Genomic DNA, 144,179 nt, shown 5'->3' with positions numbered 1-144,179 from the left:
AAATACATACATATCATACACCCACATAAACACAGAAATTAAGAAAATCTGAAGTTGGACCAATGAATGACTATCCATACTCCAAACAACATTCTTATTTTCTTTTGGCCTTGATTTACTCTTTATGGAGAGAGCACTCCATCACTTCTTGATTTTAATTTAATAAACTGAAAGTTAACAAATACAGCTTTAAAAAATAAATTATTGTTTACATGCCCGATATAGTTAAAACTTTATGAGGATATGGTCTTCCATTACAACATTCCTCTTTTTGTCTTTTTATTGAGACGTTATGGCACAAGCCAGCACCAACTTTACTTCCAGGAATTAGTTTGCTTCAGAACAGCTGTCAGTTATATCAAAGAGTCCCCATAGCAGCGTCTTAAACATAGCATCTCATTTTCCATTTTCTTGGGAAACATGTTTATATCTGTGCTCCATTACCCACTTGTCATAAATAAACGTCCATGACGTTATTTGGTAAAACCCCTTTACTGCCCGTGTCTGTCATTGGTATGGCCCTGACCCTGGCAAGGACAGTGACTGCAGATGTGTACACGGCGTCCAGCGATCAGGGTGACCTGATGCTGCTGGATTCGGTGCAGAAGCTGGACCAAGGCTTATCGAGGACATGTTTTGCCATGTGTACACTGAAGCTTTTCTCCTTATGACCAAAATGTAATTACTTGACTCACGAAAAATATTTCTTCTAGTTTTCATCTACTTTGTATCCACAGAAGCTTAAATCTAGTTCAGTTGGTATAAATAAAACCGTGCTTCCTATCCGCCCCTGGTTGCTTCTTCACCACCACTCAATTAGTTTAGGCAAACAACATTAACAAGGACAATTAAATGTTAACCAATGACTCTAATAATTAATTTTCAGGAAAAAAATTAGAAATCATGCCAGGACAAGGAAGAATGTTATGTCTTATTCTATGAACAATTACTAAGATCTAGTTTAAGTAAAACATTTGTGCCCGGCTGGTGTGATTCATTGGTTGAGTGTCAACTCATGCATCAAGAAGTCACGAGTTCAATTCCCAGTCAGGGCACTAGCCCAGGTTGTGGGCCAAATCCCCAGAGGGGGGCATCCAGGAGGCAGCCATTCAATGTTCTCTCTCATCGATTTTTCTATCTCTCTCTCCCCCTCCCTTCCTCTCTCTCTAAAATCAATAATAAAAAAAAACACATTTGTTTGATTGTCATTGGAAGTACCCACATTTTCAATTAATATCATTTCATACAATGACAAATACAAATTTCTTAACAGTTTTTTTTATATTCTATTTCTTTAGTCATTAATAATTAGAACATTTGGTGTAAATGATCTCTTGTCTTTTAAATAATTGATACCATGGTTTCACTTTCCAAACCTGAGTTTCTAGCTGGCTTTTCTTTTCAAAGCACTGCTGACCTTCAGCTAACCGAGCTCAGGTTTGGTCACTTCATCTTCACTAGATAGTCTAAATGACTGGTTAATTTTTTTCAATTTAAACTATCTCTAGCATCTACTTGTTTTTTTCATTATGATTAGTTACATTTCTGTTTAGATTCTAAATTAATCTGAAAAGGGAATGCCACTTTTTTAGCTTCTCTTTACTTTAATCCTTCTCACACATTGCTGTGACATCATTGTTAACCAGACTTTTTGCATTTTGTAATTTAAGGTTTTAGATGTTAACATCCAGGCAATGACAGGGTTTGAAATGTGATCATTGAGTGAAAGTTGCTGAAGCAGTACACATCATGGACCTTTAAGGTGAGCTTCTTGAAGTCACCTTTGATTTTGATAATAGATCAAAGTCAATATCAAAATAGATATTGACAAGAGATAGAATATAATTCCGGTTCTAGAATGGTCCATAAAAAAGGAATAACTTGAAAATCCTGTAGTCTCACTTATGACATTCTTCATTCTTTACCATGTATTGAGATAGTTGGGTACATAACTTGTATTTCACAAATAATAGTCTCCTTGAGTGATGTTTTCTGCATTATTTATTATTGCATTCTTATCCCAACATTTATATAACTATACCACACACAGAGTATGTGTGTAAAAAGCATTGACTGAGTGAATAATAATTAAATTTTAAACATTTAGGATATAGATCTGCCCCACTCTCCTCATTTTTCAGATGGAAAAATTGAAGCCAAGAAGACAAATAAATGACCAAATCATCAGACTAGAGGGAAATCACGATTATAACTAGGTTGAATACACAACCCAAATTACCCAGAAGAGTTTTGGTTTATGCTGTTATCCTGGAATAATTTTTATAGTAACACATTTACTCTTAATATTGTCCTGTATAAACTGTATGATCACCTAGTTATGACCCAAATCTCTGAGTGAAGCCCTGTGATTTTGTTCTACTCTGCCATATTGTTCCTAATTTCTAAATAAATAATTTGACCATCTATATGACTAAAAATATATCATGAATGAATAACGAAATAATCCAAATTCAGGGACCGTTATCCCTATGGGTCCTTTAATAATGATTCATATATATATAATCTTTTAAAAAATTTATAATCTAAGTGGTTACAGGTAAATTACAATGTATTTGTAATTGAAATGCATATTCAATAAAGGCTAACAGAGAAAGTTAATGAAAATTGAGGAAAGAATGAAGAAAAAGTAGCAAAGTATATTGATAATTTTGTGAAAAAATGTTATCATGTCTAAGAGTATTTACTAGGATTAAGTATTTCATTTCAAAGTATTGAGTATCATGTATTAAATGAATATATAATACACTAGATTTTAATTGTTTTTGCTACATAATTGTAAGTACTGACATAGTAGTAGACTTTGCACATAAATCTTTTAAAGGCAGAAATAATAATCTTGTAGTTTTCAGTACAATATAGAGGTTATTCATTCCCTCAGTCTGAATCTCTGAACCATGCTGTACCCACCAAACATTTCCTGTCTGCATGCCTCCTGTCTGCTTTTGAAAAAGGACAAATACAGTTCTATAAAATGATTACTGCTCTTGAAAATTATATTCCTTTTCATTTGCAATCACATAATGCTTTCATATTATTAAAAATTAGGAAATGAAGATAAATAAAAAAATGTTTAATGTCATCAAACAGTAAGAAACAATCATTGTTGTCATGATTTTAAACCATGAATCCTTCCAGACTTCTCTTTATGCTTTTACATATTATTGTGGGTGGTAATGAACCATGATCCCCAATCCAGAATGCCTCCATTCAAATCTAGACTCTACCATTCATAGCTGTACAACTTTGGACATATAATACAGCCTCTCAGAGGCTCAATTTCCTAAGCAATGCAATGAGAATTACAATTGTATGCACCTTAGGTGGGTTTTGAAAACTAGTATATAAAATGCTTAAATTAATATTTTATATAATGTTTACTTACTACTATATTGGGACATAAATAATATACATGAAAATTTTATAGTATAAGTACTGTACACATTTACGTAATAGATATCATATCTTAATTGTTGCATCATATTCTCCTACATGGATATTCTATATTTTATTGATTAGTGTTATGGAACGATTTTTAAAAGTTATTTTTCTTAAATAATCATATGTACATTGTAAGAAAAAAAAAAACCACTCTAATATTTAAATTTAAAGACTAACAAAATATATGTATACCGAAGTAAATGAAATTTTAGATACAGGGCTTTCCCCAAGATTATATATTGTACCAAAAATATAATTGTACATCTCTACTTCAACAGGGCATGTTGCACCGACCCCATCATGCTCTGCCCTTTCCCCGTCAGCGGCATGCATAGCCCATCCTGACAGCAGACTTCTGCAAGTCACCCTCGTTCCCCAGGCTCCACTCCTTTTCTGGTTTTGATCTGGCAAAACTGAAAGTCTGTGGAACTAACCATTTAGTTAATATTCTCTGCGCATAAACCCAAACAATTAGACCTGATAACAAACATCACAAAATAGAGTTAATTCGTTTTATTTCAAATTTAAGTTTAAATTTCCTTTAAAATATAGACTTCCACAAATCTCTCAGCACTCCATGATTGTCTTAATGTTTGTAAAGTCACTTTCCCATTCATCAAGGTGATGACTGATGACTGTCTGCTCTTTGACTTAAAACTCTCCCTTTGTCTATCTCACTTGAAGACAATGACCTTATATTAGATTTCACTGAGGGGAACAAATAGCGTAGGTAGAAAATACCTCACCTTCCATTTATGAATCTGCACAGAAACTTGAATCAATAACTAAATTATCCATTGACCCTCCTGTTGCAGCGAAGGAAGAGCTTCTGTTCTTGTCTGAGGCCACTACCTGGTCTTGTGGTTTGGATGTAGACCTTTCTCGTGCTCAGGGACTGCTGCGACTGCTGTGTTCCGCATCGTTTCTCGCTCCCGTGCAACTCGATCATTCCCAGGGCTGAACTTGCATCTGCTATCTGTTCTATGTGTGCATACATTTATTCGTTTTTGCCTTTATTATAGCATCAATCTTTTCAACACGTCTTTCAGAAGCTATCTCAGTACTCTAATAAAAAAGTACTTCTTTTATTGAAGTACTTTTAATAAAAAAAAAGAAAAACATTTTAAAATAAAAAATGGCCTATATTTGTTTTAATTATTTTTTAGTCCTATACAGACTTCACTTCTCTAATCTGCCTTCTGCTCCCGCCGATCAACTAAAACTTCTCCTCTGGACTCTGTCACCACTTTCTTGTACCAGCTCAAGAGAGAGTTCCTTCTTCTCTCCCTAGGTAATCTTTCAGGATCAGTCTACATGCTAGTAACTTGCTTTTTTGAAACAATTTTTTCTCTAAACTTATGTAATAATATGTTCTCCTATGTTACTTTTTATCTAATGGAAATTCTGTTCCTCCACGTCCTCTGATACTGGGGTCCTAGACGTTGAAAAGCCAGAGGATTCCATCCTGGCCTTTTCCATACCATCTAAATGCTGGTAACTCACAAGATCTATCTACAAATGTTACCTTTTCTAGTAGTCCCAGTGTTGTATATATAGTGACCTATTTGGTATTAATGAGGCTTAATGTGTCCTAAACAGAATTCACTGTGTATCAAAACCACAACTTGTTTTTCTCGCATTTTTAAATCACAACTTCTTGAGCCAAAAAGGCACAGATTTTATCATAAATTTTTTCTTGTTTCTAAATCCAGCTTTCAACTAAGCAGCAAATATACCCAAAATCTATTTCATTTCATTCCTTAATCTCCTTTGTTACCATCTTGGTCTTTTTGATGATTATATCTCACCTAGACCAAGTAATAACTGTAAAAAAAATAGGTTAATTAAAATTAAGCATTTTTTTAACATATATATTTTTTTTCTTTATTGATTTTAGAGAAAAAGGAAGACAGAGGGAGAGAGAGATAGAAACATAGATTGGCTACCTCCTGCATGCCCCTCACTGCGGATTTGACCCACAACCTGGGCATGCACCCTGACCTGGAATTGAACTGGCAACCTCTTGGTACATGGGTTGACGCTCAGCATCTGAGCCGTACCAGCCAGGCTAAAATTAAGCATTTCTTTCTTTCTTTTTTTTTTTTTTATCCTCACCCGAGGACATTTTTTTATTTTTTGTTCAGATAGAGTGGGAGAGAGAGAGAGAGAGAAACATCAATGTGAAAGGGATACATTGAGTGGCTGCCTCCCGCATGACCCAACCAGAGCTGGGGACAAACTGCAACCGAGGTACATGCCCTTAGTGGGAACCGAACCTGGGTCTCTCTGGACTGCAGGCCAATGCTCTACCCACTAAGCCAAACTGGCCAGGGCAAAAATTAAGCATGTCTAATGTTCAAAGGTACCATGAAAAAAGTGAAAAGACAAGTCACGTGTAGGAGAAAATATCTGTCATTCATATATCGAACACAGGATATATATATGGTATATTAACAAACTCAATTTAAAAAAAAAAAATCAATAAAAAATGCACACTGCCAAATTAAATATGAATAAAATACTAAAACTAAGCTTTACAAAAGTGAATATCCAGCCTAATCCCCAGTGGGGGGCATGAAGGAGGCAGCCATGGATGTTCTCTCTCATTGATGTTTCTCTCTCTCTCCCTACCTTACTCTCTAAAAATCAATAAAGAAAAAAAAAAAGTGGATATCCACCCTTGGCCATATTATAGTTACTTATCAGGGGAAAAAAATTAAATGTTGAATGAGGTATCACTACCAGAATAGTTAAAATTAAAAGAACTGACAAAATTATATCATGTCACGAATTTGGAGCAACTGAAACTCGCAAATACTGTAAGCAGGAGTATACATTTTTACAATTGCTATGAAAATCTAGTTAACAAAGTGCAAATATGACACAGTAATCCACTTTTTGTACACACTGAGTGTATCAAAATCCATTAAAGGAATGTTATAGAACTACTATTCATAAGAGCTCCAAACTGGAAACAACACACATGTCCAATTACAATAAGCACATCATTATAATGGAAGAGTAAACAGTGTGGATAAACAAACTGCAGCTATCCAAACCACAGGGATGAATCACATAGATCTAATACTGACAATATTGACACATCGGGCTATCTGAATGCAAGCTGATAGTCCTAAGTAAAACACATTCTCTGAGGAAGAATAAAATGGCATGGAATGTGCCATAAACAACGCCTTTTGGCTTCCTTGTTTGTTTGGCCTCTTTAGCATAGTTCACACCAGATATTGGTTGATATTTCAAACAATCCCTACTGGTGTTATAGTGAGAAGAATTTTATATCAGATTATAACATTAGAGTGACCTTGAGTTCATATCTCTAATGTCCTAAGTTTTCATATCTCTTTTTAAATATTGTATTTTATTGTGGACTTTTGAGAGGTTGCATCTGGGATTGCTCTGTAAGTGACATTATAAATGTTTGATCATACTTTTTCTAAATTTTAATTAAGAAAAGACATATGTTGTTTAAGGAAGTTAAACCAAGCACATACAACCAAGAGATGTCAGGCTGAAGTAAATAAGTTTAGAAATAAAAGCCATCATATCATATTGCAATTATCTATTATTATGTAACAAATCACCCTAAAACTTGGTGGCTTGAGACAAAAGTAAATTATATTAATTTATTATCAGGTAATGCATCTGAAACTATTTTCTAACAGATGTGTTATCGCTGATGATAACGCATCTATTAGCAAATAGGCATTCAATTTGCTATTCTAAATCTGATCAATGATTATCCTAAATTTACACTTTGATGTTGTAAAGTAAGCGTGATAATGATTTTAGAGTACTATTTCAATAAATAATTAGATAATAACAATTCTGACTATTTGACAGAAGAAATATACCATAGCCCATGCTATTGAGAACTCATTGCCCTTTTTTGTCTTGCTGATTGCTCAGCACCATCAGAACAATTTATTATGTTTTCCATTAAAAAATAATGGAAAAAAGATTTTGTCTGATATTGGACTGTAATTAAAACATTTGAGTAGGAATCTGTTTTTAATATGAATGAGATTTCAATAATAAATCCTCTGTGACACAAATTACCTATAGAGAAGCACAGAAGACTTGAGAATTAATAACAATTTAATATGCATTTAATAAAACTATAAACTAAACAGCATGGGACTAGAAAAATGGATAAATTTAGAATATATTCTAAAACGTGTTAATATAAGACACTTCTTAAATTAAGACTCTTAATTCATGTTCATCATGGTGTCTTGATATAGTCAACTCCAAATTTAATTTTTTAAGCTTCCTGACATTGTATTTTCTGTTCTAATCCACAGTATTTATTTATTTTCCCAAGGGAAGAAAGAACACATATCAATTTTCAAGTGCATAATTATAAGTTCATCCTTTTGCAAAAGAGAAAATACAAAGGATTGCATATCATGAAAAATATTTACGTTAGGAGGGGAAAGCGTATGTCCAGTTAGTCTTTCATGAGCACACAGACCTGGGGCTTTGAACAGCTTCTCTCCATTTCTCAGCTGGGCTAAGTGTGATTCTGATGTCATTCCAGGCACCTGGGTTATATCAGCAATATCAAAATGAATTACTTAAGCAAATACTTACAGGCTAGTTACATTTCAATATGTTTTGGGGTGGGGTGTGGCCTGGGGAAAAAACAAATAACAACCCTTCATCATTATCCATGGGGTTTATTTAGTGAGTGCTTTGACTATGACCAGATCTTCATATTTTACTTCTAGATTCCTTTCCCATTGTTTCATTCAATTCTTACAGATAGAGCATCTGAGGAGGTAACCTAAGCAGTTTTAAAAGATTTTTAAAAGAAATACAGACTAAAAAAATATTTTATAATGATTGTAGAAGTAGTAATGATAACTAATTCCATAAATTCAAATCATAGCAATTATAGTTGTGAGTGCTCTACATTAGTTAATTCATTTAATATTTACATTAACCCTCTGACTTGGGAAAAATTAGGCAATAAGTAATTTATAATCTACCCAGCCCTGGCTGGTTTGGCTCAGCGGTTGGAGCGCTGGAGCGTCGGCCTGCGGACCAGAGAGACCAGGGTTCGGTTCCCGCTAAGCCCTAGTGGCTAGAGGCATATACCAAAAAAAAATTCTGCCCAATGTCACAAGGCTAATAAATGGCAAAGCAGGGATTTAAACTAGTAAGTCCAACTGCAGATTCTAAACTTAACCACCAGAGAGTCCAGAAAGATCTGCTGGTTTAGCAGTTGGGTGATGGCTTAATATTTTTATTCTTTGTGTGGTTGACATCTGCTTCCTGGTTTTGAATATAAACAGTGTGTGTGTAACTTTAAGTGGAGTTCTACAATATAAAAATGCAACACAACTTCATGTAATTCAAAAACCAAAGTTCATTAGAAAATAATGTGAAAATTATTTGAATACTTAAAGTTTTTTTTCTTATTTCATATAAATATTTTTCTGCTCCTATAGAAAGAAGTTTACTTATTATCTCTCAATTAATTATGCATATCTTCACTAAATGATTTAGGCTACTGAAAAAAATATACATAATAGGATGCTGATTTTACTTTTTAGAGGATATCGAAATTACAAGGGAGTTTCTGAAGAAATTCTTGGATGTTTAGAAAGGTGGTCACATAAGTACATAGGTTGACTAATTTGAAGGGTAGTGAATGAATAAAATTGTATCTCTTTTATTTTTTTATTTTTATTTATTTTTTATAAATTTTTTATTTATTTTTTTTGTTACAGATATTTTACCTTTTTACCCCATTGGCACCCCCCACCCCACCCCACCTCCGCCCCGTCCCCGGCTTAGTTGTCCATGTCCATTGGTCATGCATACATGCATATAAGTTCTGTGGTTTATCTCTTCCCATCCCCCCCCACCCCCATCCCCTCCTCTGAGGGATGTCAGTCTGTGCCCTATTTCCATGTGTCTGGGTCTACTGTATTCCTCAGACTGTTATGTTCATTATATTCCGTATATAAGTGAGATCATGTGGTATTTGTCTTTTTCTGCTTGGCTTCTTTCACTTAGGATAATACTTTCCAGGTCCCTCCATGTCGTCTCAAAGGATAAGAGATCTTTCTTTCTTACCGCAGCATAGTACTCCATTGTGTATATGTACCACTGCTTTTTTATCCATGCGTCTACTGGTGGACACTTGGGCTGTTTCCAGATCTTAGCTATTGTAAATAGTGCTGCTATGAACATGGGGGTACATATATTCTTCCTGATTGGTGTTTCAGGCTTCTTAGGGTATATTCCCAGCAGTGGGATCACTGGGTCAAATGGAAGTTCAATTTCTAATTTTTTGAGGTAGCACCATATTGTTTTCCATAGCGGCTGCACCAGTCTGCATTCCCACCAGCAGTGTACTAGAGTCCCCTTTTCTCCACACCCTCACCAACACTTGTTGTTTGATGATTTGTTGATGGCAGCCATTCTGACAGGTGTGAGGTGATACCTCATTGTTGTTTTAATTTGCATCTCTCTGATGATTAGTGATGTTGCACATTTCTTCATATGTCTTTTGGCCATTTGTATGTCCTGTTTGGAGAGGTGTCTATTCAGCTCCTCTGCCCATTTTTTAATTGGGTTCTTTGTCTTCCTTTTGTTGAGTTGTAGGAGCACTCTATATATATTGGAAATTAACCCCTTATCTGATACATCATTCGCAATGATGTTCTCCCATACAGTGGGTTGCCTTTCCATTTTGATGATTGTTTCTTTTGCTGTGCACAAGCTTTTTAGTTTAATGTAGTCCCATGTGTTCATATTCTCCTTTATTTCTGTTGCCTTAGGTGATGTATCAGTGAAAATTCTGCTCCGTATGATGTCCAAAATTTTGTTGCCTACATTTTCTTCTAGAATTTTTATGGATTCACGGGTCACATTTAGGTCTTTTATCCATTTTGATTTTAATTTTGTGTATGGTGTAAGTTGATGGTCTAGTTTCATTTTTTTGCATGTAGCTGTCCAATTTTCCCAACACCATTTATTAAAGAGGCTGTCTTTACTCCACTGTATGCTCTTGCCACCTTTGTCAAATATTAATTGAGCGTATTGCCTTGGGTCCATTTCTGGGTTTTCAGTTCTGTTCCACTGGTCTATATGCCTGTTCTTGTGCCAGTACCAGGCTGTTTTGGTTACAGTCGCTTTGTAGTATAACCTGATATCTGGTATTGTGATCCCACCTACTTTGTTCTTTTTTTTCAAGATTGCTGTGGCTATTTGGGGTCTTTTTTGGTTCCATATGAACTTTTGAAGTATTTGTTCTAGTTCTATGAAATATGTCGTTTGTATTTTGATGGGGATTGCATTGAATCTATAGATTGCTTTGGGTAGTATGGACATTTTAATGATGTTAATTCTTCGAATCCATGAACAGGGTATGTGCTTCCACTTTTTTATATCTTCCTCTATTACTTTTTTAAATGACCTGTAGTTTTCTGCAAATAGGTTCTTTCCTTCTTTGGTTAAGTTTATTCCTAGGTATCGTAATTTATTTGGCGCGATGGTAAATGGGATTGTTTTTTCAGTTTCTCTTTCTGTGAGTTCATCATTGGTGTACAAGAATGCCATCGATTTCTTGACGTTAATTTTGTATCCTGCTACTTTGCCAAATTCATTTATTAAGTCTAGTAGATTTTTGATGGAGTCTTTCGGGTTTTCTATGTATAATATCATGTCATCTGCAAATAATGACAGTTTCACTTCCTCCTTTCTAATTTGGATCCCTTTTATTTTTACTTCATGTCTGATTGCTGTGGCTAAGACTTCCAGTACAATGTTAAATAAGAGTGGCGAAAGTGGACATCCCTGTCTTGTTCCTGTACTTAATGGAAATGTTTTTAGTTTCTGTCCATTGAGTATGATGTTGGCTGTAGGTCTTTCATATATGGCCTTTATTATGTCGAGATATGATCCCTCTATTCCTACATTGCTGAGTGTTTTTATCAGAAATGGATGCTGGATTTTGTCGAATGCTTTTTCAGCATCTATTGATATGATCATGTGGTTTTTATTCTTCATTTTGTTTGTGTGGTGTATCACGTTTATTGATTTGCGGATATTGTACCAGCCTCGCATCCCTGGAATGAATCCCACTTGGTCATGGTGAATAATTTTTTTGATGTATTTCTGGATCCAATTTGCTAATATTTTGTTCAGGATTTTGGCGTCTATGTTCATCGGGGATATTGGCCTGTAGTTTACCTTCTTTGTAGTGTCTTTTTCTGGTTTTGGAATTAGAATTATGCTGGCCTCATAGAACGTGTTTGGAAGTCTTCCTTCTTCTTGAATTTTTTGAAATAGTTTGAGAAGAATGGTTGTTAGTTCTTTTTTGAATGTTTGGTAAAACTGCCCTGGCCAGTTTGGCTCAGCAGTTAGAGCGTCAGCCTGCGGTCTGGAGAGACCCGGGTTCGGTTCCCGCTAAGGGCATGTACTTCGGTTGCAGTTTGTCCCCGGCCCTGGTTGGTCGTGTGGGTGGCAGCCACTCGATGTGTCCCTTCATGTTGATGTTTCTCTCTCTCTGTCCCTTCCTCTCTCTCCCTCCCACTCTATCTGTACAAAAAATGGAAAAATATCCTCGGGTGAGGATGAATGTTCGGTAAAACTCCCCCGTGAAGCCATCTGGGCCTGGGATTTTGTTTGCTGGGAGAGTCTTGATTACCTCTTCAATTTCCTTAGTTGTTATTGGTCTGTTCAAGTTTTCTATCTCTTCAGGGAATAGTTTTGGGAGACTGTGTGTTTCTAGAAATTTGTCCATTTTGCTTAGATTGTCTAATTTGTTGCCATATAGTTGTTCATAGTAGTTGTATGAAAGAGGAGAAGTAACAACCAACACCACGGAAATACAAAAGATCATAATGATCTTTTGTATTTCCGTGGTGTTGGTTGTTACTTCTCCTCTTTCATTTCTGATTTTGTGTATTTGGGTTCTCTCTCTTTGTTTCTTGGTGAGTCTAGCTAAGGGTCCATCAATCTTATTTATCTTTTCGAAAAACCAGCTCTTTGTTTCATTGATCCTTTGAATTGTTTTTTTGGTCTCTATGTCATTTATTTCTGCTCTGATCTTTACTATTTCCTTCCTTCTACTTGCTCTGGGGTTTTCTTTTTGTTTGCTTTCTAATTCTTTAAGTTGTGAGGTTAGACAGTCAATTAGAAATTTTTCTTGTTTTTTGAGGTAGGCCTGTAGTGCTAGGAACTTCCCTCTCAGAACTGCTTTCGCCGCATCCCATAGATTTTGTATTGTTGTATGTTCATTTTCATTGGTTTCCAGGAAGTTTTTAATTTCTTCCTTGATAAAATTGTATCTCTTTTAAATGGTTATTATACCTTTTATTTATAATCTTTGAATAGCTTGCTTCTGTAATTGGATCATGTGCTTTTTTTTATGTAGAACATTGTGTATAAACCCACCTCTGAATTGAATCACCTGTGAATCATCTGTGTTAATTTCCTGTCCACAGGTAAGGTCGGCAAAGTTTAAGGAGGTTCTCAGGTAAGGCTTTATAGATTAAAAGCACTGTTCCAAAAGGGAGGTATTTTTCTAAATTTTTAATGAATTATACAGTGTTTGTTCATATTAGTCAATAGGAAGTTTCTAATAATGAGGAGAACTCTATATTAAAGCTTAAAAATGTCCTGAGCAAATCAGTTTGACATTTGAGGACATACAAATATGTCTGGCCATAGAGGCTCAATCCAAGGAATTGTCTATGTAGGTCTGATATCTCTTGTTCACATAAACTGCCATTTCAGAAATTCTCCCTTTCTGTTTAGAAATTGTCTTAGCCCACAAAGACCAGAAAACTTCACCGTAGCAGGGTTGTCTAGATATTTTCCCCTTCTTTCCCACATAATATGTAGATAATTGTAGTGGCAAAGTTTTCTTTGGTGTAGTCTTCTGTGAGGGGCCAGGCCAACCATGCCCTGCATTTGTGCCCTTGGAGTTGGATAAAACCTTTTGAGGGGGACTGGGTACAATCTATAACCTACTTTTAATTCATTTATTTTTTGGTTGTAACCTTTCCTCCATAAGTCCTGCTTTCCCTTTCATCCATGTCATCATCAATTCATGTGTCCAAGTATCTTTTGCATGAGAGTTTGCAAATCAGGTGGCCAGATCGGTTCTTTTCCCCTAGAGCAGCAGTTCTCAACCCGTGGGGGCGACTCCTTTGAGGGTCAAATGACCCTTTCACAGGGGTCGCCTAAGACCATTGGAAAACATATATTTCTGCTGGCGATTCATACCAGTAGCAAAATTCCAGTTATGAAGTAGCAACAAAAATAATTTTATGGTTGGGTGTCACCACAACATGAGGAACTGTATTAAAGGGGCGCAGCAATAGGTAGGTTGAGAACCACTGCCCTAGAGCCTTGTGAGACATGCAAACATATCAGATACTGCTTTTAAGACATCAAACTAGGAGTGTTATTACAAAGAGAATCTGCATTGTTTCTAGTACGGTTGGCTTAAGCCACTTGCCTGTATATTATGAAATTTATATGCACAGATGCTCTTTTTTTCTTTTCACCATGATGACCATTCTGACCATGCAAAAGGCAACATTGAGCTGGTTTCATTCATGCTGACAATTTCTAGTACAGAATCATAATCTAGGAACTATAATTATAGCATAACTATGGGATATACTGCAATGTCATTTGCTACAATTATTTCATTCACACCGATTTAAAATGAAATGTGATGGCCACGGCATATATTTTATAGGCAGTAACCATGGAAAGTTCTTTAGAATTTTATAGATTATAGATTATAAAATCCTTTACCTCACTTGATCCTCATGTAATTCTGTGAGTTGTGTAAATATCATATGCCTTTTACTCTGGGGAGCTGGAGTTAGTTGATTTGGAAAGATGACTGATGTGACAAGTAAGAAACCTGAAAACTTAGCCCAGTGGTACCAAAATTTCCTATTATAATAAAATATATTTAGAATTTGAGAATAACTTTGTCTTTTCGATGTTATTGTTTCTAGTTAAGAACTGTAAAAGACAAACTATCAAAAACTATCTTCCATTCTTATGTCTGTGAAAAATTAGTAAATATTCTCATCAATAAAAGGAAGTTAAAACTTACTCTCAGAATGAAAAGAGTACTTCACGGGACTACATCTGACTTAATGAAGAACTGTATGAGTTAGGACTGCCTTTGAAAGTATGTAAAGAAACCATATTATGATGCTAATTAGATATTTATTTGTACTCATAAAAATGAGATCTAGGGGATCTAGTTCCGATAGGATGAAATTGCTCAAGGAACTTTTCAAGAACCCAAGTTTCTTTTAGTTTCTTTCTCTACCAAAATTTAGTACTCGTTATTTTAATATGATTGGTCTACCCGCTGTCATTGTTTCCACATTCTAAATAGGAACAAAAGAGAAAAATATAGGTTACATTTTTTTAGAAGCCCAGTCTCACCCCATCCCATCTACTTTTGCTAGTGTCTCATTCACAGGAACTATGTCACATTGAAACCAAGCAGCAGTGTTCGGGTTTGTTTTCTCGAGAGATTGAAGAACGTGTTCAAGGAACAAGAGTAAGCAAGAGGAATGTTTATTTGAAAGATAGACAGACTTCACACAGCGGGGAGGGGACCCAAGTGGGTTGCCCCATGGGGCTCTGTTGTCTAGGGGTAGATAATATACTTTGCTAGCCTCAGATTGGTCCTTTCAAGGAATTCTGCCTTAGCGTCCATACATTTTAAAGCTTGTGTTTCCCACCTAACTGGGTTCAGCCCTAGGTCATCTATAGGGGCTTTAGTGGCTTCCCTTTTTTGATAATTTCAATTTCTCCCAGGCTATTAATGATGAGGAGGGGAAATACCCTTGGAGCAACCCTATGCTTGCTTTTGGTTTCATTTCTAAGTCCAATTTTGGTTTTATATGATCCTTTTTATGGTGACCTGCAATAGGACCACACTCTACAATTTCACAGAACTCATTCAGCAATCCTGTTGCTTTGCTTGAAACCAGCCTTTCTGTTTGTTTTTTTGTTGTTGTGTAATTGACCTATGCTCCTTCAAGGAGGTTTTGCATTTCTATAAATGGGGGCTGGGAGTTTCTGGCCTGGGAGCACAATGCCCATGTTGATTTTGGTTTTATTTTGAGATCTGTAGAGTCCGAATAAACCTTAAGATATGCTGCATCCTGGGTTACTTGCCTGTGTGTTGAGCTCATGTCATTTCAAACTTCCCCTGTGTCTCAACCTTCCCCTCCTATGGTCCTGTCTCTCACTACCTAACTGCCTCCTCTATCTCCTTAACATGATCAAATCTATTTGCAAAGAACTCTGGAATGTAGAACTTATAATAGGAGATTTTTTTTTACTAAAACAAAAAACTTTTTTTGGCAAGGAAGAGTGCTATGATACACCACTATGGGGACTCTTATAATGGATATAATGGAAAGATATTTTGAAGCAAACTAATTCCTAGAAACAAAGTTGGTGTATTGAGTTCATAATTAGAAATGTCTGTCCTAAGAACCAATGATGGTGTCTTATTCTCCTCATATCACTACATACTGGTGAAAACTTCCTTCTAAACCAGCCCTCATCTGCAAATGCAGATTTGATAAACACTATAGTAGTTTCTATCTTTTAACCATAAACATTTTCCATGTTCAAGCTCATGTTTCTTAGAAATGAAATAAGTTGTTAATTCCTGCATTTTATGTTGGGGAACAAAAAGATGGAAATTATAGAGGGGAAAGGCAGTTATCTCTGTCATACATTATATAGAGAATCTATTTTCTCAATATGTAATGATGCTATAACTCAAAAGTTTTAAAATCTATGTATTTTGAGTAAAAACAATGTTGTATTTGACAGTCTGTCATAGTCCAAGGCTAAAACTTATTTATTTATTTTTTTAGCTTATCTTTATTGTTGAATGTATTTGTCCCCCATTGACCCCCTCTCCCCTGCTCCCACTTCCCTCCTACTTTCCCCACACTATTGTCGGTGTCCATTGGTTACGTATATATGCATATAAGTTCTTCAGTTTATTTCTTCCTGCACCCCTTTTTTCCCTTTGAGGTTCATCAGTCTAACAACCAATTTGTACTTTTTTTTTAACTTGTGTTTTTTTCTTAGATAAATATAAATTTTTAAAAATTGTTTATTGATTTTTTAGAGAGAGATAGAAACATGGAAGTGAGAAAGAAACATCAATCAGCTGCCTCCTGCATGCTCCCTCCTGGAGATTGATCCTGTAACCCAGGCATGTGCCCTGACTGGGAATTGAACCAGGACTCCTCAGTCCATGGGACGATGCTCAGTCCACTAAGCCACACTGGCTGGGCCAATTTGTACTTCTTAATACCTTCACCTTTTTTGCCCATCCTCCCAGCCCCCCCTCCCATCTGACAACCAACAAAAAGTTCTCTGTATCAGTGAGTCTGTTTCTGTTTTGCTTGTTCATTTTTTTTGTAGAATCAACCATTGATAGATGTGTATTTATTGCCATTTTATTGTTCACTTTTTTTTAATCCTCACCTGAGGATATTTTTTTCTTTCATTTATCTTCAGACAGAATGGGAAGGAGAGACAGAGAGAGAGATCGATGTGAGAGAGACACATCAACTGGTAACCTTCCACACGACCCCAACCAGGGCATGGGACTGAACCTCAACTGAGTTACAGTAGTGTCCTTGACCAGAATCGAACCCAAAACTCTGGTCTTCAGGCTGATGCTCTAACCACGGAGCAAACCGGCCAGGGCTATTGTTCACATTTTTTATCTTTTTCTTCTTCAAAAAGACCAGTCAACATTTCATAAACTATTGGTTTGGTGGTGATCAATTCCTTTAGCTTTTTCTTGTCTGGGAAACAATATGTCCATCCATTCTAAATGACAGCGTTGCTGGGTAGAATAATCTTGGTTATAGGTCATTGCTTTTCATCACTTTGAATATTTCTTGCCAATCCTTTCTGGCCTGCAAAGTTTCTTTTGAGAAATCGGCTGACAATCTTATGGGAGTTCTTGTAGGTAAACTAATTGCTTTTCTCTTCCTGCTTTTAAGAGTCTCTCTTTGTTCTTAACCTTTTGCATTTTGATGATGATGTGTCTTGGTGTGGGCCTCTTGGGGTTTATCTTGTTTGGAATTCTATGCTTCCTAGACTTGTATGTCTGTTTCTTACACCAAGTTAGGGAAGTTTTCTGTCATTATTTTTCAGATAGGTTTTCAATTTCTTGTTTTCTCTCTTTTTCTTCTGTCACCCCAATGATGCAAATGTTGGTATGTTTAAAGTTGTTCCAGAGACTCCTTTCACTATCCTCATTTTTTAATTTCTTTTTTTTTTTTTTTTTTTTGCTGTTCTGAGTGGGTGTTGCTTGCTTCTTTATATTTCAAATTGATGGTTTGCTTCTTGGCTTCACTACTCTACTACTGATTCCTTGTAAATTATTCTTTATTTCAGTTAGTGTATCTTTCATTTCTGACTGTGTACCCTTCATTTCTGATTGGTCTTTTTTTATGCTCTTGAGGTCCTCACTAAGTTTCTTGAGCATCCTTATAAACTGTTTTGACCTTTCCATCTGTTAGATTGCTTATCTCTGTTTCATTTAGTTCTTTTCCTGGAGTTTTGTTCTGTTCTTTCATTTGGAACATGTTTTTTTGACTCCTCATTTTGGCTGCCTCCTTGTGTTTGTTTCTATGTATTAGATAGAGTTGTCATATCTCCTAGACTTCACAGGGTGGCCTATTGTAGTAGGTGTCCTGTGGAGTCCAGTGGACTACAAATTTATCTCAACATTTTGAATAAACATTATTTCTATGCTAGTGTTAAAAAGAATTTGCTGGGATCACAGTATTGTGATCCAAGGATTACAGTCACTTATTATGACATGTGAATAGCAAATACTAAATCAGAATTAAGTGGTTGGTACATTCTGGGGCTGTGCAGTAAAGAAACTTGAACTCTAAGAAATACTGTGTAAATAATCTATTTTGCCAATTAAGAACAGATTGATACACTTTCCTAATTACATAAATAAGAAGATATCATCTAAGATGTACAAAGGAAAATAGTATAGTCTGGATACACATACATACACACTCTTTCTGAAAGGGTAAATTAATACTCCACCAACTTCTTTGGGATATAATTCTTCTATGAGTCTCATAAAATCCCAAAATACCAAGAACTTTCACTAACCCAATCTTCATTTCTAGTATCAAAATACATATATATATATATATATATATTTTATCCTCACCCGAGGATATTTTCCATTTTTTGTTCAGGTAGAGTGGGAGAAAGAGGAAGAGAGAGAGAGAGATCAACGTGAAAGGGATACATCAAGTGGCTGCCACCTGCACAACCATCCAGGGCCAGGGACAAACTGCAACCGAGGTACACGCCCCTAGCAGGAACCAAACATGGATCTCTCTAGAGTGCAGGTCGATGCTCTAACCATTGAGCCAAACTGGCCAAGGCTATTCTTTTACTCTTTTACCTTAAGGGAGAAAGAGAATTTGTATCCTAAAATCGGTAAACTTTTTTTTTTTTTTTTTGCTTTTGTTTGTTTGTTTTGACATGACATGGTTTTACCATCCCTGTACAGAGTTTTTCATTTGTGTATTTTGACTAGCCAGCATACCTTACCCAGACTGCGTACCATTCTCAGACTTGTTACTACCAAGAGTAGGCGTGTCAGTATGTTGTGATGAATGTGTTGTTGGCTGACTTTCTTCAGTCAGATACTGGAAATGTGCATGTCAGGGTGGACTTAGTATCTTATTATAGTTGTTATCACTATGACTTGTCTTATTCAATGTTCCAATGAAAATGAAAGGTACATGGAGCAGAACTGGACCCCATCTTCCATAAGCTACAAAACCTACAGAAAAGTTGCTGACCCCCACTGGTGCATGGCTGTGATGTTTGTATGCTGGTGAACAAATGATAGTTGTTTTAAGCCATTGAGTTTCTGGGCTGTTTGTTTCACAGCATTATTGTGACAATAGCTTATTGTCACAGCATTTTATCATACTTAAGTCTTCTTTTTTTTGGGGGGGAGCAGGGTTATGCCACTCACAGCTAAAACTATTTCTAACTTAAACACTGCACATAATGCATACTACCTTTTTAAAAAAATTATACATTGACTTGAGAGAGAGAGAGAAACATTGATTTATGTTTTTCCCACTTATTTATACATCAGTGGTTGATTCCTGTATGTGCCCTGACCTGGAATGTACTTCACAACTCCAGCATAATGGGATGATACTCTAACCAACTGAGCTACCCAGCCAGGGCAAATTTATTTTGTCTTTTCTTAACTCAGTAGCAGAAACTTCTGCATTGTGCAACAGTCCTCAGCCACCTTGCCAGGTAAAAAAAGTGTGATGAAAGTTCACCACCCCACACTTTATGAACACACAATTAGCTTCCAATATCAACATTACCTACTATTTTAAATGATAATAATCGTAAAGTATATTATTAAATAAGTTTAACTAGTTAAGGAAATTCTATTTGGTTTTGTTCTTTAATTGTTTTCTTGATGAAAATAGTAGCATATACAGTAAGTATGTAATTCATGAAGTCATTAAAACACAACCCATTATGTAGTCAAGAAAAGTGATATTTAGACATATGCAAGCTTAGACTGAAATGCATTGCACTTACTGAATAAACTTAGAATTATTATTAAAATAGTCAGAGGTTCAATTGCCTTGTCGGAAAGACAGATATATTAATACTTTTTTTTTTTTGCATTTTGTTATGGGTGTAATATTACTTGATAGGTTTTGATACTAAACAAGTTTTGAGGACAAAGGTAGACAACCCAACAACCATTATGAAAATGTGTTCATAATGTAGTTTTCTTTTCATTTCCTAAACAACATTAGTGATATGCAAACAGCACAGCAAAGATCATTTAAATTCTCCCCTTTTCTGAAAAAATTTCTTTTACTCTGAAGGTCACCCCTCGAAATTCTTTGTAAACCTCCCAAAGTCCTTCTTTTTTTTCCCTCAATGGTCTTTCCACCCAACCTCTCCCTTACTCCCTTTTCTGAGTCACAAAGCAAAAGGATCCTCTAAAACTAGACGTATTTTTAAATTGAATTTGTTGGGTGTGACACCGGCTATTATCATATTATTATAAGTTTCAAGTGTACAGTTCTGTTAATACATCATCAAACACGGGCTTCTTGAGAGATTGTAAGGGGGAAATACTGAATGAAATCTTATAGTAATTTAGAAAGGAAGAAAGATAAGTACCATTTTAATAAATGTTATACACAGATATCAAATTAGATCTATATTTGTATGTATATATTTGCATGTATATACACACACATATATATGTATATGTGCATATACATACATACACAGACAAAAATAAAAAAAAAACTATTTTATTAATTCTGTTGTAGGGTAAGAGAGAGAAAACTAGAGCTTGAATATGCTTAAAAGTAGTTTGTACTCTTATAAAGCTAAACTATTGTTTTTTATTGTGTATATAAATATTATGTACTTTTTATAGAGATAGAATTTGTTAAACTAAGGTAAAATATCCTTTAGAGTCAACCCAATTTATGTGAAATGCAAAATTCGTACACTTTAAATTTGTATAGTTTTACTCTTATTTTATTTTTTATTGGTGTAAAAACATCCCTAAAAATGGTGATTATAGTTAATCATGAAACAAAGAACACAACTAGAAATAATTGCTTAATAAGAAAGAAAAGGGAAAGAAAAATATATTGATAAAATGTCACTGCAAATAACCATCAAATTAAGCCTTCACAATGTTATATATATATTTTTATCTTTTGTTTCAGTAGAATGAAATAAGATTAAATTAGACATTGGACTCAGAAAGAAAACTAAACAGCTTAATTTGAATATCTCTTTCTTTATCAATTTCATTCACGTTGGAATTATTAAGCTCTGTTTTTATTTTTATTTTTTAAAGAGAGAAACCTTTAGGTTAGAATAAATTAATGTTGCAATACATGGATATGCAAAATATATTTAATTTTGGCTCAAGTACAGTTTATTTTTTAAATGAATATGGAATTAAAAAGAGGTTAATACTGAGCTATGTATTTGCACATAAACTTTATTTTAAATTTAATAAATAACTGATGCTCTATGGAGAGAAAAAGGAAAAATAAATCGGAAATATCATGCCTAAAATTACAAGTAACAGATGTTTCCATATTGTATAGACGAAGAAAAATTATTTGATGATAATTTTTTAGTTTTTTTAGGTGGTATATGAGTGTTAATTATCCAATCACCAAGATCAATTATAATTTGTAGTGTAATATTGAAATTTTTAACTGTGTATAAGGAAAAAACTAAAAACTCTTGTGCAAATAAAGATTTTATGAATATACATATAACTTGTTAATATATATTAATATATGTTAGGCTTTAATTCTCATGTCCAAAAACAAGAGATGGAAAGATTTTTTTTCCAAAAATATTTGCCACGAAACAGTAAGTCACTTTCACATTCTCACTATTTTCCTTGAAACTTATGAATCATTGTTGAACACCTGTAGACTTATATAAGCACTATTAGTCGTTTAGTATGCAATTTGTCTGGTCATGCTTCTTAGAAATAAAGAAATATTTATATCCATATCATCTACATCTACATCTATATCATCTATATCTATATCTATCTATATCATCTATATCTATATCATCTATTCAGAGATACTTATTCTCCAAAGCTGCTCTCTCTACAGTATACATATCTGAAAAACTGAATGTGCTATGAATTAAATTGTGTGCCCCATCCTCAAATTTATATGCTGCAGCCCTAACTCCCAATGTGACTATATTTGGAGATAAGACCTAAAAGGAGGTTGTGAAGACCAAATAAGGTCATAAGACTGAGACTCTAATTTGATAGGACTGGTGTCCTTACGAAAAGAGAGATGCCACAGCTTTCTCTCCACCCTGCACACAGGGAATAGACCTCATGAGGACACAGTGAGAAGGGCCATCTACAAGTCACGGAGTGAGGTCTTACCTCAAACCACCCCTGCTGGCACCTTAATCTTGAGCTGTGAGAAAATGCATTTCTGTCATGTAAGCCACCCAGTGTGTGGTGTTCTGTTGTGATAGCCTGAGAAGACTAATGCAGGATTTATCCAGTTGATTTTAGAGTAATCTTTATCAAAGTTTCTTATGTTCAAAACCAAATGTTGAAAGTGGAGGTATTTGAAACAGATGTTTGTATCACAATTACAATGGATGTGGATGCAATGTTTTTTATTATTTTGTATTATGTGAAAGAATCATTCCATATTTACACTGAGTTATCAAGAACCATCACCAGTGAGGACTTCCGGTCAAGATGGCGGCGTAGGTAAACATGGTATCGCATCCTCCCACAACCACATCAAAGTTACAACTAAATTACAGAACAACCATCATTCAAAACTGCCTGAAATCAAGCTGAATGGAAGTCCTACAACGATGGAATTAAAGAAGCAGCCACATTGAGACTGGTGCCCCACTCAGGGTTCCAGTGCCAGGAAGAGAATCCCCATAACTGCTGGCTGGTAAAACCAGCGGGAACTGAGGCTCAGGGAGGTTGAGGTGGCTGGAGCCCCAGGCAGCTTCTCTTAAAGGGCCCACACACAGACTTATCAGACTCTCTCCCTCTAAGCTTGGAGGGGAGGCAGCTCAAGGGGAGCCATAGACATACAGGGAAGAACTGAGCTGTTTGGCATTGGAGCGAGAGCTGGAGAGGGGGCTTTCTCCAGGATAAATGAGCTGTCAGAGGCCTTTTGTTCCTTTCGTGAGCCCTTCCCTGAGGCAGCAGACAGCTGTATCTGAGACTCCCTTCCCTGAGGCAGCAGACAGCAGTATCTGGGACTCCAGCAACTTGGCTCACACTGGTTCCTCTGCCCTGGTAATTCCATGAGGCCCTACCACACCCACCATTCAGGCCCACCCAAGCTGTTGCCAGTTGCTTAACCATAGGATTGGCCTGTCTTGGATCCTGCTTCAGGTTTTTCTAAATTCTTTCAAACAAGCAGCATCTGGTTTCAGCTAGCCCCATACCTCTCATTAAGTAATACACAGAAACAAACACAGGGAGGCAGCCAAAATGAGGAGACAAAGAAACAGGTCCAAAATGAAAGAACAAAACAAAACCCCAGGAAAAGAACTAAGCAAAATGGAGTTAAGCAACCAAACAGATGCTGAATTCAAAACACTGCTTATAAGGATGCTCAATGAACTTAGTGAGAACCTCAGTGAACTTAGTGAGGGCCTCAAGGGCATAAAAAAGGACCAGTCAGAAATAAAGGATGCCTCCTTCAGAAATGAAGGAGGCACTAACTAAAATAAAGAATAATTTACACAAATTTAATAGTAGCGTAGGTAAATCCCAAAAGCAAACCATCGATTTAGAATATAAGGAAGCAAAAAACACCTAGTCAGAACAGCAAAAAGAAAAAAGAATCCAAAAAAATGAGGATAGTGTAAGGAGCCTCTGGGACAACTTCAAACATGCCAACATTTGCATCTTGGGGGTGCAAGAAGGAGAAGAGAGAGAACAAGAAATCGAAAACCTATTTGAGACAATAATAGCAGAAAACTTTCCTAACTTGGTGAAGGAAACAGACATACAAATCCAGGAAGCACAGAGAGTCCCAAACAAGATGAACCCTAAGAGGCCCACACCAAGTCACATCATCATCAAAATGCAAAAGGTTCAAGACAAAGAGAGAATTATAAAAGCAGCAAGATAAAAGCAGTTAGTTACCTACAAGGCAGTTTCCATAAGACTTTCAGCTGATTTCTCAAATGAAACTTTGCAGACCAGAAGGGAGTGGCAAGAAATATTCAGAGTGATGAAAAGCAAGAACCTACAACCAACATTACTCTATCCTGCAGAGCTGTCATTTAGAATCGATGGTCATGTAAAGAGTTTCCCAGACAAGAAAAAGTTAAAGCAGTTCATCACCACCAAACCATTATTATATGAAATGTTGAAGGGTTTTTTTTAAGAAAAAGATAAAATATATGAACAAACAAAATGGCAATGAATACATATCTATCGACAATGGAATGTACAAACAAAATAAACAGGCAGAACAAAAACATTCTCATAGATACAGAGAACATTTTGTTGGTTGCCAGATGGGAGGGGTGTTGGGGGAATGGGTAAAAAAAGGTGAAAGGATTAGGAAGAACAAATTGGTTGCTAGACTGACAAATCTCAAAGAGAAGGGGTTTGGAGGGTGGTAAGAAATAAACCAAAGAACTTATATACATAACCAATGGACACAGACAACAATGTGGGAAAAGGCAGGTGGGGGACTGGAGTGGGGGGGAAGGGGTCAAGGGGGAAAAATGAGGAACAGTTGTAATACATTCAACAATAAAGATTAAAAAAAAAAGAAAAGGGGTGGGGAAATCTGAGTATTTTTAGGGCTACTAATAAGAAAGGTGTATAGTATTAAAACCTCCTCTGGTGTGTAAGGGTTCCATGTTTTACCAGAATTAAAAATTTCCTCTTAACATAGACAGCAATGCTGGGGCGGTAGGATGGGTAGGAGGGTGTCAATGGGGGAAAAGGAGAAACATCTATAACAAAAATAAATTAATTAAAATTTTAAAAATTCCAGAAAAAGAAAAAAAACCCATCTCCAGTGAAATCTGATCTTGTTCATAAACACACCTGATCCTTAGTCATCGGTGCCACTATTTATGCAATGATGACACTGCTCCACTCTGCACATCACCTTTATGTCATCTTTACCTCCCATTTTTCCAAGCTCGTTCAAATACCCATGTGCTCCATGACAACTTTGCCTCACACCAATTCACATTGATACTTTCATCCACTGGACTTCCAAGAATTTAGGTGAGCAACTATTGATTAATTTTTAAACCATGATTTAGTATATCCTTTCCATTAAATAATTTAAAAAGGCTGTGTATAATGTTAATTTATTTCCCAGATAATAGTTAAGAGCATGATCTTGGGCTTCAAACAGAAATTCAAACACCTGCTTTTCTAATTATTATGTCTGTGCCCTTTAAAAAGTCATTTATTCAGCCCTCAGTACCCCCATTGGTAAAATAAGAATAGTCCTACCCATCTCAATTACTATTTTGAGAATAACTATGAATTGATAAGCATAGAACAGTAAAAATCTTTCCTGACAAAGAGTAGGTGTTCAAAATTAATTAATTATTAATACAGTTTTCACATTATTATTGTCTTATGATTTTTATATTAACTTAGTAAATACTTATATTTGTTGAATACATTAAGTAATTAGGTTTAATACTTAAAAATACCATTTTAAAACTACTATTCACAAACCACTAATTAATTGAAACCTATCAAAATATAAAGACATTAATATCATTATCTCCATTTTGAGAACAATTTTAACTGAGAAAGAGAACTATAGCATATTTAAAAATATTAAAAAATGGAATGTGCTAAATTTAAAATATTATGCACAGACAAAATATTGGGGTTCCAAAGTGAGGGCGACCATTTTTGCTTGCGGGAAAATACCAACATATGGATCATCGTTGAGTAAGTCTTTATGGAATTGTAATTCTAATTGTTTGAAATGCATGATAGTAATTCCCAGGTAGAGACAAATGCCTTTGGAGAAGGCATAGGATTCTTACAAAGCAGCATGTTGTGTGATTCGTCTTTTTGCCTTGGGCTGTGCAGAAAAGAACAGAATGGGAGATGGGAAAGGAGACTGGCAGAGCTTGGGGTCAACCTTGAGAGTCCAGCTGAAGGCCCACTCTGATGTCTGCAGATATCACAGAGAAAACTGTGCATGGCTGGTAAGCAGCAGCACAGAAGGCACGGGGGTGTGAGCAATGAGGTGACGGACAGGTGGCGCTTTAGGACATTATTTCCATAGTTCAAGATAATGGACAAAGAAGAGCTCACCTGGTATAATGAGAGTTAGTAAATTGAACACACTTCGAGATTAACGGTTTACCAGGAGTGCATATGAAAAGGAAGGTAGGGTGAGTTTTCTGAGAAAGCCTTTTATTTTGTTTAGGATTATGCAGACACTTTTATGAGAATTGTCTTTCGTTATCAGTTCCTTGTACTAATACTGATTTTGAAAGATTGTGGAAGCCCTGGCTGGTTTGGCTCAGCGGTTGGAGCATCGGCTTGCAGACCAGAGAGTCCCGGGTTCGGTTCCTGCTAGGGGCGCATACTAAAAAAAAGATTGTGGAAAACCTTGAAAAGGGTTCAAAATAAATGATTATATGGTTGAAAATTAACTCTTGGAGACAAAGTAAAAGGAAATGTCAATATTAAGATCTGATAGAATTGAAGAGCTGTTAACCACACATTTTTGAGGACAGTATTCTTTCATATGAATATAAGATAAATATCACTAGATCACACAGATATAAAAAACAATGAAGATAATTTTAGATTAGTCTGATGGGACACAACATTCACCATGACTTTATTAATAAACTTGAACATCTTGCTTATGAGTTAAAATATTTTTGAATTTTGAATGTTAAACTGTGTACATGGAAGATGTGCTTGAAAGAAGAAATAATTTACTCTGTGGTTAGTATATATACTACTCTAGGAAGTGTGATTGATTGGGATTTTCACAGTTCAAGAAAATTTTGTGCACCTTCAAATGTGAAAAGGTTTATATCTTGCTTACTGATAGAGACGTAACACTAAAAACCATGAACATAATCCTCTTAGACTCCAATATTTTCTTCCAATTTAGAATTTTGAATTCAGCTTTCACTTAAGGAATAAACCAGCGTGGGGGGATGGCTTGCCGGCACAATGTGTTGTTTCAATCATTTTAAGAATAATCCTGTTCTCATGGGGTTGATTTCAACCAAGACGCATGTAGCAATAAGGTAAACAGACTGGCCAAATTTAATAAGACTTGCAGTTTCTGACTTATTATCTGCTCCACTTGGGGATGACAATCTCTTTCAAGTGACATATGTATGAAATTCAAGAATATGTGTTTAGCTGGCTGGTGGTTTTTACTCTAAGTATCACACTCCAAAACAGAGATTTTGTATGGGTTTATCGAATGAAATCAAAAGCAGCATTATTTTTCATGCATAAATAATAAGTAATTAATAAGAAAGAAATGCAAGGAAATAATGCACTCTAAAGAGTAATTTTTTTTCTATCAGCATTTTAATCTTTAAAAATTCTATTTCTTTAGTTCCATGAAAACTGAAACCCGTCCACTGTAAGCTGAATAATAAAACTCACAGGCTAAGGAAACTGACATTGAAAAAAAGAATGATTTAGTCTTGACCTTTGATCTCTGCAGAATCTGAGAAATTCACCTTGTACTGAGATGGAAAGTAGTTTCATTAGAAAATGAAAAGAATTCTTTTTATTATGAAGAATGTGAAAGTGTTATGCTTTGCAGCGGATTCAAAGCTGCTACAAATAAAGCCCCGAGGGTTACAGACAGGTGCAAGGAAGTCACCCCTTCACTTCTTTCCTTCTCTTTTTCGATAATTCTTCTCTTCAGTAGAGATTGGTGAATGTTTCCACTGAGGCAGTAACTGCAAAGCTAATAAGGAACCTGGAATGTGCATAAAAGCATCACCGCAGTGAATGGCATTCAGCAACATAAACTGAATAATTGTCTGTGTACGTTTATAATCAAATTCACTCACTTTCCAGGTAGTTCAATTAAACTGTACCTCATTAATTCCTTTGAGAATAAAGAGAGCCATCTTGCAAAATTTCAAATGACCTCAATCGAATCAGCTCAAAAAATACACTGAAATTGAACTATCTAAAGAGTTGACCTTGGAAAGCCTCTGTGTGCCATCATAATCCTTTTAAATTAAATTATCCCTGCTAATTATTTACTTGCTGTTTAATTCCCTTACATTTTCTTTTATTTCCAACCTTTTAGCTCACATTTGCCACAGAATTTCTACAGGCAGAGGGGAATAAAAGGATACTTTCATCATAATGATGTACTGTTGATTCTGCATCTAAAGTCATTGCAATTCTGGAAGTCATTCTAAGGTTCAATGGATGTTTGCCACAATTTTAGTCTCTGAGAGCTAAGTACTTCTTGTTATGTGGAGTGAACAACACTACCTGCATGGAAATAAGTTTACTCCCTTTACCTACCTAGAGCTAAAACCTGGAAGAAAAAGTAAAAGCCCCTATCCCGAATGCCAATAATCTCCATCTGCATCTCTTGTCTCCAGATGGGAGTAGCCTGGTGTATGCATACAATACTGGGTAAATACATGATTGAGGAATTGAAGGAATAAATGTGCATGCCTGAAATAATAAGAATTATTCCCTTAAAATACCCTTATTACTTTGTGGTAAAATTGTGACACTATAAGCAAAAGTAATCTCTCACCTCTATGTTTAGATTTCTTTCTAATTTTTGCTATAATGATATTTTGAGAGAGAACACTGTTTGAACCTTTAAGTGAATATCAACAGCTTTTAAGAAATTAATAGATTGTTTTTACCTGTAGTGCCAGATAATTGTTCATTTAACTAAGAAAACAATAAGCAAAATGACTATAATACAACTCAAAACCACTAGATAAATATACACTTTCTGACAGTGTTTGACAGGTGTACTGATCTTTCTTATTTAAAACCAGAAATGAATAGAGCTGCATATAGGTGCATACTTCATCAGAAATCTATTTTTTTTAAGAATAAGTTTCTTCTTTCAGCAGCATGCCCACTCTCATATATTCAGTTCTACTATAATGCTTGAGGCTGTGCTGCTATGAATCCTTCACATGTTTCTGCTGCCCTCTCTGCTTGTCATTACCCCCATTTCTGCTCATTTTGCAGCAGCAGGTGGTTGTCCTGCTGTCTTTTATTTTCTGCACATGTGCAGCTCAGGAGAGCTGTGCTATGATGAATATTGTTTCAATGTTGCCAGACCAGTTATATTACAGGACAGCAATTCTGGTGGCTGTGTTTCTATCATGGTTGTTCAGTAGAGCTCAGAGGTAGGTTGATGAAACAAACTCGGAAGCCGTATATTTTAGGGATTATAAGAAACTTCCAGGCTGCACAAGCCCTGCTTAGCGTGCAATGGCTGCTCTAGCACAGCCGGGGCTCGATGCAGAGTATCAGAATTCCTCCGGAACTTACTCCTAAGCGGATCCCCTCAAGGACTCCCCAGCTGTGAATAGATTAAGATCCATCCTTTAACTCCTACAAAGATATTTTCCCTTTCTATTTGCCATGCATACCAAGGGAGAAACTATGGTTTATCTACCTAAGTGTACCTTCTATGTTTCCTGGCATAAGTAAGAATTAATAAATACATTGATAGATTACACAGGAATTACGTTCTAAGCTGACAACTGGAATAAAACTTTGGCGACATTAATTTTGCTGTTGCTATTTCTAATACCTCTTCTTAGTCTTCACTGACTCCGTGGTTGTCATGCCTGAAGAGATTTTATTTCCTCTAGGAAAGAAAGCACACAAAATAAGCAGAGGATTACAGAAGTTACTGAGTATCTTAACAGACTTGGTAAAGTTCAAGAAGCAAGGGAAGATATCTAATAAATTAGGTAATTTGAGATTTTCAAGTGGTAAGATTTTTAGAATGAAAATAGATTGTGTTTATTTAATCCAAAGGTTAAGAGTATGAAGGACTCAGCATAACTCAAGTTTAAAAAAAAAAGTGCGTTGAGGGTGTGGGAGGTGCTTGTTGATTATATAAGAGCAGGTTTTCCAACAAAAGGAAATAATCTAGGCGCACCCCTGCAAAGATCCCATCGAAGAGGGAAGAGGAAGGAAGAGCAAGATGTTGCATAGACAGGCTTCCGCTTGCCCTGCAGGGGTGGGGAACCTTTGTTCTGCCAACGGCCATTAGGATATTTGTAACATATGTCAAGGGCTATACAAAATTACCAACTTAAAAATTCGCCTGGTTCTGGCCGGTTTGGCTCAGCGGTTAGAGCATCGGCCTGCGGTCCAGAGAGACCCGGGTTCGGTTCCCGCTAAGGGCATGTACCTCGGTTGCAGTTTGTCCCTGGTCCTGGTTGGGTCGTGTGGGTGGCAACCACTTGATGTGTCCCTTTCACGTTGATGTTTGTCTCTCTCTCTCTCCCTCCCACTCTATCTGAACAAAATATGGAAAAAATGTCCTCGGGTGAGGATAAAAAAAAAATATTAGCCTGCTGTGTTTGGTCAGACTCACTTGGTGAGGCAGGGATGTCAGCGGCTGTTGATTTCATGTCATTCCCCAGCTCTGGCTCATCAACAAAGTTACAATGGAGGGAAATGTGTTAGTTCAGAATGTGTCAGATACCACTGTCCCCAATCTCCGATGATCCTGAGGGGTGCAGTGGATGATTATAAAATGTCCCGTGTCTTTTAAAAATATCAAGAAACTCTAAGTGTGGGCCAGTAGAACTGGAGAGGATTTAGGTCTGGTTGAGAAAGAGTAACTGTAGCAACAGCACAGTGTGTAGAATAACTGGCTCCTTGTATGGTGAAGACATGTCAGTGGCGTGAACATCAGGGCAAGTAAAAGAGAGAATGTCAGCTCAGCAGTGGCTGATGTGGGAAGAAAGTCTGAAAAGTTGGAAACAGATGCTGCTCTTGACCAAATACTGAAGAAGAAATATCGGAGTTACCTTCTTAAGTCTGTCTATGTGATTCTTCCATGTCCTACCTCCTTCAGATCACCCACCCCACTCCCATCTGTCTGGATTACAACTAGGGGGGAAGAAAAAGGGTTGAAAAGGGCGAAACTCACATTTACGAAGAAATCCTGCATTGCATTAAACAAAATTGGAATTGAAAACTGAGAGTTATATAACTAGGTTTTGTTAGAAAAAGACAATGTTTGTTTTTCATGTACGATTAGTTGGAATTCATACCTACAAACAAAAATTGCCAGCTGTAGAGAATACAGATTGGTAGAGACAAAGATAACCTTCTGATTGGTGCTTAGAGAAATCCTGAATCATATTTCTAATCTTTTGTACTTTAAGGTGAATGTCTTTGTTATAAATCGCCCTCTCTTTCATCTGGCTCCCCCTATGTCCATAATTTTGTCATTGTTTAATAGAAATACTCACCAGTTTTCCTTATACAGAAGTTGACCCCTCTTTCTTCCTTCTAACCACACCAATCATTGAATTACCTTTCAAGTCTTATATTTTCACCCTTTTCTGTACTCTCAAAACAAGACACTAATTTGAAATAAAATGTTAAAGTTATAATTATACAATGTCCCTAAGAATTGTAATTTCAAGCTTTGGATGGGTTGCAAGAACAAAATCTCTCCTGTCCACTTTACCAAAGATTAGTTTGTTTTCTGTGATGTCTCCCTGTCTTTCTTAATATATCCATGTGCAGACATTACTTTATCTTTTTAATGTTTTTATTTGCATTTACTAAAAACAGGAATGTTTTCAAAAATAACCTCATTAAAATGAATAGGTTCCGAAATTTTACAGTAATACTACACTTTAGTCTAACATACTGTCCCTACTCCAATTTATGCAGTTGTGCCAATAATGTCCTGGGTAGGACTGTTTTCAGTACAGAATTGATCCAGGTTATGTAATGAAGGAAGTTTGCATATTTCTACAGCCTTCTTTAATCTGGGACAGTTCCTCAGTAGCAATTTTGACTCTCATGACATTGACATTTCTTGAAGAATACAAACCAGCTATTTTATAGACACCCCCTGAGTTTAAATGTGTCTGATGATTTCTCATGATTTTCAGGCATGCCTTTTGGGCTGGCACACTTCTTTTTTTTTTTTTTAATCCTCACCCGAGAACATTTGTCCATTTTTTGTTCAGATAGAGTGGGAGAGAGAGAGAGAGAGAAACATCGGCATGAAAGGGACACATCGAGTGGTTGCCACCCACACAACCCAACCAGAGCCGGGGACAAAATGCAACCGAGGTACACGCCCTTAGCAGGAACAGAACCCAGGTCTCTCTGGACCGCAGGCTGACGCTCTATCACTGAGCCAACTCGCCAGGGCCTGGCACACTTCTTAAGTGATGCCGTGGCCTTCTCAGGACATCACAATAGAGGCCTAGAATGTTCCTTTGTAATTTTATTGGTTATATTAATATTGATCACTGTTTTATCTACTTCATAATTACTACTATTCCTTTTGTAATTAACAACTAATTTATGGAGAGGCCCTATGAGAATATGTAAATATCCTGTTCCTCACCAAATATTCTCTTCCTACCGTTAAGCATGTATTGAAGTTTCTTGCCAGAATCAATTCATATTATGTTGGTTATAAAGGTCACTAACTGTATTCTTTCTTCCCTGTGTAGTAATTGATATTACACAGAAATGAAAAATTTTCTTTCTCTATTAGAATCTCTGAAACCATTTTATATCCATTGAAGACATAATTTATTCTTTTATTTATGTATATATGTATGCACACCCAGATACATGTATGCATGTATTCATTCTTTTATTTATTTATGTATGTAAGCACACCCAGATACATGTATCCATGTAGACTCACAGAGTCTTACTTTATGGAAGACAGTTAACATCTTTATATAACTTGACCCTAAATCGCACCAGTTCGGCTCATTGGGACCCCAGCAGGCTGGGACCTCTGACCCCATGAGACACACGCATTGTGATTCCTACGCGCTTCCGCCCTTTCTGGCCCTGCCAGGGGTTTGTCTCGTCATTTTGCTTCCCTGTTCCAGACTTGGAATCACTTATTTTTCAAGGGACCCCTGTTTCCTTCAGTAGCTAACGGTATTTAGTGTTTCAATTGCTGTCTCACTAGTTTCCACAAAATTCGGTGACTTAAAACAATATTAAACATTAATTATCCCTCCCAGCTGCTGTGGGTCAAGGACTCAGGAGTGCTTGGCAGGTGCTCCTGGCTGGGACTTCTCACAAGGTTTCTGTCAGCTGTCCAGGGGCCTGTAGTAATCTGGACGTTTGCTGGGTGGAAGGCGTCACCTGAGTTGCACACATGGCTGGCATGTTGGCATCGACAGAACCCTTAGCATGCTCTCCATCCAGTTTGGGCATCACCCTGGGACGGCTTAGTGTTCTTGCGATAATGTGACTGGCTTCCCTCAGAGTGAATGATCTAAGAAAACAAGATAGAACTGTTAATAATTATTTTTATGACTTCATCTTGGGAACCACACACTGTCACATCTTGATCATTGAAATCCTGATTCAGTGTGAGAATGAATTACATAAGGGTAACAATATGAGAAGGTAAGAATCGCTGGGTTATTTCTTAGATTCTGATTGCAACAGAAATCAAGAATCGAGGACACCAGAGGTATTCATTTCTGCTGGTGTACCATTGCTCTGGGCCCTCTTCAGCAAACAGTCAGTACACACACACACGTGTGTGTGTGTGTACAAGTCTTTGAAATTATGAAATGAGTTTCAATATGAACTTTATAACTTCTTCAATGGACATAAAATGGTTTCAGAGATTCTGTATCCATATCTAATAGGAAAAGTTCAAGGTTTGTTGCTGTTCAGATATTCTTTAGACTAACAGAATTAGTCAAAGTAATTTATCAAATAATAATAAAAATGTTTTTTTTCTTTTTAAAATGTTTATCTTCAATGAAGTTATTTTATTTACCTGAAATATAGTTGGATTCATGTTTTGTTTTGATTTGCATTTAGTTTTTATTTTATTTTCCATCCTGTTAAGTTAAATTATTTTTAGGAATATTTAACATACTTAAAAATTGATTCAGATAGTCAAAAGTACAGAAAAAGACACACTTATAGAAATGTCACTCTTCCCTCAGATGTTACTACAGGTCCAGTGGACACCTAAGAAACCTCACGAGAAAACCAAGACAGAACTGCACAGCCAAACACTCCAGAATTCCCGATAAACAGAAATTGTGAGAGAAGTATCTGTTCATTATCACTTTAAGCCACTCAGTCTGGAGAACCTTGTTAAGCTGCAGTTTATCAATTACCCTTGAAAAATGACTACTCCATGTCTGGGAGAAGGAAACTACAAAATTAGTCCGAAACACCTGTTCTACCAGAAAACAAGGGGATGGTTAAATATAATATTGTGGATGTGTCAAAAGGATTAACCAATCGGCCTGAAGGAGTTCCAGCTAGCTAGATGGGTACAATTTGAGCATCAAAATATGTAAAGATGTTTATGAATTTTGTCTCATTGAACAGAGCAAGAATCTATAAGTTCACATTGAAAATAAATATGTTTTTATAGACATATATAGTTGCAAAATGAATAGGAAGGAAAATTCTTTCAGTCGATTATCAATTAATAAAGAAGAAATAATAAATTTAGAAAATTCTCTTCTCAATGTATAAAATTGATTCTGGTGATTGACAGGGATAAAGGAGGATGGGGGGAGTTGAAAGAGGGCAAAGGGAGATACATGGCGGCGGAAAGAGACTCGTCTTTGGGTGGTGAAGGCACGATGCAGTGTGCAGGTGATGTTATAGGGTTGCACACTTGAAACCTGTATGCTTTGATGAACCAGTGTCACCCCGATAATTTAATTAAAAAAGCACAATAACAAAACTTAATCAGCAGGAGGGGTCAGTTGATGAGGAAAAACATTACCATTAACAATGACATGCAAGGGAACATAACTGGATGTCCAGAGAAGGAGACAGTCTCACTTAAGGAGTGTGTCAGTCAAAAATGCAAACCTGTGTGTCCTTTGCAAAAGGTAGATACATGGATGGTCAATTATTTCCCCTTCTTTTTTACCCCAAAGATTGTATGTGTGTATAATTATATATATATATACACACACACACATATCTTTGCACCTTGCTTTTTTAAACTTACTTATATATCTTAAAATTTATTTACATCAGTGAATAGAGATATTTCTCTTTGTGCAGCTCTATAATACTCCTTTCCTAGGTGAAGGAGTTTTCCATACCCTAGATACTTTCAGATTCAGGTGATCCTAAATCCCACTCAGAATTTTCCAGCTAATAGTTGTAATAATGTCTTTCTGCTTTTGTTACATTTTTTGAGAAAAAAAAATGCCTCTATTTTTTTGGTTGTGAGAACTAAATATGAAAGTTTACTATTGATATCCACTGCAAAAACTTCTATCATATATATCTGAATGAACCTGTTTCATGGCTTGTCAAATCCCAAACCTAGCACCTTGATCTCAGAAACATCCCAATGCCTTCTCTCTCTGTTTAAGCATCTTTTCCCCGCATGCAGGAGAGCTGCCTCATCTCTGCCCAAACTCCCTCCTACTCTGGTCCCATTCAGAGTTTTGTGATATTAGGATAAACTTTAATAGATCACTCTGTGTTGCCCAATCATGTTTCACTGTTTTTCTCCTACACTTTTTTCTCTCTGTTTTCTTTTCTTTTTTCTTATGCTGATTAGTTCTCTCCAAATTCAAGACTTTGGGGACACTTGCTTTCAGCATTTAAGAATTGCATTCTTTTTTCTAAAAGGATTTCAGGTGAGATCTGTTAACAGGATAAGTTTCCTTCAATGCATTGGTTAGGATTATGTTCAGCTATAATAGACAGAAACTAGAGAAGAACAGTAACCTCTACAAGAGAGAACTTAATAGCTCTCAAATGTAAAGAAAATCTGAATGTAGGATGCCCGTGTCTGTACGATGGCTCCACCATCATCACAGATGTATGCTTCCTCATGATCCACCAGGGCTCCTGCAGGCCCACGCAGACAGGAAGATGAGGTGAGAATGGATGTGCCGTCCATTTAAGACCATTTCCTGGAGCTCCCACAGAGCGTTTCTGCCATAAAGGCAGTGACTTGGTTACGCCTAGTTTGTAATGTAAGCTGGTGTCTTCAGCTGTATTCCCAGTGCCCTGCCAAAAATTAGGAATTATATTACTAAAGAAGTAGTTGAAACATATATCAGGGGACTTCTAGATATGTTTGTCTCACCAAATTATTTTATTTGCCATTTCTAAGAGTAGAATAGAAAAAAAAGAGAGCATATATGTTATAATAAAAGGAAAAAAAAAAAAAAAAAAACTGAAAGGGAAGGAAATAATATAGAAACCAAAAGGAAATAATATAGAAACCAAAAAAGAAAACATACACACACACACACACACACACACACACATATATAATAAAGAAACAGAGTAGATGAGATTTATTTTGTAATAACAATTGCTACCTTCTATCAGAGGTATGCAGACAGAATTTGAAATATATTTGGATTTCGATTGATACCTGAATATGTGACTTCTCTCTTTTTTTCCCCATGTACCACATCTCATTGAATCCTTTCCACCAGGGAAGGGGTTGACATTTGCATTTTTTAAAATATTAATAACTATCAGCCTTTATTCTACCATGCAGATTTAACACATTAACAATATTCTGTATTTGCTTCAGATCTTAATAAATGAAATATTATAGATGTACTTGAAGACTCTCTCCCCATCTCTTTCCTCTTCCTCCTCTCTGAAAATTAGCATCATCCTGAAGTTGGTGTCTATTTTTATTTTTTTCAATTTCTATTATTTTTGTTTCAGATGTTTCTGCTTCCCCCCGCCAAGACACCACCATCCCATCCCCTTACCCCCTAACACTGTTGTCTATGTCCATTGGTAATGCATACATCCATATAAGTTCTTTAGTTCATCTCATCCATCCCCCTGCTCCCCTGCTCTGATCTTTGTCAGTCTGAACCATACTTCTTTCTATGTCTCTGAGTTTATTTCATTCATCAGCCCACTTTGTTGATTATATTCCACAAATAAGTGAGATCATGTGGTATTTGTCTTTCTCTGATTGGCTTAGCATGATACTCTTGAAGTCCCTTCTAGTTGTCTCAAAGGATAAGAGATCTTTCTTTCTTATAGCTGCATAGTATTCCATTGTGTACATGTACCACAGCCTTTTTATCCACTCATCTATTGATGACTACTTGGGCTGTTTCCAGATTATAGCGATCGTAAGTAGTGCTGCTATGAACATGGGGAAACACACATTCGTCTCTCACCCCTTTGCGTTTCCACTTTCACGGCTTCACTCTATCGTGGTTTTTTCAAATACTATACTATATTCGGAAAAAAAAACATGATAGAGTGAAGCCATGAAGGTCAAAGAGTGAAGTGGCGAGGGATGATTGTGTATAAATAAAGAATCCTACTTCTCAAAAATTCACGGTAGAGTCTGGAACTGATTAACCACGATAAACCAAGGCTGACTGTATATCCTTTTTTTTATCCTCACCCACGACATTTTATTCATTTTTTGTTCAGACAGAGCAGAAGGGAGAGAGAGGAAGAGAGAGAGAGAAAAAAAAAAACATCGACGTGAAAGGGACACATCGAGTGGCTGCCACCCACACAACCCAACCAGGGCCGGGGACAAACTGCAACCGAGGTACGTGCCCTTAGCGGGAACCAAACCCGGGTCTCTCTGGACTGCAGGCCGACGCTCTAACTGCTGAGGCAAACTGGTCAGGGCTGTATCTTTTTTTAATATACATGTATCAGGCTTCTTAGGATATATTCCTAGAAGTGGGATCACTGATCAAATGGCAGGTCAATTTTTAATTTTTTGAGGAAACACCATATTGTTTTCCATAGTGGCTGCACCAGTCTGCATTCCCACCAGCAGTGTACTAGAGTCCCCTTTTCTCCACACCCTCGCCAACACTTGTTCGATGATTTGTTGATGGCAGCCATTCTGGCAGGTGTGAGGTGATACCTCATCGTTGTTTTAATTTGCATCTCTCTGATGATTAGTGACATTGAATATTTCTTTATATGTCTCTTGGCCATTTGTATGCCCTGTTTGGAGAAGTGTCTATGTAGGTCCTCTGCCCATTTTTTAATTGGGTTCTTTGTCTTCCTTTTGTTGAGTTGTATGAGTACTCTCTATATTTTGGAAATTAACCCCTTATCTGATGTATCATTGACAATTATGCTCTCCCATAGAATGGGTTTCCTTTCCATTTTGATGGTTGCTTCTTTTGCTGTGCAGAAGCTTTTGAGTGTGATGTATTCCCATGTGTTCATTTTCTCCATTGTTTCTATTTCTTTTAGATGATGTATCAGTGAACATTCTGCTGTGTATGATGTCTGAAATTTTGTTGCCTACATTTTCTTCTAGGATTTTTATGGATTCACAAGTCACGTTTAAGTATTTTATCCATTTTAAGTTTATTCTTGTATATGGTTTAAGTTGATGGTCTAGTTTGATTTTTTTTTTTTTTTTTTTTTTGCATGTAGCTATCCAATTTTCCCAACACCATTTATTAAAGAGGCTGTCTGTACTCCATTGTATGCTCTTGACACCTTTGTCAAATATTGATCGAGCATAATGTCTTGCGTCAATTTCTGGGTTCTCTGTTGTGTTCCACTGGTCTATATGCCTTTTCTTATGCCCGTACCAGGCTGTTTTGATTATAGTAGCTTTGTAGTATAACCTGATATCTGGTATTGTGATCCCATCTACTTTGTCCTTCTTCTTTAAGATTGCTGTGGCTCATCAGGGTCCTTTTTGTTTCATATGAACCTTTGAAGTATTTGTTCTAGTTCTGTGAAACGTCATTGGTATTTTGATGGGGATTGCATTGAATCTATAAATTGTTTTTGGTAGTATGGACATTTTAATGATGTTAATTTTTCCAATCCATGAACAAGGTATGTGCTTCTACATTTTTAGATCTTCCTCTATTTCTTTTTTCAATGTCCTGTAGTTTTCTGCAAATAGGTCCTTTACTTCTTTGATTAAGTTTACTCCTAAGTATCTTAATTTTTTAGCCACAGTGATAAATGGTGGTATAATTCTCTGTAGATATCTATTAAATCCATTTGATCAAGTGCATCATTTAGAAACTCTGTTTCCGTGTTAATTTTTTGTCTAGAGGATCTATCCAGTGATGTCAGCAGGGTGATGAAGTCTCTGCTATGATTGTATTGCTGTCGATATCTCCTTTGAAGCCTCCAGAAGATTTTTAATATATGTTGGTGCTCCTATATTGGGTGCATATATGTTTATCAAAGTTATATTTTTCTGTTGGATAGATCCTTTCAATATTATGTAGTAGCCTTCTTTGTCTCTAGTTATGGACTTCATTTTGATATCTGTTTTATCAGATATGAGTATTGCTACCTCAGCTTTTTTTTTTCCTTCTGTTTGCTTGGAAGATTGTTTTCTATCCCTTCATTTTCAACCTATGTGACTTTTATGTTGTGAGGTGTGTCTCTTGTAATCAACATATATATGAGTCATGCTTTCTTATCCAATCAGCTATTTTTAGTTTCTCTTTCTGTGAGTTCATTCTTGGTGTATAAAAAATGGCAGCAAATTCTTGATGTTAATTTTGTATCCTGCTACCTTGCCAAATTTGTTTATTAAATCTAGTAGATTTTGGATGGAATCTTTAGGATTTTCTATGTATAATATTATGTCATCTGTGAATAGTGACAATTTCATTTCCTCTTTTCAATCTAGATCCCTTTTATTTTTTCTTCATGTCTGATTGCTGTGGCTAAGACTTCTAGTACTACATTAAATAAGAGTGGCGCAAGTGGGCATCTCTGTCTTCTTCCTGTTCTTAAGAGAAATGCTTCTAGTTTTTGCCCATTGAGTATGATGTTGGCTGTAGGTTTTTCATATATGGCCTTTGTTATGTCGAGATATGATCCCTCTATTCCCACATTGCTGAGCGTTTTTATCAGAAATGGATGTTGAATTTTGTTGAATGCTTTTTCTGCGTCTACTGATATGATCATATGTTTTTTATCTTTCATTTTCTTTAGTGCTGTATCATATTTATTGATTTGCAAATATTGTACCAGGTTTGCATCCCTGGGATGAATCCCACTTGGTCATGGTGAATACTTTTTTTGATGTATTTCTGGATCTGATTTGCTAGTATTTTGTTCAGGATTTTGGCATCTATGTTTATCAGGGATATTGGCCTGTAGCTTTCTTTCTTTGTAGTGTCTTTTTCTGGTTTTGGAATTAGACTTATGCTGGTCTCATAAAATGAGTTTGGAATTCTTCCTTCTTAATTTTTTGGAATAGATTGAGGAGAATGTGTGTTAGTTCCTTGAATGTTAGTTCTTTGAATGTTTGGTAAAACTCTCCTTGAAACCATCCGGGCCTGGGCTTTTGTTTGCTGAGAGAGTCTTGATTATATCTTCAATTTCCGTAGTTGTGATTCGTCTGTTCAAGTTTTCTATATCTTCCAGGTTCAGTTTTGGGAGACTATGTGTTTCTAGAAATTTGTCCATTTCACTTAAATTGTCCAATTTGTTGCCATATAATTGTTCATAATATTTTTTGATGGGAGCATTCAATCCATTTACATTTAACATTATTATTGATATTTACTTATTTATTGTCATTTTTGTTTATTATGACTATAGTTTTATTCCTATTTCTTCTGCTGATTACAGCAAACTTTTTAACATTTCTTGCAGCGCTCGTTTGGTGCTAATATATTTCCTTAGCTTTTTTTTTTTTTTTTTGGTCTGGGAAGCTCTTATTTCACCTTCTATTTTGAATGATAACTTTGTTGGATAGAGTAATATTGGATTCAGATCCTTGTTTTTCATGACCTTGATTCCTTCGTGCCATTCTCCTCTGGCTTGTAGTGTTTCTTTTAATAAGTCAGCTGAGAGCCTTATAGGGGTTCCTTTGTAAGTAACCTGTTGCTTATCTCTTGCTGCCTTTAGAATTCTCTCTTTGTCTTTAATTTTTGGCCTGTTTGTTTGTTTTTTTTTTTACTTGGGGCTCTCTGTGCTTCTTGAACTTGAATGCCTTCTTCCTTCAACAAGTTAGGGAAGTTTTCTGTCACTGTATCTTTAAATATAATCTCTAACCCTTGCCCATTTTCTTCCTCTTCGGGGACTCCTATGATGCAAATGTTATTATGTTTCCAGTTATCCCACAATTTTCTTAAGCTATCTTCATGTTTTCTAATCATTTTTTCCTTTTGGTTTTCTGATGGGTTGATTTTTTTCTACCCTGTATTCTTATTCACTGATCCGGTTCTCAGCTTCCTCTACTCTACTGGTTAATCCTTCCAATATGTTCTTAATTTTTGCTATGTCATTCTTTATTTCCACTTGGTTGGTTTTCAATGTTTCTATATATTTACTCATGGTGCTGATGTCCTTACTCATGCTGTTGAGCTTCCTCAAGATCATGGCTCTGAACTCTACCTCCGATAACTTACTTAACTGCATTTCATTTATCTCATCTTCAGTAAAGTTCTCTTGTTCTTTCATTTGGGATTTGTTTCTTTGTTTCACCATTTTGGCTATCTCAGTGGGTTTTGGAGCCTGCTAAATTTTTCCTGTGGGTGTTGGTATTCTGCTGTTTGTGGCTCCCTCCACTGGGTTTGGATGAGTGTGGGAGGACCCTCATTAAACACCACTGTCAAGTCTTACCTTCCTGGGTAGATTTAGAAGCCCAGGAAAGGTTCAGCTATCCTCTAGCTTTTTTTCTGGAGGATATTACACTTAGTTACTTGATGAGCCTTGGGTTGTGGCCATCAACTGAATGAAAAACTCCCTCAGGTGTTCAGTGTAAGAGAATTTACAGAGGGTGGGGCAGATGCTGGTTGTTAATGAGCCTCAATTTGTATTTCTCTGGCCCAGGGGGTGGGGTTAAATCTCTCAGAGAGGGGATACTGCTTCTCCCCAGAGCACTGAGAAGGGGCTCCCCAAGCTATATGGCCTCTGTCCTGTGTCACCATGACTCAACATAAACTCTGAGCGCCCTTCAAATCCAGAGTGTCCCCACACAGTTCCAGACTAGTCTGCTCTTACTCTGCCAGAGCCCAAGGTGAGTGGCTGTAGCTAATTTAGTTCTCTGCCCCAACCCTCTGCACTGTGGAGCTGGCTTGGTATTTTAATCCTGGGGGAGCTGCTCACAGCTAAAACAGCTTCTGTTTGTGGTCTCTGAGCCCACCCTTCACACCTCTGCAGACCTACTAAGCTCAATTCAGTGTCCTTTTTTTTTCCTGTCCCAGGTTATATGGTCCTCTTAAACTGTTTTATCTTGCTTTTTCCTGATGATTTGTCTTTATTTTAGTTGTAATTCCACTTTGGTCCTGGGATATGGTCTGTGAATCTTCAATCACTCTGCTGCCACTTTGGAATCTCTGAGTATGTGACTTCTAACTTGAGATTTTAGTATCATATTGGTTAATATTATTCTGTCTCATTCATTGGGCTATTAAGTATTGAAGTCTATGAAACTCATAGCATGTACCACACCGAAGAAGCAAAGAGGAATAAGAAATATTTCTTTCCATCAAGCAGGTCTTAGTCTAAACAGGATTCAGACAAACAAGCCAAGAACTAGAATGGACTACAAAATAAGAGATTTCCTTAAACACACTGTAAGATGCTATTTTTTTATGAATTAGGACAATATGTATCATAAAATAGAATATACACACTTGAAGCTGCATGGCAAGTCATTCTTTTCCCATTATGAGTAGATTGAAAAAGTTTGAGAAGTATGTAGTACAAAATGAGGATTGACTTAATTGTTTTATGCAGGGAGCTGAGATTGTTAGTTTGAGATATCCAGGTTTACTTGAAAAAACAGGGTATTATAAAGGAGATAAGTCAATCAGTAAAATCAGAAATAACCTTTACCTGTTCTGAGAAATAGATGTAAAAAATGAAATTATATTAGTGAGTATAGAGATAAAAAACAGGGGTTAGATTTAAGAAAAATTTAGGAGATAAAATATGTGAGACTTGGTAATTATTTTCATGTGGCTGATATGGGAGTGATAAAGTCAACAGGGAAGTCTTAATTTCTACATTGGGTGACTGACTGAACAACACTGCTGAGCAGACATGTACTTACCAGATATTAGATTTAATGGATTATATATAAGTAAGTTTAGAGCTTACAGAGTTTGAGGTACTGGTATATGCATTCTACTGAAAATGCCCACTGTGAATTTCTTTTAGGATTTGAGTAAATTGCGAAAGCTTATAGAGTGAATAAAGTAAAGTATTTTAGGAAGTCAAAGGCAGAGAAGGGAGAGTGAATGATGGTTTAAAATCTAGAGATGGCAAAGAGAGGGTTCAGGAGTGCAAGTGGAGTAATTGTTTGCATGGCAGAAGAGGGGATAAATCATTCTTGGAACTGAGTGAATGTCAAATCCTGTTTTTATCACTGGTAAAAATTTAGGGTATTTTTTTTAGCCATGCTTTATAGATTAGAATTCACAAAATAAAAATTAAAAATATAAACTGATAATTGGCAAATACAGGAAACAAAACATGCTGTGCTAGATTTCCCCCTGTGCTCCTTTCCCACACCCTGGATATCTAAGAAGACTGGGCCTGGGGTAAAAATAGTTGATTCTCTTCCAGGATTTATGTTAAATTATTGTAACAGCAGAAATTATATTTTTCAGCCACCTTCCACCATTGACTTTCCCTGCCATACATACATACAACATTTAATCATCAGTACAGATAAAAATAATTGCTTGTGACTACAGAGATAGAATTACATTTATATCTATGCTCATGTGACAGTATTGCTTAGTTCTCTAAGGCAATAAACAAAAGAAGTCCAGCAACTTAGAATGAGAGAAAAGCTAAATTACTCAGGTTATAAAATTTGGAGATGGGACATTACTGACGCAAGAAATTAATTTGAATAAAAAGTGAAGTGAGGGCCTGAAGTGGATGAGAAGCTATGAAGGTGAAAACTAATTATTAAAATAAAGTTCTCAGAGGGGTCAAGAAATTGGTGGTGTCTGGGTGCTCCTGGCTAGAGTTATCTGGATGGAATATGTGGAGTCAGAATCGAGTTCTTCAATTTGAGATTACGCTAGAGCTTCAGTTTTTGGTAATGGTATGTTCTAGAGTTTGGCTCAGGAAGTTAGAGGGATGATAGGGGACAAGACAAGTGAGGAGAAGAAGTGGAGGGACTGAGAGACCTGGGTGTTGTAAGGATGATCTATGAGAATAGTGACATTGCCAAGAAGATGGCACATAGATTTGACTGACAAATCAGGGAATGATTGGGAGTGACCTTGAGGTTGATAAATGATTGATGCTCTTGAGACTTTGATTCGATACAGGCTGTTTTTAGAGAGCAGTGAAACTAAATATTCTGAACACAGGGATGAAATGTAATAAAGACACCTACCCTATGTCTAAGCTTAGTGTTAGGAGAATCATGAGAAAAGAAACAGCCAGTAGACTTTTTGGGGGCTTCATAGGAAGCCAAGTCTTGAGGGGGGGAGCCTGATTAGAGCAAGAAGGCAAAAGAAACTTTTAGGGAAATGGACGAGTATCTGGAGATTTTGCTGATAATGGTGCATTCCAGATGATACATTGGAAATGCTTCCAGAGCTATGGAGGGGTAGTTGAATGAGTCAAATAAGTTTCTATTCATCAGTGTCAGAGATTAAAATTTAAGGACTGAAAAATACCCTAGCAACCCCAGGCTTCTCATGATGACTGACATGACTAGGTACAAGGGCATCTTGAAGACAGGCTTGATGGGGTTTGGGCAGTGAGTAGTCGGGGTCCCCAGCATTCTGGTGTGGGGGCAGAGAGGGGCCCTCTCCTGGTGATGGATGGGGAGGCTTGGGCAACACTCCCTCTGAGCTGCTGCCTGTGACACTATTTGATTAAATTTCAGTTCAGATTATAGCAGACTCTGTAGGTTTTTCTTTTCTCCCTCAAGTTATTGCTCTATGATTTGAAATATTCCATTAAATATCTAAAATATGTGTTGACTTTCTTGCACTCTTATTTCTAGGAGCCTTGTTCTTGATTCTCCATTTGTAACATCTTCATATATTGAGAAATATATCATAGAAATAGGCTGTTATTCTATTTCCAGTGACAAAAAGCACCTTTAAAAGGGTAGAATAAAAGCAAACAGAGGAAATAGCAAACAGAGTTTGTACTGTGGTAACATTTCATGTGAAATAAATCTCTCATACTTTGTAATCTACAGTGCATGTCTGTTGTAAGAAGTAAAAGGCAAGCAAAAGTGTTTTGTACAATATAAAATGCTATGCAAATATGTTATATGTCATTATTGATATTACGAACACAGAGCAGACCAGCATGACTAGGAATTTAGACTATAGCTTGCAGCCTGTGTTGAAACTCACTCCATCACGTACTTGCTTTATGATCATTGGGAGACTGTTTAATTTCTCTGTGTCACAGAGTTTCCACCTATAAAATGAGGACAACAAAACAACAACAAAAACCCTGCTTCATAAAGCCACTCGTTCATTTTTTCAACAAATTTTTATTATGGGCAAATACTGATATAGGTGCATGTTAAATTAACTGATACTTGTGAGGCACTTAGAAAAACATTTGCTACCTAGTGAGACCCCAGTAAATGTTAGATTTTCTTTTCCTATTAGTTTATTAGAAGAAAATTTTTAGCATAGAATACACTCAGTACACAACTATTGAATTTTTTAAATAATTATAATTTTGGAATATGTTAGACAGAATTTTAAACTCTCCAAAGCAGTGTGTCAAATGACAATTATTTTCTCATATGGTCTTATGACAATGGAATAGATCCAGTTTCTATGAAAATCCCAACAAATATGTACCTGTCATCCTCAATATCTTTATGTTGTGAGAGACAAATTTTGAATTATACAAAAATGCAGGGCTTCCAATCAAACTTAAAAATATACTGTGAGTGCATAACACATGATTCATATGAAGTTCTTAAATATTAAGGAAAGTCAAAATCCTTCCTGACAGTGTCTGACCTTTATGCTTATCTAGTCCTAAAATACATCTTGCCTATCAACCAAAGCTTTAATCACTTTCTCATTTCAGATATTGAAAGAGAGATTCCATTAAATCAAGTAAAGGTCATCTTTCTTTGAAATATAGATTATTCACCTGCACTCTTTAGCGAAGCAGAGAAAGAAGAACAAACTCAATAGAGGCACCGTTCTCCCCACTCTTCAAAGTAATAAGCAAGCAGCCAAAAGGATTAAGGATGATTATGTTTAGCTCTCCAGAACTGAGTTCCAAACCAGATATGAAATGCAATTCCAGTGCTCAAGATTAGGGTCTGTATGTTGAAAAGGAAAGGACGTATTTTGTTTCCCTGGGTTTCTTTTGGAGCACTTACTAAATATGTTTGGGTTTAAGCAGCAATAGAAGATAAATAGGACTGTGTAATTCATCTGCAATTTTTCCTAGAGAAGCAAATTGTTGAATAGGAAACTTAATTTTCAAAGCAAATGTGTCGCATTTCTTTACTCGAAAGTCCCCATTTGTTTTGCTAAGTAGCTTAGGAACTCCCTAGAGGAAATTTACCTCTAATAGAAATTTGGGTCTTTTAATTCATGTGTGTTTCTTTTAGAAAAAGAATGATTTTAATTTTCTTAAGGGTTCAAAGGTGTTTGCTTTTCAATCCTCACTACTAATAGCGTTTTTCCTTACATGGTTACCTCCTGATATTTTACAAATGGATGTAGCCATTAACCATTGGCACATAAATGCTGCAAAATTTAATATACTTTATAAAGTATCTAGCAAAGAGATATGTCCGTTAAAAGATGCCCCTCCCCAGTATACGTACAATCCACTCTCGCATAAGCTCATTTCATCAAGCCGTCTGGAGGAATCTGAGCCAGATTTTTCTCCTGAATGCTCAGTTAATTTTCTGCTTTATCATGTAGCAGCCCTAAAATACACTCCTGTGTTCTTGCGTTATTTTATAGGACTTGTTCAAATTTTTTATCTTTCTATAAACAATAGCTCTTTCTCCTGCCTTGCTTTAAAAAGCGTAAGGCCTTATGAACTCCAGCCGTTATCATCCCTTTCTGAGTAGAAAATAGTATAACGGCTTTTCTTCCTAAAATTCTCATCCAAGGTTTACCAAATATCGCTCATCCTGCAGCCACCCTCTCAGGACTGCCTCTTCAGTCCCGAGCGGGCCGGGTGGAGAGAATTTCTGCTGCATTGAGCCCCTCCAGAACCCGCAGCCACCAAACCTCAGGAACTTAGAAGCGCTTGAATGGGTTCTTTTTTCAGAAGTGCATAAAATAATAACTAAAGCAGATACTAGATGGATGGTTTTGAGTAAAGGTGGGCGGGGGCCTGGAGGAAGAGACCAAGCAAACAGGCAGCAGAGCTGAATTGACTGTAGGATTTGGGGTGTTTAAATTGAAGCTTCAATTGTGCATGTTTCCATTGCTAATTTCATACACTAGAGGAAAAAATATATAAAAATAGTTTGGTTTGTAAAAGCTTTTCCAGTTAAGATAATTAAAACAGTTTCTTACCAGGTTTGTCTGACTGCTATGCCACAACTCATCCTCAACTCATTTTATACGTCAGACTTACTTATTAAACTTAATTTGTAATCAGGTTGAGCTTACCCTACTATTCTTATAAGAATACCATGAGCTTACAGCCCTTTATTTTGTGCAACATCAGCTTCATTTTTTTTTTTTTTTTGTATCCTCACCCGAGATACAGCAGGAGGGAGAGAGGGAAGAAAAGAGAGAGAGAAATATTGATGTGTCTCACATCGACTAGTTGCCATCCACACAACCCCAACTGGGGGTGGGGACAAACTCCAATGCCTTTAGCAGGAACCGAACCCAGGTCTCTCTGGTCCATGGGCTGACATTCTAACTGCTGAGCCAAACTGACATTAGCTTCATTTTATATATGAACTTTCACGAAGTGGGTAGATGGAAGAGTGGTTGTATGTGAAACTGTTGCCATGTGAAATGACTATGTGTGCTAGAATGGTGGGGAATAGAGCATTTTTCTGTTTCACACGGCTCAGCAATTTCAACCATAAGAAAAAAATAATTCCTAGAAATAAACACTATTAACTCAGCTTTAAAAGTCCATTAAAACATAGTCAACTTGCTCTTTTATTATTTATTAGTTTTATATGGTCCCTTTTGCATGACTCTATTGTTTTTACTATGTGAATTAAGTATTTTGCACTAAACATTATAACTGAGCTATAAAATTGCAAAGAGTAGCCATGGAGTTGTATTAAGAAATGATAACATTTGTCTAGCATTATTTAAAACAAAACAAAACAAAACAAAAACTATTTCAATGCTTAGTAAAGTATCTCTTCAGAGGAAAACTGAAGTTTTCACTTTCATGATTATAATTAAAAATGGAAGAAGCTCCTAGCAGTCTTTAAGGTTTTATAAATATTTAATGGAAGGAATGTAAATGTTTGTTGTTACATTATTTTCTGGCTACAGATTTCCAGCATCCATGATGCAAATGCAATATGCAAATAGTCAGTAAACAGAATTAGATTATAGGGAGAAAAAAATCTTTAACACACCATAAGGCCAGAGAAATTTACAGTGCTTAGAGTTCCCCGATGAAGGCTGGTATTTTCCTCTTCATCGATTGCAGCAGGAAGGAGGAACAGCATTTGTGAGCCAGGTGAAAATGTATATCTGTTTTTGTTGTTGTTGTTTTTTAATCCTCACCCAAGGACATTTTTCCATTTTTTGTTCAGATAGAGTGGGAGGGAGAGAGAGAGAGAGAAAAACATCAACATGAAAGAGCAAGTGGTTGCCACCCACACAACCCAACCAGTGCAGGGGACAAACTGCAACCGAGGTATGTGCCCTTAGCAGGAACCGAACCCAGGTCTCTCTGGACCGCAGGCCGACGCTCTAACCGCTGAGCCAAACCGGCCAGGGCTGTATATCTGTTTTTATGAGCATGCCCATTACTCTCATTTCATATATCAAAACAATATGTCAACAGAAGTTACTTCAACATACAGGAAATTGAATTCATTGCTGGTAAAATGAAGTTGGAAGAATGTCCATGTGTCACCATTCAGTCACTTACCTTCGAAATGAAGACTGTGAGCAGTGCACGTCATTGCAGTGTGGCTGAGAAGGATGTGACTTCTTTCATTTTGCTTACATCTGCCAGTGACACACCATTGAAAATGCTGTCCCTGCCAGGCTCGCTGCTGCAGCATCGAGAGTGTTGCATCCTAACTATAATTATAGTGAAGATAAAGGTCTAGGGGGTGATGGACCTTGTGTCCATCAGCATCTCGTTTAGAATCTTTCCCCACTTCTTTTTCCAGACTGAGTAGAATTGAGTGCCCCCAATCTTATGGAGTCTAAATAGGCTGCAAGGGATATAACAAGAAACTATTTCTCTTCATTATAAATCCTTAACTAGCTAATAGAGTGCAAGGAACTACAGTACTACTTTTTATTAACTAAATATACAATCAGAAGGAACTAGAAATGCATTCATGTTACTTTTTCAAAGCCCATAATAAGGGGTCTAGAAGTGCATTCCACACAGTCATCCTCTAATAAGAAGGACAATCCCAATGACAGGAGGAACATAGGATAATGTTCAACTGAAATATGGAGAATCCGAATTGTATTGTAAATACACACTAGGCTTATGTCTGACCACACAGTAATGTATCAAGGTGGTGCGATCATTTAACCAGTTTAACACCCAATTTCCTTTCCTAAATCATGTGGCTACTTTAGGTGAAAGTACTGTTCAGCTAAATTGTAGTGAGAGTTGACTTAATCTGACATGTCACTTTGTATGACCACATAGATTACCAAATTCACACAGCTGGGTCTCAGAACCCATTAATCTTAGGAGGATGGTACAGCAGAGAAACAAAGAAGTTAAAATCAGTGAAAGTCACAAGATCAGCAAATATCGTGGTCAAATCACTCAATATTACATATACATGTAGTTAATTATACAAATAATCCATCTAAGTCAGGTTCTTATTATTTACCCAGTAGTTCCAAAATGTCTATGCTAAATAACCTCCATGACAGTTGCTGAATATTTTATAGATTCTTGGGCCCTGATACTTGGAGATTCTGATTAGCTCTGCATCTAATGAGACATCTAGAAATCAGCTTTTCAAGCAAGTTTGTCATGTGTTTCTGCCTAAAATAGACCACACTGTTATAAATATTGATAATTAGTGTATTGGCAAATGCTGGACCTATAATAGGTACTCAAATCACTATTTAGTTCAACTGAAACATAGCTAAATGAGTACTTTCACTGCCCCAAAGTGGCATTTTCCTGGACCTCCTGCCTTGTTCCTCAGGTCCTTCCATCACTTCATGCATCCTGTGCAATTCAACTTCTTCCCAATTATGTCATTCTGTTGCCTGAAATAGTCATTAAAATAAAGTCCAAACTTTCTAGGCTCTCATATTCTGGATGCAGAACAATTTTCATCCTTATTTTTTCTCATTTTACAATGTATATTTTGCAAGCAAACCAATTTGGGCAATTTCTACACCCTGTATTCCACCGCATTTTTCTAGTACACCACCGTCGCTGCCTATACTCTTTCCCATGTTTGTGTTCTGCAATTTTATCTACTCCCCAGAGCTCAATCCAGATGCCACTCTCTCTAGAATGTAACCTCTTTTATGTACTTTCTACCATTTAAGAAATTACACCACCTTGTGTAATGTTGAAGATTTGTATGCAATACCTAGTCATCTCTGAAACAGCCGCTGAATCTACACTAATATGGGAGCCACCAGCCACATGTGGCTCTTTATATTGAAATTATTTATGATTAAGCCCTGGCCAGTTTGGCTCAGCGGTTAGAGCGTCGGCCTGCGGTCTGGAGAGACCCGGGTTCGGTTCCCGCTAAGGGCACGTACTTCGGTTGCAGTTTGTCCCCGGCCCTGGTTGGTTGTGCGGGTGGCAGCCACTCGATGTGTCCCTTCACGTCGATGTTTCTCTCTCTCTCTCCCTTCCTCTCTCTCCCTCCCACTCTATCTGTACAAAAAATGGAAAAATATCCTCAGGTGACGATAAAAAAAAAAAAAAAAGAAATTATTTATGATTAAATAACATTAAGATTTAGTTTTTCAATCACATCAGCCACGTTTGCTTTGATGGCACAGATATGGTGTAACTCTATCATTGTGGGAAGTTTGATTGGATTGTGCTGCGACAGAGGGTTAAGACAATGATGGGATGTTTTTCCATATGGATTTTAGTGCATTCCTTCATTAAAGTATAGTAACTAAATTATTCTTAAGAAATAATGGTGGTCCTCATGCTCTCAAACTGCGAAAGGAGATGCTATATAATCACAAACACAGTTATTTCCAACATACCATTCTTGTTTAGTGTAGAGATCTCAACATTAGGATACAGTTTCAAACAAATTATTTGGCTCTATGTCTCCCTCCCTGCATTTCTGATTCACTAGATCAGAGCTAGAAATTGAGGATTTGCAAGATCTTGAAGTTCCCAGGTGATTGTGATGCTGCCAGTCTGGAAAAGACATTTTAAGAACCACTGACTTTGTATATATATATATATATTTTTTTTTTTCTTCCAAATTATTTGATAATAGATTGTTCCTTTGTTTGAGCTCTGTATTTTGTACATAACAACTTTCATTTACATTAAGTATTTAATCAGGTAGAAGTTTATTCAGGTCAAGATGGGTTTAATTAGTGCTTACTAGGTCCCAAATCTGTATTAGAAGTATCTATATGAGTATCATATAACATCTATATCATATTCTCTATCCTTGTAGAAATTGGAGTCTAACACGCAAACAACAGAAAGATATATGAAAAAAACACACAGTAATCTCAATATAGTATTTTCACTAAAATATTGAAAACACTTTTATAGAAAGTCTTCTGTTTAATTTGTATAATAATCCCATCACCTATTGTAGATATTGTGTGTCCCCACTAATAGATGAGGAAACCTAGACTCAAGGAATCCATATCTTAAACATCATTGAATTGACATATGTTTGAGGTGGATGAAATTAGAATAAAACCTACATCATGAGTTTTCTTTTCAAATCAATTTGAAAAAGAAAATCACATTTTATTGGGAGAATTCTACTAATGATCTGGGCTATAACTTTATTATTATTTTTTTAAATTTTCTAAATATTAAGTGATGACTTTTAAAATATAGGAATATGTTACAGGTTAAAAGCACTTGGACAAAACACTAGAGCTATTGGAAGTCAAGGAAGTTTACAGACCTCCCTTTAGAGATAAATGTGGTAAGCACGTGAGTAATGTCATTTAGAAAATATAGATGGCTGCCAGCTCTCTTCATTTCTTCTTGTCTTTAGAGCAAGCACACTCTTTCCTGGGAATCCACAATGTTTGAACTGTCTGCTGCAAGTATTAAGTCACTGAAATATAACATGATATCCTACTGTGTTCCTTTTGTCCCCAAGACAGTTATAATTAAATTAATCTTGATGCCGAAACAAATGTAGCAAAATGGGTCAAAATCTTCATAAACCCTTAACAATCTGACAATAAATTAACAAATTGACTAATGTGTCTGTAGTGCTTGTAACATCTGGGACTAAAGGAGGGAAGATGAGATGAGAGCAGCAAAACATGTTGCTCCTTAATTGCTCTGTGGACTTTTTCTATAGTAGATCTTCCTCCCAATTCAATTTACGTAAATCATTGAGCATATGGTTTGTATTAGATACAGAGCATCTGTGGTACTCATTTCTACGGTATCTGCCATGTCGGTGTCTGATTTTGGACTTGTCATATGGACAGATGGGATTTTTCTGTTTCTCTTGTTTATTGATAGTGGAATAAGGGAGTTAACCCTGGCTACTGTTGGGACACCTCTGCTCATATGTATACATTTCCACCATTGAAAAATGAGTTAGTGCTTATACTCTATTTCCTTACTGAAATTAACTGATTAAAGTTCTGCTAATAAAAAATGTTTTAGCAGAAATAAATAGTGGAATTCAAGACATAAGATAAAATTGTATAATATTATTTTTCTTGTTTAGAAACACTTAAATGCATTTATTTATACTAATTATTAAATTCAATAGATAATATCAATTGCTTATTATGAATTGAACATTTTTTAAAAATATTTTAAAAAATATTTTTTAAAAGATTACATTTAATCTTATTAACACTCCAATGATATTAATATAATTCTTATTCCTATTTGAGAGATGGGAGTATTGAGGAACAAGACATTTTGAAAAAGTAACAAAATAATTTAGAGATAAAACTAAAACTTGTTCCTACCGGTGTGGCTCAGTGGTTGAGCATCGACCCAAGCATCAAGAGGTCACCAGTTCGATTCCCAGTCAGGGTACCTGCCCAGGTTGTGGGCCAAATCCCTAGTGGAGGGCATGCAAGAGGTGGCCAATCTATGTTCTCTCTCATCGATGTTTCTATCTCTCGCTCCCTCTCCCTCTCTTTCTACAATCAATAAAGAAATAAATATAAAAATAAAAAAGTTAAAAAATGAAACAAAACTAGAACTTGAACCCAAGCTCTTTGGTTCCAGAACCCATTCCCTTAGATATTAAACTCTACTGCTTCTATTGTTGGCAGAATAGGTTCATAGATTCAGACTGTTTGCTACAGTTCTTTTTGAATTCTTTATAATATCAAACATGTTATTTTCTTTGATGGTGGTAGTCATGATGGCAGGGTTGAGTGAAGGTTAGTAGCTACAAGGTGAAACTTTTGGGATAGATAGTATATTCTCACTTCTTAAAATATCTCCTAAGTATGAAAGATCTCATGAAATAAAGAAAAAGAACAAAGGTTGCATAGCATTGCTAACCTGTTTCCCTCCTAGATACTCTCAACAGAGGAGAGCTATGCTTCTACAGGAAATGCAGAGCCCCAGGATCTGTATTGAAGGTATGCTCAGTGCTATATGAATAAATTACTATTGGTTCTGTTGCTTGTCTCATTCTTTTCATAATAGACTTTATTCTATTTGTGTATTTGAATTAATAGATTCTCTACATAGTGAAACGTCGATGTGTCTCACTGATGAATCTAAGACTTATGCCCATAATTTGGCTACAAGTGCCTTTGGGAAGGGAAGGAACATCTGCGAGTGAAAGTAAGCTTGGTCTTTTAAAAAAGGAGTATTCTTCAAATATTGGCAGGGGAATAAGAGACTATATAATCACACTGAGCAAGTTGATGTCTAGCTGATCCTAACAGTGAGTCTGTAGTATGATCTTCTACCATCTGCTACTTGTAGTATCAGAGCACAGAAGAAGACCGGAGATCTCTGAGTTTAGCACATTAACTTATCTCTACTACAGTGTCTGCAGCGTTTATGATAATGAACAAAGCATTCAACAGGAGATAATAACTCCAAAAATACCTGGCAGAGAAAGTAAATATATTCAGAGTAAATATTTAAATACAAAGGAAGTGTTACCCCATCAATGACAGAAGGAGATTCAGTGGGAAAACCTACCAATAATTAACAGGCTTATATCTCTGCACTATGGTACCATTGTGGGGGCTCTGTATTGATCCTTGTAGGCATACAGAACATTAATGCATTGCCAAGTCAGCCTTAAAGAAAGAAATTTCATGCAACTTTGGTCACTTTTTTTCTTAACTCCTTAGTTTAAATATTGAAGCTGAAACAACAAAGAAAACATAATCAATGCATCTTCAAAGCAAGTCATCTTTGTGATTAATTGTAACTTTCTCTACAATATTTGTCTTTTGAACATGGACATGGACATAAGTATAATCACATTATGGGAGATACATCCATAAACATTATGTTCGTTTCCTAGGGATGCTCTAGTAAAGCATCACAAAGCAGATGGCTTAAACCATAGAAATGTATTTTCTTCTAGTTCTAGAGGCTAGAAGTTTGAGATCAAGATGTCAGTAGGGTCCTTCCTTCTAAGGGCTGTAAGGGAAAATTTTTTCCATGCCTCTCTTCTTAAATTCTGGTAGTTTGCCAACAATTTTTGAAGTTCTTTGTCCTATAGATGCATCACCCTAACCTTCACCTTCTCCCTGCATGTGTATCTGTTTCTGTCTCCAAATTTCCCCTTTTTTATAAAGGAATTAGGGCCCACTCAAAGATGATTTCATCTTCATGATCATTTGAAAAAAAGCTATTTCAAAATACAGTCTCATTCCTATTCCTAGGTACTGCAGGTATTACTTCAACATCTTTTGGGAGAATAAAATTTAATCTATAACATAGCTCTTCCCCTAACTTCTTTAATGGCCATTTTCTGCTTGCTTTTTCCATGTCTCTGACTCTAGCCATATATGAGCCATTGTTCAAGTATTTGTGTGTTTCTTTACCCAAAAACACCTAGCATTCCAAGCAGATGGGTTATCTTGATGTACTACCACACATTTTGCTCACTGGGGACATGTCTTTCCTTCACTTATGGGGATATAATATGATACAAGACTTCTGCCTTACTTGGGTAAAAGAATATCCAGTAGAATCAGTATTATTTTCCATCCTAGTCAACGTGTCACAGGGAATTCTGTGTGAATCTGTAGAATGTAAGAAAGTTGGCTAGATGGGGGAAGTAGAGAGCAGTGATTAGGAACCATCTGCCCAGATTATTCACCTGCGCTTTCAATGCTGCTTGGGATCATCTTATACATAAAATTTCTCTTAATAGAAAAAGTGCATTAAATGTATGGGTTGGTGGATCATATAGCCTTTAGTTAAGATAAATACTACATGCCATATGTGTACCCGTTGTTGATAGTTAGGTTTCATTATCTGCGTAACTCCATTTGTAAGACTTTAAAGAAGAGAAAAACCTTCGAGAACTCTCATGTTATCTTGTTGGAGCTTGCCAGTCTCCACAAGCATTCAGAGCCTGCAGATAATTTTATGAGCTGGATTATAGAGGCTAATTGTTAGAGATTCTTGCTCTACAGTATGTATAAGCCAGAGAGACTTCTTTCATTCTTTGTCCTTCTCAAAACTTAAAGGTTCGCCAGTGGAATAAGTTGAAGCAACACAGATTGCTTCCTAAAGTCAAAGAAGCATTGTGTCTCTTTCTTAGCAGTAGATAGAACACAGTGCAGCAGGCTGTCCACCTTGCAGCTTATATTATAAGGTACCAAGGTCACTGAGCTCTCAGAAACTTTGCTGAGGAGCCTGATATGTTCATGAGATGGTTCTTCCACCCTTATAAGTTTGTTTAAACAAAATAATTCATCTCTTTATTGAATGTCTAAAGCATATGGCTTGGAGCTTAAGCAGCCATAATGTCCAAAATCATGCCACAGAATAATCGATTGAAATCATCTATATTGTCACTGCTAGGGACCAACTGTGCCAATCACAGAGCCAAAATACTGACATCAAACATTGCATATTTCTGCTATAATAATTGCACCTCCATAACTGGATATGGCTGGTGATGCTTTGAATATACTCTTGAGAACAGAGGCTGCAAAGCTTCTTCAGATCTCTGGATCTAAATCCATCAGAATCAGACATATCCCGGGACATATGCCTATATCTTCTGGGACAGAGGCTGGAAAGTAAATATTAGTCATGTTCTGCTTCTAATGAAGGTCAAGATTTTCCTCTTAAGGAAAGTTGCTCTCCATCCATAGAAAGGGGTGAACATGCTGGGCTGCCTAATGTCAAATACAGTTATCCAGGGTTACCCATATCATTTGTGGCACACACTGTTCACCCAGCCAAAAACCCAATTGTGTGCCCTAATCTATTTTTAACCCTCTTCTCCAATGTCACTTTGTCAGCAACCACTGTTGGTTTTACCTCCAAAATATATTTTTTTATATCTCTTTAGTTCTCCTTATTTTCATTGATTTGCTCCAAATTCAAGCCACTAACACATATTGCATAGACTATGGCAATTACCTCCCATTTCCCTGTCTCCATTATTTTTCTCGTTAGAATACTTATTCCATAAAAATTGTAGCTTGGTCTTATTTAAAAAATAATAATCAAATCATGCCACTCCTCTATTTCAGAAATAAAACCTAAGCCTAAGATTTTGTTAGCTTTCTGTTCTTTTCTAAAATAAATGTCTAATTTTAACCAAAGTTTTGATAACATCTCCAAACTCCTTTTATATCAGTGCCTCATCCTTTCTTTGTCACCAGCCACACTGGTCTTCTGATTCCTGCCTTTGTTCCAGACACACTGAATTATTTCCATCTCTGCCTTTGAACACTGTGTTTTCTCCAGATGCAGTGCTCTTCCCTTGGACTGTCGAGTAAATGGCTCCTTCTTTATTCATTAGTTCTCTGGTCAGGAGCTCTCTCCTTAGAGAAGTGCTCTGTGATCACTCAGTGGAAGGAGCGCTCATTCCAATTGTGGTAGCTACTCTCCAAAAATAATCTCCAGTGAACCACACCTTCTCATATTCATATCCTTGGACAGTCCTTCTCATTGAATCTGTACTGGTTTTGGCACTCAGTTTACCCAACAGACTGTGGCAGAGATCACACTGTTTTGCTATCCATTAGCAAGACCTGGCAGCTTCCTTTTTGAACTTTTGGTTATAAAACATTTACTTTCCATGCCAGAGAGACCTCATGGAGAGGTCAGTTGCAGAGCTATGTGGGTTAGTGAAGACCCTGAAATTATATGGAAAAAGAGTCCCAGTCGCCCAGCTAATATCAATGTTTCAGCTGTGTCTGCCAAGGCAACAGAGCGATGAGTGAGACATCTTGAATCTCTCCAGACTAACAAAGCTCACAGATGACTATGACTTCAGCTGTGATATCATATGCATCGAACTGCCCAAATGAACCCAAACAACATAGTCATGAGAGATGATAACATGGCGATTGTTTTAAGATACAGTGTTTTGGCCTATTCATTTATGCAGAGTAGATGATCAAATACCAGTCTTTATATTTTGATTAGCATGTATCACTAATTTAACTTCACTTATTAATTTGTTTCTCTTTTCATTTAAATATCTTTCTCTTCTACTGACTTCTTCACTACTATGGTCCCCAGGGCCTAAAAACATGTCTAGTGTGTAATATATACTCCATACATATTTGTTAATGAATGAATAAATATGTGTAAAGTATTTCAAATTTACAAATAATGTGTTTCAACTAATTATGCTTCTGCTTCCTTTTGTATCACTCACTCTGTACATACTCTGCTCTGAATTTTGTGTGTAATTTTACACCTTCTATTAACTACTTGCATACTCTTGTTTTAGTTGAAAATGTTCCTCATTTATCTACATACCTTGTCTGCAAAGTGATCTTGCCTCTGTTCTCAAATCTCTAAGTATATCATAAAAAGTTGGAAATCTCTCCTTTATGCTACAGATTTTGCATATTTCTATTACAGTAGTTCCAACATCTTTTTATTGTATCAGTCAACTATTACAACAGGGATGCCAGTAAGCTGGCAGCTTAAAAGAACAGTTGTTATTCTCACTCACTGGTCTGAAGATTGACCCAATTTAGAGTCAGACAATCTGGGATTAGCTTGGATGTGGCTCCAGGCTGCAGTTTGGGTTCAGATATACTTCGTGCCCATCTCAGTTTTCTTGGACAAGCAGGATTCATAGGTGTGTGCTTATCTTAGTGCAGCACAGGAGACACTTCAAGCCTTAACCTTTTTCACATGTGCTTATGTCACATTGACCGAAACATGCCACATGGCCAAACCCAGAGTCGAAGGAAAAAATTCATGTAGTGAAGAGTATCAGTAAGAGAAATGATAAAGAATTTAGACTATTAATAAGATCTACTAAACTTACACTTGTTTTTTTTTTCCCTTCACTTTCATTTTTTTATTATTAATTAATTAATTTTTGTTACAGATGTTTCTCCTTTTTCCCCCACTGATTCCCACCTCCACCTCCCTCACCACTCTGTCCCCAGCTTTGTTGACAATGTCCATTGTTCTTGCATACATGCATATAAGTTCTGTGGTTTATCTCTCCTCCACCACCACCTCTTCTGGAGATTGTCAGTCTGTACCCCACTTCCACATCCCTGGGACTACCCCATTCCTCAGACTGTTATGTTCATTATATTTCACAAATAAGTGGGATCATATGACACTTGTGTTTCTCTGTTTGGCTTGTTTCACTTAGGATAATACTTTCCAGGTCCCTCCATGTCGTCTCAAAGGATAAGAGATCTTTCTTTCTTACAGCTGCATACTACTCCATTGTGTATATGTACCATGGCTTTTTTATCTATTCGTCTACTGATGGATACTTTGGTTGTTTCCAGATCTTAGCTATTGTAGGTAGTGCTGCTATGAACATGGGGGTACATATATTCTTTCTGATTGGTGTTTCAGACTTCTTAGGGTATATTCTTAGAAGTGGGATCACTGGGTCAAGTGGAAGTTCAATTTCTAATTTTTGAGGTAACACCATATTGTTTTCCATAGTGGCTGCACCAGTCTGCATTCCCACCAGCAGTGTACTAGAGTCCCCTTTTCTCCAAACCCTCTCCAACACTTGTTGTTTAATGATTTGTTGATGGCGGCCATTCTGACAGGTGTGAAGTGATACCTCATGGTTGTTTTAATTTGCATCTCTCTGATGATTATTGATGTTGAACATTTCTTCATATGTCTCTTAGCCATTTGTATGTCTTGTTTGGAGCGGTGTCTATTTAGTTTCTCTGCCCATTTAGCCACTCTTATTTAACATAGTACTGAAAGTCTTAGCCACAGCAATCAGACAGAAAGGAAAAATATAAGGGATCCAAATTGGGAGGGAAGAAGTGAAACTGTCATTATCCACAGATGACATGATACTACACATAGAAAACCCCAAAGACTCCATCAAGAATTTACTAGACTTAATAAATGAATTTGGCAAAGTAGCAGGATACAAAATTAACATCAGGAAATCGATGGCATTCTTATACACCAATGATGAACTCACAGAAAGAGAAACTAAAAAAAAAAAATCCCATTTACCATCGCGGCAAAAAAATTAAGATACCTAAGAATAAACTTAACCAAAGAAGTAAAGGAACTATTTGCAGAAAACTACAGGTCCTTGAAAAAAAAATAGAGGAAGATATAAAAAAGTAGAAGCACATACCTTGCTTATGGGTTGGAAGAATCAACATCATTAAAATGTTGATTTTAGCCAAAGCAATCTATAGATTCAAGGCAATCTCTATCAAAATACCAATGACATACTTCACAGAACTAGAATAAATACTTCAAAAGTTCATATTGAACCAAAAAAGACCCTGAATAGCCATAGCAATCTTGAAAAAGAAGAAAAAGTTGAAGGGATCACATTACCAGATTTCAGATTATACTACAAAGCCACTGTAATCAAAGCAGCCTGGTACTGTCACAAGAACAGGCATATAGACCAGTGGAACAGAACAGAGAGCCCAGAAATGGACCCAAGGCAATGTGCTCAATTAATATTTGACAAAGGGGGCACGAGCATACAGTGAAGTAAAGACAGCCTCTTTAATAAATGGTGTTGGGAAAATTGAACAGCTACATGCAAAAGAATGAAACTGGACCATCAACTTACACCATACACAAGAATAAACTCAAAATGGATAAAAGACTTAAAAGTGACTCATGAATCCATAAAAATCCTAAAAGAAACTGTAGGCAACAAAATTTCAGACATCATACGGAGCAGAATTTTCACTGATACATCACCTAAGGCAACAGAAACAAAGGAGAAAATGAACACATGGGACTACATCAAACTCAAAAGCTTCTGCACAGCAAAAGAAACAACCACCAAAATGGAAAGGCAACCCACTGTATGGGAGAGCATAATTTCCAATGACATATCAGATAAGGATTAATTTCCAATATATATAGAGTGCTCATACAACTCAACAAAAGGAAAACAAAGAACCCAATTACACATGTTTTTTATACAGAACTCTAAAGTCTTTTTTGGAGAGATTTTTGTTTTCATTACGTGATAGAGTACGTGGCTCAAGTAAAAACACTCGAAGATTTTTTATTGAATACATACATGGATAATTACTCTATATGGCTGAAGCTAGGTGTCATTGGCCTAATTGAAATTTTTGGTCTTACTGTACACTCTTACACATGTTTGCCCAGATTTAAAATTATAGATCAGCTTCTTTATTTTTGAGAATTAGATGTGTTTTTCAAAATATAAATTAACTAGAAATCCATCATAAACCTCAGGAGGAGAGGATGTTAAGTATACCCTGGTCCCATCTGTCCTTGAAAACTCAGCTCAAAGCTAAGACAATAGAGATATTGACTTAGAAAGCTGAGATTTGCTGCTGCTGCTTTGGTGATATTCTGAATGGTTCTGTCACATTTCTGCTACTCTGTTGACTTACAACCCCACTACCCCCATTAATCCATCTTTCTCACTGTTTCATCTTTTAGTTCCCTTGCAATTTAAACATGAAAAAAGAAGAAGGACATTATAATTCCTTTAGTGAAGGGCAAATAATGAATATTCAAGACCGTGAATTTTAAATCTGTAAATTGAAATAGGTTATAGTCTCAGAAAAAAAAAAGACAATTTTTAAGGTCTAAATGAAATATATATTTTAGTAAATATATCATTCCTGTGTTGTGCTAGATCTTAGGACTTTGAAGAATTCCCCAGAAATGCTTTATACCACGAGCTTATTGTGCAAGCTACCGCAAGCCTCTGCCACAATTCTTATATTATCATCTTTGATCATATATCTTACATTGGGTCAAGTAACTGAAAGAGAATGAGCAATTTTGAGCATTCTGTACCCTATAACATCATGCGATACAAAACCTAGTCACTCTTATGGAAAATACTAGACTGAGTGCCAAACGAGACATCACAGGAGAAAAGTGGCGGGCCCAGTGAGGCAGAGCACACAGACACTGGGACTGTCCCTAAATGGAAAGAACTCAGGGGCAAGCCATGTATTGTGAGTAAATATCTTTAGTGATACATCCAGTTAAGTCATATCAAAATCATGCTTTATAAAAGGATAGCTCACAATGAATGACCATTTTGAGCTGCTTCTCCTTTAAAAATAAATCACTGTTGTTCTTAGAGCAATGAGCTAGACATTTATTAGATTTTCTAATTTTATTTTTGGATAGTGTCTTGCTAAGGCCCATTTTCATCTAGAACAGTTTAAACACCAAACACATTTCAACTTAATCAGAGAGACATACACATTGAACTCCAAAATAATAAACACAAATTCAAGATGAGTTGAGATGTACAAGTACAGAACCATTTTGAAAAGACCTTGCAGTATAATAACCTATTAAACCCCTGCTTACATTTCACAGAAGCAATTAATAAAGTCAACAGAGGATTGAGAGAGATCTTTAGAACAGAATGTAAACCAAATACTGTCACGATATATAATTTGGTAATAATATTCCTTTAATAAAAACCATCTTTGGATAGGCATAAGAATTTGATTTTTCTCATTTTTTATCATTTTCACTTGCTTAAAGAATGCTATTGTAAATGCTTACTTTAAATGTTTTCCTAAGTTGTATAGGGGGGAAAAAAGAGAAACACCTGTAACCAAAATAAATTAATAAAAATTGAAAAAAATGTTTTCCTATAACAATAACTATTTATAATGTAATTCTCTATATGGGCACCTAACTGTAGATTCATCTTTAAGATTGTATATGAATTTCTAGTTTGTTGAAGTACCATGTTGTTTATGGCATACCAAGAACATATTTTCTCTGTTTGCTTGTTAGTGACCAAATGCAGGGAAAGATATACATACACAGAGGACCTGGATTATGAAAACAGTACATTGTGTGAAAACAGAAATGTTCTGCTATAACGCTGGACACATTCAGGGAGGGTGTTAGAAGTAAAAAGAGTGGTAAATCGTGTGCTACAGACTTTTTTGTGTTGCAGCTTAACAAAGGGGAATAACTGGGAAGTCAGTTGAAAATAAGGATGCTTTGAGGTCAGCAAAGGACAGGAGAAGCATGGAAGGACAATTAGGCAGCGATCTGTGTGCTCTCCCTGCCCAAGTCCTGTCCCAAAGCCCCCATCCACCCTGACTGTCCACCCTGCTCCGTCGTCACATCACCTTAGCACACCTGGCCTCCTTCCCACGCCTCCTCCAGCAGGTGTTCCCTCCTGGCCGGCACCCCAACTCTCCTGCTCCACGGTGTTTCTGCATTTTGGCTGGGAGAGGAAGAAGAAATTGTTGCCTACAGTAGAAATAAAAGATTGGATAAATAGGTAAAATACGTGGCTCAGATATTCAATAATGCATTTTGATTGCTTCATTTGTATTTAAGCTTTATATTTTACATGTAGGTGATATACATGTGAAATTGCTAAATAAGGGTTTCCCAAGGCTGTGTCCTATCTCACAACCCAGTTTGTTGTCATGTAAATCAGAAGTGAAAGCCCAATAGAATAGTAAAGGAAAATCTAAAAAGAAATAGCTCTCTCAAGAACTGCCTATCCTTTTCATCCATAAGCCAGTTGTCACATACACAAAATAAATTATAGTATTATGTTTAACAAAATATAAACAAGGTGAAGCTAATAAGTTTTCATTTCTCTTTGCAGAATTTCATCTAAATGGTGCCATGGATCCCTGGCTGATTTGGCTCAACCTTTAGAGCATCAACCCGTAGACCAAAGGGTCTCAGGTTCAATTCAGTACAGGAGGCAACCAATTGATGTGTCTCTCTCACATTGATGTTTATTCTCTTTCCCTCCCTTCCTCTTTCCTGCCCTCCCTCCCTTCCTCCTTTCCACTTCTTTAAAATTCAATGGAAAAATATCCTCAAGTGAGAATTAAAAAGAAAATGGTGCCAGGGAGAATATTTTGATGACAAGGACATTGATAACTTGAATTTTGAAATTTGAAATTTCTGTCTTAAGAGAGAAAGAGACAGAGAAAGGAGAAAGTGTTAATAAAACTGTTAAGGTCAAAATATTATTTTTTTTCCCTTTTCTATCCTAAGTTTTATTATATTAATTAATTTAAAGTGTAACTCATTAACCTGTTCAATGTCTGGTTTCTCTCTTTTCCCTTTTTCTCCTGTCCTCCCTTCCTTCCTTGTTTCCTTTTTCCTTTCTTCTTTTCTCTTTCTTTCTTAAGTTCTTCTTTCTTTCTATTTATCTTATTCTTTTTTTTTTTTTAAGCAATGTAGTCATTTAGAATAATTCTTACAGAGACAAGGAGCATCAGTAATAAGGAGAGGTGAATATAGAGGATCTACTCAATCCTGAGCCTGTGTGTGTCTAACGCAGTGTGTACAAAGCTAAAAACCCAGAAACAGTGCAGGAAAGATCATCAATAGTCCACCCACAGCACTTACATACTTGGCTGTTTGATGCTATTTGAAGGGGAAGGAAATATCTGAGCTATTTATCCATAACTCTTGTTTTCAGGATAACACACTTTTTGAAAGATATATTCTTTTTTTTTTTTTTTTTTTAATCCTCATCCGAGGACATTTTTCCATTTTTTGTACAGATAGAGTGGGAGGGAGAGAGAGGAAGAGAGAGAGAGGGAAACATCGATGTGAAAGGGACACATCGAGTGGCTGCCACCCGCACGACCAACCAGGGCCGGGGACAAACTGCAACCGAGGTACATGCCCTTAGCTGGAACCGAACCCGGGTCTCTCCGGACAGTAGGCGGATGCCCTAACCGCTGAGCCAAACCGGCCAGGGCGAAAGATTTATTCTTTATTGATTTCTAGAGAGAGAGGAAAGAAAAAGGAAACATTGATTTGATGCCTTCTGTAACCCCCTACCAGGGATGGAGTCTACCAACTGGGCATGTGCCCTGACTAGGAATTGAACCGTCAACTTTTGGTGTACCCGATGATGCCCAATCGACTAACCCACACTGGCCAGGGCCAGGATAGCACAATTTTAATGCTGTATTGAAGATAAAAAAAAAAAATTGAATTTAACTGCTTTCATATTATAAAATAATGTTGGTCATTTGACAAAAACATATTAAAATGTTTGTTATCATAAATAAGCAGAGATTACAAAGTCAGTTTTTAAAGGGACATTTAGTCCGGCTGGTATGGCTCAGCGGTTGAGCATCGACCCATGCACCAAGAGGTTACCAGTTCGATTCCTGATTACAGCACATGCCCAGGTTGTGGGCCCAATCCTCAGTGAGGGGCATGCAGGAGATGGCCAATCAATGTTCTCTCTCATCGATGTTTCTCTCTCTCTCTTTCTCACTTCTTCTCTCTCTAAAATCAATAAGGAAAAAATTTTTTTTCTAAAAATGGGACATTTATATTTAAATAATATAATGCATTGTTTTATTCATATATCTGGGAAATATAAATGCTTAAATAATTATTACAATTAATAGCAAATTTTGTCTTGCCTTATTCTTAAGCTTTAGGAATCTTTTAGCAAAAACTATAGTGGAAGAAAATGTTAGTTTTAAATAATGAAAATGTTTTGGGTCCAATATATTTTTTAAATACATGGACTTACCTTCACATGTTAAAACATATTACTATATTATTATAATAAGTAGATTATATGTTTCCTAGACAACAATTGAGAGAGATAAAAGGCAGTGTAATCACAGATAGAAAATCAGGTTTCCCTCAATTATTTCTTTGTAAAAACCAGCAGTCCCTGCCCCTCACCTGCCAAGCCCACACACGCTGCCACAATAACAGGAACTGCATCACACTCCTTGTAGTACACAGCTCATCCCGGTGCACTAAGAACGGAAACATGTAAAGGCACATGGGGAGACATGTGCTAAATCCTCTAGACACCAGCACCAGCGCCCTCATGGACCCCACGTGATTTTGTGAAATGTTGTCCATTTGTTTTTGCCAAATAGGATAATAACAAAAAAGTATTGGGAAGAAGGGGGAGAAAAGCTAAGCCTTTTTTCAATCTGAACTCAATTTTTTCAATATAAAGTTTTTAGCCCTGGCCAGTTTGGCTCATCAGTGAGAGCATTTGCCTGCGGACCAAAGGTTCTTGGGTTCAATTCCCAGTCAAGGGGATGTACCTGGGTTGCAGGTTCAATCCCTGGCCCTGATGGGGGTCATGTGGGAGGTAGTCAGCGGATGTGTCTCTCTCATGTAAATGTTTTTCTCTCTCTCCCTCTCCTTCCCTTCTACTCTAAGAATTAATGGAACAATATCCTCAGGTGAGGATTAACAAAAAAGAAAAAAAAAGTTTTCTAATATTACCAAAAAACCAACAAACAAGAAATACTTTCCTAATTTTGTGATAGTTGTGAAATTTCAATAACACAATTAATTACTTTATTTCCACTATTCAAGGATCGTATATTTAACATATTTCTAAAATCACAGCCTCAAAGCACAAACTATAGATTAATTCTTTTTTTTTTTTTAATTTGGGAAAACAACCCTATAACCTGTAGGTTAATGATAGCAAACCCTAATTGTACGAGCCCCAGGTAAGCCAAGTGTATAGAAAATCAACTCTTAATTTATCCAGTCATAGTCTGCATTGTCTATATTCCTTCAAACTTTGGCTATTTAAAGAGAATAATTGCCCAGCCAGTGTGGTTCAGTGGTTGAGCATCGACCCATGCACCAAGAGGTCACAGGTTCGATTCCCAGTCAGGACACATGCCCAGGTTGTGGGCCTGATCCCCAGTGTGGGGCATATGGGAGGCTGCCAATCAATGTTCTCTCTCATCGATGTTTCTATCTCTCTCTCTCTCCTCTTTCTGACATCAATAAAGAAAAAAAAATTTTTTAAATAAAAAAAAACAATTATGCTGCCTTCTCACACAGGCTTAAAAGTAAGCTTAAGTCATTAACAGTAACTGTCCTCACTATAACTACGTACAATACAAAAATTAGGTGTTTTTGTTTTACACTGTTTATTAGTTCCCTCATTTTTTTAAGAGTTAAGAATATAAACACAGAAATATACGTGCTAGATGATGTATTATAATAAATACACTATTGATCACCTTAGAAGAGGTGTCCTTCTACTTTCCTTATAAACGGTCTATACCAATCACCCCAATATACCCAGGCTCTGAATTATTTTACACACAACAAGAAAAGGAACAACAAGGAAGATAAAGTGATGAGGGAAGGTGATAAAATATATTTGTAAAGATTAGATGGGAATCAAACCTGCTTTAGAAATTAACATGATGGCTTTTTTGAAGAGATTTATGTGTATATGTCTTGAAAAATGACACAGTAGCTAAAACAAAAACAAGAAAAAAGAAAACAAGTGGAGACTAATGAGCTTAGGCATTGTATTAGGTTGTATGTGTGTGTGTGTGTGTGTTGGGGGGAGATAGAGAGAGAGAGACAGAGAGACAAAGACAGACAGAGAGACAGAGAGAGAGATGATAGACTTTTCGGAATTGGCTCACACATCTGCCATATGTAAGCTGAAGAACCAGGAAAGCCAGAGAGGTAAATCAGTCTGAACCTGATGGCCCCCATGTCAGGGGAGTCAAATGGTAATTTCCAGTCCAACATCAAAGGCCAGAGAACAGGGGGACTGGTATAAGTCCTGGAGTTCAAAGGCTTGAGGACCACAAGTTCTGATGATGTCAGAGCTGAGGCCAGGAGAAAATGAACTTCCCCGATCAAGAGGAGAGGACGACTTCCATGCTTGCTTCACTTTTATGTTTCATTCAGAGCCCCCAAAAGATTGATGTCTGCCTACATTGGTGAGGACAGAGTTCCTCACACGGTCTTCTGAATCAATGCTAATTTACTTCAGAAACATCCACACAGACACACCCAGAAATAATGTTTACCAGCTATGTGAGCATCCCTTAGGTCAGTAAGGTGACACATACAATTAACTATCACAGGTGTTTTGCGCTGGGGCTCACCATAAGTGTCTCCCCAGTGACATCCTCACAGTGCTTCTCTATTTTTTACTAGTTGGCAAATGTCTTCTATTATGTGACAAGTGGACCATTTAGCTTTCTGGAGTATGTTATTGGTTGTGTAGTCAGCTTATTAAATTACTCTAAATGGCACTTATATAGCCTTTGTAAAATAGCATAAAATGCAATTATTTTCTTTCTTTTTTTACTATTGACACATAGGATTACAGATGTCCCCCATTTTCCCCTCCTTTACCCACCCCTACCCTACCCACCACCCCTCCCCTGGTCTTCACCATTCTGTCTTCTGTGTCCGTGGGCAATGTTCTTCGGCTATTCTTTTACCTTCTTTTATCCAGTACTCCCCACCTCCCTCCCCACTGACCTTATCAGTCTGTTCCATGTATCCATGCCTCCGGCTCTATTTTGTTTGTCAGTTTATTTTGTTCATTAGATTCACATATAAGTGAGATCACGTGGTATTTGTCTTTCTCTGAGTGGCTTATTTCACTTAGCGTAATACTCTCCGGGTGCATTCATGCTGTGGCAAAAGGTAAGATGTCCTTCTTTCTTACAGCCATGTAATACTCCATTGTGTAAATGTACCACAGTTTTTCTTATCCACTCATCTATTGACAGGTACTTGGGCTGTTTCCAGATCTTGGCTATTGGAAATAATGCTGCTATGAATATGAGGGTGCATATATTCTTTCTGATTGGTATTTTGGTATTAGGATATATTCCCAGAAGTGGGAATCAATGGATCAAAAAGAAGTTCCATTTTTCATTTTTTGATGAAACTCCATTCTGTTTTCTACCATGGATGCACCATTTTGCATTCCCACCAACAGTGCACGGGGGTTCCCTTTTCTCCACATCCTCAAACTTGATTGTTGATTTATTGATGGTGGCCATTTTGTCAAGTGAGGCGATAACTCACTGTGGTTTTAATTTGCATCCCTCTGATGATTAGTATAAATATAATTATTTTCTTTCTCTGAGACACTTTTTATTTTCACTTTCAAAAAACAAAAACACCAACTTGCTTTTAGGGTCTTTTATTATCTGTCTTCTTTCTTCTTAGAGTCTTTTTATGCCATTACCTATCTGAGTTACATGTCAGTATCTATCCCCAAGTTGCCACATGAACCAGAATCCTGTTTAGATGTGCATTAATTATATCCCAACGTAAAAAACTCTTTATAACTGAATACCCAATATATAATTTATCTACCAAACTCTTTTAGTGAAGGAGCTTAGTTTAACTCACTGAAGTTCCTTCAAGTATCTAGAGAAATTCAGTGTTTGGAAAATGCATCATGGAAAAAACATCCAAACTTAGTCATAGTACTAGTATAAAGTACATATTTTCATAAGATTTGCTGTCGCAAAATTTCTGCAGAAGTTTGAAGACAATATTGCGGTGATGAATAGAATGTTTTCCAAAATTTTATATTTGAGTACATTGTCTAGAGCTCAGAACATTTCCTATAAAAATTATGTCACAGAGGGTTGCTTAAATTCTTAGCTGTCTAACATAAATTATTTTACTTATGTAATTTTCATATGAGTCATGAACCATAAGTCTTTCTGAATCTGATTTCTGGTTTTTTCTCTTCGTTTTCTAAGTCTCAAGAGAATAGATAATTAAGTAGATAATTAAATCTGTATATCTATATCCAGAGTGGGTTAGTTACTTTGGCAGATAAGAAAAGGCTTGGAGCAGGAACGTGTTCTGTTCAGATGTCCCCAAAAGCAGATTGTGATGGAAAGTGACACTTCGGCAGCAACTGATTCTGTAAATATCAGTAGATGATCAGATGAATGATTAGTTTTTAAATCAGATTTTTGTAAATAAAGAACTGACTACCTCAAGAATTCTGGATAACAACAAGGGAAATAAAATATCAGTAGTCCATTATGACACGCCATAAGAGTTTCTAGCCTTATAATTTTATTTTGATAAAATTGCCTTGACACACTACTGGTTCCCTACAGTAAACTATACCTGGTAATGAAATCATTGTATTTCAGTGAGGTAAGAATATTTCTATCTTTCCAAAATTAAATCAATTTTTGTCATCAAATATCCACAGAGACTTTAGTGCTTATGAATTTTACAAAGTTGTAATTGATTTTAGAACTTCTAACACATATAAATCCTATCAAAAGCAGACTTGTGTTTTCCACCCTCAACATTTTTTCGGTCCACCAATCTAATGTTATTTAATGTACAAAAAGTTCAGCAAACATAGCATCACAGCTAGAAAAGAAAAGGCAATTTTGGACCATGAAAAGTAATATGAAAGGCCTATTTGATGGTAAGGCCCTTAGACAAGTAATTCATAAAAACTAGACAAATCATTAACTCTGTCAATAATAACCAAATAAAAATTCTGAAAGACAATTAAATTTTCTAACAGAAGCTTTTTCAACCTATAGCATTCTCAACAAAAACCCTATTTTACTTATTTACTTATTTGTTCTTATTTCTTCATCTGTTTGTCTTGGTATTTTAAAGAATTAGCACATGCCTAATATTTCATCATGTCCAAAGGGAAAAAAGGCCAGAATCCCCAAATAATTGAATCCTATTATTATTTCAAATGCATGACCACAATTCTAGCTTTCTTTATTGCTGACAAAGTTCTGTGTCTAAACCCTTATCTGTTATTCTTGCCTCTTGAATTCAGTTGGATCACAGATAAAAATGTAATTATTCTTTTGAAACATTTTGACTATTCTTAAGACTTTCAGAAAAATTGTTACTTCTTGCCTTTTCTCTTAGCACTCTAGATTTTCTTATGCTAGCTACACAGGGATGAAAAGAGAGTACAATATAATACAAGTTTGCCCTCAGTACTTAAGGCAATGGAATTCTAACGCATCGCTCTGTGTGCCTTCTCTGGGCCTCATGTTGGTTTGGCCACCTCGATTCAAGTCCAGGAACCTGCAGTAAAAGCAGAGGACATTCTCATCCACTAAATCACTTGCACCAGGAAGAGAATAAAAAACAATTAATAATGTTGTTAATCAAAGAAAATAAGCTTTTAATGCCTCTCTTAATGTATAATTTCTATAATTCCTTTATTTGTCCCACATAACACAGTGACTGACTTATGTTTCCATTAAGATGTTATTTTTGTTTTTGATCAGTAGTTTTTCCACCACAGTCCGAGTGTGAGTAGCTGGTATTTAGAAGTAAAAAGAAAAATCTCTCAAAGTTCACATGTACAACTCTTTTTTATTTTTAAATATTTTTTTTTTCTTTATTGAGTTTTAGAGAGAGAGGAAGAGAGAAGAAGAGAGAGATAGAAATATCGATGAGAGAGAACATTGATTGGCTGCCTCCTGCATGCCCCACACTGGGGATCTGGCCCACAGCCTGGGCATGTGCCCTGACCGGGAATTGAACCAGCAGCCTCTTGGTGCATGGGTCGACGCTCAACCACTGAGCCACACTCGCCAGGCTACATGTACAACTCTTAACAGATAGTTTTTAGGCAAAAAAAAAAGGAATAGAGAAGATTATTGATAAAATATCTTATTACTTTAAGATCTTATTTAAAAAATATTATTACTATGCCTCAATATTAGTACTATCAATTGATATTAGCAGGGGAGAATGCTGCTGTGATATAAATATGAGTTTGAGTCCTCACAGTGTGGCTCAGTTAGTTGCAGTATCATCATGTATACAAAAGGTTGATTCCCAGGGCACATACCTAGGTTGCCAGTTGAAACCCCAGCTGGGTCAGGGTCTGTACAGGAGGCAACCACAACTGATCTCTCTGTCTCTCTCTCTCTGTCTCTCTCTCTGTCTCTCTGTCTCTCTCTCTCTCTCTCTCTGCCTTTCTCTAAAATTCTAAAATCAATAAAACATATTTTTGTGTGACAACAAAAAAGTATATATATATGAGCTTGAAATACAACTTGATAACCATGAGATCTGGTAGATATATATATTTTAAATATGTCTTACTGGTTTTATAGAGAGGAAATGGGAGAGGGAGAGAGAAAAAACATTGACAAGAGAGAAACATTGATTGGCTGCCTCCTGCTTGCCCCCTACAGAGGATCTAACCCACAATTCAGGCATGTGCCCTGATTGGGAATCAAACTAGCAACCTCCTGGTCCATGAGTCAACGCTCAACCACTGACCCACACCGGCTTGGCAAGATCTGGTAGATATTGATTAATGTGTTTGCACCTCAGGTGCTTATCTATTTCAAAGGATTTCTATGAGAAGTAAATTATATGAGGTATGGTTTATTAGTCTCTTCCAGGATATGAAAGATAATAGTAACTTGTTCAATTCAATTTTTTTTTTTTTTGGTTCTCCAACAAGTTAAAAATTCAGGTCTCATGTGGTCATTTTATCTATGTATAGACACATATGTCACTACAAAAATATTTCATTCATTTAGTAAGCATATATTTATTGGAACTTACCATGAGGCAAGCACTTTTCTGGACATTGTGAATATGACAGTAAACAAAATGAACAGAGACCTTCCTACCTCAAGAAATTTACTATATTGACTGATTATTTCTGCTGTTGCATGAGACTAGACTAAGCTCTTTACATTTGTTGATAAGAAGACTCAGAGCTAAAACTTTTGGCAAAAATTCATGAAGCCTGTAGTATAATTATCAGTTCAAAGCTTCATTTTAGTCTTTTAATGAAGGAAAGAGCAATTAGAAAGTAATATAATTACATTCTTATTCTGGAATTTTTCAAGTAAGGGAAAGAAAGGGACTAAACTATACTCATTAATCATGGATTTGCTCTGTCTCATGAAAGAGATAGAGACAGATGAGGGTTCTAAGAAAGTCTCTTATATTTCATCATCATCCTAAGTAAGGGAGCTGACTTTTCCCTCGTTGTTGCTAGTGTTTATTATTTTTAAAGGGAAACTGAGATACATTTTTTATGTGTAAATCTTTGGTTTTTATCTGTGCACTAGGCAATGTTTTTGTTTTTGTTTTTGTTTTTGACAGATTTTGTAGGCTAAAATCTGTCAGTTTGGGACCCAGTGTGTTTGTCTATTCTGAAACAACCCCAAGAACCATCTAAAATTAATTGCCGGGTAGGGCTTCATAGTAATATTGATGCCCAATATTCTTAAAAGAAAATTAAGTAAGAGTTTTAATGAAACTGTATCTTGTAGCTTTCATTGATTAAATCTGCAACACAGAAAATAAAAGTGATACTTCAAGGTCAAGTTCACAACAAACTGCTGCAGACACATGGATTCTGACACAGGAGTTTCATTCATGAGCTGCTAGCCTTACTGGAGTTCAAGTTACACTGCGTAGTCTTCCATTGATCCTCAAGTTTAATATCACGTCTCTAACCCACACTGCAAATAACAGCTGAAAAGAGAACTTTGAATTCATGACACTTTTATTTTTAATTTTCAATGGATATCTGTGTTGTCACTATTCCCTATATCTAGGAAAATAAATGCAAACATTGAGAAAGCCATGTAAATAAGGTTATATCATTTATTTTCAGAAATCTAGGCATTTTGGTTATTTAACTAATTCATGGCTCTCAAAGTCTTTTCTTCACTATGAACTAATCACATTTTTCTTTATTTCTTGACTGCTAAAATTTTCAGAAGTCACATCTATCAATTGATGTTTATATCTATACTACATTATCGGTTCAAGAAATGCTATATTTATTCTTATTTTTCTTTATAATCAATAATTTTATGGTGTTTTGAATAAGTTGCCTCAATAAGATGTAGAATAAGTTGGATGTTATTAAAATAATAATAATAATGGTTCAGTGTTATTTGGCTTTACATGAGCTCAACCAGAAATAAAAGATGAGAAAAAATATTTCAGTTCTATGACAACATTTCTTAGTAACTTCTGTGACAAACACTTAACATTACCTTGGCTCTCTTTTTGTCAAACGAATGTTAGCATTGACTTTTCATAAAAGGTCTCAGTAAATATTAAGTAATATACAATTATTAAAATTTTAAAAATGTAACAAATGATGTGAATACTACTGAAGAACATTTAAAAGTGTTAGATTAACTGTAACTTTTTGTTAAATACTGGAATGAACAAATGGATCTAAAAATACACAATGCAATCAACTGTATCTATAAGTTTCAAAATATCATGATTTCACATAATAAAAATGCTTGTGTTTAGAGATTGCTGCTCAAGGTATCTCTGTTTGGTTTGGGCACCAAAGCAAGGGATCAGAAAACTAAGAATAATGTATCAACCACAGTGTAAGAAATTACTCAAATTTTAACATCTTACACAACAAGTATTTATTATCTAATAGTTTCTGTGCACTAGGAGTGACTTAGTGGCCCTGGCTTGTGGTTTCTCAAGAAGTTGAAGTGAAGTTATTGCAAGGCCTTGACAGGGACGCAGGACTTGACTAAGACTAAAGATGTCTTTCAAATATAGCGACTGTACCTGGGCCTCTCCACAGAGCTGCTTCAAGTTCCTCACAGCATGGCAGCGGTTGTTCCTAAAGAGAATGGTGAGAGAAAAAAGATGGGAACAGGTTAGAGGAACACAAAGACAGACAGAGAGAGGTGCCAATTCTACTGGTCACAGGGACCAATCCTGAAATACTACAGGAGGGAATACACAGGGCATAAATAATAGAAGGCAGGGGCTCTTGGGGAGCATCTTGGAGTCTGACAGGAACAAGAGTAGATTTTTGTTTTTCTTCATGTATTATATTGAATGATGCTTCACAATCTATAGATTCAGAAAGATATTTAAAAGTCCAAATGACCTAGTTGTTACTGAACCTAAAATTATGGTTTCACCAGTCCCTAGAACAAAATTTAAAACATAAGGGATGTACAATAAATAACCATTGCATCAGGGAATTTGATTTATTTATGTTATTTACTTTCTAGGTTTTACATGGCTATTGATGCATATTGAGTATGAGAAATATTGAATTCATTATGTATTAATGATTTTTAAATTTTATTTATTGATTATTAGAGAGAGAGAGAGGAAGGGAGAGAGGGAGAGAGAGAGAAAGGGAGGAACATAGATTTATTGTTCCACTTACCTATGCTTTTATTGGTTGATTCTTGTATGTGTCCAGACCACAGACTGAACCGTCAATCTTGGTATATCAGGATGATGCTCTAATAAACTGAGCTACACAGTCAGGTCCTTTAATGATTTTTAATCAATAATCAGAAATACCATTATTTAGGTTTTAAAAAAAATCTTTTATTAAATACTAAATCAATTTTGCCTTGTGTTATGACCTCTAAAAATAATATTTTAATAGAATAGTGTAATAAATATTTACACTTACACACCCATTTACCAATTTATTTCTTTGTTATTATTATTTTTTGCTATTGAATTTATTTATTTTACAATGTGTCATACAGCAGTTTTATTTTTACCCAAAATATCTTTATTTTACTCTTTCTCTTGAATGAAATAGTAGCTTGCTACAGATATCTAGGTTAAAATATATTTCTTCCTAGCTCCTTAGTGATATCATTATATTTTATGGACTCTACTTTTTTTTCTCTGATAAGTCTTCTTTCAATGTTTTTAAAAAATGTTTATAAGAATTTTTCTTGTGATTTGCTTTTATAGTTTTTGTTTGTTAGTTTCTATTACTTTGAGGTATGGATTTGTGTTTATATGCCTGCTTAAAACATAATGTTCTTTGATCTTAAAGAGATTTCTTCAGTCCTTAAAAATTTTCAGCCATTAGGTTTTTATCTATTGTCAAATCTCTAATTTCTCTTTCTGGAAACTAATTTAATGCATTAATCTCTGCCACATCTCCTAACCTCTAGCTTTTACAGGTCTTATTTCTCTATGCTGCAGTCTCAGTAATTTCCTTGAAGCAGTCTTCCAGTTCATTAATTCTCTCTATAATGTTTAAATCTGCTGGTTAGTGTGTCCATTGTTTTTGAAGTGATTTTTACTTTTAAAAAATCTCAGCTTTGCCCTGGTCATCTGGCTCATTTGGTTGGAGCATCATTCCATATACCAAAAGGTTGTGGGTTTTATTCCAGGTCAGGACACATACCTGGGTTACAGGTTTGATTCCTAGTCAGGGTGTGTACAGGAGGCAAAAAATTATGTTACGATCTCACATTGATGTCTCTCTCTCTCTCTCTCTCTCTCTCTCTCTCTCTCCCCCTTCACTTTATCTCTCTCTTTCTCAAGTCAGTAAAAACATATCCACCAGTTAGGATAAATAAATAAGCAAATAAATAAATAAATAAATAAATAAATAAATAAATAATCCCAGTGTCATTGAGATGTACATACAATGCAATTAGTCTTTTAAAAGTCTTTTAATACTTTTGGCAGATATATATATATATATATATATATATATATATATATATATATAATATCTTTTGGCAGACATATACTTTTTATATGTTTAGCAATTTTATATAGTTGTGTAACCACCACCACATTTGAGAAATTTCCTTATGCTTTTGTAGTCAGTATCCTCCTCTTGCACAATCCATCGGTAACAAGTGATGTGTTCTGTCACTACACTGTTAGCTTCTCTACAATCATATATAAGTTAAATGACATAGTTTAGTTAATTTGACCTAGGATATGCATTTAGGATTTACTATGTTATTGCATTTATCAGTAGCTTATTTTCTATAGCTGAGAAGTTCAAGCTAAGGATGTAAAACAATTTATTTATTTATTAACTTGCTAATAGAAATTTAGTTTTATTTCACTTTTTCATCATTATAAATAATTCTGCTCTTCAGATTTATAGACATTTTTTGTGTTGTCATAGATTTTTATTTCCCTTAGGTAAATACTTAGGAATGGAGTTTCTTGGGTGTATATTATACATTCAAGTATATGCTTTCATCTAAAAATTTTACAGTGTAAACCCAAATTTTAGTTCTATAATCCATTTAGGTCTGTGATTTCAAATTATTTTTTTCTTATAGTAATAGTTAAAGTATTTTTCTTTTTAAAAATGTGGATAATTGATTGTTCCAGTAACATTGTGTGGCAAAGCCATCCTTTCACCATTACATTACCTTGGGAGCTTTTTAAAAACCAGACGAACAAAAGTCTAGGTCTATTTTAGACTATTCATTTCTATTGATGTACACATCTGTCTTATACCAAAATCATTCATCATTAAATTCTGTAGCTTTATCATAAGCCTTAATATCATATATGGTATAAATTCTCCAACTATTTACTTCTCTTTAATTATTTTTGGTCATTCTAGACAATTTTCCTTTCCATGTGTATTTTATAATCAGCTTGCCAAATTCTTTTTTTTTGTAAAAGATTTTGATTGGGAAATCATTGCATTTCTAAATAAATTTCAGAAGAATATTCATCTTCTTCATATTGACTCTCATAATGCAACCCATGACTATGGCATGTGTGGTCTATGACAAAGTCCAATGATATCAGTGGAATGGGGACACAAGCTTTTAATCAACACTTGAATTCAGGAATTCAAATTTATTTCAACTTGAAAGACCAACTTGGGCTTTGGAATACTCATAGTCAGCTGAAAAGTGGGAACAGCCCTGGCCAGTTTGGCTTAGCGGTTGGAGCGTAGGCCCTCAGACTAAAAGGTCTGGGTTCGATTCCCAGTCAAGAGTACATACCTGGGTTCTAGGTTCAATTCCTGGCCCTAGTCAGGGTCATGTGGTAGGCAACCAATGGATGTGTGTCTCTCACATGAATGTTTCTCTCTCTCTACCTCCCTTCCTGTCCATCTAAAATCAATGAAAAAATATCCTTAGATGAGGATTAACAACAAAAACAGAAAGAAAAGTGGGAACATATAATATAAACTGATTTCATGATATATGTTTAATTTTCCATGCTATAAATAGCACACATCAATTTCATTCACATTTTGTGCACCATATCTATGATAAATGATTCAATTCTCAGTAAGAGAGGCTGTAAAATATAATTTATTATAAAATAAAAAACAAAACACCTAGATATTGTTGAACAATTATAGTCTTTGCTACATTCTTTATTTCTTGCACCTGAAATTTCTCTTCCCATTGTTGGCTCTGTCTATATATTTTAATGCGTTTATTCACAGTTTGTTTCATATACAATATCTACATTAGCTCAGCTTCCATGCACATAGAACTAGCTTTTTTTTTTTATAAATTATTACACACATAATGCACATTTTAGAAATTTTGAAAAATATAGATTAAAGAAACAAAGACCAAAAAAAATTCACCTGGATTAGAAACAAAAATTCACAGTTAACTACTGGTCAGAATACATAGTAAATTATAAGTAATTAGAGTTAATGCTTTCAAATTTTGCATATATTATCACATATTGCACATATGTGCATATATATATAATATATATGTGATTGTTCAATACAATACATATTCATCTGTAACCAGCTCTTTTATTTAACTATAAACATACACATATGTATACTGCATGTGTGTCTAACATGTTTGACATTTACTCAAACAATCCAGTAGATGTTTTCCATGATTTGTCTAACTTGATTCCCCAAATAATTTTTTGGTATAAATAATCCCATGAAAAAACTGAAGCTCAAAGAGTTTTTGTAACTTGTCACCCTTTATACTTTAAACAGTAGGGCTGATATTCAAGCTTCCTTGTCTAACTCCTAAACCAGGTGCTCAACCATTCTGCTAACCTGTCTCAGTGTAGTTACTACCTATCTGAGTATTTACTATGATTCAAACAGAATACATGTGATGTTGATATTCATTATTTAATTTTCACAACAATTTTATGATAAATAGTGTCCCATTTTTCAAATTCTATACATAGGGCTGAGATTTTAAATATACAAAGGGTAGTAAGTGGAAAAGCAAGCATTTAAACTCGTATTTCTGACCCAGAACCAGGCTTCCAACTGTGACACGTCACAGCCATAGTGAGGATGTCTTCATTGCTAATAGTTTTACTAAATAAAACCACTACTTAAACACCCAGTGCCCCATGTATTACATTATTGTGTTCAAAATATCGATTTTGAAGAAATAAGTCCAGGAAATGGAAGATGAAAGATATTTCTTATTAAGCATCTATCCTGTGAATTTGAATCATAGATGATTTCACATAGCAATAAATAAAAATTATTATTTCTAGAGGCACTTTTTTAAAAAATTAAATAACTATACTACCATACATGGTTACTATAATATAACATAGCCAGTAGGAACAAAAGTTTCTAATAAATCAAAGAAAACACAAATAAAGCAATATTAAAAAACATACTTTTTTAAAAGACTGAATTAGAGAAGAGTTTGGCATCATGTCAGGGCAATGGGACCAGAGGAAATGTCTGAGATGTTATAGACCAATTTCCTCATTTTATTTTAAGCTCTCATCTGTATTATTCTTAAGTAATTGCATTTGCATTGCTTACCTACCATAATTTGAAACTGGAATTTCCTACTTAAAATTATTTTATGGCTTTCTTCAAGCTTTATGAATTTCTAATGATTTGTTTTATATTTTATTTCCACAATTACATTGTTAATACCCTAAACACTACCAAAGTTCACATTGAATGACAGAGTTGGTCAGATCAAAATCAAGCTAATTAAAACTGCATCTCTATTATAGTCTGAACTGATGTGTGAGGACATACGGATTGACCTTCCTAATAGAAATCTTAAAACCTCCAGAAAAAATAGCCAGTATCTTCCCTTTAATTAATCATCTGCTTCTTATACCATAGAGTGATTATCTAAATTCTAATCAACAGTTACATATTTTTAGCTCCTTTCATTTCAAAATGCTGTATTTGTTGAAGACATAAAATATCTTCTTTGGATGTAACAATATATATACAATCCCAAATATTTCTATAATATTACATTTTATAATTTTTAAAGCAGACTTATTTCTGATAGAAGAAAAAAAGATGCACCAAAAGATAATAATTTTCAAATTATTATGTTTTGTATCTATGTCTCAGCATTGTAATTGATAGCATTTCTTGATATTTCACAACACATCTGCCATATTTTTCAAAGACAGAGTTGTAAAAAATAGTAAATATAGTAGATGCTATTGGACATTTCTTATTTAGATATATAACATTGATATTTTTAATTAAAAGAGACTTTCAGGAAAACTTCTTTCTTTGGGATATTGTTTTAGTTTCAGTAACAACATAGCCTGGCCAGATGTGTAGAGACCAATGCCTTATTTCAATTTAAAGACATTTTCGTAAGCTTGAGACCAACTCTCAAAGTCCCCCTCATAAACAAATAGAAATGATTTAGTCCATTTTGATCAAATTACAACACTTGATATTGAAAGATGTGAACTGTGGTACCATGACATAAAGATACTATTTTAGAGTTCTTTACATCAAAAAAAAACTTTCTCATCAAAGCTTAAAGAATGCTTATTCTTTTATTTTTTAAAATATATTTTTGTTGATTTTTTTTAGAAAGAGAGGAAGGAAGAGAGAGAGAGAAACATCAGTCTGTTGCCTCCTCCACGCCTCCTACTGGGGATCGAGCCTGCAACCCAGGCATGTGTCCTGACCAGGAAACAAACATGGACCTCTCAGTCCATGGGACGATGTTTAAACCACTGAGCTACACTGGCTGGCCAGAGAATGCTTATTCTTTTATATATTTATTTGCCTAGAAGGGTTTTTATTAGTCATTTATTTCAATCACTAAACTTTATTTTTAGAGGCCAAAGAATTTTTTAGATACTGAAATACAATAATTCACAAAATAGTTGCCCTAAAAGCATTAATATCTAACAGGGTAACACTAGCCCAGTCCATCCGCTAAGTGGTGTATAACATACAGATAAAAGCAGAATAATTATAAACACTAGAGAGTCAACATAATTTTTCAGTATTTATTGCCTGAGGATGTTCTCAAGAAACTAAATATAATTGTAGTTTTTGGCAAGAATTACTTTTGTGGGTGGGGTCAGTGTGTTAATTCAAGAATTAAAACTATTTTGAGATGTTCCTTATTCTTATGTCAGCATTTTTATGATCTCTCAGTTCAATTTTCTTACATCAAGGTAACGGAAGTGTCCTTAGTAATGTGATTGTTTTATTCTACACAGGAAGGGATGTGTTGATGGATACATAGCATTGAAATAAGCATCCTGATCAATAACTTTCAGCGGGGACAGTTTTAAGGAGGTAGTGAGGAATGCTTGAAAGAACATGGCCTTTGCAATCAGAGAGAATTATTTATATAGCTCTGTCCCCAGGGTAAGTTACTTGACCTCTCAACTTCACTTTCTGTGAATATAAAATTTGTATTTCTGTATATATAAAACTGATTTTAAAATCTTATATATGGGGGCACTTTATAAAACTTGCTTTCTTTCCTTTTTCATCTTTACCACTTTAGATATCATAAATATTATACCTGAAGTTTTCATTTATCTTTTCAAATGGGGGAATTATCAATCTCATGCAGAGACTTTGGCTTTAGTCCAAATAACATCTTTGCCTCACAAGAGACATTCTGGAAATATTGACTCAGCATCATAAAAGGGAGCCAATCATCTTTCAGATCTTGGAACTTTGAGGGAGAATTCATCCCAGATAAAAAGTGAAACTGGCCCAGCCGGTGTGACTCAGTGGTTGAGTGTCGACCCATGCACCGAGAGGTCGCTGGTTCGATACCCAGTAAGGGCACATGCCCAGGTTGTGGGCCCAATCCCCAGTGGGGGACATGCAAGTGGCGGTCAATCAATGTACTCTCTCATTGATATTTTTATCTCTCTCTTTAAAATAAAAAAGAAAAAGAAATTTTTTTTTAAAAGTCAAACTGAACATTTCTATTACACTGTTTAAAAGCCAGTAAAAATTAGGACCAATAGTGGAGTCAGAATTTAGATCTATAAACATAAATTTCTCTTTTCTATCAGCAAGTTTAGAATTACAAAATATCTCACTTCAAAGATCTAGTGTTCAGGATCTGGGAAGAATTCATTCAATTCAAAATTTCCTTTTCTCTCTGTATTTTTAATTTTCTACTTCTTATTAATGCTTACTTTTCATTAGATACAAATATATTCCAATATTTTCCATTTGGAAATAAACAAACATGGCAATACGCAACTCAGAAGAAAGTCCTCACCAGAACCCCGGCCATGATGGTACCCTGGTTTTGAACTCCCAGATTCCAGAATGGTGAGAAATACATTTTTGTTGTTTTTGAGCTACCCAAGCTCTGGCATTTTGTTATAGGAACCTGAGCTGACCAAGACAGCTTCCGATCCAAGATCACCCCTTGATTTATGAAGTCAGCCAGGGCTTCAGGCACTGAGCCCCCGTTCCTGATAGTTGGGACTGTGGCTTCTACTTCTGGATCCCATTGCCTCTTTCTGAAACAAGAACACTTGAGATACTCAGTAAGGTTTTCTTGATTGAATTAAACTCATTAGCTTCCCAGTCTGAAAATATTCAAGTCGTGCTCTGCTGTCACGCACCTCATAATTACAGCATCCTTTTCTATGTGTGCATCTCGGCAGCATCTCTCTTATCGGCCACCTCCATTAATTACACTCAGCTGCCCACTTCGGGACACTTGTGCTACATATTGTACCACGGCAATGTTAAAACTTGATTTCCCGTTCTTTGTTTCCTTGTCCTCTTGAATTCTTTTTTTACGTGCCAGAGACACAACGGAGATATTACAATGTCGTGGTCCTGACGCCACGGCTGCTAATTCCAAATATTTACTTCAGTTCATTTCTTGAAGCATGGAATTCACAACTTTTCAAGAATGTTTTTCCCCTTATCAGGCTTACCTTTTGTGTTTGCCTCGGCTGCCCTCACCTCCATGTCGATCTTCGTCCGAAGGGATGACTCGAGGGGGAAGAGCATCCCTGAGCATGGGGTGTTCCAGGAGAGGTGGCAGTTCTGTGGGTGCACCCGGGGTGAGGGGCCAGTGACACACAAGGTAGATGACCCAAATGGCCCCAAGAGTTTCATGGGAGAGGAGAACCAGGCAGGTTGGTTACAGCAATATCTCTGCCACTAAAGCTTTAACTGGAAGGGGTCAGCAGGGGGCAGGGGTTTCAATTTTGACAGTGAAATCAGGGCTTTTTCTCTTAAGTGATTCTAAGATAAGGAACCCTGGTCCGGACTACAGGAAAGAGGAAATTATATATATATATATATATATGTTTATATATAATTTAGCAGATTTTAAAAGTGGGTTTTGGGGACGGGGTGCCTTTCTAATCTTATTACAAAGTATTTCCTCATCTTAAAATACTATTACTCTGACTTCTTCTGCAGATTATTTTAGAAGAACTCAATGAAACAAATAACTGTCCCTTTACAACCTTAACTTTATCTATCCTGTGACACCACTGAAAAATATGAGATTAGTCCAGCTGGTGTGGCTCAGTGATTGAACGTCAACCCATCGACCCATGTAACAAGAGGCCGCTGGTTCCATTCCTGGTCAGGGCATATGCCCAGGCTGTGGGCCCAATCCCCAGTGGGGGGCATGCAGGAGGCAGCAAATTGATCTTCTCTCTCATCGATGTTTCTGTCTCTCTCTCCCTCTCACTTCCTTTCTCTCTAAAATCAATAAAGAAAAATAAAATTAAAGAAAAGGAAAATACTCAATTAGAAGAATTATTATTACTGTTTCAAGTATCTCAGCACGTGTAAGACCCAACGTACTCCTAGTTAAACATATCCATGGGAATCTCAAAGGGCATGCACCACATTTTCCTGTTTCAGTAGCAAAGCATGCTTTGCCTTCTGACTAGGAGAAAAAAATCTTCTCTAATCCTCCCATAATTCTTGCTTCAACCAAAAGCAACAAAACATCATCTGTCTCTCCTAAAATATTGGTGATAAAAATGCTCAAAATTGTATCCCTCCTTCAAAATCAAAATTAATTCTCACCTCCTTCATGAACCTTTTCCTAATCTCATCAGCCAAACTAATCTCACATGTTACTGTGGTCCCTCCATATTTGGTTTGTGCATACATTTTAACATCTCTAAAACACTTTCTCCAATTGTACTTTTTGTTCCATATCGGTCTTCTCACTCTCTGGTAGTCCTTAGAGTATCAGTCAGAAATATTTAGCTCCATGTCTCCCACAAAGCCTGGTGCAGTGTTTTGCAGTTTGCACTTTAAGGTAGTGCTGTGCTGTTAACCACCCAGGATCTGGGATCCAGCTGAATGAGGGTGATGACCGACACTGCTCTTTCCCAACCGTACCACCTTAGGCAAATTACTTAGCCTTTCTGTTCTGTGAGTTTTCTTCGCTCTAAGAGGGAAATATACAGACACATAGCTAATGGGATTGTTGTGCAGTTAAATGTGAGACTAAAGGATAACACTTTCAGGTTTTGTATACTTAATAAGTAGTCCACAAATATTTCCCGTTGCTGTTACATGCTTGAGGAACAAATATTACCTTTAAGAAACAGAATTTAAATATGCCTTCCCTCTCATCTTTAAAAAAAATTTGTTTTTCTTTATTGATTTTAGAGAGAGAGGGAAAGAGAGAGAAACATCGATAAGAGAACATCAATTGGCTGCCTCCTGCATGCCCCCCACTGGGGATTTGACCCACAGCCTGAGCCTGTGCCCTCACTGGGAATTGAACTAGCAACCTCTTGGTGCATGGGTCAATGCTCAACCACTGAGCCACACTGGCTGGGCCTCTCTCATCTTTTAAGGCTAAACTCAAGTCTCAGTTTATTTTAAACTTTTCTTTGATGCTGCCTCCATGTAATTATTTTATTTTTCACTGAGCTCTTCTAATACTTATAGCATAGGCCACAAGTCAAGCATTTAGTTATGAACTGTTTTGTCTTATTCCCTAATTATCTGCTGTTTGCCCTTCCTCCAAATATTGTGACACAGGGTCCATGACTGAGGATATATGCATACTCAGAGGTAACTGAACTGAAGACTGTACCCGGGAAACTCAACTGCGATTTGCAACTGGGCAGAAAAGGATATAAGGAAGTCTGAGTTTGGATAGTATATTCAATTAACGCACTTAAGCAAATCTGTCATTGTCTTTACCCTGTTTGTTGGTTTGAGGACCTTTATCATTCAGGTAATTCATATTGAGTATATAATCAGAATATGATATTGCTTTCTTGAATTATATTGCTATATCTGCACCAGCCATTTAAAAACTTAGAGGCTTAAAATAACATGTTTCTTTAGCTTAAAATTTTGTGACTAAAAGAAGTTACTTTAGTCTAATCTGAGCCAACTCTCTGATCTCTGTCGGGCTCCTCCCTGAGATGTGGTTAGTCGGTGTGTTGACTGAGAGCTGGATGACCCAGGATGGCCTCCCTCAGATGTCAGGCAGTTGTACTGTGGACCAGGGCAATAGAGGGCTCTATAGGAGGTTTCTCCTTTTGGACTTTTTTTTACCTCTACACACTTTGTAAGTCATCTCACCCCATGTCTTCAACTACCACCTTCACGCTGATGATGTAGATCACAATCTCCATTCTAGAATTCTCTCTGGAGCTCCAGGCATATTGGAATTTCTGATTTTCACAGCCCACAAATACACCCAACATTCTCATAGCAACTGCAGGTTCCTGCCTAAACTCCCTATTTTGACAAATAGCATTATTTTCAACCTAACTGATATGGCAGAAACTTGATCTTCTTTCTTGACTATTTCCTCTCTTTCAGGCCCCATAACAAATTGTTTATTTATAAGAAGACAAAATAAATTGATACTATCTTACTTTGATTCATGTTCTGAATCATCTGAAATCAAAGCGTCAACATCAACCCACTGATAGAGGTTTTTGTCTCCAATCCAAATATCCTCCAGCACATCTTTTGTACTGCAGCCAGAATCATCTTTTAAAATATAAATCTGATCATGTTACCATCTTGCTTAAATCCATTCAGTGATATTACTGCATTCAGAATAAAATACAACTCTCTTGCCAGTCCTAAAATCTTTTGTTAAAGAACACATGTCTGTAAGAACTACATTATTGGGGATTTTTTTATACAGTGAACTCAGGTCCTATTTAGAGCTTTCAAATTACATGGGAGTGTAGTAAATTTGTTGTAATTCTGTTCCATTAGTGTTTGTTTTCTCCTCTTTTGTTTTATTTTGTTATTTTAGTTTCTTCCATGAAATTAAATCCTTTCTGATAAACCAAACTTGCAATTTCTTCTCTGTCCTTTCATCAGTTAGGTCTAAATTCAAGGGAGCTATTCTGCGTCATGATGGGGTGGGGGAGGCGGTGAAGACCGTATCTCAGGTTAATTCTGGTCATCTTTCAAGCTAAAAACATCAGCTTTGTCAGTCTGATTTTTAAAAAATATATCTTATTCTGGCTGCAAGTTCCCTTTACATGTGTATACGTCCCTTGATGATTCTCAAGGTCATGCCCCTGCCCCTTAAACTCAGAAATTTTTAAGTGGGACCCACAAGGACCCTGTCAGGTAGATTCATGCCTATAAGGTTACCTGACAAAAAGTACTGCTTTTTCTGATCTACTCTTCTGTGTCAAGGTGGGTCAAAGTTCTTGACAAGGAGGCTGACCCATCCTATGACCCCAGTTGAGAAGCAGAACACAGGTATTTCCTCTCACATCCAAATATTTATCATATAGTTTTGTCCTCTCTCCCATTCGTATTAACGTCAGCATCCTGCTGCAAACAGCTCCTTATCAGAATATCATCAGCTGTTAACTCATTCGATTCCCTTTAACGTCATCTCTGAATTCCTTCATCTCTCTTTTGCCTGGGATCAGAAGCTCCAGGGAGAGGGATTTGAATAGACCTGTGGCTGATTTTTCTGGGCATCCTGATCAGGCTACACAGGGTCTGAAATGAGCCTCCATTCCACTTGCCTTGTACCCTGGTTAGGGGCAGGCAGGGGAGGGGCAACTTTGGCTGTATAGCTACGTGAAGGAAGTAACTTTTCTTAGCCACATATTATCACATATCTGTAGGACGCTCTTAGCCTTACAGTCACATTCTATCACATTGAACAATATCAAATAAGCCCTGCTGTCTGATACATGGATGCCTTAAATACATAATGTTACTACCCCATCTCTGATTACTAAATAATTCCTAATACATCCTTCAAAATTCAGCTCAAGGGTCATATTATAAAGGAAACCTCTTTAGATTTTCTCTTTCTTTTTATGGTCCATAATTACTTCTCTTATAATCATGCTTCTCTATTTAGAATTGTTTTAAGTATTAAAGGAGTTAAAGTATGTGGTCTGCCTAGCCACATTATTCTGGTATATATATTCAACATTCAATAATGTAATGACCAATAATTTTGGTCAAACAGTTAATGATTAATTGAGTGAATAATCTTAAATGGTATACATTTGTACTCTAAAATCTCTTTGTTAAAATCGCGCACAACCTAGAAAGCCTGGCTCCCATTCAGTCTGCCCTCTACTAAGTGGTCTCTAACTTCTCTTCTCTCCTTTGCACCTCCCTTGAAATAAATCTGTCCTTGTTCTTACTAAAAAATAATTTTTATATCCATTGTCACAGTACTGAATATAGTCTGCATTGCATTACTTATGTGTAGACTTACTTTTCCTACTTTTTAGATAGGTTGCGTGCAAGTCCGATTTTATTTATTTATTTATTTATTTATTTATTTATTTATTTATTTATTTATTTTTCTGGACAGGTACATATTTATATCAATTTTTAAAAATCTTAAACTACATAGCAAAGGGAAAGAATTCAAATAGCAGCCTAAAAGATTTTATATGTAGAGGTAAATTTTTAATACATGTCTTTCATTTATGTGCCTCTGTGTGTGTGATAGGAGGTAGTATGTAGTGTGGCCACCTGTATCTCTGCATATGTGTGCCCAACAGGAAGAAAACAACATGCATGTAGTCTGTAATCAGTAGAATTTAAATATAATGCTAATGACTTTTGCTTTCTTTAAATCCATTATTTTGATTGTGCACAGGTCCTATAAATATAATGAGATATTACGCCTGTGATTATGTTATCTAACATGGCAAATAGGGTTTTGCAGATGTAATTAAGGTCACTAATCCATTGATCCTGGGTGCACTGAATCTAATCAGTGAGCTCTTAAAATGAAGGACTCCACGTTTTGATGGAGTGAGATACTATGCTGAGAGAGGACCATATGGCTAAGACTTGAGGTAGCCTCTAGGAGCTGAGAAATTCTGGCAGACAACCCACAAGAAAATTCAGTTCTACAACCTTAAGAAACACTTTTTTTTTTTCACAACCTGAACGTGTCAGAACAGGAAGCTGAGATTTGGATGAGACTGTAGCTCCAGCTCTCTTGACTTCAGCCTTCGAAATGTTGAGAAGAGGACCTAGCAAACCCATGCCCAAACTCTCCTGACCCATGGAGACTATGAGTGGACTCTGTGTCTGTGTCCTCTCAAAATCCACCTGGTAAAACTCTAACCCCCAATGATACAGTATTAAGAAGTGAGCCTTTGAAAAGCAATTAGGTTTAGATGAGATCATGAGCATTGAGCCTCATGGTGAGATTAGTGTCCTCATAAGGGGATGGAAAGACCCTCGCTCTGTTCCCCTCTCCACCATGTGAGGATTCAGCAAGATGGGATGTATCTGCAAATAGGAAGAGGGTCCTCACCAGAAACCGAACTGGCAAACACACTGACCTTGGACTTCCAGCCCCTAGAACGGTGAGAAATAAATGTTTATTGTTTAAGCCACTCAGTCTATGATATATCTGTTAAAACATCTAGGTAAAGTGGTAAAAAATATAATGATTAAATTTGGTAGATGAAATAAAGAATTTATGACATTTATTTTTTGTAATGACTTGGGCATGGAATTATAACAGTTGTGACCAAGACAATGATATAATATATTTCTGTTATTTTAAGCCTCTGTGTTTGGGCAATTTGTTACAGATCAATATTAACCTAGTAAGTTATTTTGAAGCAAAAAGTAAGAGACTTTGTTTTCTTATCTTTATCTTGTCTTCTGTTTGTGTCTGGGTAAAGAGCACTAAGCTCATTCTATAGAAGTGCTTTGTGGTAAAAACCTGGGAGGCACTGCAGAGGAAGTGGGGTACAACCTCTAGCATCAGTGTTTGGGAGAGAAAGACCATGACATTCACCTTAGGCCAGGCTCCTCACTCCTTAACACCAGATTAAATATGTTTTTTTTAACAGAACCAGTTCATACTCTGTTCCAATAACACATATGCTCCTCTCCTAATGACTCCACACTGAGAAAGAAAGTAATCATGTAAAGTAGCTCTACCCCAAGAAGTATTAAGTGGGGCACCTATATTTATCTCCTTTCTCCCCACAAAATACCTTAAAGTGACACTACGTTGGAGAGCTCATTTCAGGCTAACCGCAGAGTGACAGTTTTCTCCTTCTGCAGGAGGATAATCAGGCTCATTAATCCGTTCAGACCTCCAGGGTATCATTTATTAAATTGCTCCCAATGTGCCTTATTCACTCCCAGGAAATAATTTACATACTAGGGAAATTTGATTCACTATCAAGCATATCCCATTTTAAACAATTCTCATTTTCATTCCTTGGTAGAAAGTAATAACTTATGCAAAATGTGTGCAGGCATAGATTATACCATGTTGAGAAATTACTTAAGTATTACTTTCTGGTTGCCAATATCCCATGAAAATATCTGTAATATATAATTCAGTGAATTCAATGAAGATGTTTTCCCCCACGCTTTTCTTGCCCTTCCCTCTGCAGTGAAAAAGACAATTAGAAGTATCTTACGTAAACTGTTCGGACCTGGAAGAATAGACTCACTGATGAACAGGAGTGCAAGTCACACACACACACACTTTCTATTCCATTATTCTGCCGCGGTCTGGCAAATGAATCACAGCTGAAACCATTTGGTGTTAGATAAGCCACTATCTAAATAGTTCATTGCACTTTGAGATGCTTTGCTTCCCAAATGGACAAGAGTAGTTGTCTTATTCAGAGAGAAAATTTACTTGGTTTTAAGTTTCAATAATAAAAAATAAAGTCATGTTTCCATTGGTTAAGCTTTAACGTGTTTTTCCTAGAACAGCAAGGCTCTAAGAAAAACAAACGCACATATAGCACTTACCACGTGTCTAGCTATTGTTCCAAATGCTTCACACATCTTCATTCAAGTATTTCTCCAAACAGCACTGGGAGGTAGACACTACAATGATCACAACTTAAAGATGAAGAAATTGAGTCAGAGCAACCAAATAATACAAAAACAGCTTATAAATCTTTCCATGATGAAGAGCCTCTATTAGGTTGATGGTTTTTTAAAAACGTAAATATTTTACTCTTGCAGAGAAAGCCCCTAAACTTCAAACTGTGTAAATGATAGCATATTGAATGAAAGAGTGCATACAAAGCTATTCAGTTCTCAGCTATTACCTGCAGCCTGGGGTTGCTAATGAATGACCTCAATGAGAAAAATCAGATCCAGTTCCAGCACTTCCACTAACTAGCTGTTCCTCCCTACACCTCTTTTCTTATCTAGAAAATAAGTTCAAATGCTGGTAAGAATCCTTTACGCTATAAAACCCTACCATTTTTCTCAACATTTATCTATACATGGTATAGTGTTTGGCTAAAAACTAAAAAATAAAGTTACAACCAGAAATATGTTGGGGTGTGAATATTCCAATAACCCCTCCCGGTATAGTGTTTGGCTAAAAACTAAAAAATAAAGTTACAACCAGAAATATGTTGGGGTGTGAATATTCCAATAACCCCTCCCTCCCAAAAAAAGCACATTGCACATTATAGTCAGGGACAACATCTTATAAGTAAAGGATGGAGTAAATCTAATGTATTGCGTTTGCTTCTCAAGAAACCTGCCAAATATCCAACTCCAACTGTGATTTCCAAATATTTCTTTATCCAGATAGCAAATCACAGCTTATGCAATCAATATGCTGGCCAGAGGCAGATTGAATGTCCTCTCCCCTGAACACATTATTTTTCCCTGACGTAGCAAAATCTTAAGATCAAATGAATAGTGATTGAACCGTTTAGCCCGTGACTAGTCTCGGAGCAGCAGTTTGCAGAATACTGCGAAGTTCACATATCTTCGCCTGCTGCAATCGGTCATGTATTTTAATCTTAAAAGATGCAAATTGTAGGCTTATGAGCATGAGAGCCCCGTGCCCATGCCGGCAGAAAATATTTTAAATTATGTTCTGACAGTGCAAAAATATAGCTAACTACTGAGATTTTAGCTGATGGACAGTTGGGAACTGAGTGCAAATTAGCAAGTTAGCTAAGGAACAGGGTTTTTCTTGCTGCTGTGATTATCATTGCTATTCTTTCCTCCCGAGTGCCAAGCTTTTAACTTTTGCATTTGCAAGACAATGACAAGCAAAGGGGCCTAAGGGTTTCAGAGCCTCAAGTAGTTCCAATAAAATAACAAATCAATGGAATGCGTGTGAGGGAAACTTTTATTCTTTCCAGTGTAATTAAATTACTGTTTGTTATTTAAGGACATTCATCAATAGACCATGTTGGGACTGGGATGTGGGTCTGACATTTTTTTATTTTGTTTTGTTTTTTAATATTTATTTAATATTAATGTTAATTAATATTAATTTAATATTAATTGATTTTTAATATTTATCTTTTTAAATACAAAGGCATTAACTCTTTAGAAAAATACAACGGGGGAAGGAAGGGAAAAATGGAATTTAAGAGCAAATGGAACGTGTTTCATTGTTTAGGTTATCATGCTCCACCACCAGTCCTTACCCATAAAGCGAAAAGGTCACTTCCTGGCGCAGAAAAGCCTTGAATGGTACCTGGGAAATTGTGACAGCAGGAATTGGAAGTAACCAAAGAATTTGGGTTGCCTTGATCGTTGGTCCTGGGATGAATAAAAACCACTTTAAGGACAAGAGAGGGAAACGTACAGCAGAGAAGAACTAAATGTTTAAAACACAGCTGTAAGTTACCCCTTTGCAGAAATGTGCCCTCCGAAGAATGGGGGTGTAATCAGGTAGCTGAACAACGAGGCTGCCGCACCCCCACCCCATCCCAAAATAAACAGCACGGGAGTGTAGACAGAGTATCCCGAGAACCCAGGCATGTCGCTCAGTGCCTATGTTACCCTGGAGCAGTGATGACACACTGAAGACAGGAGAAGCTGGGGCAGCGAGCTTCCTGAGAGGAGCCAGTTGGGGGTCCGCCAGGAGGGGGACAGGGAAAGGAGACCTTGAAATTGCAGCAACTTGTTTCTCAACCAGAAAGCCCATGTTCGGTAGTTTAGCTTGAAGGCTGTGCTGTAGGTGTTAGTTTCTAATGATGTGAGGAGGCTGAGGGAAGGAACAACAAAGGACAATTTTTAAGGGTGCAGGCTCTGTAATCAGACAGAACTGGAGCCAGATTTTTACTTTTTTTCATTATTTCCTGAGGGACAACTGGCAAAGAGCCTAATCATTCTCAGTGCTCATCTTCAACAACGTGAAGTTTAACCGTATTTTTTTTTGCTACAAATTATGCAAGATAATGTCTAACAAGACAATAGCACCTAGCTTGGCATATAAACCACACTCAATAGAAAAGAAATGTTCATTATTTCTGTGAGTTTGTTTCCTATAAGGCTTAGAAGAAATTGAACAAGTACTTTTCGATGAGTTTCAAAGGAACAGAGGTGTTTGAGTTCTACACTGTGCTGGTGAAAAGTAGACAGGTGTCGAAAAGAAAAATATGTTCCTCCCCTTTATAAGTTTCAACTGGGTCTGTAACAAAAGACTGATTAACAAAAAAAAGGTGTACACATTTATTTAAGTTTTGCGTGACACAGGAAATAAAGAATGAAAAAATGGTTAAACTTAAGTATTGGATAAAAAATGAAAGTCGTGGGAAAATATGACAATACAAAGCTATGAGGTTAGTTTAGTAAACGGGTCAACAGCAATGTCTGTCAGAATCCTCCAGATGCCCGAGACCTGCTTCAGGGAACAGGTTAGTTCTGGAAGAGTTTTTCTATAATGCAAGTTTATTTAAAGAAAATTATATTTTACCATTTATTTCAATGACAAAAAAAAAATTCCCATGAAAAATATCTTAGAGATGTAAAATGGAAAACAGGTTCGGCTGCTTGCTGCCTACAGTACAATCATCCTGTGAAGATTTAAAATACACTGAGGATTTTTGTAGAACATGTTTTGCATCTTCAGGTTTGTTCTTACACGTTTTAAACATTAGTCACAGTGGCTGTCACTGGCTGCGTCTGCTTGCCCTCCATGCCATGTCCTTTGCTGCTCCAGGGGCCCGGGGTTCTTTAGGATGCTTTCTTGTACTTATTCCTAGCATATATTCATGAGGTTCTCTCTCAACTCCCCCCAAAACTGCCAAGCTTTACCAAAACTTAATTTTAATGGGTCTCAGTACTGAAAAAAATACTTACATGTCACAGACCACAGGTTCCCAGTTTTTAAAACGAATGTGAGAGTCCTGTGGTCCTACAAGACTCGCGCATAGCAAAGAAGAGGCTCAGCTTTGTGTCCTATGACCTTCTCCTTGCTCAGGTGAAAACAGACCTAATCCAATCTGGAAATGATTGACAGTCACAAGAAATTCTTCCATAGGACACCCCAGCCCTCCCTAATCCTCATAAAACATTCTCAAACTCAGGATTATTCCTATTTAAATAACACCTATGACGGACCATGAACACCAAGAAGCTAGCTAAAATCTGAAGTGATTTTAAAATTCTAAGTGACTAATACTTTATGTATGCAGTCTAAAACAAACCAATTTCCATTACTTAACAGAACACTTAATATCTCAGAAAATTTTGCATTTAGGTAATGACCTTTATATATTTTTAAAAGGGTGGACTTTACATTTTTGTCTTGTAAAACCTACAGGAAAGGGATGATTCTGTTATCTTTTTCGAAAGAAGGTAGTCTTTCACAAGAATTGACATGTAGCATGCCTGTAACCTTTGTAGATATTAAAAAGAATTAATTAAAATATATTAATATTTTTAAATCACTCTACTATTTAACCCATCACAGTGATAATTGAAAGCATAATTAATTATTTAGTAAATCATAGGATAAACATATATGTGTAATACAGTGAATGTGATAGGCATTCGCATATATAACTACAAATACATAGGAAAGGAACTAGAAGTGTCTTTCTAAAACTGTTTCATGAGGCAACAGAATTGTTTTTATTATTTTTTCTTTATTCTAGTGTTACTTTTAGAATAAAAATGTGAGACTTACTACTTAAAATAGGCATGGCTAAGAAAAAATAAGATAAAGCCATCACCTATAATTATGATATTCTGATTTGAGGTTTTTAAATTCAGAATTAATAATGCAGAAGATATAGTGTTGCCTAAGCAAGCTTTTAAAATATGATCAACTTCTGCACCATCCAAGATATAGAATGAGGTGAAGTGTTACTCAAGGGAGATCATAGAATCTCTAACCTCTTCAAAAAGGAAATATGGGCTGTCCAATCCAGATGGTTCTGGAAGCAGAAATATATACTGTCTTGGAGACTCTTTACGATACGTTTTTACAGGATCGAGATTCCCCTTTCTCTTTATTTTCCTAAATGGTCATGATAAAGGCTATAGAAAATTTTTTTTCTGGATAAATATACGGTATCCATCTCAATAATTGTTTGGGTTTTTTTTTTTTAAGCAAAGAGAAATGAACATAAGGAGAAAGCATTGTGACTTCACTTTAGAGATTATTCGCTGAATGAAGAATTCATGCTTTTAACTAGGCAGCTGTCATAGCTATTTATGAAAATGCACTCTCCTTGTAGCTTCAGTTGTTAACAAAATTAACAAGACAAATACATTTTGTGCTTCACCAGTCTTTCTAAATTATCTGTTCAAATTAACAATGAGAATTGAATAAAAGGGTGAGTGACTACAAGCTAAAAATAAAATATAAAACAGTAGAAAAACATGGATTTCTGTAGCAAAAAGCTATACAGTTGTGTACAGTCATAAAATCTTTTTAAAAAGATTTCTACAAGAGTTATTTTCTTCCAAATCATTTTCCATTAACTATAATAAATGACACCTGCTCTATTTTTTAGCCAAAATATTTGTGCATATTGAGAATGGAATCAATTCCCATAAATATCAGTGTTTGGTCTTGCCAATATATTCAATTGATACTGAATTTTGTTTATTAATAACACTTGTTTGAATGACCCTTCATAGTAACATGAAGTAACTTAGTTATTTGTGGAAAATAAATTGCAGCAGGATTTCAAATAATTTAAATCCAAAGTTATGATAAAGTTAAATTAGATTAATGGCTAATAATGTGAGGAAATAGAAAGTTGCCAGATTTAGTAAAATACAGGACACCCACTTCAATTTGAATTTCATGTAAATAGCAAATATGTCTATGACCCAAATGGGCCATACACTAAACAAATATTCATAGTTTATATGAAATTCTTATACCTGCATAAACTGAATTTTATCTGCCAACCTGAGTACACAGAACTTTGCAGTACCTACTGTCAATACACAGATTCTTGAGCTATATTTCAGGTTTGGTTCTAGAAAATTATTTTACTTAAAATTTAGAACTCAAGTGTAATCATTAACATACATATGGAAGAAATCATCACTGAGATGGATCAGGTTTATTTTAATTTACAATGAAAAATAAGTTGCTTTATGCATTCAACTCCATTTCACAAAAGTTATTGTTTTTTTTGTCCCATCACAAAACTTAAACTTCTATTTACTATATAGCAGATATTATTCAATATGGTTTTAACACCAAAAGGGATACTATGATTTATTTATTTTAATGAAATAAGCAAAATCATGTAGCTATGATTGCACCATGCATTAAAAAATAAAACTACCTTTATTCCAAGATGTAAGTTATGTCAAAAACAAAAATGTTTTCAAATAGTAATGCATTCATTTACCAATATATGAATAAAATACCTTATAGAGTTCATAAATTCTTTATACTCTATCCCCATGTTCTGTTGTTAAACAGACATTGTTTCATCCTTGAGCTTTAAGATTTAATTTGATAACTTGGATGTTTTATCTTCTGACATTTGCAAACTTCCCAAAAGTATGTATATGTGTGTGTGTGTGTGTGTGTGTGTGTGTATATATATATTTTTTTTTACTGTTTTTCCTAAGGTTATTTTCAAAGTATGTAAATCAGTAACTATGAAAATGAAAAGAGAAAGGCAATTCACTTTGTTTTACCCACTTGTATTCAATTTTATGAGAAATACTATTTCACAAAGTAAATTCAACGTGTTCAAATAAAAATGACCATTAACGTTATGTTTTCAGAAGCAGATAGGTGAAATTGCTAGAAATATGAATTCTGAAACTGGTTTGCCTGGTAGACAAGTGATTAGATGAGTGACCTTGGGCTAATTATGCAAACTTTCTATGCCACAATTTTTTAATCTATAAAACTACTCCTACTACTACTACTAATATTTTTACCTAATAGAGTTGAGATGAAATTTGAATGAATGAATTCTTGAAAAGTCCTTAAAACAATAAATCATAAGCACTCAAATGATAGCTTATGATCTTCATATCTTGGTTAAGTCACTAGTGTTTATAGGTCATTAACATACCTTCAATTATTTTACAACGGATTGCAATGAACTGTGGTAAACATTTTAATTACAGTATTAGACTTAAGTATAGATTAGGCATAATTATATTATACATTTAAAACAAAGCTACTATACTTATTGATTTTGAAACAGTAGTGTTCAAATATACAATCACCTATACAGAATATTTTTAAATATTCCAAGTGCATGACTACAGAGATAAGTTGAAACCATTACTGAGTACTACCATTGGTGCAAAACAATTTTTGTTTAATGATGTCTACTATATTCCCTTGAATTTAAACATTAATAGAAGTGATGTTTGCACTCTAGGTTCAAGAAATGTAAATGTTCTGGACTAAATCCAAATTTGGGCAGTAAAACAGATAAATCTTAGATGTTTCAGGGTAATGATCGCACAATAAACCTTCACGTCCTAACCTAAAATAATTTTACATAGTTAACTTTTTATAGGGTCATAAAAGTTTCATATTTTTTAAACCTCATCAATATTATCTCAGTAGAGGTTTCAAATTGCATGGCAACTATGTTAGAATGTCTTTAAAACTTTTGATGTTTTAAAATACTCATTCTGTGTGGTGTGGTGCGTGCGTGCGTGTGTGTGTGTGTGTGTGTGTCTTAAATATAGGTGAGAAAATGAGCAAACAATTGAGGTATTTCTATATGTATATTAAACTAATATACGTTATAATATTTGCTCCATATAGTTTTAGCTTATTATTATTATTGTTTTGATTTTGTATCAGGATACCTATGGGAGGATATTTTAAATGTTCAGTAAAGTTACCCAGGCCTCCAAAGTTATAAGGACATGAGTAGTTTCTAATATTTCCACAAATTACATCGTCACTGTCTGGCATTAGGGGGAAAAACAGAGAGAGAGGGAGAGAATTCATTATACCAGTGACAGTTACTGGTTCCATCCCAGACCATCTCAATCACCATCAGGAGCTTCAGAATAAACACCAATTAGTGTAAAATATGAGCTAAGCATGAACAATCCTCTAAAGAACTCTTTAAGACTTATTTCATCAATTGAATGCTCATTATCTCCTGAGGACATTATCTTCCTCTAGTCTTCTTATATGGAGACTGTTCTAAAATGATCATTAGTAGTCTCTTTACTGTCCCACATCCAATGCATAAAAGTTGATTGTCTCTTTCAAGCCACACTTCTTTTCTGGTTCAAAAGTTCAGTCCATTGAGTGCATTCCATCAGACAGATTGTACCACCCACCTGGTCTCCCTCTGCTCTCACCTTCAGATTTTCTGCTCGTTTCTCCAGTAATTGGTCAGTGGCTGAGCCCTGCTTTTTCTTCAACTCTGTCATTCTTGCAAATACATCATCCATGGACATGACCCATGTAATAATTCGAATAACTGCTTACCTCTGCTCTTTGATCTTATCTCCAGTTTTCCTTCAGCCACTCTTATAATCACACCCTGGACCTTCTCCACCTCCTTCACATGCTATTTTCCATATTTTAGCAATTCTCTCAACAGAGTAAAACACCCAAACTCTTAACAACATTTCAGTGATGATTACTCTTGCTCTTTATTTCCATTTTTACATGAACATTCAACAATTGTTGAATCCTAATAGCCATACTCCTAAGGTTTTTGGAGAAAGTTATATGGTTAGCTGACTGTTTTCATCTTAAATTCAAGAAATAAAACCCAAACGGGCAACTTTACCAAGCAATCCAAATGTATCTTAATTACATTTGTTTTATTTTAATCTTAGATAACTATTTTATATTTTCAGGTTTTTCATCAAACCACCCATACCTCCTCCATTTTTCACTTACAGCTGGTAATGTTGCCTGAAACTTATTTTGAAAATAAATTCCATCAGATAGTATCTTATAATTATTCTATCACCAGATGATTAATCTTATTTACATGTGGTTTCATAGTCCTTAATTTTACAGTAACATTTTTCTGTCGTCAGTTATCAAAGACAATTGTTCTCACATTTGCTCTGGAACTCAGCTCCTGTTTATTACTCATGAACTGTAGTCCAGCAGTTACTGGAAGCATATAAATATATGTGTTTGATCACATACCTCTCTTAATCTTCTGTCATTTTTCCATTTAGTGCAACAACAACAAAAAAATTCACATGAAAAAGTGCTGAGCCTCTTTTCATTTTAACTTAACTAATCCAGTTCAAATCATACCTCCTGAAATTCTTGCCAAGGTCACAAAGAGCATTTTTTATTGCTAAAATCAATGAAATTGCTTTGTCTTCATTTTAAGCAACTGCTCAGCAATGTTTAATGTAATTGATTTTAGAAGAATTCCTGATATTTCTCATGGGATGCTATTTCCCTTTGTTCTGTAATAGTTCCTGTTTCTGAATAAGTGGAACTATTCAGATGCCAGGAAACATCCCTAGGTCTCTTTTTGTGTTTTTTTGTTTTGTTTTTCTTCTCTACCTACATTCTTTCCCTAGGTCATTTTATGTACGTTTAACTTCCACCTATGTACTTGTGACTCTCAAATATATATCTCTACTTCTAATGCTTCCTTGTGATTCAATGGTATATATAATACTTCACAATTGTTATAATTCGATGTCTAAGTCATCACAAAAATAAATGTCATAAATTCTTTATTTCATCTACCAAATTTAATAATTTTTACCACTTTATCTAAGTGCTTTAGCTAAATTCTAGGACCTCTTCCTCTTCATTTCTAATGCTACGGCCCTTGAACTTGCTGGTATTGTGGATGAATATATGTAGTGTCCAGGACAAGATAGGTACGTGATAGTAACCAAGTGAATATTTTTAAATATAGGAGAGAAATTTCACAGTTGTCTTTGGAGCTTTTCTTTTGTTGGAAATAAGAAGCATTAGGGAATTGAGACTTTTTAATCTTTTGTTGATATGCAGTTAGTTGCAAGAAATAAATGAGTAAATATTTAAGAATTTTTTGTAACAAGGGGTCAAGAGGTACACAGTCTAAAATTTTGTATGACACCCCAGTTTTGATATAAGAAATCAAGGCTTTTTTTCAACACCTCTACGGGGTTCATTGTATTGGTTATATTATTGTTGCAATATGGCCATCATAGTTCCCAGTATCCCATCCTTATGTAATAATAATTCAAACAAGAGAAAAAAAGTGATACAATGTTCTTTCTTCTTATACTACTGTAGTACAAAAAGCTTATTAGTTTGTAATTTCTGAGTCATACATCCTTGGCATAATTACTATTTGACCAAGAGATGCTTATGAAGGTCCTCCTACTTGCCTTTGCTGTGTCCATCCCTCCTTAAACGACATGCTACATATCCCATGATAGGGTGATTAAATTATCCTTATAACATACTATGACAGACTTAGGGAAAAAAAATTTTGGGGGGGGGGGAATCTGTAACTGCCAGTTAGATTTCACCCATGACAAATCGAGTAAACGCATACTAAATGTAGCCCCTCTTTATTTAACAAATAAATCATTTTACTTCTTTAACACTGTTGCTTCTCCAATTGCATTGTAAGCACCAACCTCTATCTGGTGAAGACCCTCCTCCCCATTGGTGTGAACATTAAACTTTGATCTCATGGTTGGTGCTGGTCGTGCCGTTCTGCAGCCATCCAGGCAACCCTGAGTGGGAAGCAGTGGGCTGATAGTCGGGTCACGCTGGTTCAGCAGAAACAACGCTACTCACGCCTTTCTCCCTCATTCATCAAGGACTGTTCTACTTTAGAGATCCTCACTAGCTTTCCCTTCTTTCTCGCGGGCTGTACCCTACCTTCACTCTATGCCAATAAATGGCGAAGGAAACAAGATCGCCATGACAGACTTAGACTGATCATAATTAATCTTTTAGGGCTAATTAATTGGAAAGAAAAAGAAAGTGGTCTTGACTAAATAACCAACAATGTGCAATACCACTGATATTTAATAAGGATTTAGCAAAGAGAAATACAGGATGTACGACAAAATTTGAAAATCTGATCAACAACAAACATTTCTTTAGTATACGTAATTAGAATTATGTAGTATAGAGTCATAGTAAATATTAATCATTGTTGATCTGAAATTTAAATTTAACTGGACTTCCTGTATTTTCTCTGGCGATCCTGCATTTAACCAAACTATTAAAAAGCAAATATTGTTTTATTCTTGCAACCCAAATGATCTTTGAAGGCCCTGTGATTTCATGAAATATTTGCTGCTCAAGTAAACTAAATTATTTATACAGACGCTGACGTTCAAGTTTCCCTCTTTAGTTCCCTTTTTAAGAGTTCCCTCTGCTTGTGTCATATTGCATGCGAGTATTGTTCTTCTACTAAAAGCACCGTGGTGTTGAGAAAAGAGTTTTGGAACTAATTTCAGAGATAGAACTAATTTTAAACTACGTCGAACTGTTATCTATGTGACCATGGCTATGCCCCTGCTTGAAACACTTCTGAGTTGATAGAAAATTAAAATCGTTTAAGATACTTGTAGAAGATACTATGGGGATGCATTATGTTATTATGATGCAATAAATAAGGATCAAGGAGCTTATGTGAACTTTGATAATGAAAGAAGTTCATTTTGCCAGAGCTTGATGTATTCTCCTCCACTCACAAGTTGAAACTTCATGGAAAAACAATACTGTTAACATTTTCCTAGAAATCATGGCAGCTTCTAGGTGGCAATGCTGCCGGCCACTTCACCAGCTCTTAAAACACAAAATTCAGACAGACTTCTGCTCTGCTTCTATACTACCTATCCTATCACTTGCTCTCCAAGGAAGAATATAACCGTTTCCTTGTTACAAGGAGAGCCTGGTGACCACATTTACATTTCCATGAAATTTCCAACCAAGGCACAAGGGAAAGTGACACCAAAGTTTGCAGATGCTTCTGACTCTCTCCTGTAGTGTTTTGAAACAAGGAAAGTGTTTCAGAGCTGGCTGCACTCCAGCTGATATTAGTGAACCTAGCCTCTCAGAAGATGCTATTTCTAAATTTGTCACCAGAACAGGTGTAAATGAGGATTCTTCTGTACCGAGGCATGTGTACAGACGGCTGTGAGACGCTGCGGTGTTTAGCTTGAGTTTCTGTTGCCACAGCGATGCAGGGGGAGAGAATGAGCAGCCTCCACGATTCACCCCATCTGGCAGGTGTTCCGCCTAAGCTCTGTCATTTTTAAAGAAACAAAGAGTAAAGCGAGAAAGAAAGAGACAATCTCCCTTCTAAATCGTGAAGAAATTTGATCGGAGTCAGCTGATTTAAATTTAAAATCGAAAATTTGGAGAAACACATTTAACCTAAGGGAAATAGAGCTCACTTCACATCTGGAAAACAAGGTTACATACCTTGAGATTTTCTTCTTTCTTAAAAAAAAATTTTTTTTTAATGGTTAAAGGCTCTATTAAGCCTTCACATATTTTAATCTTACACACATAGCTCAGGTCAAGTCTTCATTAGCCATTAAAAAAGGATAATAGGCAGAGCACAGAGGAATTTCGGGGCATTGAAACTACTCTGTCTGATACTGTAATGGTGGATACATGCCATTTTAAATTTGTTTCAACACATAGAATGTACAGCACCAAGGTGAATTTTGGGTTAATGATGATGTGTCATTGTAGGTTTATCGATCGTTGTTGATAAAAGGGAAGGCTGTGCATGTGCGGGATAAGAAGATATGAGAGCCCGGCCCAGTGTGGCTCAGTGGTTGACCATCGACCCTTGCACAAAAGGTTGCCGGTTCGATTCCTGGTCAGGGCACATGCCCAGGTTGTAAGCCTGGTTCCCAGTGGGGGGCATGCAGGAGGCGGCCAAACGATGTTTCTATCTCTCTCCCTTTTCCTTTCTCTTTCTCTAAAATCAATAAAGAAAAAATATTTATATATAAAAAAAAGAAGATAGGAGAAGTACCTTTCTTCTCGATTTTGCTGTGAACCTAAAATTGCTTGCAAAGGTAAAGCCTATTAGAAAAAGAAAAAAATAGAGAGCAATACAGCAATTATTTTGTCATCTGCAGTCACTAACCTCATGAGTATAGACATAACTTTGGCATATTTGATAAATGTGACTCTAATAACCCAAACTGTCATATGATAATAAAAATGTGAAAATTTTTCTCAGAAGGTTGAGGTGAGTATATTTGTAGATTAACTCATAAGACCTCAAAATATTAAGGGCATGCTTTAACTTACCTTTTAAAAATAAATTTACAGTAGTGGTCAGGACAGCATACAAACTTCATAGAATATATATTATAAAATAAAATTAGTTCATTTTTTAAAAGATATTGAAAACTGGCATTTATATTTTACTTCTAAAACATTATTTCCAAGTATAATGTTCAAAAGTTGAATTTTTAATTAGGGTAAATGCTCACAAGACATGTTTTTCAGTGCATATAAGCACCATTTAAATTTAGTGCCAATCTGGCATTACTTTTCTATTCCAAACCTATGAAACAAGTTTCCAAAAATATGAAAACTCAGAACATTAATTTACATTTACTACCTTATTTATTCTTCGCATCAAGATTACTAAAAATGACCCTTTGCCTTCATTAACATTGTCTACTTAAATAAGTATTGCAATTAAATTCTAACCACTGCATGTCCATTACTTGCAGATTAGGAATGAATTTATTTAGATCAGTAGGGAAATTGATGTTGTACATCTTCTCCAACACAGGACAATTTCAGCATTTATCTTGTTTGGATCTGCTAAGGGTCTGGCCAAGCACATTCCCTTTACTAATGTCCTTTCCTAGCCGTGAAAATCATGTTATATCTGTGGGCCAGGAGTTTTAATATATGTTCCTATAGGTGCTGCTTTAGTAGTCTAAGCATAAATTAAAACATAATCACATTACTTGACACTGCTTCATGACGCTTTGATAATGCGTGATCCTTGGAGAGTACAATAATATTAAAAAGATGATTCATTTATGGTTTAATAAACTTTTAAAAAATAGTTTTAAAAATTATCTTTAGTGGGTTGATACATTCATGAGGCGATTACAAATACAATATTTCTTTAACTCAGAGTTTAAAATAATCAAAATATGCTTCCTTAAAGCTAATTATTTATTGAAAATGCCTTATTATATGTTATGAAAAAGTTATATTAAGTAGTAAACAAAGCACTGTATCTTTTCTACTGTTACAAATTGCTCACTTTGTAAAAAATTAATATTTAGGGAGTTCTAGAAGATTAAAAAGAGGCACAGAAGAAAATAATAAAGAGTGGGATGGAAAATAAGTTTCAAGAAAATAGAAATAAAACAAAGTAGTTCACTGGTGGAATATTTCAATTTAGAAAATATCTTCAGTAATAATTTGGTATTTTTAAACTTTATAGACTAGTATCTATTAGCTAAAATATTTTTAGTTTTCTTCATAAATATGATTGTTAAGTAAGATGTGTTTCCTGCAAGTAACTAAAAAATCAAAGTCAAAATAGCTAAATAATGAAGGTATTTTTTATCTCACCTGATAAGTCCTGCTAGTGAATTTATATCCCAACAGTCACCGGGAACCCAGGTTTCTGTCATATTTTTATCCTCTCAGTTTCATCAAGTTTGCTATTTTACCTCTTGGGCCCTAGATTGCTGCAGCAGCTCCAAGCATCACAACCATGTGCACTATTGTTCAGAGGCAAAAAAAAAAAAAGAAAAGAAAAGAAAAGAAAAGAAAAGAAACACTATTTTTGTCTCTTTTTTGTTGTTGTTGTTAATAGCTAATAAAATATATTTCTTAGAAACCCAGAAAATGTCTTTAGTGCCTCATTAGTAAGATTGTGTTGCATTAGCTACCTAATCATTGGAAAGAGAGATTAGAATTATCATCATTGCTTTAAATTAGTTAGGATTCTCTGTAATGGCTAAGGCTGTGAATTAACTTTTTCTTATGTCATTTAAAAAATTATGGTGTCCCGGCCAGTGTGGCTCAGTGGTTCAGCATTGACCCGTGCAACAAGAGGTCGCTGGTTTGATTCCTGGTCAGGGCATATGCCCAGGTTACGGGCCAAATTCTCAGTGGGGGGCATGCAAGAGGCAGCCAATAGATGTTCTCTCTCATCGATGTTTCTCTCGCTCTCTCAAATTAATAAAGAAAAATTTAAAAATTATGGCAGCCCAGCCAATGTGGCCTAGTGCTTGAGCATCGTCCCAAGCATCAGGAGGGTGCCTATTCGATTCTGGTCAGGGCACACACCCAGGATTGTGGGCTTGATCCCCAGTCAGGGGCATACAGGAGACAGCTGATTAATGTTGCTCTCTCATCAATATTTCTACCTCTCTGAAATCAATTAAAAACATTTTAAAAATATAAAAAAAAAAATTATGGCACATGAAACCAATCGGGGCAATTAACAAGGGGGAAGGAGAAATCACCATTGTATAAACAGCACAGGAGTCTGCTGCTATGAAAGGTGTAGATCGTGCCATTGATAACAAAAGGAAAATGAGTCAAAAGTATAAATGAAAACAAAAATATGCTTTTATATGATGTAATTATCTTCACCATGATATACTTTATCAAACCACAGTTCCAGCTTATTTCATGTCATATTATTGAAGCATGATATTTTAAATTGCTAATATGCAAAAACATAAAATTTTCTTCCTATTCAGAGCTTATCTAAAGAGGCCAATTGTTGGAGATATGGGAACAAAAACTACTTGTACGCTTAAAAATTCCTTGAATCTTGGTAAGCAAAATGTAAATAAAGTAAAAGGAAGAGAAGAAACTAGAAACTTTCCTCACTTTGTGCGATAGCAGAAAACTTTTCTTCTCCTGGTTTATGTTCTATGTCAAAATCTCTTCATTTCTTTTCATTCCAGATTATTCCATCTCAGCCCCTTCATTTCCGTGTTCTCTTGGCTCTCCTCTCCTCATCATTTTTCTCTTTTTCAAAGAGGACCAGACATAGGGGAGGGAGTGCTACATGGGCAAAGTTCTCAGAGGATAATGCAGATCTCAAGATTCTGATTGTCTTTAGGACAGAGATAGGCGTATATGGAGTCATATCAAACACAGGAGAAAGAGCCTTTCTGAGTAAAAGATGGGCAAATGCTGCATTAATAAAGTAAGGTTTGGTTTGGACAATTGTCTAGCTAACATTTTTTTTTTTTTTTCCTCACCCGAGGACATTTTTCCATTTTTTTGTACAGATAGAGTGGGAGGGAGAGAGAGGAAGAGAGAGAGAGAGAGAAACATCGATGTGAAAGGGACACATCGAGTGGCTGCCACCCGCACGACCAACCAGGGCTGGGGACAAACTGCAACCGAAGTACATGCCCTTAGCGGGAACCGAACCCGGGTCTCTCCGGACCACAGGCCGACACTCTAACCGCTGAGCCAAACTGGCCAGGGCTAGCTAACATTTTTATACATAGTATTAGAGCAATACTTAGCTAATATTTATCTATATGTCTATATCATCTATATCTATATCTATATCTCTATCTACATCTACATCTATATCTATAATCTATCTATATCCCTATCCCTATGTCTATGTCTATGTCTATGTCTATGTCTATGTCTATGTCTATGTCTATGTCTATGTCTATATCTATCTGTCTACACATACACACATATATACAATAATGGCAGCATGACTTGGAAAAGAGAATTATTTTAGTAATTTACATACCAGATATTAAATCCACTAATTATTTTGATAAGTTGATATTTTCTGGGACAGGAAAGTTACAGGGAAGGGCACAGGACATCTTGTGCCCTTCCCTGTAACTCTAAGTATGAGTTTGCCAAGAATGACAAACTCATACTTAGAGAGGTATTCCAAAGCCATTATTCTTGTTCATTACACTTTTTTGACTTCCATGGTAGAAATCCAATCAATGATTTGTAATTAAAATTTATGATATACTTTTTGATAGGTAAACATTATAAGGTTGGAGGAAAATTGGTAGAAACATTTTATCCACTTCTGTTCCCACATAAACTATGGCTTAATTAAATCTATTGGGATCTATTATATCAACAGACACAAAGAAAGTTTGCTTCCAAGAATGCGATAGTTGTTTATCTTTGCAACTACCACGTACGAAATACTTCTCCTCAATCATTTACTAAAGCAATAAAAGTAACTTTTAATTGTTAAATGCCTATGCTATAGAGAAAACGTGATTTTTATGTAAAGGATGAAATCTAAGATTGCTGAAAGGTCAACAGTAGCCTAATGTGAAACGTAGTTCCTAGTATTCTTTACATCAGTTAAAGTGAAGATTTTTTTCAACTTGAAGTATGATTTACATACTTTAACAATTAATTTACTCTGTAAGGTTGAAAAGTACATATGTTCCCACTCATATCTGAGACAGCTTGGGGTTAAAGAACAAAATTAAAAGGGACAGTAAAATGTGTTCACATAAAAGGTAACTACAATCATACAGCAGTTTCCAGTAGTAACTGTCAAAAACTGTGGGTGAATCTATCATTAAAGGCCAAGGTTTAAAACATAGGTCTTTGAGAATGTTCTGAAAGTAAGTTCACTGATCTCACACCAAAGACCTTTTCCAAGGTTAAGATTCTGTATGGAAATTATTCTGGTGAAATAATAATGATACAATATTATGTTAATTATAATAATTAATTGATTATTTAATATGAGAAAGAGACCCCACTAAGTCTAACACATAATTATTTCATTTACTTCTCACAATAATCTTGTAAATTAAGTAGAGCTATTTCCTCATTTTAGAGATTATAACAGTAAAATTTGGAAAGAATGAATTTTGGCAAATTCACAGATTATACATTTTGGATCAGGAGTCAAAACCCAAGTCTGAAGGACAACGGACCCTACATCATCTTAACCATCCTTAGCTTCTTATTTTATTAAAAACAGTATTTTACAAATTCTCATCAGAATTGCCCAGGAGTTCTTGGTTTCTCTGAGAGAAGAGAAGGCAGATATTGACATGATCAACAGCCCTAACTTCTTCTCTGCTTATCTGCATGTCTTCTTTCTCTAACAGATGTGGTTTCCCAACGCTTGCTGACCCCTAATATCTTTTTAGCAGAAGTAGTTATCCCAGACTGGGAATAATAGTCAGTATAACACAGATAATCCCACTTACGGAGTGCCAGCTATTCGAGAGCCATCGCATGTGTGGCGATTGTAAATTCATTTTCAAACCGATGAATATTTGTATCCCCTTTTTGAAAGAAAAGGCCAAATAAGACTCATTTCCACTAGGTTGTCCAAGATGCCATTGCCTAATTTAGCATTATTTAAAAATTCTTCTTGAGGGTTCACCACCTGCTGATTTCTGGGCGGGTTTGGGAGATTTGCATATACTGCACAGGGTCCTCTTTGCTGCCGCCTCCAGAGGTGCAGGCCATCAATCCAAAAGCTAGGCGATCGCTTTCCACCGGGCCGTGGGTTCTCCTTCGGTAACGGTCTTCAGAATCTTCACACACGGGCATGACTGAGATATGCGAGGTGTTTCTCTTCATATACAAATATATCCAGCTGTAGTTAGTTCATGCGTCTAGACAGTGCAACCTGGCTCGGGAAAGGAAAGTAATGGTGAATTTCTCTGCATATTCGTCTGACAACCGTCAGACACGTTTTCCTGAGGAGTGCACAGCAGCAGAGCACTCTTCTGTTTTGCTTTGCTTTTGAAACAATTTCAAGTAAATTGAAATGGAAAGCAATCAATTAAACTCACATCACTAACAAGTAAGGTGCTTTTGTATTACTGAGTTTTAATGGTATGAAAATAACTGTTTAGGCAGGCACTAACCTTGCCAAAATATAAAGGTAATTTTAACATAAAGACACATTGATAATATATTATTCTATAAATTAAGCTGGTAATTTCTCTTGGTCACCAATAGACAGTTTAATAAATTAAATTATGCTATAGTAAAGTGAGAGGTAGACCAGATGACCTGTTCTAAAAATAGCATCTGGGTCTAGTATCTTAAATAGAAAGCTCATATTTTATGCATATAATCCAATAACTCTAATAAGAGGAATAAAATGTTCACCTTCATTATTTGCATGATTTTATACATTACTCATTCATTCCGTAACTGAAGTTCAACTTTGCATTTGGATATTGAGCAATATAATATTGAGTGTTTATTTTCTATTTAAATTAGAAACTGCTTTTCCAAATCAGTTTTCTTTTCACTTTTGTGACCAGGAGCTCTTTCAATGTCTACGTTCTATTCTATTGAGCAAAATGTGAGCATGATTCATTTTTTTGTTTGTTTCTTTTTATTTATATTATATTTAACCACACAAAAAATGTTTTACAAAAAATATATAAGAAATCCGTCCCGCATTAAAAAAAAAAAAGGTTTACAAAAACGTGTCATTTGCGCTTTGGCAGTGCTTTGTCTTCACCCCTTATGAATGTGATATAAATTGCCTTTCTGTGGTCAATTAAATAGTGTAGATGTCTGTGTGATTCAGTCTGGGAGCCGCTAGTGACCTGTGGCTTTTCAGTACTGCAGAGGTAGCTAGTGCACAGAGAAAAAAGTAGTCACCTGTAGCTAGCGGCAGCTGTTTTAGAGAACACAAGTGTGGACTATAATACTTACACCTTTTGTATGCCCTTCAGTGTGTGTATGGGTGTGTAACCTTGTTTTTTGACTACTTTCTCTGCATCTTCAAAAATGTCCAAGAAGGATCCCAAACCCCTGAAATTAACCCTTATGTAGTACCCCACAATATTGTACAGTGATACCTCGGTTCTCGAACATAATTCGTTCCAGGAGGACGGTCGAGAACCGCATTGTTCGAGAACCGAAGCAATGAAACCCAATAGGAAAGCGTGACTCCACAAAGCGTGACTCTCTCTCTGCACTCACACTGATGACGCAAGCAAGGCGCGCTGGGCCGAATGAACGCCATTCGGCTCAACTCGGCTCATCTCGGAAGTTCGAGTTCCAAATATTTGTTCGGATTCCGAGACAAAAGTTTCTCGAATCTCCATTTGGTCGAAAACCGAGGCGTTCGAGAACCGAGGTATCACTGTACCAGGGTTGATCTGTATGACCAATGGTGTACAGCAGAAGTAATGGTAATCCACTTGGAAATGGATTCGGATTACATCTTCCATCTTGGGCTCTTTGCCTCTCTATCCCTCCCTCAGACGGGTTGTGTGGAACTGAAACCTACCAGAAACTACGTTAGTGAGTTTAGAAAACATAAACTCCAATGCTAGGTTAATCTTGAATTGGCTGAAAACCAGGTTGACAGCTTGACTGCAACCTCTTGAGAGACCTTAGCTGAAATCACCAAGCTAAGCAACTTCCATATTTCTGACTCACAGAAAGTGTGAGCTAAATGTTTATTATTTTAAACTGCCATATTTGGGAACAAATTGTTATGCAGCAATGATACAGTAAGCTACCTATTAATCTATGTACATTTGTTTTGCAATTATGCTTATGAATTTATTTATTTATTCTAATATCTTTCACAGGTTATTGCTTTGTATTTTTTAGATAGGCAAATGTTTTGTCTTTAAAAAATAACATTTTCTTCTCCAATACTTATTCTTATTTTGTTTTCTAGTTATATTGTCCAAGGAATGCAGTTGATTAATAATGATAATCCTATCAATACTTTACCTAGTCCTAATTTTATTTAAAACTCCTCTAATGTACTATGATTATATGCAGCATTAATTATTGGTATAATAAAACTATATTTATTATGCTAAATATATTATCCAGTTTAAAAAGAAATATATCAAGAATAGATTTGGAATTTTATCAAAGATATCTTAGTATGCTTTGAGATAATTATAATTGGGATTTTAGCTTTTGACTTATTACATTGAAAGATCTAGGAACCATCTTACATTTTTAGAATAAAAGAAAAACTAAGTTTTTTTTCCCTTGAATTACAACTATCTAAATATTTTCTGTTTAAATCAGTGATTTTTTTTTTAAATTATCATTAAATAATGTCAATATTATTACTTCTAAAATATTCTGAACCAATCTAATATTTTTCAGGTGGTATGCTTTTTATAATCACTAAGGTCTACACAGATGAATTTTATGTTGCCTAAAATTAAGGGCTATGTACTCTATTTCTTTCATCTACATATTCTTACTAAAAATTAATTATACTGTTATACCTAAAAAAACTTTCAATAAATGCTTGAATAAGGGAGTGGGTGTTTAAAGAGCTAGATTTTTATTAGAGGACCTTTTTTGGTACTTCAAAGTTGTTATGTATTGGAACATATCAGCTATATTGAAAATTTTATATCCTTTGAAGATTTTAGACTGTACAGTCATGCTGTAGAGATTGAGAAATTTCGAATTTCTGCTTCTAAGACAATTTTATTTATAAATCATGGATTCTGAATCATTAGTCAACATTAAAAAACTTTCTTAAAATGTGTTCTTTTAGAAAACAAGTTTAAAATTAAAGGCCACTTTAGAGAGCTTCTTGAAATACCTATTACCTATTAGGTATGTCTAGGCCATCCCACATGTAAGTTTAATACAGAGGCCAGTACAAGGAATAAAATCAAAAGATGGTCATTCTGCTATCACAAAAGAGAAAAATCAAGGTCATATAAACTATTAAATAAATAGATCTGTCTTTCTCCAAAGTACACTGTATTGAATTAATAATAATAAATGTAGTGGTTTTATGGAATAGGTAAGAATTAAATCAGCTTACTAACTCATGCATTTTTAGGAAAAAGAGTTTTCTTTCTTCCCTCTTCATTAGTTTCCTCATTATATATTATTTTTATACTTCCATTAGAGACTCACTTGTTTTCAGCCTTTGGCAATGACTAGAGTGCTTGTGTTTATAGTCCATGGATTGTGTTTCTGTATTTCTGCTGTTACATGACTCATGTGAGACAAATATGTTGGCATTTGAATTGGAAAATATGGTTCCCAAATTCTGCCTATAGACACCAGAGCCAGAGTACACTGTGTAGGTGGTGACTTCCATAGAAATACACAGATAATGAAATATATCTCTATCAACCAACTTGAAATTAGCAGAATCGTCTGTGTTGAGTGAATACTTTCCTCAGAAGTGTGATAACCACACATAACAGTGCTTGGCTGACATAACTCTGGCTGCAAGAGAAGAATCTTCCCAAAATATTAACATGACCACAAGGGGTACAGATAGTTTTAGACTGATACTCATTTCTGGAGAATAACTGAATTTCAATGCAATATTTTGATATTTTATTCTATTTAGGATAGAATTCCTTCACAACTAGAGACATTATTAAACTCCCAGGTATGGAATGAAATCTAAATATAGATATTGTTCATGGTGCCTTCCAAGTTAACATTTTGGTGTTGTAGTCACCTCGAAGTATCACATTCAATGACATTTCTAAAAATTTAGATGGCAGTTAACATATTTTTATATATTTTCTAATTAATTCAGATTATTTGTTAAATAAAAGGCTCAATTCTCTCAAATTTCTACCCTCCACATGAAAGTAAACTGTTGGAGTTCATTTCCTTATAATTCTCACACAAGTCTTTGAATGTAGTTAGAATTAGTTACAACAATTTCTGACCTGAGGACCAGACAAACAAACAAAACCCTTCTATGTAATTGTCAGAACACAATATTTATGAAAAGGTGGAGAGGGAGAGACAGGGAGAGAAATATTCTGCATACATGAGATGTTACATTTTACATGTCAACTTGACTGGCCACAGGGGTGCCCAGCCATTTTGCCAAAGGTTATTCTGGGTGTGTGTCTGGGAGAGTCAGGATGACATGAACATTTGAAACAGTAGGCTGAGGAAAACAAATTGCCCTCCCTGATGTGGCCGGGCCTCATCCAATCAACTGAAGATCGGAACAGAACAAAAAGCCTGAGTGAGAGGGAATTTCTCCTCTGGGGCTTTGAGCTAGGACATCGGGTATTTGTTTGTTTTTTCTTGTCTGTAGAATTAAACAGAAACCTCATCTCTTTTGGGTCTTGGACTTGCCAGTTTTTAGACCATAACATATGCTATCACCATCTACTGTCCTGGTCCTCAGGCCTTGAACTTGGATGGAACCTACACCTCATCTCTCCTGGGTCTCTGGCTTGCTGACATGTGGGATATACAGGAGAGTTATGCATAGACATATATCTGCTATTGCTTCAGTTTCTTTTTACAATCCTGACTAGGGCAACCTACTCAAACTAATGAGATATCTCTTTAACCATGAAATATAATATTCAGTTTCAGTACTTTTTCTTAAACTAATGCACCAAAAACACAGGCATAAATAATTTTCATTACACATAGTACTGATGTGAATGACTATTCAAATTTAGAAAACTTTGAAGGTCATGCCTAGAGTTTGTTAACAATGAACGGGTCAACTCTGTTTACTTTTCCGTTCTTTCTGTCCCCACCTAAAATCATAATTCTCCTATTAAGGAAGTGCTGCAAACAGGTTTTGTTCATTTTATGAATTACTCTACATTTATTGTATAAGAAATGTCACAGGTTATATTTTCAAAAAAAAAATTAAAAAATCAGTCTCTAGGGTTCTAAAAAGCACTACAACAACCAAGTAGTAGTGCAATTTGTGATTTAGTTTAGATTTTTCAGTTTGGTTTCTGACACGATCACATAGTTAAGTGATATGCCCAACCACACTTAGGAAGTAAGTGACAACACAAGAATCTTCATCTAAACTCCTGGCTCCTGGGCCCTTGCAATAGTCTGCCTTTCTTTGCCATAGCAGCATCCTGCACAGCATGTGTAGGAGCTTTTCTTTCAGCCTCTACACGTCTAGTTCCCTAGTTGCCTTAGTTCCATCAACACCTTGCATATGGCAGTGCTATGAGACCCTCCATTCAACTCTTTCAAGTACATTATTTTCCTTCATCTGTTTAACATTGTCTTATTGAAAATATGGCTATAAATAAATTCATTCATCTATGTGTGGTCTAGCAAGTAGAGAATAAAGTGTTACTGTTATCTATGCTACACATCTATTATGCTGAAAATGTGCCTTACATTTTATAGTCATGTAACACAGTTAACTTATTATTGTGTCACTTTAATATTTATAGCATACTTACACTTTAAAATATGATTGAATTTTAATAAAAGGCCTACCTATAATGTAATTTGTGCATCAAAGCCTACAAGCAAAGATAATACTTAGATGTTTAAAGAAGGCATAGAGCAGAGAAGAGAATGGGGAAGATCATATCTAACATTAGGTACACAATCATTAATCACTCATGTTAAAATAAAAATTGATCTGTACATACGCTACAAACGAGGCTATTAATGAAAAGGAGTCTCAAGCATCCAATCTAATTCAGAGTAAATATTTAAAACCTTTTTATTTTTCTTTATCTGTTTTTACTTCTCAATGCATCCTATTGTCTATAGTAGGTTTCTATTTTTTAATTATTGATGGCACCGCGCTATTTTCTTGAACATAACGACAAAATTCAGCTTCCTTGGCTTTGCCTTTGGGAACTACCTGAAATTGTATATCACCTCATCTGTGGCTTTTTCCTAACAGTGCACCTCAGTTTCAGGATCTACTCTTCAAGTCTTGCTTTAATTAGTGGTGCTCTGTGTCCCAGAACTCCATCTTAAGAACAATCACAACTTTTTTTTTTTTTTTTTTATGATGCCTAGTAGGTAAAAAAAATTATAAAGTTGTATCTAAATTTAATTTAAAAGTCACTACAAGTTTATATGGGCTTCATTATGTACACACATAACATCTCAAGTCTATTTAAGTCAAATATAAATATTTTTCATAGCTAACATTTACTGAGTTCTTACTATTCTGTGCTTTTATGTGTTTATTCCTTACAACAAAGTTATGAGAAAAGAGTTATTATTCAATCCATATTTTAGCTGGTTAAACTGAGATGTAAGAGGCTGAGTAACATGCCTAACGTCATTGTTGCAGTGATTGTTTGGATTGAGATTCTGCGCTGGTCATTCAACTTCATAGCTTAAGAATCAGGCATATAACTCCTCTCATCATGATGGCACCCAATTTTCAGACAAGTACCTCCAAAATTTCATTCATCTACTACTTCATTGAATCAAATGATAAATTTACTTTTTCCTATTTTAAGATTACTAGGTTCAAGTATTTCAAGAGTGATTTTTTGGGTTGGTTTTGTTTGCTATTGTAAACACCCACATATTCAAGTTTGCATTCTAAGTTTATTTATGACATTAGTATGAATGCACTTAAGGTGCTCAGAACCTGGAAGATCAAAATGTTACCTAAGCAAAATCTTCCTTTAAAATCATTGTTTCTTCATTATGATACAAAAACATTGGAACGAATTCTATTAAAGGTCCCTTCTAAATCCAGCATAGTATGGTACTATAAAATTATCTATTTATTTATCAGTGAAATATTTGAAACAGACATTTATAAGAGCCTTGTCATTTGTTGAAAAAGTAAAAGTAGATACAATTACATAAGATGGACTCTGAAATCCAGGGAACTCTGAGGAGGTAAAATTTCAGTATTAAAAGGCCCAAATGGACTGTGTTTTAAATGAACTATTGCCACTTACTACTTCTTTTTATAGAAGCCTGACATGAAGCAATTGTAATAGGGCTATTTGTTCCATTTTTCCATGTAAATTATATCTTTTATGTGAAATCTTTTTAAGGCCTTTGTATATTTCTGTCACACTTTTATTTCTCAGCAAGCCCCTAATTAGAAATTTTATTTTGGAATCTATCTAGTATTTTATTTTGTGATAAACTTTCTGTAATTTTAAGACATTAAAAAGTAGTTTAAAAAATAAATGAAAGCTTAATGATCTTAAAAATAGTGTGTGTGTTTGTGTGTGTGTGTGTGTGTGTGTGTATCTTATTACATAGTAATTCCCCTAGAAAAATAGTTACTCCTAGAAAAAATTCAAACCTCAATAAAATAAACATAAACCAGATGAAAGATAAAGACTTAGAGTTAACTACTGGGGCATAGGAAAATAGTCTGTATATTTAGATCCCAATTTCTTATGTAGCAGACTGTATCTTTTAAATTACTTCCTCTAGCAAAGTAGAAATCGAAGAGTAAATTGTACTTGGAGTTTCCTACCTTCTCTCTGTGTATTTGAGGAAATCCTAGAGACAAACAGCCTATCAGTTGTTTACTTCTCAGAGGACTTAAAATTCCTGCAGCTGAGAACCCGGGGTAGCTAAACATGTTTGCTTGTACAACCCGAGAAGGCGAAAAAATATGTTGAGTGGATTTTCATATGCCAAGACATTTTATTTCAGATGACTGTTAGACAAAGAAATGAATAAGAGATCCCTGAATTTAATTTAATTTTAATTTCAGCAATTCTACTGTGATCTAATTAAAAAAAAAAAAAAATTAAAACCAGAAACCACATTGCACGAAATGCAGTTACTGCTCAATAAATAACAGTTAAAAGAATAATTTATGGTTCTCAAGATTAAACACGGTCTGAGCATATTTGAAATATAACAGGGCCATTCATTGTTCAATGTATTAATTAGTGAAAATCTTTTAATTAATAAGCCTTAAAATGAGGCAATTTTAAATAATGGCTCCTGGTTAGAGGAAAAGAATGGAGTTATAAGATTTTTCAAAATATAATGAATACTTTGAAGTTTGAAACAATGAAGTGTTTTAAGTGTATGACTTTGGCAGTGCAAACAGTGCGATTAAGGCCAAATAAGCTGCCCATCAGGAAAGATTAATTTAGACAACATGTGGATCAGAAGATTTAAGTTGAAAAGGTAATCAAATTGTATAATCAACACACTCTCTAGAGACATGTTATCCAGCTTAGTTATGTCTTCATCCCTAAAGTGCATGTCTTGTTAATTCAATATCCATCTTCCCTAGAGTCTAGAGGATTTTCTTTAAAAAAAGAGGAAGAAAGCCCTGGCCGATTTGGCTCAGCGGTTAGATCCTCGGCCTGCAGTCCAGAGAGACCCAGGTTAGGTTCCCGCTAAGGGCACGTACCTCAGTTGCAGTTTGTCCCCGGCCCTGGTTGGATTGTGCAGGTGGCAGCCACTCGATGTGTCCCTTTCACATCGATGTTTCTTTCTCTCTCTCTCTCTCTCTCTCTCTCTCTCTCTCTCCTCTCTCTCCCTCCTGCTCTGTCTGAACAAAAAATGAAAAAATGTCCTCGGGTGAGGATTAAAAAAAAAAAAAAGAGGAAGAAAAAGTATATATGCTAGTGTGTTGAAAAAGTTCTCCCAAAAAGTTTTTTCTGAACCAGTTTTTTTTTTTTTTTTCCTGCAGAAAAAATATACTTTCTGTGTTAATGGATAAATAGATGAAAAGATACATGTAAGTAAAAGATACAGACACAGGCAGACAGATGGATAAATAGATCCTAAAATTACCAATATAAGCAATAAGGAAAACAATTGAAATATTTTGAGATAACATTTAATAAATTTGAACCACAATCTTATGTTAGTGTTCATATTTTAATGTATGAATACACATATATATCGTATATATGTAAACATCTCCACACAAGTCATACTTTTCGATCTAAATAAAAATTTAAACTGAATACTTTTATATGCATTAATTTATTATCATACATTTAATTATTTATATATCCTTTTTTGAATAATTTTTAAAATAAGGCCATGTTATGCACTATTTATAAGAGAGAAGAAGATGAATTCAAACAGGTACAAATTATGGTTCTCAGGATGAATTTTTATGTTACTGAGGAGAAAATACATACCTTTTATACTGATTAAAAATAGAATAAGATTCAACACAACTAAGAACACAAATGGGCTTGAGTAAATTTATTTAAAAATACAATATTAAAACTTAAGGAAGCTCTTTATCACTCACCACAATTATCATCGAATGGCTAACAGTGTGATTAGTTTGCCAGAGGGAATAGGGGAGGACATTGGTCTGGATGAGAGAAGAAAGGAGAGAAAATACACAGCATAACAGGTCTTGAACCTGGGATACGTATGATGTCGGGGCCTGTTACCTGGAGAAATCACCTTACCTGAAACAATAAAGAAAGATTATTTCCTGAAAATAATTCCTCCAGCTAAATATGAGGAAGCATTTCAATTTCTATGAATTGCTGACAATTGTTTAGGCTAGCAAACACGTTAAATCTTCTTAAAACATATTAAAATCTATTTAAAACCATTATTACCTGCTGGCTAAGAGATGGTGCATATCAGCAATTTGCAATTAATATTATTACAATTTATTTTATTTTTAGGTAAAAACTTGACTATTTTTCTGCAGTTATTAACCATATATCTATATGTTTTTAAAAATGTATTGTTAGATTAATTCTGGATTTTCCATAAACTATCGAGATTTCAGAAGTGGGGGAAATTTTTCATTAATTATCTCAAAAAAATAGTGTTACAAAAGTATAAAGGGATTTATCCTTTAAATAGATATTCTGTGTGGATGGGGTATAGGGTGATGAAAGTTTAAGATCATACATATACTAAGCATTTGATGGACTAAAAACAATTTTAGGAGAGCATTCTGCTGATTATAATAATTTAAAAATACATTGTCTACATTGAACTTTTTCTCTAATTTAATCCTTGTTTTAAACAGAATTCCAGACATATTTCCTTTTTTCTACCTCTTTCCTGTCCCCAAAAATGTTTCAATCACCACAGGCCAACCATGGAAGGCACATATGCAAGACATTTTGGGAAATTAAAATACAAACCATAACTGTTGTTTAAATGGGTTTAAACAGAATAATTATAAATATGCATAGCATAATACATGGATGAATGGAAACTTGTGGTCCAGCTACAATGTTTGTGATACAAGGCAGTTTTTCTTTGATAATATTGTAGTAATTCATCTTCATTTAGGTTAGATTGCTTTCATCCTAAGGCAACAAACTGTTTATACCAGCTCTTCTCTGAAACGGACTACGTGGGTACATCCTTGATTAGTGACACATATTAAAATTTTATTTTATCTTTTGTTTCTAAATTGTTCCTAGCTAGAGGCAGGCATTTATGAAAGAATTCATTAAGTTACTTTACTCTATCAAAATTTTATGTAGAGTAAAAAAACAACTATTTCTTGTAACTGAACAGCTTTGAAAATAATTTGTTTTAAATATTTTACTTTCTTGGACTATGAAAGGGTATAATATATTTAAACTTGAATAAATTTGTAATTTTTTTTCACATATTTTTAGGAGTAAACCCAAGATGATGAAAATAATTTGATGCTTATTTCTGCCAACATCATGAACATTTTGATGTGGTAAAATGTCTTTTTAACCCTAAATATTTTTATTGCATTTATATGACTCTTTAATACATTTCTTTTTGTTTATTTGTTTTCAATTTTTTAACATTTTTTATTATCAAATTTATTGGGGTGACATTGGTTAATAAAATTACATAGGTTTCAAGTGTATATAATTCTATAATACAGCATTGATATATTGCTTTGCATGTTTGCCACCCAAAGTCAAATTTCCCTCCATCACTAAATATTTGACTCTCTTTTCCCTTTACTACCTTACCCCCCTTTCCCCTTGGTAAACACCATAATGTTTTCTGTGTCTATGGGTTTTTATTTGTTTTTCTAGCCTATTCATTTGTTATTTTCAGTTTTATATTCTACATATGAATGAAATCACATGCTCTTAACTTTTTCTGACTTATTTTGCTTACCATGATTTTCTCAAAGTAATGTTGCGTGTGGCAGTATTCCATTTTTTCTTATGGCTGAGTAGTCTATTAGCTCATAAAAATCCCTGTTTTTGTTTGTTTGTTTTTAATACAGAATGTCTAGTAGCAATAAAATAATTTTGCATAGGATATTTTCGACTTTGAGAAAACAAATGTCTTCTGTCTCAACTCTCATCAAGTTTAGCAAGGGTAATGGGGTTAAAACTAGATAAAAAACTGAAATAACCCTGGCCAGTTTGGCTCAGCGGTTGAGCATCGGCCTGCGGACCAGAGAGTCCCGGGTTCGGTTCCCGCTAAGGGCACGTACCATAAAAAAAAAATCAATAAAAAAATAAATAAACTGAAATACTAGTAAAAAGGAGACAATTTCATTTTTCTATCCTCAATCTTTCCGTCTTCTCAACCTCATAAATATTCATGAGTAAGAACATATGATTAGTGATCTAAGCAACTGAGATTTTAGAAATTAGTGTCAGGAGTGGGGTCCCTTGTATTTGCCTTAAAAAGCATATGAAATTACCTAATTCCAAGAAAAAAATAGTTATTTATAACCTACAATTGATAACACTACTGTGCATTCCATAAGAAGCAATAATTTAATATTAAATCTTTCTATTTATTCATAACAAATTATTAGACCATTTTCATGTCCAATGTTTTCCAAGCATTAAGGTAAAAATGTTATTTATTTGCTCTCCATTCTGATTGTTTAAGATACAACTCAGAGCTAGGGTTTTGTTTTAAACCTCCAATATTGGCATAGCATGCTGTAATTTTGAAAGTAAATATAAATATCTCTTGAAATGAGTTTCTTGGTTCTTTAAATAACTAAATAAGTTAGCACATTGATAATTCTGAGTGTTTCAAAATGTCATAAAATACTTGTAGAATGATGAATGTTAAAATTTAAAACCATGTATATGTGAATTTATAGCATAATTAAAATTCTATATGGATTATAGATATTAAATATGTATATAAAATTATAATAAATATTAACCAACAAAAGCAATGAATTAATGACAGGTAGCACAGTGAAACATGAACCAAGCTCTTTAACTGAGCCAGCATTTATTAACTGATCCCAAGTCTATCTGGAGATTGATATGATTGGTATTTCAAGCAACTGAGATTTTAGAAATTAGTGCCAGGAGTTAGGTCCTCTTTTCACTCCCTTTGAGACCAAAACAAAAATAAACAAAATAAAAAGCATGGATGACAACAAAATTAAGCGTTCAAAATAATCTTTTTGCAAGTAGAATATTTTTGCAAGTAGAATATTTATCAACAATAATCTATCATATTGCATTTTGTTATTTCAGGGGGATTTCAGGGTTTTTTTTAAAGAAATTTTTGGATATTGCCTGCCGATGAGAAATTGGGACAAACTTATTTTTTCCAAGAAGTGTCAAGAATAGAAAGGTTGGGAGAAGTGTAGAGAATAGCGATATAGCAGATTATGAAATAGTATAAAACATAGTGGAGAAGAGTTGCTTTAATATTCAAATACCTATCTTCTCTGAATATAGCATATGAGGAAATAGATGATAGATGATAGATAGATAGATAGATAGATAGATAGATAGATAGATAGATGATAGATAGATATAGATATCTAGTCAAATGCATGTTATTATCGACAGATACACTGCATGAGGTCACAGGGATCTTTTTCATGGCATCGCCCTTCCTCACCTGTTCATTAATGGATGAAATTACTTTACATGGAAAAAAAATATTTTTTCCTCTATTAATTTGCTAAGGTTGTCATAACAAAATAGCACAGACTGAGCATCTTAAACACCACAAATTTATCTTCTCACAGCTAGGGAGGCTGGAAGTCCAACAACAAGGTGTCAGCAGGTTTGGTTTGTCCTGAGACCACTCTCCTTGACTTGCAGATGGCCACCTTTTTACTGAATCAACACACGATTGTCTCTTATGACAATAGTCAGACTGGATCAGAACCTATTGATATAACCTCATTTCATCTTAATCACTTCTTCAAAGGTCTGTCTCTAAACACAGACACATTCTGCTCTGGCTGGTTTGTCTCAGTGGTTAGAGTGTTGGCCTGTGGACCAAAAAGTTGTGAGTTTAATTCTGGTCAAAGGCACGAACCTTGCTTTTGGTTCGGTCCCCGTGGTCATGCGGGAGGCACCGAGTCGATGTGTCTCTCTCATGTTGATATTTTCCCCTCTCTTCCTCTCTTTTTATCCCTCCCCCTCTATCTGAAGATAAATACAAAAATATCCTCTGATGAGGATTAAAAAATAAAATAAAATAAAATAAAATAAAATAAAAAATAAACACAGACACATTCTGAGAACCTGGGTTTCAGAACTGGAACACATGAATTTGAGAGTGGGACAAATTCAGACCTTGACTTCTCTTTTTAAGAACACTGTTAAAGAGTAAAATGTTATGAGACTTACTTTCACCTTGAAATATTGATTGTAGAAAACTGTAGCAAGTGTGGGAACAAAAAGCACCCCAAAGTCATTGGAAGAGCAAGAGTGTAGGAGGTAACACATGGTGAACCCTAACTATTGTATTCATTTCATAAGTCAGAGCCCTTTTTAATTTAAAAACCAGATAGAGACAGATATTACATAGTTAAGGACACTCTGTGAGCCAGCTCTGTTTATTATAGGCTCAACACAGGGCCTCTGAGACTTCATGGTGACGAGGACCACTGAGACATCGTTTAGAAGTTCTAGATCTCTGCACTCTGATTCCAGAGCTTCCCATTCCCATGTTGGGGATGGAACCCAGAAATCTGTATTTTAAGAAGCATTGAAGAAAATTCTGGTAGTTAATTACGAAGCACATGTTGAGAAACAGTCACATAAACAAAATGCTACTTTTGGCTTACTCATTAAAAATGTTAGAGCTTGCTCTCAGAATGGGGATGTCGTCTGGGCACTTTAATGTTATTTGTCTGAAGAACTGTCATATCTACCTTTCTGACTTATATCAAGTTAGTCACTCTCTCTCTCCTTCAAATCTTCATCTGTGAAATAGTATATTAATGAGACCTGAATTCAGATTATTAAACAAATTAAAATACAAATATCTTAAAACAATGCTTCATGTGTCATAATTACTCAATTTATCTTACCTATCTTATTTAAAAAATGGTAGAAGAAGATATCAAAGTAAAAAAAAAAAAAAAAACACTTGGGACACAGTATGTATTTATGATTAGAAAGAAATAGACACAGTGCTGAACTATATTGAATTAGTGGACAAAATTCCTGAATACAGATAATAAGAAAAGGTCAAAAAACAAGTCTTGAGTAGGCAGAGGACAGTGAGCGTGGAGGTTTGGTGGAAGCTAAGAAATACAGATGATTTGTCTTGACTGAGAATCTTCCAGTTGCAAAACTCCTTGGCATAGAATTCCCCCCAAAATAAGAAGGAAGACTCTATAAATACAACTCGTATTTCCTATTTTACATATCAGAGTACTAACACTCAGAAAGATTCAATTACTTTGCAAACATAAAAAAGTCATAAATAGTAAAAGAAGGATTTTAATTTTATCTAATTGTTAAAAGAACCACCACTACCAAAGTGAATTTCCAGGCAACGCCCACTTCACCGAGGCTCCTCTGTCTCGCAGGACCAATAAAGTCCAACTAATGATCGGCAGTGAACTTAAGTAACTTTTGAGTCATTTCCGAAAGGTTAAAAGTCCTGCTGCCAAAGTTTCTGAGTCTCCCATTCCTCAACCTTCCCCAACAGTCAAGATGTATGAAGAGAGAAACTCGAAATCAATCACTTTCTGGGTGTTATTTTATAATACATAAGTTGGTGATATAAAATAAATTTTATGAACATTTGGGGACTCATGGTACAAAAATAAACCTAGCAATGAAATCAATAAAAGTTAAACAATTCTCATATATAATTTCTTGAACTTTGAATGGGTTGCTTCACTTTGCTTAGCAATGGCCAAATCCCATGCACAATGAACTGCAGTGGTAAAATTAGGTTTTCCAGAAAGTAGAGCATGAATGTCATTCATTGCTTTTGTTATTTAAAATTGCATTAAGTAGCAATGCCATGGTTGCATATCTGAAAATGGCCATCCATATTTAATCTCTCAGGCATCTTTGTGTACACTGGGTTCACATAACAGTTATTGCACCAAATATCTCATGCAGTTGCTGTTAAATGGCAGTGGGTCAGGAATGGTCTGAAACTTGAATGGGCTGGACCAATGCAAATGTCTGGGATGAAAGTTAATTGTATGCTGTACCTAACGAAGGCCATCCCGGTAGCTGGCCCCACATCACAAATCTAAACCTAAGTCAGCCTATACTCAAGGAAACCTAACATACACCAGTCACAATCCTTCAACTCAGCTTTAGCTAGCTTACCGTAGCATAGAAAATAGAAGCTACTAGCATCATGTGGATATCCCCGACCACCTAGCCAATCACACCCTGTTTCTGCGTTGAGTTTTATTGCCTCTAACATTCAATAGAACTTGCTTTTGCCCAAAATCCCACTGAAAGAGTGCTCCACTGCTTGTGAGGCTCTGTCCTCCCCAGTCCATGGTCCAAGGACACCAAACTGCCTCAGCTGGGAAGGCTGAACAACTTAGGGTGGGTTCGTCATCTCTGACTTTCAACACTGTATTTGCATGTGTTCGATTGGCTTTCAGCACAACCTGGAATTTCAGGGCGGTCAGAATTTTTAAATGGAGACTGGCTTCCCTGGAGCATGTGTTCCAAGAGAAGAAGCAGAAGCTAACAGGTCAATTAAATGTTGGGACTGGAGATGCCATGTTCTATTGGTGAAGCAGTCATGGACCCCAGTCTCTGGCTCTGATGAAAAAAAATAAAGAAATGGTCCTAACTGTCTGATGAGAGATAAGCAAATCACACTGCAGAACATGAGGAATGAGAGCTAACTTTGTGGCCCCTTTTGACTAATAAAATCATTGAAGGAGAACCATTATAAGAATTACGGATTAAACAGTTATTATTAAAATTAGATGTTACCCAATTGTAGTACGATTCAGGGAAATGATGATCCAGAAATAAGAGTTGGAGAAATAGAAAAGAAGTGTGTAGCATTGGTAAATATTGAAGCTAGATACATCCAGTTCTAGAATAACAACATAGAGGGCTAGTCTAGAAGTCTGTGGAAGGGTGCTACGTCTTTGTCATTGTGGCTACTCCTTTCTGAGTTTTGCAATAAAGCATCTAGGGACAGACTTGGGGTTGCTGTTGGTTAGCATGCTGGCCTTCAGTCATGGAGCCATGTAGTCAGATGCAGGGACAAAGTAGAAAACACCTACACCACACTTTTCTCCAGAACAACATGCCTATCACAAGCCTAATGTCTATTTCTTCACTCAGCCTGCCAGATATTTATTCATTCTCACTTGGAATACATAGGAAAGAATGCGATTATTGGCCATAGAACTATATAGCATACGTATTCAGTGACTATGATCAAGGTTTGCAGTCTATAGTGCAATTATTTAAATAATCTTACAAAGTCAGAAAAAATTATTAAATGGGGGTATTTTTTTTTTAGCTGGATAATCAGGTATTAGTAGTCAAGTATAATAATAATTATGTAGGTGCATTAGGTCTAATTGGGCATATGGCCCACCACTCTGGTCATAGCTGTGCATTGCTTTGGTATTAGCCATCTAACTAGCTCTTCATTCATTTGTTCAACACACACTTATTGAGAGCTACTGCACACCAACAACTACGCTTCTCTGATGGCTCTATTTGTAAAGGTGAACATTTTTCTTCCTTCTTGTATGCAGATTTCAAATTGTTGAAAGCCGTTTTTAATCAGGAATTCATGTATATACATCGAACCGTAATTTCGGGAAGGACTGTGAGAGGTTATTGAGGCACATCTATTCCTAAATCACTGGTTCTCTTCATATTTCCCCAGTGTGGCCGGCACAATCAGCACCCGCGCAGCGAACCGGCCTGAATGATGACATGTCAACTCCCATTAATAGCGGAATTGATATACAAAGTTCTGAGGAGTGTCTACATTAGTCCTGGAAGCACATTCAAATATGTTAGAAAATTGTTTCCCATTTCAATCTGTTTTTTTTTTTTAAAGTATGTGATTTAACATCTTGCAAACACATTAGTGCTGTGAATACAACTGAGGAAAAGAGCACATTTGTAAAAAGTTTTTCTTGCCTTACTTTATCGAGCTGTGTACATGCAAATTATTTGAGCTCCTAGGAACGTAAACGGTTGGATATTTTCTGCTTTTCTCTTTTTACTTTAATTTCTCACTAGCAAACCTCCCTCCGTGAGCAATACAGAAAGGCCATGACATTGTCCTGTACAAATAATTTTAAACATGGAGACTGCTCAGGATTATATCAAGCACTTTTCCTTTTTCCAGATGATTGATTATCCATACTATCCTCAGTCAGACAACAACCTACTTCAACTTCACACAAAGAAACCAAACTGAGTTAAAAAGTAAGAGAGCAGAGTGAGAACAGGACACACACACACACACACACACACACACACACACACACAGGAGAGAGAGAGACCTTCTTTTCATAATTACCTGCTATTATCAGGCATTAAATTATTGGGATCTTAAATCTGACCCCAAGAGTTTGTTCTATTTCGTTATTTCCTATAAGTGCAGTAGAGGTTATGGTGCCATTCTAAATTTATGTGATTTGTGACTACCTAGACAATAGATCAGTCAATGAAGAAAATACACGCCATTTACTTAAAAAAAATTTTTTCTTTATTGATATTTAGAGAGAGAGAAAAGGAGAGGTAGAGAGAGATAGAAATGTCAATGAGAAAGAACAGCAATTGGCCGCCTCCTGCATGCCCCCCCCCACTGGGGATTGTGCCCACAACCTGGGCATGTGCCCTGACTGGGAATCGAACCAATGATCTCTTGGGGTACGGGTTGACGCTCAATCACTGAGCTACACCAGCTGGGCTCCATTTACTTTTTAATATCAAAAATGTATTTTATACATATTTTAATGCTATAACATGACTTTAAAATTAAATAAATTTTCATCTTTCTGTTAGCTATTCTGAATTGCTATAAACACAGCTTAAATGACTATATTTTCAGGACAGCTGATTCCAAGACATTCCTTAGCAGCCATATAAATATTATCTCTCTCTTTATGAAGTATTTTTCTTATTTTATGTTTAAAAATGATTAATGCACCCAAATTTTCATTTTCTGTGATTTGAACCTTCTCACATTTTTTCTTCGAAAAATCAAAATTTGATCCCTCAAAATGACAGTTACCATTTTTATGATTTGTAACACAAACATTACTCCTTAATTGTCTCATATTACCAGCTGATATATTTGAAAACTTCATTTCAGTTTACATATATCACAGAACCTAACACCCCTTAAATTCTGCCTTTCTCCATGCCCAGTATCACAAATAGACACTCTCCTATTTAATTCCTGAATTTTGTAATATAGATGATTTTCTCATCAACCTCTTTAACTGCTCTGCTTATCACCTGTCTCATCTAAATGAAACTTTGTTAAGCACTTTAAACCCATTATTTCTTCTATCACATACACCCATGTCTGGGCACACATAACATATACACACATGTTCTGTATCATTCAGCAAGTATGTAGCAGAACTTGCACTTGAATCCAGGTCTTTTTGATTCTATATTCTACTTAACTCTTAAACAGTACGCCCGACTCTTACTCTTTTTTGTCTTCCCACAGACCATTAACTCTGTGAGGACAAATATTATATCTTATTCTTCTTCAAATAGCCAAAGATTGTCCTAGAACCTAGAGCAGAATTGTCACTCATTAAATATTTGATAAGTGAATCTATTTAAATAGAAAAACTATATTAGCTTCTCCCCCCCCAAATTGAAAATATTTATTAATAAGGATATATGTACCCCTGTGTTTATTGCAGCATTATTCACAGTAGCCAAGACATGAAAACAACCTAAGTGACCTTTGATGGATGATTGAATAAAGAAGATGTGGTATATGTACACAATGAAATACTAAGACATAAGGAAAGATGAAATACTGCCATTTGCAACAACATGGGTGAATCTTGAGAGTATAGTGCTAAGCGAAATAAGTCAAACATAAAAGGACATGAACCATATGATTTGACTCTTATGTAGAATTTAAAACATAAATTAACAAATGAACCAACAAAACAAACCAGCTCATACACACAGACAGCAGTGTGGTGGTGGTCAGAGGGGAAGGCTGGTAAGGGGAGGTGGAAGAGGGTAAAGGGGCCAAATAATAGGGTGATGCTAGGTGCAATATACAGATGATGTACGAGAGAACTGTACACTCGAAACCTATAATGTTATTAACCAATGTCACGCCAAGAACTTTAATAAAATATTTTAATTAATAAAAACTGACTTTTATTAATAAATAAATAAGTTCGAAATGCTCAGGGTGCAGATGATAAAACAGCAAACCCCGGGAGGTGACTATATGTGCTTGTGCCACAGCGGTGAATGTTAAGCAGTCCTGAAACATGGTCCAGCAACATAACAAATCAGAAGTGACACAGTTAATTCAAGGAAAGGGCCAACATACACTATGTAATCCTTTTTTTTTCGCTGACTTGCAGAAGAGCAAACATCAGTATGTAATGATGCATTATGACACAAAATAGCAGGGGTTAGGGGCAAGTACTGACTGAAATCTTTTCTGAAGCATTTATGAAAGATTCAGAGCACTTGCTGCCCTTTTTTTGCTAGTCTAAGCATGAATCGGTTTAACGGGTCAATTTACAATGTTATTGCTTATAGTGGGTATAAAAAATACATATATCAGATGCTTAAGACATCTGTGTAAGTGAGAAATTAGTAATATTCAATATTATGCACACTGAAATATTTTGGGGCTTTTTTCCTAATTCAATTTGGTATCTGTAGAGAAAATAGATACAAATGTATTCTTCTCTAACAGAACAAAAGTACCAGTAGGTGAATGTGTTCGGACATAAAGATGAAGTCATTTCTCACAGACCTGAATTCAGTTCTGCAGAGATGGAGTAAATTTAGGTTTCTTTTCCCTTTTTGTACCAGAAAACACCTTTTTTTATTCTTCTAGTTCAATGGGTTTTACATATAACTGGGCTTTTTTGGACACTGAGATTGATGCCAAGTCTCAATAATTAAATACCATTGATTGAAACAAACATCGCTTAAGCGGATAACATTGAAATCAACTCAAGTCAATTTTCAGCCTGGTAAAAACAATAAAACTCCTTTAATAATTAGGTTACTTCAGCTGAGAAGTACACAAGCACACAGGCCACAATTCAGTACCCCAGATAAAATTCCCAAGTTAGAAACAAGTTATATTTGGCTCACTATTTTAAGGAGTGTTATAACTTAATTAAATAGAGCAGATATCTTCAAAAATTTTACAGGAATATAAAGAGATGAGGAAAATAACTCTTCAGTTATAGCATTACTGATGATACAGTAGAAAAAACCACCAAGGTTAAGTGCTCTGAGACCTGAGTTTTCATTCTGGTTCTTATACTAATTAGCTCTCTGACTAGATTGAGACCTACTGTGAGGGAGTTACTTCTCCTCAGTGAGCTCAGCTTCCAATTTCCTTGCATGTAAATTTAGAGTTTCAGATCCGGTGATCTCTAAGGTCTCTTTCAACTCGAACATTCTGGAACTTTGTGACTACATTTGGACGCAGTATTATTCTAAGGAGAGCAAAGAACATCCATATTGGTCACTGCCTCAAAATCTGTGGTAGAAGCGACCTGGAAAGAAGTTCGACCTTCCGAATTTGCAAACTTATTAAGAGCTAAAACCTTAAGCAGAGCGAGATAAAACACGTGGTGCTTCTTGGGTGAATTTGTACAAATTCAAGTCACTTGGAAAACATCTTGAAGATGCAGGAGGCAGCAGGAAACCATTTACGTCTTATTAAGAGCGGAACTGGCAAGTTGGCCCAGAAATGCCTGCCGAGGTGAGGTCGCTACGGTCCTGGTCGGAAGAACAGTCTTCGGTTCTGAAGTGGCCCCTGGCTGCGTGGCCAGCTGGGTGAAGACGGGCAAGCTACTTACACTTTGGAGAGTTTCTTTTCCAACTTTTAAAAATAGAGTTGCTAGCATTTACCTTACATAGTCATCCTCAGCCTTGGATGGAATCGGAACTGTTAAGTGTGGGGCACTTACAGTGTTTGTTAAACGTTGATCCGTTTCGTCTCGCGGGCAGCCTGTCCCTGCCACTGCGGTGTATTTGCACCCGTGTATTTGGGTGCTGTCTGATGGTGTATTTACACCCGTGTATTCGGGAGTTGTCTGATGGCGTATTTGCACCCGTGTATTCGGGAGTTGTCTGATGGCGTATTTGCACCCGTGTATTTGGGAGCTGTGTGATGGCGTATTTGCACCCGTGTATTCGGGAGCTGTCTGATGGTGTATTTACACCCGTGTATTCGGGAGTTGTCTGATGGCGTATTTGCACCCGTGTATTTGGGAGCTGTGTGATGGCGTATTTGCACCCGTGTATTTGGGAGCTGTGTGATGGCGTATTTGCACCCGTGTATTCGGGAGCTGTCTGATGGCGTATTTGCACCCGTGTATTCGGGAGCTGTGTGATGGCGTATTTGCACCCGTGTATTCGGGAGCTGTGTGATGGCGTATTTGCACCCGTGTATTCGGGAGCTGTCTGATGGCGTATTTGCACCCGTGTATTCGGGAGCTGTGTGATGGCGTATTTGCACCCGTGTATTCGGGAGCTGTGTGATGGCGTATTTGCACCCGTGTATTCGGGAGCTGTGTGATGGCGTATTTGCACCCATGTATTCGGGAGCTGTGTGATGGCGTATTTGCACCCGTGTATTCGGGAGCTGTCTGATGGCGTATTTGCACCCGTGTATTCGGGAGCTGTGTGATGGCGTATTTGCACCCGTGTATTCGGGAGCTGTGTGATGGCGTATTTGCACCCGTGTATTCGGGAGCTGTGTGATGGCGTATTTGCACCCGTGTATTTGGGAGCTGTGTGATGGCGTATTTGCACCGTGTATTTGGGAGCTGTGTGATGGTGTATTTGCACCCGTGTATTTAGGAGCTGATGGCGTATTTGCACCCGTGTATTTGGGAGCTGTCTGATGGCGTATTTGCACCCGTGTATTTGGGAGTTGTCTGATGGCGTATTTGCACCCGTGTATTTAGGAGTTGTCTGATGGCAACATTTCAATGTCCTGGAAGGTGCAAGCAGCTCTTTTCCCCACTTCAATTCACCAAGCCATTAAGGTCAAACTGGATTCAGACAAACCTGCATTAAAAAACTTAACGGTGAGTCCTGGCCGGTTCGGCTCAGCGGTTGGAGCGTCAGCCTGCAGACCCGAGAGAGTCCCGGGTTCGATTCCCGCTAAGGGCACGTACCAAAAAAAAAAAAAAAGCTTAAAGGTGAGTGCACTGTGGACGGCACCGCATTTTGAAGAGAAAATGAATGTCTTCTCCTCCTTCACACAGTCCCTAAAGCATTGCCTGGGTGCTCCGGTGGCCCTCCATGGAGCATGGTTGATGAAACCAGAGAATGTCAATCACGTGGAGAATTGTTCTGCTTTGGAACACTAAGGCATAGTTTCAGAAGCTGGAGGCAGTTCATTCTGCTCCTCCTGTCAGGTGGTTTTGCTGGACAAACAGCAGCACTATCTTCTTCCCAAGCCAAGTAGAAAATAATGGTTGCTGTTCAATACATTGCATATTTTTATATAATTTTTAATAAAGTTTCTAGTGTTCACACCTTGATGCATGGAAACCTAGAGCACATCGAAGAGACGTTAGAAAAGCAAAATATTTAATATAGCATTTATAACTTTGTTTGTTAAGTAATACAATTTATCTTTTGCATTGTACATTTTATATTTTTTATATTTGACACATTTTTACATTTTGCATTTGCTTTTGAGTTAGCTTGTATTTGACGAAAGGATTAGCCAGCTATGTTTATGGCTAAGCATTGTACTGAAAGGAATGTAACTTAGCGTATTCATGGGATCTAAATGACCAACGATGGTGATGAATCAGAGAGAAACTCTGGTCAGCATTATGATCATTTTAAATTGTGTCATGCTGGTATCTTCTATTCATTGGGGAAGACATGTGTCAACATCATTTAAAGAAAAAAAAACTGTTAAGAACAAAATAATAAATTAACATTGTCCTTGTATGCTTTCTAAACTGGTAATTCCGTTGTGATGGTCTCTATTAACCCAGCATCAGCCTGAAAACACTCTCTGACCTCAAGAAAGTTACTGGGTAGAGAGAGATATGTGACTTAATTAGAGGACATTTGAGGAAATACAAAATAATAGAACATAAATTATTTTTAGGTGCTAAAGGTATGATGAATCATAATATATGACAAATTGTAATGAGAAACCTAGGGACTGAGTTACAGCCTCTTAACAGTGAATCAATACAGGAACCAAAGTCAAGCAGAAAAATGTAGCCTGCTTTGATCAATACTTTACTCAGACCACCAAGTTCCAAGTTATTTATCACTTAAAGACTCAAGAACGGGAGTTAGAAGTCGCCTCACTTGGGCAGATGGTACTGAACACTGTTTCCTATCAGGGATTCTATGGAAAACGCAGTGGTGTTACCCACAATTTTGATTCGACAATTATTCTGCACAGCACAATTTATTTCATGTTTTAAAGAGAGGCATTACATCAATGTAACTGTGGTCAACATTTAAAAATTTCAGCTACACTTGAATTTATAGGTCCATCCTTCCTCCAATTGAGGTTTTTCTTGCAGTTGTTCGGTTTTTTTATAGTATTTTGCTTTTTGTTTCACCTGTTTGTTTGTTTGTTTGTTTTTAATGGGATGAGGGAGATTGATGGGGGAAGGGGAACAGAAAAAATAATTTGTATTCAAGAATTAATGCAAAAAGCAACATAAATAATTTTTGAGACCACACCTTTGGAAAAAATGATGCACACACATTTTTAATGTGTCTATAAGCAGAAAGCATGGCATTCTCACCCCATATCCGTCCAGTGGCCTTTTATAACTGATGGAAAGAACTATTGCACGGCGAAGTACCGGTCTGGGAGCTAAAGGACGAAAGCTGTTCTCATGAGCTCCTACTTGGAAAGACATGTGCATAGCTGATGTACATGCTGATGGATATTTTATTCTTACTACATGCCCTGGTCTATGCTAAGTGACTTCAGATAACATCACCTATCACCCTCTCACACAATCTTCAAGGTTCAGGCACTATAATTATCAGCCCATTTTCAGAGGTAAGGACACAGAAACATTACTTGACACTCAATGAATCTCCGTCTTGGGGACACATTAGGAAGACCAGAAGTTGTTTTAAAAATACCACTAGGGCTCGAGGTTAGAAATTCTGGAAGGTAAAGGCAGGCATTGGCATATTTTTGAAACTCCTAGATGATTCTAATATGAAAGCAAATTTGAGAAACTTAATTTCTCCAAGGTAACACAGCGCGTGTAGGGGCAGGATAGCATCCGTGAGGGTGGCGTCTGAGTGCTATCACTGCAGGCTGGCGTTGACGCTGCAGGTCACACCTGCTTGAAGTGAAGGCAGCATCTTCTGGCAGGTCCGTGCCCCCTGTTCTTGGATACTGAAGCCTCCTGTGGCTTCTCACTACTCCTATTGTAAAGAAAAAAATCTTTTACTGGTCCACAAAGGCAGAGCCCCTCAGAATGTAATCTCTTGCTCACCCTCCAGTCACATATCCGCTGGGGACACTCTCAGGCAGCGGCTTCTCCAACCCTTCTGTCTCTGGAATGTCCCAGAAGCTATGACCTCTTCTTAGATTATACTTTCATTCCTCTTCCCCAAATTAATCCCTCCTCTCCTTTCTGATTTTATTTAAAGGGTCACTTCTCTGGGAAAAGATGATTATCATGACCAGGTCCAAACCTCTCCTCTCCCTTACCATCCCCATACCTCCCTGCCACTAATGGATTTTTTCAGCTCTGCATTTCTTTCATTCACTTGCACAGTTTTAGTTGTTAATTATGTGCAGATGGTTGCCACTTGCTGCATCTATGTGTCTACCATCCATCACTCTCCCTGGCCCTAAAGCAAGTACTTAGTGGGCATCTCTATTTCACTTTCCTTGTGTCATCTTTAATTCGAGCTCCCTGAAAGCAAAATTTATCTTTCAGCTCTCAAATGCAGTTCTCTTTACATGTTTAATTGCATTTCAGAAAATTAACATTTTCTCCATTGCCAAGACTTGAGCTGTTAGGACTACTCTCCTTCAGTATTTGCACTGAATTGGTCAAACTTGATATTTGAACTTTCAACATGTCTTCTTAGTTTGTTGTCTTCTTTCCATTTCCACTGCCACCCCCAAGTTCAATCCTCATTACTTTTAATTTAGACCATTACGACCTTATTCAACATGTGCCAGGCAACGCACATTAGATTCATGTGTATAGCTTATCAAAATAATGTCCGTGCCTTATCCCAGACTAAATAAATCTCCATCTCTGAAGTTGAAGCCTTGGATTCTGAATTTTAGAAAGTTTCCACATGATTCCTCTGCACGATAAAGTTTGAGAATCATGAAACTGAAATAACTTCTTAAGCATCGTCCCAAACCCAACCCTTTCATGCTTTAATTGAACAAAGACGCTCCTTCTGCATTAATATTGTAAAAATTTTTTCCAGTAGCAAAATATTCAAACTAAAACAAATAAATTCTGAAACACTTCTAGGTTATAGAATTAAGTAATGCATTTAAAGTTTAGTATGGATGTTTTACGTCCTCTAGGTAGTTCCAACTTATTTTTCTACATATATTACATTTGCTCTTTTTTGAACACAAATTGCAAGACATATTTCTAGAGATTTTTTTCTATATTATGTGAACACTATTACATCCTCTACATATTAGCTTGGCTTTTTTTTTTCCCCACCAAAAATATGCTCACTCCAACATATGCCTCAAATGAAGAACTTCTGTGTTCACTTCAAATGAGACCTTGTAATTACTCTTTGGTGATCTCTTGAGTGGTTACAGTCAAGAATTTTATTAGGCATACAAAATATTATTCCATGGTTTCTTCCAATCCAGCTCCATTACATTTTTCAAAACATCTTAGGTACTCTTTTGGGGATTCTCATTTCTCCTTTTACCTCATGTACATGATGCTTCCCAGCTCTTAAGAGATGTGTCTTAAATGTGTGAGCACTTGGTGTAACTGTAGCTGCCAATTAATCCATATGCCACCTCTGATGGGAAAATTCAGAGGCCACTGTCTTGAGAGCTCAATGCGAATGATGTATGCATAGAATCCAAATGCTTCTAATTAATGAGTCAACATTAGTGCCCTTGTTTGGAGACTTTCCCTGTTGGAGCCTACTCACTTCTTTCTTCTCTTCCACATGACACTTTCTGCCTTCCCCATTACTTTTGATCACTGTGTTTTTATTTTATTTAGGTTAAAGTGATTAATGTATAAAACTCTTCTATTTACAAGCAACTGAAAAATGTAAAGTCACATTAATGTAGATTAAACAACTATTACTGATTAAACTGGATTCCAAGATGGGGCATAGCCACAAGCTAAATAGCCTAAGAATACTCTATTGAATTAGAATGACTACCTCTGCCATCCAGTTGACCAGTGGTGTGCTAGGTAAGCCTCTCTGTATGAGCCTCATTCGTCAACATTTTATTAGGAATAAAGAAACACAACTGATAAGGTGTACATCAGTGAAAATAGGCCAGAGAGTGTTATTTCTAGCATCAAAATCCTCCATTTGCTCACTGTTTTCCTCAGAATAGAGGCCGAAGTGCACACCCTGGCCTTTGTGATATGGTTCCCCAAGACCTATCTATTCTAAGATACTTCTCCTGTCTATCCCCAATTCACTTTCCTACAGCCCTTCCTCCCTGCTTGTTTGTCTACAAACATGAGACAACTGACCTGTTCTTCCACCTAAGATTCTCTTCCACTAGACAACTCCCTCAAGCCCTCAAATGTTTTATGAAGCCTCACCTTCTCAGTAAGGTCTACCCTGAAACCCTATCACCCTATTTAACGTGGCAACCTAGCCTCCTCCTGCTTCCCAAGTCTGCTCCCTGCTCTGGTTTTTACTTTTTTCCCCATTATCATCACCAAACACATAATATACATTATATATTTATTTTGTTTATTATTTAGTAACTCTTTCTCCCAACTGAAAGTTTCACTAGGGTAGCAATGTTTGTGTTTTCTGTTCCTTGATACATCTCAAGTGCGTAGAATTGTCCCGGGCATGCAGTAGTCACTTGATCAACAAGAGGGAAGTGAGCCTGTTATAGACACATGTCATGATACTAGCTCCCATACAGCTAATGTCCTTGCAGTCTGAGGGCAAAATGAATGGTAGTTATTCTAAAATTGTAGTTTTTTTTCTATTTTGTGCTACTCAAATGCTTTGCTGCTAAATGTTTATAACTGCAGCCAATATACATCATCAATTACTTATTAAAAATGAAATCAGGTTGTTTAAATGACTAGGTACTGCAAGTCATTTAATATGTAACAGTTTTCTGTAAGTGAAATGGCCAATATATTTGCTATAATTAAATCTATACATGTATATGCCACAGAATGAATAATTTAAGCTTATAAACTGTCTTCTGACTATTGTTATTTTAAAATTTCCAACAAGTATACAATAGAGTGTACAATAAACTGAGGCTAGCATGTGCTATTATCATTTGCTGCTGATGTAGAATATTTTCCCTGAGAAAATAATTAATAATATATAAATAAAAGAATATCAATAGTATTTTATATAAATAATAATTTTCTTGTAAATAGCAGATATATACATCTTCTTTATTATATTCATACATATTAGAGCATACATGCAATGAGATGATGGTAAAAAGGTTATGAAGATACCATGTTTAAAGCATTTTAACATGAAATTGAAGATTCTATATATATCTGGAATAATTTTTTTTTTATCTTAATTTATGCTCTGAAGAGCAATAATGTAATTTCCTTTTCATTAAAATTACTTTGCATAAATCTTATATTTATAAAATATTTAAATAAACATTTGGGTATTCTCTGATAAAACAAAGAAAATAGATCATTTGAGTCTTAGAATTTGTGCTTATTTAATAAGTGAGGCATCATTATTAACTACAAAGTGTCTATGATAATGATTTTTAGTATTATGGGTCAATGTGACAAAAATGAGGTTTACATTATTGCTTCATGCACAGTTATAAAGGGTATCACTATCATTGATTCTGTTATCCTTGGTGAAACATCTTATTGTTAATTTCTTTATTCATTCAACAAATTATTAAGTACTTTCAAACTGCTAGGCTACACTTACTGTTACCCGTACTGCATTGTATTGAATATTTTGTAATAAATGTTTAAGTTCTTAAGGTTAGAGGCTATAATTTATTTGTACCTTGATTGTACCTGGACGCTAGTAAGTTTTTAAAACAAATAATGTCCAAGTTAACTGAAAGATGTGATGAAGACAGAAGTGAGTGTATGTTCCCTGCACCTGAGGAGATTATCATCTAGTGCTGTGGGCAGCTCAAGCCAATTAACAACAATAACTTTTATGTGAAAATGTTACTGCAAAGTTGTACAGATGATGTTCAGGACAAGATAGCTAACTTACCCTACACCCAGAGGAATGGGATGATTAAAAACGCTTCCAAAATGATGACACCTAGGAGGTGAAGTGGTGGGTTCCCAGACAGATATGTGTGAGAACATTTCTTGCAGACAGAATAAGAAAAGCCAGAGACATACAGTAAGACAGAATGTGTTTGGGCTTGATTTTTATATTTAGAGAGAGTAGTTAATCTCAATACTTGCTTTTTTTTTTCTTTTTTTTTTAATTTGTCTACAGTTGCAAACATTTTAAAACATAAATGTTTTAAAAGAACCTCAAAATATAAGATGAAACTATACGTGACACGTGATTTAATCATCTGTAAGGTAAATCTTATAAACTGACTAAACATTTGTCACGGTTTAAATATATTTTACATAGGCAATATTTGTGTTCTAAATCAACAAAATAGTCTGAGAACCTTTGGATACCTCATAGTCTTTCAACAGTGTTTTGATATGTTAATTTGAGAATTGTAAATTCATTCTAGAACTGCAGTTAGTAATTATAGAACAGACAGAAGGGAAGAATGAAGGGAGGGTATGGGAGAGGGAAAGGGGGAGGGAAAAAAAGAAGGAAAAGGAGGGGGTGGAGGTCAGAAGGGATTTGTAGATCTGCCTCTGGCTACATGCTTAACAATGGGATCAAGTTTTAACTCAAAGTGTCCCAAACTGAATTCCTAGTATTTCACCTTAAACATGTACCTCCTTGAGTCTTCTGCTTCTCAGTATGTGACAAATTTTTCTTCCAGTTTATCAGGTCGGATATTTTGGCATCATATTCAATTTATCCACTAAATCTTTTGAGACTTTTTGTTTGTATAAGGCAGAAGTGTGTTTGACACAGTTTGTCATTGCTGTAGGCAAAGGTCCTCGCAGATGAACTATAAAGACTGAGGGCTGTTGTATGTGTGATAGGTTGGTCTGCACCGTCCACCTTCCTTGTAGTCTACTTATCTGTGACATAGGCTGAAAAGTTAAACCACGGTTTCCCCAGCTTTTGTGCGTGTGTTTTGGACGGGAATTAGAGACTGCCAATTGGATGTAGTTAAGGATATTGGAGAGTTTGAGGTATGAGAGTGTGATTCCATTACCTGTCTCAGTGCCCGAGATACCAGTTCTCAACTGCAGTGTTTAGGTGTTTGCTCACTAGCTTCATGAATGACAACAGGATGGCAGGCAGTAATTTTCAGATTCTAGGCTCACACCGTTATCAAGAAAACTGGGTTGGAGTCCTTACAATATATCAAGAAAAAAGTTTTTCTGAGATTCTCATGGGAAGATGAGTGATTTTTATTAGCATGGACTTGTATCCCTGGGTTTCTGAATTCCCATTTCCCTTAATCTGGTTATAGAAGAAATGTAGTTGGGGCTTCAGTAGAACTAGAAGCAGAGCCTGTGTCCAGAGTTTACTTTCCATGTTGGAACAAGGTCTAGTTCAGCATCAGGCTAATTGCAGTTCACTAGTCCACTCAGTTTGGGGGTCCACATGATCGTGGGCTGTGGGCCAAATGCAGAAGAGCACACCTCGAACAATAGGTGTTCCAAGAGAACCAAGAGCACCGAGCGAGTGAACACCTTTATTTAGGGGATTAAATATCCCAAATTTTGCATCCTTGCAGTGGCCACACCCATTCTGGCTAATGACCTATTCTCAGGTATGACTGACAGGCAAGTACCTACACTATGTCACCCCAGCCTTACTGGGCATGCATCTCTTCGTGTCCAGTCCCTCCCCCCAGAGATCTGCAGGGAATGGGCCACTGGCTCCCTGGGGAGTGTACAGCTTTAGCTTCCTGGTGAACCTGCCCAAATGACATGCCAGTCATTCCTGGCCTTTCCTTGGCTCTTTTCCTGTTATTAATAACCAGGTTAATTACAATGGTATCAGAACGGCATAACTACAAGGTGTGTTCTTGTACTCAACAATCTATCCTGATTCCTCCCATTCCTGGTTAGTGCAGATATAAAAACTCATGTTGGTCAAGGCTATAGAATTATTTAGCAGTCTTTCTGTTATCTGTACAAGTGGAGTTCTTGGGGTGTGGCAAGTAAAATAATTTCCTGAGGACCCCACAGGAGGACGGGATTTTGTGGGAAGCTTGATTACTGCTTTAAAATTAAGGAGGTTCCCTCCAAGGTCCCATCTCCATCTGTCCTGACATGGAAGAAGTCCAATCTTGTCCTCAGCAGGGCCGGGATTAAGGCCACTGCCCAGAGTTTCTGCTCCATATTAAAATCCAGTCCAGTCTAGTATCTGACTAATTTCTCTTGTGTTCTCAGCTGCAATCCATTGTGTGTGGGGTGTTGCTTAAGGCCACATGGCTATGGAGAAAGAACAGGCAAGTGTGGGTTATGGAGCAAGAAACAGAAAGCAAGCAAGTAGGCAAGTGGAAGGAAACTCTTTGTCTGGGGGTTTTACTCCCTAAGATTACATGTGCTTTCAGTAGCTCCAACTTCTAGCCAATCCATTTGTCCCCAGGCTCAACTGACAGATAAGCACCTCCCCTGCCTCACCCCAGCTTCACTATGCATGCACCCATCTATTCCTTTGTTCAATCCCTCCCCACCCCGTGATTTTTAGGGAATAGACCAGTGGTTTCCTGGGGAGCATGAAGGTGTAGCTTTCTGCTGAAGCTGCCAAGATCACCAAGCTTATAATGTCCGGCCTCTTCTTTGCTCTCTTCCCTTTATTAATATCAGTAAATTAGCTAATTATGAAGATAATTCTTTGAGGACAAACCTAGATTCTTCTTCTCTAGCCATTTCAAGGGTTTTTCAATTACCTAATTATTTGTGTTTAAAAAAAAGTTGTGCTTAAAATAGCTAGAGAAATTTTTATTCCCTTCATCTGATCTAGGATTTATCATCGCATATTGTAAGAATTCTCAAACCATACTTTCAGCTGCATCATACATATATGGTGACCTTGACCTAAATGCAAGTTTCTTCTACATTCAAATTAAATCATTTCACTTAAATCCCAATAGAAGTCTTTATCATTCTGAATGATAGTGGGTACATAATAAGCATTTACTTATTTCAGTGAATGAATTCTCATACTCTCACTGTACTTGAATTTAGATTATAGATATTTATTAGACATCTTCTATGACCTGAATTCTATTCCATGTACAGAAGTAATTAAACAGACCTGATTCCTATTCCTATGGGCCATGTAGATGAGTGGAAGGTGTCCAAGTAGGAAGGTACAGCATAACAATGTCTTCACTTGTTCCTGCTATGATACACAGTTGCCTTAACTTTATTCTGTAGCAAAATATTTTTAAGCCTTATTTTCCGAGTAGCTATATTTTATCTCTTTTTCTAAGTCACTTTCATGATATTCTTTTAAAAATGGTGATGATGTTGGTAAATTCCAATATCTAGAACATTTTTCTTCTCAGTAGCAAATATGTCATGGAATACCATGTCAATATATAAATATCTATGGGTTTTTCCCCTCTCTGCTTTAAGTATCCATGAATTTGTATCTAAGTAAGCTTTAATGTGCTTTAATATTAGAATCAAATTCACTGAGTAATAATTAATACTGTTCCGTATTTTAAAGAATGTCACAACACAGTGTTGTCTCTCCCCTAGCATTCTGATACTATACTTCTTTACTTTAAAAAGAAACCAAGGTTGAAGACTTAATTTTTTTTTTCTTTATTGATTTTAGAGAGAGAGGAAGTGAAAGGGAGAGAGAGAGAGAAACATTGATGAGAGAGAACATTAATTGGCCATCTCCTGTATGCCCCCCACTGGGGATCAGTCCCACAACCTTGCCCCCCACTGGGGATCAGTCCCACAACCTAGTCATGTGCCCTGACTGGGAATCTAACCAGCGACTTCTTGGTGCATGGGCTGATGCTCAACCACTGAGCCACACTGTCTGGATTGAAGACTTTTTAATTATGCAGAATCTTATTGTGACACTTCAGAACATCTTCCCTGCTATTTGAAGACAATTGGACATGTCTTATATGTCCTAATAAGACAAATGATTTAATATTTTTGAGGAAATGAGTATGATCAGCATATTCTCTAATCCCCATTAAATTTAGGATTATTCTCACAGAACTTTTTCTTCATGGTCATGACATCTTAATACCATGATCTTCAGGCTTTGGTACTATAAAGATGCTAAATTGTTAATACCTCATAGTTTTGATCCAGATTCTCTCCCTCCTATTTTTTTGAAAAAATAAAGAGATTCTTTACTAGCTTTTCTGATGTATGTTCTCAACCATTAATTTTTTTGCCTGCATTACTGCATAAGATCTTTTTAAGTAAATTCCAATATGATGAACTTGGTGATTCTAACCCCAAAATTCAGTTGAATGTTGGTTTTTGGTTTTGCATATATATACATGTAGATAGATGGATAGATAGATAATAGATAGGTAGGTAGGTAGATAGATAGATAGATAGATAGATGATAGATAGATAGATAGATAGATAGAAGATAGATATCCCAGATGGCTTAATGTAAATATAGCCCTTCACATTCTTTCCTTTTGCTGACATCACAGAAGTTTCCCTAATATAAGTAAATTTTTACGTTTCTATAATGTCAAATATCTCTACTGGTTTCTAGACCACTGGGAGGAAGCTCCATTTGTTTCATACATATCTGAGTGTTAACCAGACCACCAGTGACCCCATAGATTAAGAAATAGTTAATCCTTTAAACAATACACCAAATGCTCCCTGCTGGTGTGGCTCAGTGGCTGAGCATTGACCCACACACCAAGAGATCGCCGGTTGGATTCCCGATTCTTGGCACATGCCCAGGTTGTGGGCCCAATCCCCAGTGGGGGGCATGCAGGAGGAGGCCAGTCAATGCTCTCTCTCATCAATATGTCTGTCTTCTCTCCTTCTCCATTCCTTTCTCTCTAAAAATTAATAAAGAAAATTAGTAAGTAAAAATACGCCAAATGTTTCCACTGTTACATTAATGTTACAACCACCGCACCTTTGAATCCCACTGTCTTTTTGTACTCTCCGCCCTAATCCCTTTGGAGAATTATCACTGTCAGCAACCTGCTTTGCAAACATAAAAAAGTCATAAATAGTAAAAGAAGGATTTTAATTTTATCTAATCATTAAAAGAACCACCACCACCAAAGTAAATTTCCAGGCAACGCCCACTTCACCGAGGCTCCTCTGTCTCGCAGGACCAATAAAGTCCAACTAATGATCGGCAGCGAACTTAAGTAACTTTGAGTCATTTCTGGAAGGTTAAAAGTCCTGCTGCCAAAGTTTCTGAGTCTCCCATTCCTCAACCTTCCCCAACAGTCAAGATGCATGAAGAGAGAAATTCGAAGTCAATCATTTTCTGGGTGTTATTTTATGATACATAAGTTGGTGATATAAAATAAATTTTATGAACATTTGGGGACTCATGGTACAAAAATAAGCCTAGCAATGAAATCAGTAAAAGTTAAACAATTCTCATATATAATTTCTTGAACTTTGAGTGGGTTGCTTCACTTTGCTTAGCAATGGCCAAATCCCATGCACAATGAACTGCAGTGGTAAAATTAGGTTTTCCAGAAAGTAGAGCATGAATGTCATTCATCGCTTTTGTTATTTAAAATTGCATTAAGTAGCAATGCCATGGTTGCATATCTGAAAATGGCCATCCATATTTTATCTCTCAGGCATCTTTGTGTACACTGGGTTCAGATAACAGTTATTGCACCAAATATCTCATGCAGTTGCTGTTAAATGGCAGTGGGTCAAGAATGGTCTGAAACTTGAATGGGCTGGACCAATGCAAATGTCTGGGATGAAAGTTAATTGTATGCTGTACCTAACGAAGGCCATCCCGGTAGCTGGCCCCACATCACAAATCTAAACCTAAGTCAGCCTATACTCAAGGAAACCTAACATACACCAGTCACAATCCTTCAACTCAGCTTTAGCTAGCTTACCGTAGCATAGAAAATAGAAGCTACTAGCATCATATGGATATCCCCGACCACCTAGCCAATCACACCCTGTTTCTGTGTTGGGTTTTATTGCCTCTAACATTCAATAGAACTTGCTTTTGCCCAAAATCCCACTGAAAGAGTGCTGCACTGCTTGTGAGGCACTGTCCTCCCCAGTCCATGGTCCAAGGACACCAAACTGCCTCAGCTGGGAAGGCTGAACAACTAGGGTGGGTTCGTCATCTCTGACTTTCAACACTGTGTTTGCATGTGTTTGCTTGGCTTTCAGCACAACCTGAAATTTCAGGGCGGTCAGAATTTTTAAACGGAGACTGGCTTCCCTGGAGCATGTGTTCCAAGAGAAGAAGCAGAAGCTAACAGGTCAATTAAATGTCAGGCCTGGAATGTCCTCATTACTGCATTAATATTTATATGAAAACCTGACACAAAACCCAAATCAGAAGATATGATTACACATAGCAGGGACTGACATGTTTTGCACTCCAGTTCCAATGCTTTGCAAACTGGTGTGGATTTCTGCAATTCTTACTTCCTCCTCCAAGTCTCTCTTCTTCCTCACCCTGTCTGGCTCCTTTCTTTTATCTGGTGACTTTTTGTCTGGAGCTGAAAAGTCCCTGTGTTTATTCCAACAACTATAAAAAGCCTAATGCCCTTAAGGAACTCGTGTTGCAGCCGAGAAAGCCCAGGGATAAACAAGCACACATAATATGTGTTGCCCACTGATGTCACCCAAAGGGGAAGTGTCACCTATCCAAGAAACGAATTTTTTTTCCAGGGGCAAGAATACAGCAACTTGTTTTCTCTGGGCTCTCTGCTTTGATGCTGTGCTTGACATTTTCAGCATTCTAGGAAATAGAAGTATACAAATACGTTCCAGATGACAGAGAATAGAAAAACTTGAGAGTCATACCTGAGAAAATTGAATCTGAGTCAAGGGCTGAGCAAAACACAAGAGAGAATTACCTAATGATTGTTCAAACTAAAGCTACTGGGAGAGCTCCAAGCACGTGCCAAGCGTAGGTCTAATTATTCTATGCTTTATATGTGTATTAACTGAGTTATTTATGAAAATTACTTATGTGGGAGGGAACTGAGGCACCAAGAAGAGAAATACACTTGTATTTGTGCACACGCAGCTCATACAGGGTGAGGCAAAAGTAGGATTGCAGTTGTGAGTGTGCAAAACACGATGCTCCTATACTATCATGTATTAATTAGTGCATTATTTTTCATGAACT

Source organism: Molossus molossus, unplaced genomic scaffold, assembly GCF_014108415.1.
Source record: "Molossus molossus isolate mMolMol1 unplaced genomic scaffold, mMolMol1.p scaffold_m16_p_1, whole genome shotgun sequence".
Lineage (NCBI taxonomy): Eukaryota > Metazoa > Chordata > Mammalia > Chiroptera > Molossidae > Molossus > Molossus molossus.
The sequence above is the reverse complement of the archived record's forward strand: the minus strand, read 5'-3'. Positions refer to the sequence as shown.